This window comes from Pinus tabuliformis, chromosome 8 (assembly GCF_031772625.1).
Source record: "Pinus tabuliformis cultivar Carrire ecotype Pingquan chromosome 8, CPIR1, whole genome shotgun sequence".
NCBI lineage: Eukaryota > Viridiplantae > Streptophyta > Pinopsida > Pinales > Pinaceae > Pinus > Pinus tabuliformis.
The window spans coordinates 878,272,104-878,416,282 of NC_142294.1; the positions used below are offsets into that span (position 1 = coordinate 878,272,104).

A 144,179-nucleotide genomic window follows, 5' to 3' on the forward strand; every position below is an offset into this window, starting at 1 on the left:
AGGTCTCTTTCTGAATAAATGGACCCCCGACTTCGACCCTTCAGTCGATGTCCCAAAGGAGGTTCCTGTTTGGGTCCGGCTTCCCAACCTACCATTACACTGCTGGAGCTTCCAATCCCTGCAAAAGATAAGAAACGAACTGGGCAGATTCATCGACAAAGCTGATAACAAGGGCCAATACCCCTGCGCCAGAATCTGCGTGGAAGTTGACTTGGAAGCTAGTCTGCCAGAAGCCATCAAACTTACAGTTGGAGATTGGCACCACTTCCAGAAGCTGGACTACGAGCAACTGCCCTTTAAGTGCAGAATCTGCCATGAGCACGGTCACTTTCAACGAAACTGCCCCAAAGCCCCATCAGGGGACAAAGTGGAAGAAGGATGGAAAGAAATAAAAAAGGGCAAGGTAGTCCCAAAGCCCAATGAGCAGAAGAAATCAGGACCAATGGGGAATCCCCAGACCAATTCCAAGACCATACCAGTTTCAAATGATGGCCCCTCCTCAGGTGAAAAGGTGGATGCCTCAGAGAACCATGAAGAAACTGAAGATCAGTCGAAGAAAGTGAAAGAAACCGAAGAAGAAACAACTGTCCCCCTAACAGAGGCTGAACAAGGGGGAAACGTAGGCAACGACGAGCACATTAGTCTAGCCTTTGACTCAGGGGAAGAATCAGAAGAAAGAGACTCCGAATCAGACAGCTCACAAATTACTCCTATCAAATCGACCAGGGGCCGGAAATCCAAGAAGAAACAGAGAGAGGAGAAAACTTATCTCGATGTTCTCCAAGGCTCCCAGAAAACTCTCAAAGGAATGATGAACACCAGATCCGGGCGCAAGCACAATAGGGCTCCAAAAGGAGCCACTCCTTCCCAATCCAGTAAATAATGAAGTATGTCTCCTGGAATTGCAGAGGATTAGGTAGCAGGCTGAAAGAAGATGCCCTGAAAGACATTGTGAGGTTGCATTCGCCTGAAATCCTTCTCATCCAGGAGATAAAGTTGGAGGACACTCTTCTCCTCCAATCCAGCAAAATATTCCGGCGCAAAGGCCCCAGTAGAGCTGTCAGTGCTAGAGGCGCCTCTGGTGGGATTGCCTCCTTCTGGGACAGCTCCAAATATGGCTTGACTCACGAAGAAAGTTGCCATCACTGGATTTTCACTCAGATCCTCCACAAAGACTCTGGTCAACAAGTATGTTCAACCTTTATGCTCCGGTCTCTCCAACGGAGAAAAAAATTTGCTGGGACTCGCTCCAGTCTTTTCTTTTATTGCACAATCCAGAAAACATCATTATTGCAGGGGATCTGAATGTTACTCTAGCCGCTGAAGAGAAAAAAGGGGGTTCTCCTATAAGGGACCCAGCTAGAGAATGGGTAGAAGATATAATGATTGGTTGGGATCTGGAGGATATCAAGCCTTCAGCTGGGAAATACACTTGGTCTAACAAAAGGTTAGGTCCCAACCACATAGCTGCTCGTTTGGACAGATTCCTCGTCCAAACCTCCTTCCTTACTAGTGGTCTAATGGCCTCTTCCAAAATTCTACCTAACTGCACTTCCGATCATAAACCCATTAGTCTCGAGCTCTCCATGGATGGTTTTCTTGGCCCCATTCCCTTTAGATTTAGCCCTTTGTGGATTCAGCAAGAGGGTTTCCATGAGATGGTTTCTGAAGTCTGGAACCGGCATGTCCTGGGATCCCCTTTATTTGTGTGGGAAGAAAATTTGCGGGCTCTTAAGAGAAGGCTCAAGGAGTGGGATAAAATGCTGAAAACTCCAGCTGCCAAGAGAAAAGAGTCATTAGAAAACCTTGCTGCCCTCCAATCATCAATGGAGGATTCTTCTGTTACCCAAAGTCTGCTCCAAAAAGAAGTTGAGTTGCAAAAAGCCCTCCATAAAGCTAGTAGGGACAAAGAGGAGTATTGGAGACAAAAATCCATAAACTTATGGTTATAGGCCGGCGACAAAAATACCAGTTTTTTCCATAAGCATGCCGAAGCTCGCAAGCAATTCAAAAATGTATCAGAAATCCGCTCCCAAGATGCAGTGGTTAAAGATTTTGAAGGCATCAAGAGAGCAGCCTTCACTTTTTTCAAAGAGCTTTATTCAACGCCTGCTGACCCTCCTATAGACCCCCATGCCTATCCGATTAATCTAATCCCCCTCTGTGTTCAAGACTCTGTCAACACTATGCTGACTGCACCGATCAACACGGATGAGCTCAAGAAAGCCTTGGATTGCATGGAGCCGGATAAGGCGCCAGGGCCTGATGGGTTCACTGCTAGGTTCCTTCAGTCTTGCTGGTCAACTATCAATAAAGACCTCCTGAGAATGGTTAGGAAGTCCCAATCTTGCTCTAAGATAAGAGGCAGTACCAATTCAGCGTTCCTTGCATTGCTTCCGAAAGAGAAAGGAGCTTCAGATTTTAGTAGATTCCGTCCCATTTTGCTGTGTAATACTAGCTATAAACTGATTACCAAAATCATTTCCATCCGACTCAAGAATATTCTGCCGGACATCATCCCGGAGAATCAAGGAGGCTTCATCAAAGGGAGAAAGATACTGGACAATATTGTGCTGGTTCAAGAGGCAGTTCATTCAAGTTGCCAAAGAAAAGAGAAAGGAATGGTGATAAAACTCGATCTGGCAAATGCCTTTGACAGGGTGAGGCATGACTTCCTGTTCACTGTTATGAAGAAAATGGGCTTCTCAATAACCTTCATAAATTGGGTGAAAGCCTGCATTGCCTCTCCTTGGATTGCGCCGCTGGTAAATGGCCGATCTACTGATTTTTTTAATGCATCTAGGGGATTAAGACAAGGTTGTCCGCTGTCCCCTCTCCTCTATGCTATTCAAGCCTCAGTGCTTAGTTTCCAGCTAGACTTTTGTCAACAAGTCCAAACTCTGCCAGGCCTCAGAATGGTGCATAATGTTAAAGACATAAACCATGCCCAATTTGCCGATGATACTCTGCTCCTTGGAGGAGCGAGCATTAACTCGGCCAGATCTTTTAAGAAGGAATTGGACATTTATAAGGAGGCCTCCGGCAGCAAGATAAACTATTTAAAAAGCACAATCTATGGCTGGAACTGCTCGGTCAAAGATCTGGCTGGCATTGCTAGGCTCCTTGAGATGAAAGTTTGTCAGACCTGGGAGTCCTTCAAATATCTTGGGATACCAATCTTCAAATCCATACCTAAATTTGCCCACTGGATGCCCCTCTTAGACAAGCTTAAGCTTAGAATACAAGCCTGGGGAGCCTCCTGGCTGAACACTGTTGGGAAAATAATTCTTATGAAATCTGTTCTAATAAGTATGCCTCTTTTTCAGCACTCCATTCTACTTGCTCCCAAAACCTTCCTCAGTAAAATGGATGGTATTCTGAGGAGATTCCTTTGGGAAGGGGGGAAAAATAATGAAAGAAGACTTCATTTAGTTAATTGGGACACCATTAAGAGGCCAACCCTGGAAGGAGGTCTGCAAATGAGAGATTTGGCTGCACAAAATCTCGCACTAGGCTCTAAAATCCTGTGGAATATTGTAGCTGGGAAAGTTAGCTGGAGTAAGGAAGTCCTGTGGAAGAAATATTTTCAAGGTCAGCGTTTGAGATGTTTGGATCATCCGCCAAAAACCACCAAAGGTTCCCCAATTTTCAAGCTTTGTCTCTCTGCTCTGGAGCATTTCAGTTCCAATCTCTACTGGATCCCAGGTAATGGGAAAAAAATCAGAATATGGGAAGACCAGATCCTAGGAGATCAACCATTGAACCATATAGAAGGCCTTGCAAATATTAAATTTTGGCTACAGTCCAACAATATGGAAACCCTTTGGGACATATCCACCTGGACGGAGGATTCTGGTAGACGGTGGGACAGCTGGAACCTGGGAGAGGTTCCACATCGATTGCAAATTGAAGCTTCGTTACTTTTAGACAAACTCCAAGGAAAATCTCCCATTTCAGCAACAGCTAAGGATAAAAGAGGGTGAGGCTCCCATTCTGGCTCTTTCTCGGTTTCTGAAGGTTACAAAAGTTTGATTGCTGTTCCTAATGTCCCTCCTGGCCCAACGCAATGGAATTTTATTTGGGCCTTCCCTTCGCTCCCAAAAGTAGACTTCTTCTGCTGGACGTTAGCTCACAACAGTATTCTCACTAGAGATAATATGAGAAAATGTGGAATGGAAGGGCCATCAAGATGCCCTTTGTGTATGTCAGAGGAAGAAACAGCTAATCACCTGATGTTGTTGTGCCCTTTTGCCAACGCTGTTTGGAAGGGGGTTCTGAGGTCAAGGGCTGACAAGGTTGAGCTGCCAAGAAATATTCCAAATCTACTTCACGAGTGGGCCAAGTTATCTTCGTTCTGCCTCAATAAAAAAACCTTCTTAAGACTGCTTGGATGTGGATCCCTAAATACACCTGCTGGAAGTTATGGTTGGAAAGGAACAACAGATTGTTCAGGGGTGAAATCTACACTACAAACAACGTTATCTCCAAAATTAAAGCACTCTTGGGAGAGACTTTGGATGCTAAACCGGCTTTAAGGAATGAAGCAATTCTGGACAGTGAGGAGGAGCTTTGGTTGAAAGATATTGCTCCAAATTATCAAATCAATCCTATTTCCCCGGCCTCTTTCCATGCTATGTGGGAAATTCGCCTGGAAGAACAGGAGTTTATAAAGTGGCGATCTGCTCTGGATGACCACTGTCTCTTCTTCGACGGGGCCTCTAAAGGCAACCCTGGGGCTGCAGGTGGGGGCGGTGTTCTTCTGAATCCTGATGGCTCTACTTTGCTCAGGTATCATTGGGGTCTGGGATTCGAATCAAATAACAGAGCTGAGGCTCTGGCTCTGTGGCAGGGGCTTTCTCTGGCTCTAAATCAGAACATTCACTCTCTGACGGTCTTCGGTGACTCCAGACTTATCATTCAAGCGCTGAACTCCCTTTTGAATCCTTCGCAGATCCACTTAGTCCTCATTCTCAAGAAAATTAGATTCATTCTGGCCAAGTTTCGGAAAATATCCTTTTATCATATTCTGAGACATCTGAATTCACAAGCTGATCTGGAAGCCAATCTTGGCTCAGCCCGTAGCCAAAGAACTCTTTCAGTCAATTCTGAAGAGTCTCTCTGCATCATTCCATAATCTTCTTAAGACCTTCACTTTCAGCAAATCTGTTCACTCTGCTGCACTGGGGGATCGCACCTGTACTAGTAACAATGGGCTTCTGCAACAGGCTATTCTCAGGTTAATCTCTGATCGACTGTTCCTGTCACAGTTTGCCCATCATTCGCACCTGGATCCATTGGTAGGCAATCAATACAGAAATGATTAGATGCACTGGAAGCTCAGTCCCCATTAGATGCACTGGAAGCTCAGTCCTCATTAGATGCATTTGACAGAGAGTGAATGTCTGAAGACAAGTAGACAACAAGTTCCAGGTTTGATCTAATTGCATGAAGGGTACATTCTATGTATGCACTATAGTTGCTGATGATTATGGTATGAGCACCGAGGGCTTTGTTGTAGCATATTGGATTATCATCCCGTAATTCGTTAAGGATTCAACCTAAGTTGGGCATAGGTCGGTTGGTGGTCTTGGGTTGTGCGTGAGGGCACCGGTCTTCATTGTTAACAACTGCAGTATTACAAGCTTTTGATTCCAGAGCAGAGACAAGGCAAGCACCTTCAATCGTGGTCCGACCTCAAAGGCGACACCTCTTGCTGTTTCAAAGTGCGAAACCCCTTTCTGTGTAACAAGAAATTCTTGGTCAAACAACAATGTATTATCCAAGTACGTGGCAGCTGTTTTGTCGACTATCAATGCAATTTAACTGTTAAAGTCAAAAAAAAAAAACAAACCCCCTTCCACCACATAGCCCATCCTAAGGGTAGAAGGAGATGTTACTATCATTGACCTGACCTCCATAGTCATGTCATGGAAATGGGGTCTTAAAATTTCGTCATATGTCAAACTCCTCAAAGTTAAAACAAACATCGCCACTATGTCTGACTCATCGAGAGATCTGTGGCGATATAATTTGTTCCTCAATCTAACTCTCAGATCAAGTAATATGGCTATTCAAAAATTTGGTCAATCACCCCTTGCCATGTCACTGGGTTTTTCCACGTCACACCCACGTGGTCCCCACATGGTACACATATGGCATTTCACTTCAATGCCATCTCATCTTCGAACGGGTCCACATCAACATACAACTTTGTGGTTATTCCATCATGGTATAAGCCACATCACCATAACATGGCCCCCACTCCCTTTCGTGGCATTGCAAATTGAGGTTTCCGGTTATGACATATCTCAACCATTTCATTTTGTTGCCTAGGGGAAATGCCTGAGATGATGTCACCCTAACGATGATTTGCACGTTGATTGATGGGAAATTTCTCTGTCTTGGGATAGAACCTTGCCCATTTCTTGTTGCCACCCCCACTGAACCGCCGAGGTGACTTTACCACCATAAGGACGTTACGCGGACATCATCCTATCCACGTGGCCTCCTTTGGGAGCACCACATGCCACCTAAATTTGGATCACTTGACCCCACCAAAAGGCCATATCTAGTTTCCATGTGTCATGCCACCATGGCACCCCGTCAGCCTAGGTACATGTCATCACATCACATGGCTAGGGTCCCAATAGGGTCCTATGCCCTTGCAAAAATATGATTCCCCATTATAAAATACTTTTTGTGTTTTTGTGGTTTCGCTGGCCTTGAGGCCTGAGACAAAAACTTTTGTCATTTCTTAACGGGTAAGCCTTCCATCTTGGCCTATGTCTCTCGCCCAAAACTAATTGTGCGCACATTCGAAAATCTCCAAGGTCCTGAGCTGAGAATTTATCTCCGTCTCTTACCATCCACTTCTCTCTATCTCCAAACGTAAATCGGTCGTCACCCAACGTTAACATATGTATGTGGGTTTATGGTGGCCAAGTGCGCTCCAACACTTAATTTCTTTGCTTTGCACAACTCCCTCCTGAGCTTGTAATATATGGAAGGATCTATCTCTCTTGAGCTTTAATGCTCACATATAAGGACATGCACACATATAAATGCTTACAACCTGCGACATACCATTGATAGGGTTATCCCTCCAAAGCTTATATTTTATATAAGAACTACCTCTCTTGAGGTTTGCAATGTATAGGTGTAAATACATAAGCCCATCTCTCCTGAGCTTTACAACATTCACACACACACACATACAAGTCTGTTACACCAATCATTTCAACACATTAACTTAGTTAATAATAGAGATTTACCCATATCTTTCATACTTAGGTAATTTGGACTGATTTTCAGGCTCATATTAACACTGAGATTCATACTTAGATTAGAACTAGAAATGAGTGAAATTCAAGATCATAAAACAAATACAAGAATCATCCATTCTTCAAAACTTACGCAGGAAATCAACATTCCATATTCATATAGGAAATCACATCCCTCATAATTAGCATAAGCATTGAATTGACAAAATAAACATATATGTACTATTCAATATTTAATGCACAAGACATAGGTGAGCACTTATCTTATAATGAATAACCTGACAACTGAGATTGGAACTTCAGCCTGCACTGCAACCTTTCTTGCAACCAATCACCCCTGAGCTAGATTTTAGAGCTTGAGACAAAGTGCTTAGTTAGGAGCTCTTAATTGTCACTCACATATCATGAACAAAGTTTTCTTTTCCCAGGTGTTCTCAACAACTCATAGCTTTTACACCATAGAGGCCTTTAACCTAATCAACATCAATGCAGGGGTTCTTGCAAGCACAAAGAGTCTATGTTTAAATTACAAAAGTATTAAGGGAGGATTATTAGTCGTGTTACTACGGTAAGGATGAGAGCGTGTCTTCCCATGGACCTCTCAGTTGTGTTATACCTGTGTTCTCATCCTCAGGTTACAAAGGCGTTATCATCCCAACTAGTCTTGGAGTGCCCCTTACCACCAGTAGTTCTCAACCAGCTAGTTCCAGTGGTTTTATCGACCTCAGACGCAAGCCATTGCTCTATGATTCTCATCCAGAAAGCCCTCTTGGGTTTCCTCGGCTAGCTACCACTAGAGAGATCTCCTCCTTTGAACTCTCTCAACATTTTTTTTCCTAGGATGCCTAATCTCCCTCTGACGTGAATGAGCCTTATGTTTTTCTTTTTCCCAACCTTTCAAATATGCTAGGCCATACTCTCTCTTCAATGTTATCCCCTCTCTCTACTTCTGTTGCAATCGTATACGGTTACATGGTCGTGCACTTGCAAAAGCCAACCTCTTTGCCAATGCAACCCACCTTCACGGTCTTGTCCCTTTTTACTTGTGAATTTTTCCAAGGGAGGTACGGCCTTTGTCCTTTCTTCCCCAACTGAAATCAATGGTGTAGTCATCCCATATAAGGCATTGTTAGCTCTGCCACATACTTTGACATTTTGAGGGTCAAATACAGGCCTGGCCGTGTTGTTTACGCTCAAAGAGGACTTGCACTGGTCACCTTCCTCCTTCTCCTTCACGCTGCTTGCACCCTCATAACCCTTGCTACCTCCATTTTACCTCTAAAACCATGTATAAACCCATGCTCCCCCAGGCCCCTGAGCGTGGAGCTTAAACCATCATATAACTGTGTTCACACGACCTCGCGCCTTCACAAGCTCTTTCCCTGTCACATCCGACGAAAACCCATGCGATCAACCCCCCGCTGTCCGATCATCTCCGCTGCGATCGGACGACATTCGCTTCCCCCGCTCCCGCGAACCAATGGCACCTTAACTCGCGATGAAAAGTGTTTTCGCCTGCTCCCTGTCGCCACGCGTCTCACGTTTAATGGGATCGCACGCCATTGTACCTTTACCGCCTGATTGTCAACAGTGGTGCGGGCAATACCATTTACCGCCCATCCTCCGTCCTCGCTTGTTAACTCCTGCGCGTCTCCTCCGTTCGATGACCGTTGGATCTGCCCTCCCGAGATCTAACGGCCCGCGCTCACTCCGCTTTCGTATTTCCTGATACCCTCTGCTGAGCGATCCTCACCGTCTATCCGCTTGATCCGACGACTGATTTCCCTCCTCTGTCCTGCTCATACACTCGTTAAGCCATACACGTCCTTGAGCCGTTCCGTGCACCCGAAGGATGAAGACGATTGTCTACCGGTACCTGGTGCTTTTCCTCCTCAACCACTGCATTCAAGAGATAGTAGGGTTGAGAAGAAAAATGACAGAACTTGATCAGGTAAATGCATTTAACAATTATGGGACTTCATCCCATATGACACTCCACCTGCCCGAGAAGGACAGCAGAGCACCTGAGAAGATTGGATTTGTTCACTGAAGCAGATAAATTGCACCAGAGACTCCATCAGGTAGTTAAAGCGGTTGGTGGTCGATTATGACCTCCCCATACTTAGAATGGCCAAGTGCTTTTGTATTCAAATTCTATATATATCCAGAAACAAGATGTAATCAGGGTTGATGGTTGTTGTTTTGATGTAAGGTTCAACTTCTAGAGACTATAACTGCTTTGATACTTGCAGCGTCTCGTCTTCATTTTCAGCTAATAGAAGATTCTTTTGCTGTTAATTGCTCACTTTCCATTCTTCTTCTGTTCTAGGCTGTGCCTGATATGCAGTTTTCCTGAACTCTTGGTGTATAGCATTAGAGGAGTTGTCATCCTACCTCTGTGTTTAAATCTTGCATGTATCAGTGAATGTGTTAATCAGGTTTCTTTTCACTTAGTGACAGAGAGCTGTCATCCTGTCTGTGAACTAGGGAATTAGATTTGTAGACCTCTTTACTGGTTGCAGCCGGCCATCACAAGGACTTGTGCATCTGCTGGTGTGATCAGTATTCTCCGTATTCACCCAATCTCTGAACTGTGAGTACTTGGTGGTCTAAAGCCTTGTAGTCTGGGGGTGTTCATGCATGTCTGGAATCAAGCAAAGTAGAAGTGGTTATCTAGCTTGAACAAGCATCATTCCTTCCATTCATCCATTTCCAACATCGAGTTGAGTTTGTAATGTTCCCGAGCATCTCCGAGCTACAACCTAGGAGAGTTTCTTGGGGTGATAACATTAATTGGTGTCGTTGCTGGGGAGGAGATTGAAGCTTAACTTCCCTGGGAGAATGACACAGTTCCACGATTTGTGATAGACAAAGTCTAGACACATTTATGGTTGTAATCATCTATCCGGCGACTCTACTAGAGAACCAACCTAGTGGCGACTCTGCATTACAATTCTGGCTCGGTTTGTGAGGCATACCCGGAGAAATCCTCAGAAATCACCAACTAACCCAGTGCCTGACCCTGAGAAGATTGCTAAGCGAGGGAAAACAACACAGAAAGGAGCATCAGGATCAGGTAAGCCTGAGAAAACTTATGCATCTCTGAAAGAGAAGGTTATAGCTGAGGACATATAGTTTGAAGATTTGGAGCCTAGCATTGTTAGTAAATAAATACCTTCAGAGATTCATAAAGCTCCTTGTTCAGTTAGTTCCCCTTTGGATCTCAGTCCAAAGAAAGCCTCCCATATAGTCCATCACATTCCTTTGTGTCTGTCATCTATTTCATTACTCCCTACCATTCAATTTGCCAGTATCCTTCCACCTATTCCAGTAATGGCAGGTCAGCAAGCTCCCACAAAGATGGAAAGAATCATAGCTGCTAGGTATGGACCCTTGGTCTTGTCTGTTCCTTTGAATGCCATGCCTGCAGGAGAATATCAGAAATATATGCCCAAATTCACTGGTATAGAGGGAGAAATAGCTGAAGAACACCTTGAGTCTTTTCATAGTTACGCTGATAACTTAGATATCAGTGAAGATGATATGTGGATGAGAGTGTTTGTCCAAAGCCTTGATGGAGAGGCTAGAAAATAGTTCAGAGAACTGCCCCATAGGTCCATAGCAGATATCGAAGCATTCGATGATGCATTCCTGAAACAATGGGGGGATAGGAAAGATTTGCTCTATTACCATACGAAGTTTGGAAACCTGAAGAGGGAAAATGGAGAATCATTGCCTGATTTTAATAAAAGATTTAATCGTATGTATAGTAAGATACCAGCTGAAGTAAAGCCTACCCCCACCTCTGCCAAATTCACTTATGCCAATGCTTTTGACTCGGATTTCTGCCTGCTTTTGAGAGAAAGAAGATGTGCCACTCTCGCTGATATGCAAGATGCAGCCCTAGAGGTTGAATCTAATATCATGGCTGCAGAAAAGTTTAAAAGTCATGCTGATAGAAGAAGGCAGAGAGGTGAGGTTTCTTCTTCCTCTGCTTCATCTCCAGAACCCAAATTAGATAAAATGACTAAAATGATAGAGTCATTGGCTGCTGAGATATCTAAGCTGAAAGTTGAGTACATTTCTGGGAAAGCAAGGTTTCAAAACACATTTGCTCCAAGAAATACAAATCCATTCAGAAGAGCAAATGAACAGTTGCAAATCATTCAAAGGGGTAAAGATGCAAATGAAAAACAAAAGGTTAAGGCTCCTTTCCAGAACGTAGTCATGGAGGAGGAGCGGTTTGAAGAAGAGGATGAAATCCATTGCATGGAAGACAAAGGCAGTGCTGCCTTTTTGACATTGGTTGCGTATGAAGAATCATTACTACAGGACCAAACCAGTCAAGAGTGGGACAGAGAGGCTATTCTGCAGACTGGCGAACAACAAAGATACAATCTGAGGTCAAAAGCAAACAATGTCAAGGAGAGCCCTGCCCCAAGAGCTGCTATCCAAACAGAGCAACAAAATATCAGACAGAAGAAGCCAACAGCTAATCCAGTCATCCTCAAAGCACCAACACAAGAGGTAAGAGGTCCTGATAAGTCCCCTTCCCCTTTCAGTTTTGAGTCAGAAGTCTAGAAGTTAAAAATATCTGCACCTCTGATAGAATTAGCAAAGAGTGAAGTTTTTAGAAAACCTATCCTTGAGGCTCTTGAGTTGAAAGGCACACAAACCTCCACTGACTGTGTCAATTTGCAAGATGATAAGCATGCAGTTGTGCTTAGCCCGATGACTAAACTTGCTGATGATAATTTTCTATCATTTTATGTCTCCTTGACCATTCATGACAAAATCCTCCACAATTGCTTGCTAGACATGGGGGCCAGCCACAATTTGATGCTTAAAGCTGTCATGGAAGAGTTAAGCCTTGATATCACTAGACCATATCATGACTTATTCTCATTTGATTCAAAAAAGGTAAAATACCTAGGATTAATCAAAGATCTGGCCATTACACTCACTTAGTTTCCCATGAAGAGCATGATCATGGATATTGTGGTAGCAGATGTCCCTCCTAAGTTTGGCATGCTACTATCCAGAGGGTGGATTAAGAGACTAGGTGGGACACTACAAAATGATTTATCGTATGCCACTGTCCCAGTTTTTGGAGGGGAAAGAAGGGGATTGTACAGAGCAGCACAACTGGCCTACATCATCAGTGATGAGAAGAGTCCTTCTAATCATCCTATCTATGTCGTGGACACTGAATTTGGAGCTTGTATTCTCCAAATTGAAGAATCCCAGAAGGCTTCAATGCAGATCAAGAAACCAGTGAATCAGGTTGAGGGAGAGCAAGGAAGTCAGGTTTGGGAGATGTTCTTTGATGGAGCATGCTCTAGGGAAACTGCAGGAGCAGGGGTGGTGTTGATATCTCCAAAACAGGAAAGCACTCATCTGTCTTTTAAGCTAGTCTTTCAAGTCACGAACAATATAGCAGAGTATGAGGCTCTGATATTGGGTCTTAATGCAGCTAAAGACAGAGGAATCAGGGACATAAAAGTGTTTGGAGATGCTGATCTTATCATTCAGCAAGTGAATAAAACATTCCAAGAAAAGCACCCAAGGCTGAAAGCATACAGAGATGAGGTATGGAGACTTAAAGATTCTTTTGATAATCTTTGTATCTCATATATCCCTAGAGTAAAAAATCAGCTTGTTGATTCCCTTACTGTGTCTGCTAGCATGTTTATCCCTCCCCTGCCTCTCAAACTAGTTTATGAAGTCCAGTTGAAATAGAGATCATCCTTGCCTGATAATGTCTGGCATTGGAAATTTTTTGAAGATGATGATGAAGTGAATAGGTTTCTGCAAGTCATTGATGAATTTTCTGAAATAAAAATTGACCAAGAGAATGAAGCCTTGCAAGAAAATCCCCAGTCTCGGCTTAGAAACAGAATTGGTAAAGATAGCATTGTCCAACTGCCCAACGATCATATACCTAAGGGTCTAGTTCCATTAAAAAAGTTGTTTGACCAAAATGACGTGCCTTATAAGGCTGCCCAAAAAGAATACCAATCTACAATCTGTAAGCATAATATAGGGAGTCCAGATCAGCCCAGATACATAAATCTGTCCACTCATCTATCTACTGCCCATAGTGTTGAATACTGCGATTTAATGAAGCAATTTGCTGATGTCTTTGCCTGGGAATATAGTGACCTGAAAACTTATGAAAAAAAGATCATTCAGCATAAAATCCCTTTAGAGAAAGACACCATCCCTTTTAAGTAGAAGTTGAGGCCCATAAATCCTTTGCTCCTCCTTTTGATTGAAAAAGAAATAAAGAAGTTACTGGCTGCCAAAATCATAGTCCCCCTCAGATATTCAAAATGGGTAGCCAATTTGGTAGTGGTGAGGAAGAAGAGTGGAGAAATCAAGCTTTGCGTTGATTTCAAAAACTTAAACAAATGCTCTAAAAAAGACAATTATCCTCTACCCAAGATGGAGCATTTGCTGCAGAAGGTCTCAGGGGCCAAAGTGATGTCTTTTCTGGATGGATTTTCAGGGTATAATCAGGTTGCTGTACATCCAGATGACCAAGAGAAGACTGCATTCACCACTCCTTGGGGCACTTTTATGTATTCTAAGATGCCTTTTGGGTTGATGAATGCTGGAGCCACCTTTCAGAGAGCTATGGATATAGCATTTGTGAGAGAGAAGGATAAATTTGTCCTTGTTTACCTTGATGATATAACAATATACTCCAGCGGCCATCAAGACCATTTGCAGCATCTGAAAAGGGTGTTCCTGAATTGCAGAAGGTTTGGGATTTCATTCAATCCTAAAAAGTCACAGTTTGCTTTAGAGGAGGGAAAGCTGTTAGGGCATGTTGTTTTTGCTGCAAGTGTCAGAATTGACCCAGAAAGAGTAAGAGAAATATGGACTTTGTCTGTCCCGAGATCAAAGAAGGATATGTAGTCCTTTGTGGGCAAGATAAATTTTGTATAGAGGTTTATTCCTAATTTTTCAAAACTTGTAAAGCACATTACCTCCATGTTGAGAAAGGGGTCAGAGATAAAATGGACTGATGCAGCAAAAAGATCCTTTGAGTCCATTAAGAAAGCTATAGTGGAAGCTCCCATTTTAAAAATTCCAGATTACAGCAAGGAGTTCCATATATATTTTCATTTGCCTCTGAAGACACCTTTGCAGTAGTTCTATTGCAAGCAGATGAAGAAGGCTCAGAGCATCCAGTGTTTTTTTTAGCAAAACATTAAGGGATGCTGAGCTAAAGTATGATATCATTGAAAAACATGCATATGTTCTTATCAAGTCTTTGAAAGCTTTCAGAATTTACATTCTGCATTCCAAGATAATTGCATATGTACCCTCTGCTTCAATAAAATATGTTCTAACGCAGCCTGATGCTGATGGAAGAAGGGCTAAATGGATTGCAAAGCTGATTGAATTTAACATAGAATTGAAGCCCACCAAACTGGTTAGAGGTTAGGGCCTTGCCAAACTGATGGCAGAAGAAAATTGCAGAACGCTGGACATAAATCTCATGAGCATGATTTCAGGGAATGGTCAGACAGAAGAAGAAACAACTGAACTAGGGAAAAATCAGTCATTGGCAGAAAATTTAGCTTCTTGTGATTGGTACTTTGCAATAGCTCAATTCTTGTTGATGCTAGAAGTTCTTCTAGGTCTTAGTTCAAGCCAAACTAGAACTATTAAGCTCAGGGCAGCTAGATATTGCATCCATGAAAATCTGCTCTACTGGAGGGACCCCTCCAAATTTTTTTTGAGGTGTCTGGACAAAGAACAATCCATTGAAGTCATGCAACAATTTCATTCCAGCCTGTGTGGAGGGAATCATTATTGGAAAACTACAGCTCACAAAATCCTCAGAGCTGGATACTATTGGCCCACCTTGTTTGCTGATGTCTTTTCATTTGTTAAATCATGTGACATGTGCCAAAGATTTGAAGGAAAACAACAATTGAAGTCCTTGCCCTTAAACCATACATTCTAGTGGCCCTTTTCAGTAGTGGAGCTTGGATTTCATTGGAGAAATCAATCCACATTTCAGTGGCCAACACAGATGGATATTAGTAGCCACAGATTACTTCGCTAAATGGATTGAAGCAATCCCTTCCAGAAAGGTTGATCATCATGTGGTCATGAGGTTCTTGACAGAGAATATCTTGACTAGATTTGGTTGTCCACATAAATTGATCATAGACAATGCAACAACCTTCAGGGCAAAAGAATTGGTGGACATGTGTGACTCAATGGACATTAAGCTGGTTCATTCCACCTCATCTTACGCTCAAGGCAATGGTCTCGTAGAATCTTCCAACAAAAGTCTTATAAGGATAATTAAAAAGCTATTGGAAGATAACAAAAAGAATTGGGATTCTAAGCTCAAATATGCACTATGGGCTGACAGAGTGACCACCAATAAATCCACAGGGAATTATCCATTCAAGCTGGTATATGGCACTGAAGCTGTATTCTCGATTCAGTTAACCCTCCTAGTGGAAAAATTCTTGCAAGAAGAGCAGGATGAGGAAGAATACATGGCAAAAAGGATCACTGATTTAGCATAGGTACATCAAATCAGAGAACAACTGGTTGAAAGGTCAGCAACGCATCAACAGAGAATTAAGGAAGTTTTTGACAGAATGACCAAAACAAATAGTTTTCAGGTTGGGGACTTAGTTCTTAAGTGGGATGCCCTGAAAGAGAAGAAAGGCAACCATGGGAAGTTTGATGCTTTTTGGACAGGGCCTTTTATCATCTCCCAGATCCAAGGGAACAATACTTTCATGCTGCAAAGTATGGAAGGGGAAACATTTTTTGATGGCCCAGTTAATGGGCGTTTTCTGAAAATTTATGTTATTTAAGGTCTTTTGGCCTTAAAATTGTAAATATGTTGTTTTAGTATAGGTTCAGTTAGACTCCATGCCCAATGGAACACTAGGAAATTTTGCTAATTTGTTTTCATAGGAAAGGCTCTGTAGTTCTAGAGACCTCACAGGGAGGATCTCATCCCCAAAAGGAGCCAGTGTTAGCGCTGCCACATACCTTGACATTTTGAGGGTCAAATACAGGGCTGGCTGTGTTGTTTACACTCAAAGAGGACTCGCACCGGTCATCTTCCTCCTTCTCCTTCACGCCGCTTACACTCTCATAACCCCCGCTACCTCCGTTTTACCTCTAAAACCCTGTATAAACCCATGCTCCCCCAGGCCCCCGAGCGCGGAGCTTAAACCATCATATAACTGTGTTCACATGACCGCATGCCTTCACAAGCTCTTTCCCTGTCACATCCGACGAAAACCCGTGCGATCAACCCCCCGCCGTCCGATCATCTCCACCGTGATCGGACGGCGTTCGCTTCCCCCACTCCCACGAACCAACGACACGTTAACTCGCGATGAAAAGTGTTTTCACCCGCTCCTCGTCGCCACGCGTCACACGTTGAATGGGATCGCGCGCCATTGTACCTTTACTGCCCGACTGTCAATGGTGGTGCGGGAAATACCATTTACCGCCCATCCTCTGTCCCTACACGTTAACTCCCGCGCGTCTCCTCCGTTCGATGACCGTTGGCTCTGCCCTCCCGAGATCCAACGGCTCGCGCTCACTCCGCCTCCGTATCTCCTGATACCCTCCGTCGAGCGATCCCTATCGTCTATCTGCTTGATCTGACAACGGATCTCCCTCTTCCATCTTGCTCGTACACTCGCCAAGCCATACACGTCCTTGACCCGTTTCGTGCGCCCGAAGGACGAAGACGACCGTCTACCGGTACCTGGTGCTTTTCCTTCTCAACCACCGCATTCAAGAGATAGTAGGGCTGAGAAGAAAAAGGATAGAACTCGATCAGGTAAATGCATTTAACATTTATGAGACTTCATCCCATATGACACTCCACCTTCCCGAGAAGGACAACAGAGCACCTGAGAAGATCGGATTTGTTCACTGAAGCAGGCAAATCGCACCAGAGACTCCATTAGGCAGTTAAAGCGGTTGGTGGTCGATTATGACCTCCCCATACTTAGAACGACCAAGTTCTTTTGTATCCAAATTCTATATATATCCAGAAACAAGATGTAATCAGGGTTGATGGTTGTTGTTTTGATGTAAGGTTCAACTTCTAGAAACTGTAACTACTTTGATACTTGCAGTGCCTCGTCTTCATTTTCAGCTAATACAAACTTTTTTTGTTGTTAATTGATCACTTTCCATTCTTCTTCTGTTCTAGGCTGTGCCTGATATGCAGTTTTCCTGAACTCTTGGTGTATAGCATTAGAGGAGCTATCATTCTACCTCTGTGTTTAAATCTTGCATGTATTAGTGAATGTGTTAATCATGTTTCTTTTCACTTAGTGGCAGAGAGCTGTCATCCTGTCTGTGCACTAGGGAATTAGATTTGCAGACCTCTTTACTGGTTGCAGCCGGCCATCACAAGGTCTTCTGCATCTGCTGGTGTGATCAGTATTCTCCGTATTTACCCAATCTCTGAACTGTGAGTACTTGGTGGTCTAAAGCCTTGTAGTCTGGGGGTGTTCGCGCATGTCTGGATTCAAGCAAAGTAGAAGTGGTTATCTGGCTTGAACAAGCATCATTCCTTCCATTCATACATTTCCAACATCGAGTTGAGTTTGTAATGTTCCCGAGCATCTTCGAGCTACAACCTAGGAGAGTTTCTTGGGGTGATAACAGGCATATTAGTTATCCTCCCATCATTGTCATTAAATAATCAAGCCTCTTCTAATTTCCCAACAATCTCCCTCCCCAAGCTCTGAAATCCTTGTCCCAACCTTAGTTAATTACAACAAATAATCACAATATTTACAATCAGGGACGTGGTTAACCAAAATTTTTGTCACAAACCCCACCACCTTGGAGGAACACCTTCCTCGGGGTTCTATACTCGAACACAAATACAACCGTGCTTTAACCAAGCACAAAACCATTGTGATCTTTATACACAAAACTATGTACAATCATTTATAAAATTATTTACTTGGCTTAACTGACAATAAAAAATGGGTATGTTTCCTGCATATGGTTAGCCATATCGCATGTGTCTTCCTTGGGCCCAAAGTGTTTCTAATGCACTTTGGCTTGCTCAATTACTCGATTATGGAGTGCGACTTGTCTCTGATTTAAGATGCATAGAGGTTCCAATTGAAACTCTCCCTTTGATTCTACTTGTAACATTGACCAATCAATCACATGATTAGCATCCTGTACATACTTTTTGAGTAAAGAAACATGAAAAACATTATGAACCTTTATTGTTGGTGGTAAGGCCAACTTATAGGCTATTGGTCCTATCCTTTCAAGAACTTGAAATAGCCCCACAAAAACATGGCACCAACTTGGCACATGACTCTGTTTTTAGAGAGCTTCTCTTGGTTCTAACTCGCAAATAAAAATGCTCCCGAACTTTAAACTCTTTGTGCATTCTATAATGGTCCCCGTAGTTTTTCTTCCTATCTTGGGCCACCTTTAAATTCTGCTTGATGGTCACCATTTCTTGCTCCATTTCTTTGAGCATATCATGCCCAATGAAGACCCTATTTACTAGATCACTCCGTCTAATACGAGTATTACACCTTCTCCCGTAGAGAGCCTCAAAAGGACTTATTTTCAAGGATTCTTGGTTACCATTGTTGTAGGCAAACTCTACAAGTGGAATAAACTATTCCCACTTCCTCGTCTGGTGGATAACATACATTTCTCTGAGCATATCATGCCCAATGAAGAACCTATTCACTGGATCACTTTGGAAAATAGGAGTATTACACCTTCTCTCGTAGAGAGCCTCAAAGGAACTTATTTTCAAGACTTCTTGATTACCATTATTGTAGGAAAACTCCACAAGTGGAAGAAACTCTTCCCACTTCCTCGTCTGGTGCATAACATACAATCTAAGCATGTCTTCCAGTATTTTGTTTTTCCTCTTGGTCTACCCATCTATTTATGGATGGTATACCAAGCTGAATGCCAACTCTGTCTTGAGGGTTGTAAATAATTTCTTCCAAAACTTTGAAGTAAACTTTGGATTTCAGTCTGAGATGATTTTTTTGGGTATTCCATGCAACCTCACAACTTATTTTATAAAAACTTGGGCCACATCACTGAATATGTAAGTCAATTTAATGGGCACAATGTGAGAAATCTTGCTCAATTTGTCTACCATGACCATGATGGCATCATGTTGCTTGGATTTCCATGGCAACCTTGTAATGAAATCCATTGAAATTACTTCCTATTTCCATTATGGAATGGGGATAGTTTGTAATAATCCAGTTGGGTGCTTGCATTTTTCCATCACTTACTAGCATTCCAGGTATTTAGAAATAAAGTTAGTCACTTCCCCTTTTAAATCGAGTCAATAATAAAAAAAATTGATGGTTGTTAATGTCTTTTGATAGCCTGAGTGGCTAGAATATGGTTTTGTATGAAATTCTTTCAATATGAGATTCTATAAGTTGCTCTCATTTAGCTCATAGATTCTATTTTTGAATCTAATTAGTCCATCCTGTATGAGACAAAATCTCTTATCTTTCTCACGTTTAGACCCTTTCTAAAGATTTTCTTTTAATCGCTGATATTTTTCATCTTGTTGTCCCACAATTTTGATTGTTTCTTGGAGACCAGTTCCATAAGAACTTATGGCTGATCCCTGACATAGTCATAACCTCCTGCTAAGTGCATCGAAAACTTTATTTTCCTTGCTATGATGTACTCGATCTCGAAATCAAACTCACCAATTGTGGCCAAATCTAGTTCGTATAATATTTAACTTTGGTTGGTCAAATAAATATTTTAGACCTCAATTCTCTATCATGAAAGTGAATTTCCTCCCAAGGAGATAATGTCTCAACATCTTCGATGCATGAATGATGGAATCCATCTCTAAATCATGTTTCACGTGATTTTTCTTGTGCTCATTTAACTTCCTTGACTCACAACATACTGCTTGGATGCTTTGCATGAATATTTATCTAGGTCCTTCCTTGTAGGCATTTGTGAAATTCACAAAATATTTGTCTAGGTTTGCTATTCTTAACACTAGTGCATGAGTAAGTAATTTATTAGCTGCTCAAAGGTTGCAACACATTCAAATGTCCATTCAAATTTCTTCCCCTTCTTTTGCAATGTTGTGATTGTGTAACCAATCTTAGAGAATTTGTTGATGAATCTCCTGTAATAATTTTCCAGGGCCATAAATGATCTAATCTTAGCGACATTTCTTAGTGTTGGCCAATCCATGATGGCTTTAATCTTCTCTCGGTCAACAACCACTTCCTCCTTTGAGACAATATGTCCCAAATATTGAATTTGAGACTAGAAGAACTCACGTTTGTTGATATTTGCATATAATTTGTACTCCTAGCAATTGTAACACCAAAACTAGGTGTTCTTTGTGCTTCTCCTTGGTTTTTGAGTAAACTAATATATCATCAACAAATACCTTTGCAAACTTGTCCAAGTAAGGACGTAGTACATTTATCATCAATCATATAAAAGTAATGTATGAATTAGTGGGTCCAAAGGGCACAATTACAAATTTATAATGTCCATACCTTGTTTGAAATGTTGTCTTTGTTAAAATATGAAACTACGGTGAAATTCCACTTTGGAAAACTCACTTGATGGATATAATGATTTCATTGAATTCCTCTTTTCAAGAGGACCAAAATCGACCTAAAGATCACTCAAAACGAATAGGGGAAAGCGTACTTTTGAATTAGAAGCCCACATGTGCATATTTGATTAGTTCGACCCTAAAGCAAAGTGGATACCATTGGAAGGCTATAAATACAAGTGACCTCTACCTCATTTGGAAATATTGATAAGACACTCTTCTATCTTGGTTTTTGGCACGTACAGGTACGAGGTGCATTCGTGGAGGAATGGGTTCGCTCGAAGATGAAATTGCAGGGTTTAAAGCTCACATCTCTGTTTTAGGGTTTGGGTCTCAGTCGTAGGCATGACACATGAAGAATTCGACCACAGTGGCTCGCTAACTGACTCATCCATGCGACAAAATCATCTCAATCGCACACACAACTTGTCCTACATGCAACTGACATCTAGGGTTTCAGAATCACAGTCGCAGACTCTCCAAAGGTCGAATTCGACCATAGTCGCCGACTTACAAGTTCAAAGGAGTGAATGGACCTTTCTAGTCACATGCATGACTCCTCCTCTGTGCGACCGGGGCCTAAATGATGAAATTTCAGTTTTCTAAGGATTTCGCTCACGCAGTGTTCCATTGTTGACCGCAGACAAGGGAAGTTCATTACAGGCTTCAGAATCAAAGTTTTTAGTATAAGCAATTGTTGGGTTCATTTCATGTATATTATGTAGTTGTTTTCGCTGGATAGTTGTATGGATGAAGATATGGATCATTGTACTCTCTTTTGTTGAATCATTCGATGACAATCTAATAATAATAAGAATTTGAAATGGTTTTCCCCATAGTGGGTTTTTCCCTAGCCTCCAACCAACCCTGGTGTCTCTATGTGTGAACACTTTTCTTCTATTGCTCCTTTATGTTCTCCTGAATTGATGATGATGATATTGTTCGTTCTATATAGTTTCACATGCTGCTGAATAATGATGTAAATTTGAATAATGTTATGATGGTATGGGGTGAATGTAATGTGCTAATGAATAAATGCAATTATCAAAGAAAAGAACAATATAGCCCTAAGGAAAATTAACATGGTATCAGAGCTAGGCTGAAGAAAAGTCACGGAGATCACCTCTATGATGACAATTGATGGAAGCAAGAGAGGATGGAGGAGACTTAAAAGAATTCTATGGTTTGAAGGAAACCCTAGGAAATTTGTGTATTAGGGTTTGACGAATATTATAAGGGTTTGAGAGAAACCCTGGTTTATGGAAAATATTTGAGACATGAAATCTAGAAACCCTAGCAGGGTCAATGTGAAGATGCTCAAGCACTTGTGTCAGAATTGATGAAGCCCTAGATGAGATAGTCTCTATTAGTCTTGGTTGCTGATAAAGTTGGTTGAAATAGTGAAGGAAATATTTTCAAATGGACAATAGATAGTGATGGCTCTTGAAGTCTTGTTCAAGAGGGATATGATCACCTCTTATTCAAGATAAATACTTTCCGACTTGTGATGCTCCTTTATATCTTACTTTTGACTTATTGATCTAATTATTGTTTTGATTATTACTTATGCTTCCTGAATGTATATTTAAGTATTTGGATGCTTCTAGCCTCCTTATGAGCTATGATAAGTGGATCCATCTTGAATATCATGGCTAGTACAGGAAGATAAGAACTAGTGTTGGAAAACGTAATGAGGCACCTAATGAAAAGGTGACAAAGTGTTACTAGCTAAGAAGGTGCACGAGTATCTAAACACTACAAGGTATGTATGGTGTTATGTTTCAACTGCAATATTGATGACAAGGTAAGCCCTAAGGTATGGTGAGAATGTCTCCTTCACAAATGGTTCATGCATATGAAAATGACTTGGATTCATGATTCTTATAACGAAATGATGCACTTGGTAGTGAACAAGTATCTTACTTTTTAGACATGATGAGCTTCTTGATTCTATGAATCTACTTAATATTGATGTTTGGTATAGTGTTATACTTTATGTTTAGCTAACATTTATCATTTTGAATATCTTGATCCCATAAAGAAGGCTAGCACCTTGATTCTAATAGATGGTAACTTGACACTATTGATATTGTTTGTGAAAATCATGGTAGCCATGATGATAGAAGTATAACAATGAGATTGATATTCAAGATCTTTTGTTGACCATGGTTATGTTTTGATGTGTTTAGTAATTATGGAATATGGTAAAATTGAATGCCCTGACTTGATGGATTGAGTTATGTGACAAAGAAGTAATGTTGTGATCATGACTCTTGAAGTATACTCCTATTAGCTATTTGACACTAACCCTTGATGAAAGATTGATGTCATGATGTAATGGTGAATTAGTTGATGCTAACATGATATGATCATGATAAATATATGATATAGTCTGACTTTATGATCTAACAAATCTACTGATGCATGATAACATTATAGATAGGTTGATGGAATGAATGAAGATGACTAAAGTCGATTCCCATTAAGAGGAGAATATCTCCATAAGATTCTTACTCCCATTATCATTATCATTTGCATTATATGTATATTATTCACTGTTGAAGTATGATTTAAGGACATGAATAGATAAATATATGATATTGTTGGTTTACAATAGAGTTCTAATATGAGAAGAGAGAGTTTTCCCTTACTCTAAGCCTTAGTCGCACGTAAGCAAACTTACAGGTGCGACTGTAGCATCTCATCTGCACGTAAGTAAGGTCAAGGATGTGACTGTAGCCTATCGACCACACAGAATAAGGCCTATGGGTGTGGTTATGCCTGCAAGACACAAAAATGAAGTTTTGTGCATGAAATCAGATGTCCCCTTGAAGGATGTTAGTCCTACAGACATGGAACAGACAACAAAAAGTTCTATGAGCAAGGAAGTTTGAATGTTTTACTATAATGTGAATATGTTGACTAAACTTGTGTTTGCAGGTGACTGGGATATGCATATTGTGATTTATCCATTGAGGCTAGTGTATGACAATATTTGATAACAGTTGCAAGAGTTTGACATGATTTGGCTAATTGATATAGATGAGCAGTGTTTGGAGTTTTGACATGATGCTTGATAATGATTTATAACTTGGACTTGATATGTTTTGGGCTATAGATCTCACTATGATAGCAAATTTAGGATTTGATCTAATGACTAATTTGATGAATGTTGATTTTCCTTGATGACAATGCTATATGGGCATAATGACTTTCGGTGATTTATATCGATATTATGTGTTGACATCATTAGTTGTGACACATTAGTTGAAGTATAAAAAGTTGTGATTCAATATGAAGAAATCTCACAATAAATGGATGGAACCTACATGACTTATTCTTGGTGTATGCATTTGCATCTAGTGACTTATATTATGATCATGAGGATGACTTGATGACGTCTTGTTGACATGACAAAAAATGAAAGTTCTACTTGTCACCTGGTCTAAAGAATTAATACTGTGATATTGAAAATATTGATATTAGTTATGATTTGGCATCTAAACTTTGATAAGCTGACGTAGTTGATTTGATTGCATAATATTGATTTGTGTAAGGCTACAAATATTGCTATGGTCAAGTGTTATGACTACAGAAAGAATTGTATGATGAAAACTGCTCGATCTTGATATGTTTGCATTGACAATTATCTGGTGAAGCCAAGATGATGTGTCGATCCAAACCTCTACTTAAAAAGTGGTCCAAGATATGACTTTGATTTTGATTTTATATACTGATGGTGTAATATTGATAGGTAATGAGCCTCTGATGATCAAAGTAAGAGGGAGTTGGCTTATGAAGCTAGAAATAATGAATAATGAATCATGACATGATGAATCGATTTCTGAAATTGGGAAAATAAAAATTATATTTCGAAGCTATTAAATAATTGTTGGAAAGTGGAAATGCGAATCCTTGGACACTCTAATTGAATTTCAAGAAGTTATGAAAATGTATTGTTGAACCTGACTTGACAACCGACAATTGATTGAAGCATTGATGTTACGTTTGAACACCTGTTTGTGTATGTTGAGCATAGAACCTGAGTAAATTCATGATTGATCTGCTTCATACACATTGAGTTTCCTCCGAGCACCCTTTGAGATATTTGCATGGGATGAACAATTTCTGATCTGAGATATTCTTCCTGTGATATGTGACTACATGGATGTACTGATGATGATTGGGATCGTTATTGTCGAGCACATTCAGATGCTACCTTAGTATGAGATCTGCCATGATGTTTTGGATGAGAAGTTCATAGCTTTAAGTACGAACGAGGTTGAGTATGATGTGGCTAACATGACCAATTGTGAGGAAAGATAAAAAGGCTCCTTAGAAAGTTGTTTGGGCAAGTTCTGAATATGACAGGGATACATTGTGATAATAATGAGTGGATCTGATTGGCAGAGAATCCCATATATAGTTGGGACTGAGATACCTTCATATATTGAGACAATTATGTTGTACGAGACAAGCTCGGGCTTGTGATTGGCACCTCCTTGAGAGGGAGGATGACTATGGTATCCTTTTTGTGATATATATATTTTTGTTCGAATATTTGATTTGATTTGATGTCCTATATGAACATGAGATAATTGTTTTGAGACAAGATGATTACCATATATGAGCACGATGATATGTTTCTGATCTACAGAGAGCATTGTTGATCGAGTACCTTGAGCTAGCACTTCCTCCTTGTTCGAGCTCCCGGGGCGTGGTATTGAGATGGAGGGCTCCTAGAGTTGAGGGATCTCTGGATAATAGGATATCACCCCTATCTATTACCCATAGGGTTGGAGTAGTAGCTCCTCTATCTTGGCCTTTGCAGAGTATACCCCAGTTGGCATCATACCCACAAGATGGGCTTGTTGGGATTGTCCCTCCTCGTCTAGCCAACGGGTTGAGGAGGCTTGGGGGCATGCGATCCTTACCTTTTGGTAAGTCATATATCTCACCCAAGCTCGGATTATGATGCAAGTTTTCTACCACATGACTCTTGAGGGTCAATGTTGGGAAGATTGGTAGGCGATAAGATGGGTTGAGTAATAGCCCCCCTATATCCCCTATTGCTCAATATGGGGTCATAGATGTTTAGCTCTCCCATGAGATTCCGGGTTGAGATATGCTCCCAAATATGGTTCTAGGTTGAGATGTGCCCCCTGATGATACACTCTCTGATGTTTATGTGAGTCATAGATTTGACTCCCAGCTAATGTTTCCTGGGTGGTAGCATTGGGATCCCAACTGACAGAGATTTCGGGTGGTAGCAATGACTCCCCGATGAATAGAGGGTGGTAGCTTAGGCTCCCCTCCGATGACCAATTATTCTTCTTTTATATTCAAGAATGTTCAATCAAGAGATGAATTGAGATGATTAGTGACGATATGTAATGATGAGATTGGATATGATTTGTTGACAGGATATAGGTGGAATTATCCCTAGTTTAGAGGGAGTGTTAAAATATGTAACTGTGGTCAAATTCCATTTTGGACAACTCACTTGATGGAGATAATCATTGCATTGAATTCCTCTTTTCAAGAGGAACAAAATCAACATAAAGATCACTCAAAACAAATAAGGGAAAGTGTACTTTGAATTATAAGTTCACGTGCATATTTGATCAGGTCAGCGCTAAAGAAAAGTGGACACCATTGGAAGGCTATAAATACAAGTGATCTCTACCTCATTTGGACATCTTGATGAGACACTCTTTTATCTTGGTTTTTGGCTTTCATAGATCTGAGGCTCATCTGCAGAGGAACGGGTTCACTCAAAGATGAAATTGTAGGGTTCGAAGTTCACATCTCTGTTTTAGAGATTTGGGTATCAGTGACAGGCACGACAGAGGAATAAATCGACCACAATGGCTACTAACTACCTCATTCGAGCGACCAAAGCATCTCAATCGCACGCACAAATCCTCTTACATGCAATTGGCATCTAGTTTTTTAGAATTATAGTCGCAGGCTCTCCAAAGGTTGAATTCGACCACAGTCGTTGTATTACAGGTTCATGGGAGTGATTGAAACTTTTCAATCACACTCTGTTTGGTCAATTTAGCGTGTCTTAAATTGCTATTTAAAATGTCAATCCGAGAGTCGTAAACTGCTGAAGTGAAGTGCACTGTATATGCAAGATAACCGATTTCTTAGTTCTTTGTCGTTTTTGAGTTTTTGGTTTGTTTTTGGGTTTATCTTCTGTGGATTCTCTAATGTGAGATGGCAGAATTGAAGGTCAAGTATGGATGGCAATGGTGATTTTTACAATGATTTTCCAAACTTTAAAGTTCTCAAAAAGAAGGTTTCAAACTAGCTGTGATGAAATCAATTCTCAAAAGAAAATAAAAATGTACCAAAACAGTGAACTAGTGACAATGAAGCCCAGTATCCTTACTGCTGTATAAAAAGAAAATAAAAACTGAACTCAAAGCAATTTAAAGACTGAAAGAAAAGCAAACTAAATCACACTGTTTCAACCCATATTCTGACCCTTCACCTTTCGACTCGCTCTGGCTATAGGAAGTAATCATAAACAAGTTGAGTAATATGATATCTAAATTGCAGGAATGAAATTGCATAAAATGAAACTAAGATTTAACTACTCATTCATATTTCAATTCCTGAAAATGACATAAGTAATTTAATCACTAACTTGTAGGAAAGTAAACTAAATCATACTACATCAAGTAATATTCTGATTCCTCGTTATTTGAGTCACTTGGCTATAGGAAGGAAATCATAAACAAATGAGTAATATGATATCTAAGTTGCAGAAAAGTAAATAAGCAAAGAAAAACTGAAAGAAATGACAATGCTGGAATTAAAACTCAGTAAATGAATCAGCAGAAAGGACAAGATGATCTCATGTCATTAGTCATTAAAACTATGTAATTTGCCCGGGCTGCCTACAAGAACCTGAAAGAAAAATACTGATCAACGAGCAATCATGAGAAAGCATAAAAGAAAAGATGAACAACAGTTAGTATAAATATCAAGACAGCGTAATATATACAAGCAAATGATTATAAAAGCAGTAACATAATGAAAGCAAGTGAGAAGCTATACAGTAAATACAGAGCCTTGGTGTACAGGGGTCCTCTGCAACCTCGGCAAATCAATACTCAGTCACAAATTGAACTTAAGAATGCTGTCTTCTCATATATTAAAGTGCAGTCAAAACATAGAAATAGAGCACGGCACAGTGGGCTCGTAAACACAGTCAAGATTACATGTAAAATCTAACTATCAAGTGTATGATAAAGCGTTATTTATAACTGAAAGTGCTATAACTGATTCTTAAATTTTACGCTGCCAAACAGACACGTAAATCTCCACGTCCTGAGATCTAGCAGTATGGTAATCATGACAAATAAATCTATGGAGTGGTGGCTGTTCGATTTGGTTCACAGATTGATCCACAGGTGTTAGCACACCTCCGGAGATTGAGGATCTTGCCACGCAAAACTTCACGTGGGCAAAGCAGAGTCGTACCACCGCAAAACTCTTGGTTTGACCACTCCTTTGACCATGGCTATTTGTGAGTGATTCGGCTGAACCAAGGGGACACGCTCCATGTACATGTCATTTGCAGCTTGCCCATGTGGCCGGATTCTCCATTGGACACTTGTAACATAGTCTTCAACAAAATGGCTGCGGAAACTTGAGTTGGCTGTGGAAAGTGACAAGTTTCCACCGCTGATTGAACAAAAATCTAAATCAAACAGCAGTCACAAACATAGTTAGGAAACCATTTTATAAGCTCTTTTTAAACTAATATGCAATGATTTGACATCTTGGTGGGTTAAGTAAATGGAAAAGAAGGCTGAAAATGTATATAGGGAAGATGCAAGTTCGGGACTCAATATACCCCCACTGTGAAGGTGTTGCATGTCCTCATGCAACCAAAATTTTAGTCATTCTCCTTTAATCCATATGTTCTGAAGCCTCTGCTATGACATCTAGTCCTCTTTTCTTCTTTCTTGGTGCTACCACCATCCTGGGTTTCCTTATCAGACATCTGAATTTGAGATTGATCAATTCTCTGCTCAATTTTCTGCATTTTTTCTTTAGTTTCTTGTTCTTCTTTTGCCATAGTCCCAAATGAAGCATAGTATTATCATGAATAATTTTATCTACTTTGCTCTGCTCCTTAAGTGCTTCATTTTCTTGCTTGATATGCCTATTTAGAACCTCTAATTAAAACACCTCTTGCTTTAAGGATTGAACTTGTGCATCTGGTGTCATGTGGGGCAGAGTGGTACTCAGGCCTGCAGCTGTCTTTTCTAAAGATTCAAGGTAGTTGTACACCTCCTGTTGACTGGGATCTATTTCAGGTGTTTCTTGGACTGACTTCAAAGTCTTGTGGAGGAGGAGGATTGCTTTCTAGCTCTGGCCGAGAAGGGCTTTCATCAACATGTGGAGGAGTAGTTTCAATACTTGGCTGAGGACGAGGTGGACTACGGTCAGCTGGAAGTTTCTCGGGTGTTTCCCCACCCAAATCAATGAAGTGGGGCCGTTTTACTTGTGGTTTACTCTCCTTTCCTCTAAGCCTAGTGTTTCTTCTTAAATATGGTGGACTAGTACTCCCTTCTTCTATGCTCTGTTTCCCTTTTTCCTTTTTCTTTGCTGTAGCAGCCTGTTCTTGAAGATGCACTAATCTCTCAGACAATGTTTGGTAATCTTCCTCTATAGATGGCTCAGGTGATTGGTAGACTTCTTCTATGTTTCTTTTGCCTTTCACTTTTCTCTGTTTTTTGTCCTTAGTTCTGTTCTCTTTTTCTTTTGGACCAACTTCTTGAGTTTCGATAGTAGGAGAGTTTTGGAATATGGCACTCTTTTCTTTTCTCCTAATCCTTCTTGGTGTCTTTGGTGTACTACTTTCAGATGCCTTAGATGGCTCTTGAAAGTAATTTCTTATTAAGAATTGTTCCCAGGTATCTTTGTTTTTCTTCAGTTGGTATTCAATGAGAATATTTACAAGTCCATGATGATATAGATGAGGTTCTATATTTCCTATGTGCTTTTGGACTGTGATACTCATCTTTTTCAAACTCAACAGTAAGAAATAAGGAAAATTAAGAGTTTGACTCTCTAATAAGTTCATCAGCAATCTAGCATGGTACATGTACATTGAACCAAAACGTCCTGCGCAAGTGATAAATTTTTGGATAACTAACAGCAGGCTAGCCCATTCTTCTTTCAATGCATGAACAAGAATTCCTTTTGTAAACACAGTGATGTCCATACCTGGGTTTCGTAGCATAATTCTCCATGCCTGTTCGTCCACGCTTTTGTTTTTAAACCATTGCTCACCTTCCTGGGGTAAGCCTGTGGCAGCTGCTACTGTTGTTTCAGTCACCGTGAGCTTTAAGTCTCCAATTTCCACCATCTGGCCATCGAAAGACCGTGCAAAGGCTTTGGTTACCTCTTTATTATGGCCCTTGAATTTTTGGATGAAGCGTAACCATTTTTCTTTCTTCAGTAAATCTTTTGCTTGAGGGTAACCTTTTAAATATTTAGGTCCTTCTGGTTCTGCCCTTAGTAATCGTCCTATTCCTTCGTCTGTTTTAAATTTCAACTGAAAATTCAATTGCGTGTGAGGGTTTAGCAGAGGGAAGGTGGCTCGGTTGCAGGGTTTATGGAAAAATACAGTGGCTACAATCGGTAAATGGATAGCAGGTAACGGGAGTGCTTCGGAATTACAGGCGGAACAGAGGATGAGCAGCCGTAGGAGTTCACAAAATGAAGTGCAGACGTATGTGAAGAATATGGTCTTAATAGAATGGTAAGAGAATGGAGTGAAATCGAGTTTTTGAATTAAACGGTTGTGTACAAAATGTTACACGTTTTAATGAATGGCTGCGGAGAATGCGGTGGAGAGGAGCCGTAATGAGATAGGTCACATCTCATGATTACAGGTGGTGAATGAAAGTGCAGTCCACTATGAGTTTAAACCCGAAAATCAATGACGAGATCGTTAAGAAATGAATGCATGGTGTACGGAATAATATCGTGGAATGGTAATGGGTAATGGAGCTATCGTGACGATCATTGCACATAGTAGAGCTTTTATGGTTTGACAACTATGCATAATCATGACTTTAATTGCTATTTGAAATTTTTTTTTGCTCATATCTTTGGAAACCTTGTCATTTGTTGCTCATTAGCTGTTAACCAACTGCTCTTCATTGATGTCTGGAGATGCTCCATGTCTTCATAGAATATGCTCAATCACACCTACATTTTCATGATTATTGCACTAACATTTTGACAGTGGATTTGAAAAACAGAGTGGTGGCTGCGGAAACTGCTTCTGGCTGCGGAAACTGCTACCAACTGCGGAAACTGACACAACACCCACTTAGCTGAACAAAGATAGTTAGATAATAACTAACTGAGTGAAAATGGTCCTGAAAGGGACATTTATTGATGAAATGGAATGAAATGAATGAAATGGAGTGAGATGAAGCGGAGTGAAGTGAAATGAAAATGAGATGGAGATGGAGTGGAATGGCAAATGAGGTGGAGTGAAGATGGAAAAAGAAGGAGAGAAGATTTTTTTTTTTGGAAAATATAGTATCAGGTGTCCCTGATTTTCACTCTACATTTTCTGTATAAGACTGCCAATCTGTGATTGTTTTTCAGTCTTATACAATCATTATTATTATTATTATTTTTAATTGAAAGAAACAAAGACTAAGCTGGTGGGGAAGAAGGATTCTTCTTCACCAGCGTTATTGCATAATTTTATTGAAACATTTTGACAAATTCCTCTTTTGAGAATGGCTTATGATAAATTTTCAATCGGTGGCCATTCATAATGAGAGGAGTTTGAAATTCATCAGTGGTCTTGATTCTTACCGTTTCATTGCTAAATATTTTGTCAATCTCATATGGTCCAAGCCAATGGGTCTAAAATTTACCTTTGAAGTCTTTAAACTTGGAATCAAACAGTAGTGCCCAATCTTCCTCTTGAAACTTTTTCTCTTTGATGTATTGTCATGCCACTTAGCTCTTTGATGTTGAACTAGATCAGTTCTTAAAATTGCTTCTTGTCTGATCTCATCTAGCTCATTCAGCTGCTCCATTCTGTGCTTTTGGTCTTCTGATAGATTCATCCCCAACTGAACTGCCATCTTGAAAGTCTTGACTTGAAATTCAATGGGGAGCAAGACTTTTTTCCCATAAACAAGTTCATAGGGAGAATGTCCTGTTGTATTCCACCATGTAGTTCTGTAGGCCCACAAGGCTTCAGGAAGCCTTTCTGCCCAATCTCTTATGTGTAGATGGACAGTTTTGGTGATGATGCTCTCAAGAACTTTGTTTGTAGATTCCATTTGGCCATTTGCTTGCGGATGGTAAGGAGTAGATTTTCTGTGCTTGATTTTGTATTCTTCCATCAGCTTCTCCATCAAGTTGATGTAAATTGACTTCCCTTATCTGTCATAATTTCTCTTGGGACACCAGAACGAGTAAAAATATCCTCATAAAGAAAATTAACAACTGAATTTTCAGTGGAAAAAGGCAATGCTTTGGCTTCTACCCATTTAGTGACGTAATCAGTGCATACCAATATATACTTCTTCTGTTTAGATGGTGGATTAATGGGTCCAATAAAATCTAAAGCCCATTTTTCAAAGGGTTCGATGAGTACCTGTGGTTGTAATGACATTTCATTCGAAAGAGTTGGTCTCCCAACTCTTTGGCAGCTGTCACACCTTCTGACATATTGTTTTGTATCTTTGAAGAGGGAAAGCCAATAATATCCTAAAGAAAGGATTTTATAGGCCGTCATTTTGTCAGCAAAGTGTCCACCGCATGGTTCATCATGACATGCCTTGAGGATGTCAGGCATTTCATCTTCCCGAACACATCTTCTGATCACACAATCTAGCCCTGTTTTAAACAATTCGTTAGAGATCCATGAATAATTCAAACTCTCCTGAATAATTCTTCTTTTTTCACTAGAAAATAAATGTGGAGGTAGCTTCTCTGTAACCAAATAGTTAGCAATATCTGCATACCAAGGAGTCTTAGTAGTTACTGCAAATAAATATTCATCTGAAAACTTATCCTCTATAGGAGAATCTTCGTTAGTATTTTGGATCCTAGACAAGAAATTAGCTACTGTATTTTGTTTCCCTGATCTATCCAACACAGTAATATTGAATTCTTGTAAAAGTAAGAGCCATCTTGTAACTCTGCCATTAGTAACAGGTTTGTTCATTAGATATCTAATTGTAGAATAATCAGTATGGACAAAAGTTTCATAGCCTGTTATATAATGTCTAAACTTATTGATTGCATGAACAACAGCTAAGAACTCTTTTTCAATCACAGTATAGTTCAACTCAGTGGGAGTCAAAATTTTACTGGTGTAGTGAATGACATAAGGAACTAAATCCTTTTGACCTAACACAGCTCCTAGAGCTGTATCTGAAGTATCTGTAGAAATATGGAAAGGAAGTTTCCAATTTGGCCCTCTCAAAATGGGTGCTTCATATATTTTTGTTTTCAAAGTTTCAAATGCAGATTGACAATCAGGATCCCATTTGAATTCACAGTGTTTTGTAAGTAATTTGAAGAGTGGAGATGCTATTTTGCTGAAGTTTTCGATAAATCTTCTATAGTATCCAGTAAATCCAAGAAAATTTCTAACATCTTTTTGACAATTTGGAATAGGCAACTTGGAAATTACTTCAACTTTTGATCTATCAACTTTAATCCCATCCCCCGAAATATGATGTCCCAAAACAATACCTTCAGTAAACATCATAAAACATTTTTCATGACTTAATGAAAGGTTTGTTTCTTTACACCTTATAAGGACTTTTTCCAAATTCTCTAATTCCTCTTCAAATGAATTACCATAAACTGTAAAATCATCCATATAAACCTCTACACAATCATGGGTTAGATTAGAAAAGATTCCTAGTACTGCCCTTTGAAATGTTGCGGATGAATTACATAATCCAAAAGGAAGTACTTGGTAAGAAAAAGTTCCCCATGGACAGGTAAATGTGGTCTTATCTTGATCTTCAGGTGCTACCTGAATCTGATTATAGCCACTAAAACCATCCAAAAATGAAAAATAATTTTTGCTGCTAAAGTATCTAATACATGATCGATAAAGGGTAAAGGAAAGTGATTCTTTAAAGTTGCGTTGTTCAATTCCCTATAATCAATGCATACCCTCTATTTACCATTCTTTTTAGGTACTATAACCAAAGGAGAAACCCATCGGCTATCTGAAATTGGATAAATGAAGTTGACATTGAGTAGTTTTTGAAGCTCTTCTTTCACTATCTCCCTAAGGTTTGGATTCATCCTTCTCTGAGGTATTCTGATTGGTCTACTATTTTCCTCCATATAGATGTGATGAATGCAAGTCTTAGGGTCAATACCTTTCATATTGGTATACTCTCATGCAAATGCAGTAGAATGTTTTTGCAAGATTTTGGTCAGCTCTCCCTGTTGTGATTTTTCCAAGTTTTTGTTGATATTCAATGTTTTACCTGGAAAGATCTCAATGGTGGAACTATCAAACTCTTCCATAGAGAAAATAGACATTTGTCTAGATGATAGATAATCAATGTCAGAATCTAACTGAAATTGTGTGTGGTCATATTCTGAAGATGTTTCAAAGTTTTCTAATGTGTTCAGAATTTGACTATCTTCACTGATTTCAGAAATGGTAAAGAGGGTGTATAATATCCTCATTATCAACCCACTCATTATCTCCTATTTCTATAATTGCTTTTGCTGGAGGATACAAATTGAATTTTTTTGTCGAATTACTATGAGAAATATACATATCCCCAGATCTACAACTGATAAAAGCATCAGCTGTGGCTAGCCAAGTGTTACACAAAAATATCGTCACCATGATTATTTGTAGTCAGTATGGGTCTATCATCACTTGTACTGTCCTCCTAAGCAAGTCTCAGACCTCAGCTCTTCAAGTCAAGCTTTGAAAATGAGAGAAAGACATTAAAAATCAATGTAACTCTAGTTCCGCATTTTCTCTCACGGTCACCTGCGGTCTCGCACCTTCTGTGTACAAAAACTGCGGACCTCCCCGCTCTGTCCCTAACGGTGTAGGTGCGGACCCCTGTGAAAGTCAAAAGGCGCAAGTTTTATCTTAAAAAACTCACTTTGGGTTAATTCTAAAGGTTTCTAGAAGGAATTTTGACGTGGATTGTTCGCTCTAAGGTGGTTCATGTATCCCAAAAGAGAAGGAGCTAATCCCTTGATGAGAGGAGCTATCCCTTTGAAGGAGGGCTTTATCCCTTTAAAGGAGGACCTAGTAACCTCCCTCCATTGCACTATAAATACAAGCATTGGGCTGGTTGCTAGAGAGGTTATAAGCTGAACATTTTTGAGGGTAAATGCTGGTGAAATCAAGACTTGCTAGTTGAGCTTAAGAGGAGAGATCACATACCTTTTTAGTTTCATTGGGGAGTGAGTGAAACTTGTCAAAGTAGAGGAGACTTCTTGTTGGACCCTGGGAGGAGCTTGTACAACGTCAAGGCAAAGGTTGTAAAGTTCTTCTTCTTTTGAATTAATACAATCAAACTCATTTTTCTCAACAAGTATCTCATGTTATTTGTTTCATGGACTCCTTGACTTTCATGTTAAATATGTTTTATGCAATTGGATTTTCAGGTGCTATTTAATTTGTTTGCCTTGTTTGTGTTTGCAGATTCGCGACAAAGGAGCTCATTTGGATCGAAGGAGTGAGGGCATCCACAAGCTTGCATTGGACCTAAGGTAGGCCCTAAAAACACTTGTTTGCCATTGTTAATCAAAGCATATTTAGAGAAAGATAGTGTCTGATTGGTTTGCTTGTCATTAGGTCTTCTTTAGATTCTAGGAAGGTCTATCTTGTCTGCAAGATCGAATTATTCCGTGTGACAAAATGGCGACTCCGCTGGGGACTTGATTGTTTTCCTTGTTTTTACTTTGAACTGAGAAACTATGTTTTTGTTTCTGTTTTTGGCTTGTTGTGTGTAAAATTGGGTAGAGTTTGTAGATCCAGGGTTATTTTTTGTTTTTCATAGCTTTGGGAGAGGACCGCACCCTAGCCGTTTGACACAGTGCGTACATACCCGCAACTTGGCTTTTAGCACAGAGCGGGACCGCACCTGTGTCAACTGTGGGCCTGTGGACCCTGTCAAAATTTTGAAAAACCCTAAGATTTCCTCTGTTAGTCAGCTTAGTGTTTGTTTAGAAATTGTTATCCACTGCCCAGACCTGCATATAACTTGTCAGAAGCTTTCCTTAGATTGATTTCGTTATTGTTAGGGTTTTAAGTAAAATTCCTAGGAGTTTTGCTTGTTGGGTTTGTTTTTCATTTTGGTTGTGTAGTGGCTCTGAGCTTAGAAGCTGTAGGGACTTCAGATCACTTTAGTGTCTACCAGCCTTCTTATGAGTCTGACCATTTATGAAATCTCCCCTTGTTGAGGAATCCGCTTTGAGTTTTCTCTTTACAAAACTTCGAAAAGCTTGTGTTTTAGAGTTTGGATTTTCATTTTCAAAAAAGAAAACAAAATTGGTTGTTCTTGACTTATTTGTGATTCTGCATAAATTGGTCCTTAGCTTACATCTAGCTAAGTAAAACATCCTTAAAAAAGACTTTTAGTAGGCTTTGACTTCAAATAGGTTTTTATAATTTGTAGATCTCAAAGTTAGTCATTTTCATAGTTTTGAGTGTTTTATTAAAAAATATAAAAAATCTCTTTTGGAAAAAGTTTGTTTTGTAGTGATTGAGTGCTTTGAAACGAAAAAGGGAAATTTTTGTGAAATAACTAGTTGTCTCGTTTTGAGTGCATTGGAAAAGGACAAATACTCTTCTTTTAATTTGTTGAATTGAGAAAGATTTGTGTTTACAAAGTGTTTGCATTCTCAAACTCTTTCTTAGTTTAGAAGTTCATCGAAGAGAAAAAGATTGTTTAAATCATCTTAGGTGCATTTTTAGTGATTTTGAGTCGAGTCTTCATACCACGAGTTTCATCTCTGCACCTTTTGACTTAAACAAAAACCCCTAAAATTAACACTTAAAGTAAAATTCACCTAGTAACATTTTTATTTCTAGGGCTCTGATACACCAACTTAGCTTAGGCTAGTGTCTTGGAGTAGGAGAGTAATTAACTCTCCAAGACAGTAAAAACAAACAAGTAGCTGTATCTTGTGGTAGGGAAGAAATCCAATTGTTACATTTATGCTCTGGGAAAGCTCCTCTTAAAGGAGAAGCATGAGATCGTGTCCGAATCAGTGTGGGAATCAATCCTTCCTCATTGGGAACGACGCCAGATATTCACGTATTGAAAACGGTAAACCTCGGATTAACCATTGTCGAGGAGCCTGGGGTCACTTGTTGATAAACCTTGGATTATGTCAAGGAGCCTTCAAGGGGATTGAGCTTGCTACTCTGCCCTTGCATGCGTATCGGATCGTAGACTGTTCTCCTAGGTATATTTGTTTCAGTTGGTAACCTTAGTAGCCATATTCTTTAGGACTCTTCCTGAGGTGACAGTGGTGGGAAGATCCCACTGTACCTGGAGCAGACGTCGGCTAGACTCACTTGGATTTTCTGGGGGGTTCACTTCACTCGAGACGGTTAAGTGGAGGAACTTGTGCCAGTCTATTCATTAAGCAGGTTGTCGGGGTAACTATTCCAACCACCATTTCTGTATTGAACTATGCGACGTTGGATTTCATCACGAACTAGTGTTTTGAGTACAGAAAGTTACTGTTTGTGTGTGTTTGATCTCTTAGATTCTTTAGGCGTGTGATTCAAGTTTGTTTGGTTCTTTAGAGACTTTAGGTTCTTTCATTGAGATTTTACTTTGTTTGCGTGTGAAGTAGTTAAAAGTTTTCAACTGTGGCTGAATTACCAAGACAGTCCCGTAGACTTCGGGGCCAGTCTCTTGAGTTTGTAAACGTGGCTGAGTTACTGAGGAAGTCCCGTAGACTTCGGGGCCAACCTCCTGAGGAAGTACCGAGCCAGCTTGAAGGCTTGAAAGTCCTCGTAACTCCTAAAGACAGTAGAGTTGGGTCACCTGAGGAAGGAGAATCTTCTTTGATAGTACATCCTGATTTTCAACCGTTAGTAGCAGATTATAATCCACAGTCAGTGTCTGTTTCCGAAATTGCTGGTAGCTTTTCATCTACTAGTGATATAGGTGAGGAACCTGAAATATCCGAGCCTGAAAGTGAATTTGCTGCTACTTCGACATCGGGGTTTGTTTCTCCAACTTCTAGTGGTCCTGGTTCACCTAGGGTAGAAAGAGTAATCACCCAAGATCTTCCTTCTGGACTTATTGCTATTGAAGAACTTGCTCCGGAAGAAGAAGTAGACATCCCTATCCCTGAAAATCAACCTGTTATTGAACTAAGGGAGCGTGAATCAATTTTTTACAGTCCACCTGGGAGCAGTTCTTGGTATCTTTCTTTGACTAATTTTCTAGAAAACTCAGGGTTAAGTTTTTCACCACCTCGTGCTCCTTATCACCCAACACCTAGAGGTTTTTATACTCCCGTAAATATGTCAGGACAGTCATCCATGTTTACTCAATCGCCCGAATCCTTTTTGTACGGCGGTCCTTTTGTTCCCTCCGGGTATTAGTCACTTTCTGGTACTTTTTCGGGAACATCTCCTCAACCCATTGAGCAAGGGTTATTAAGTGGAAACAATGGTACTAAGCCGTTGAGCGTAGAAGACATTCTCATGATGTCAAGTTCTATTCCCAATCCTCAATCTCAAGGTGGCCAGTTACCGCCTGGGGGGCAACCTCAAGGTACACAGTTTGCATCTGGGGGGCAACCTCAAGGACAGTACATACCTATGGGACAGTATGTTCCTCAAGGTCAACCCCAGACTCAATATGCACCCCAAGGTCAACCCCAGTATCAATTTATACCTCAAGGTCAACCCTAGTATCAGTATGTGCCTCAAGGGTATCAACCCCAAGGTCAATACTCAAACCAAGGTTTCCAACCACCCTCCGGTCAAACGTATGTTCAAGGAACGGGAAATGTACCTTTCAATTATCAATCCTACACTCAATCCAGTTATGGTCCTCAGTATTCTCAACCAGTTATGGGTCAGTACCCCGGAATGAATATAGTGTGGGATCCATCGCAAGCTCAACAGGTATTGCAGTCAAGTGTACAGTTTTCATCTCAAACTGGACAACTCCTAGTTTCTGGTACACCCCAGCAACCAGTCCAGTTTAACATTCAAACTTCTGTACCTTCAGTAGTTTCTCAGCCTGGGCCTAGTACACCTCGTACTCTGCCTCAAACGACTGCTACAACTGCCGCAACATCTATTCAATCTACCCCACCTACTTCTGGAGTATCGACAGCTCTGGTTTCTACTGTTCCTGTATCTACTCCTCAGACATCTTTACCACCGTCTGGATCTACGATTCAAACTTCGATTCAGATGCCTGCAGGACAACCTGGTTTAAGTACGGTTGTCACAAGTCAACTACATTCACTTATCAACCATACCAGGGACAGTACCAATTCGGTCCTGCTGTGAAGCAGCCAGTCTATCAGTATCAACCGTACCCTAGGTACACTTATCAACAACCTCAACAACCCCAGTACGGTCCGGTTAATCTTAGTTTTCCGGGAGGATACAATATCCCGAACACGATTCCTATTCCTAGTTATCCTGGATATCCTCCTCCTGGGGCTGGTCTTATGACCCAGAGTTTTAGGGATCCTAATCGGCAGTTACCGCTTATCGCAACTTTGGACTTACCTGACTTGTCGCGCCTAACGAACGATCCCATTAATTATCTTCTGTTTTGGCCGCCAATGCCGAATAAGTTGCCCAGTGACATTCCCAAGTTCGAAGGTAAATCAGGAGAGGACCCGTCGAACCATGTGATGACTTACCACCTCTGGTGTGCGTTTAACTCCATTACAGATGATTCAATCCATATTAGACTTTTCCAGCGCACTCTAATTGGTCTCGCGGCCAAGTGGTATATTGAGTTACCGCGAGGCACTTTTTATAATTTTAGTCAGTTAGCTACCTCGTTTTTAACTCATTTTCAGTTTCCAGTCTGATATGACAATGGCACGGAATTGTTAACTTCGCTAAAACAATCGACATCCGCTTACATTTCAGATCATATTCATGAGTGGAGACGTCGACAACGTTCAGTGAAGGTATTTATTCCGGATCAGATCTTGGCCGAGTGGTTTGTAAAATATTTGTTGCCAAAGATCACTGAAGATGTTGCTAAAGCCGGAGTTGTTACTGAGGAGCAAGTAATTTCTCAAGCACAGTACCTTGACTTGGTCTATACTCAGTCAGGTACATTACACGAAAAAATCCCCGATCTTCCCAAGAAAAATCAAATCACTGCAGCTCCTTCGGGATCTCATGTCGCCGATGGTATGATTGGCACGGTTAACACTAAAAGTAAGAAAAAGTCTTCCAATAATTCTTCCCCTATCATAACCTTGCCTGATTCCCCAACAGGAGATTCTTCTATAGAGATCTCCGCAGCCAAATCAAAATCCGGTGGGAAGAAGAAAGAAAAGAAGAAGAATAAAACGGACAAAAGTTCAAAGGAGAAACCTGAAAAGGCAGAATCCAATGATGAAAAGCGCAAACCTCGTTATCCTTGTCTCATTTGTGATGATGAACATTTTACAAGAGACTGCCCTCATCATGCAGAGGTTGCGAAGATTGTCAAGGGTTCCCAAACTCCTTCTGTTTTGAAGGATCCTTTTCCGGCTCAAGACAGTAAGATGATAGGTTCATCCTCGAATGCCAATGAAGAACCCATACTGATGATGTCCCATGTTCGGATTGCGACTCGATCGCAAGATTATGGTAGTAAAAGTCCTGTTGATGGTAAAGAAGCAGAATCTTCTCATTCTAATCCATCAACCTCAGCTCCTAGTTCCGATCCACTATAGATCGAGAAACCTAATCCAGACTTGGTAATCAAACCGCCCGCCAAGGGTATACTTCGAAATTCAGCTTTCAATCCACATGTGAGAGCAGCTCAGAATTATAACATTGTTGAGGATTTAGCTGTTTCACCCTCAGCAATGTCGGCTTTGGAAGTGCTGCAATCATGTCCAGCACAACATAAATTACTTTTGTCGGCTATAGGAGCTGTTGATGTTCAGGACTCGAACCTAATGATTTTCGATCTAGAAAATAGTACACCGCGTTTGCCTCATCAAATGGCTTTCCAGATTCCAGTGATAGTAAAAAACAGGCCTATTCATCGGACTGTAATTGATGAGGGAGCCTCAACGTGTATTATGTCGATACAGTGTTGGAGATCGCTTGGTTCTCTTTCGCTAAATCAATCCCCGAAGATTCTAAAGGCCTTTGATGGCCGTGGGTTTCATCCTTTTGACATTCTACATGATTTGCCTATAGGGGTTGAAGGAAAAACCGTTAATCTAGATGTGGAGGTGGTTGATGCCCCTCTAAATTACAACCTTCTTTTGGGTCGAAGTTGGTCTTACGCTATGATAGCGGTCGTTTCATCGGTCTTTCGAGTAATAAAGTTTCCACATAATGGAAAGATCGTAACAATAGACCAGCTGGCTTACTTTTCATCCGACCCAGCCTCTTCGGAGAGTATTCAGCATGTTGGTAAAACAACTATCCCATATAAGGATGTTGGAGTAGGACTAGTTAAAGATGCCGGTTTACTGGGAACTTTTCATTTTCCTCCAATCAACGCATCATCTTCATTTGCAACCATTCATATGATTATATCAGACACCATTATTTACGATGATCCTTGGATTTTCCCTTCTGAATCTGAGATAGACTCATTTGGTAATGCCATGCCTTTGAGTCCATATGAAATTGCCTATGAAGCCGTGCAGTCGTTTGCTGACCCATCTTCAACCGAAAAAGAATTAATGAATGTGGTCCGTGAGGAATCACTTTTCACATCAACCTCGGATTTAACCACGTTTTCTGAATTTGTTCACTCTGATGAGAAAATTCGTGAAATCCTATGTGTAGATGATTTACCATGGGAAGATCTCCATCACAGATCTTCAATTTTACCTGAGGATGATCGTTTTGAAAATGATTTCTCATCAATTTTTACAACTGAATATGTCAAGGAACCTCAGAATCCAATGAAACATCCTGATTCAGAGTTAAATTTGGGAAACATCTCTCGAACTATTCCTATTGACATTTCGGTTAAGCCCAGAATTGTTGAGAACATTCATATAGGTGTCTCGTGTACAGATGATGAAATTCAACTATATAAGGCATTATTTCAAGAATTCTGCGACGTGTTTACCTGGTCCTATGAAGAAATGCCAGGAATTGATCCCGCGATTGTTGTTCATGAGATCAAGACTTACCCGAACGCTAAACCCGTCCGACAACGTTTGCGTCAGATTCACCCACGAAAAGCTGCTGCAATTAAAGCAGAAGTTGAAAAATTGTTGAAAGCAGGTTTCATTTATCCGATCCCGTTAACGGATTGGGTATCGAATATTGTTCCAGTTAACAAAGAGCAGGGAACAATAAGAATATGCATTGACTATAGAGATATTAATCGAGCCTGTCCAAAGGACAATTACCCAACTCCCTATTTGGATCAAATCATTGATGATTGTGCCGGCAGCGAAGTATTCTCCTTCATGGACGGTTTTTCCTGATATAATCAAATCAATATTCTACCTGCCGATCAACCAAAAATGGCTTTCATTTGTCCATGGGGGACATTTGCTTATTGCAAGTTACCTTTTGGGCTTAAGAATGCCGGAGCAACTTTTCAAAGGGCAATGTCTTATGCGTTTCATGACATCAAGCACATTGTGCAACCCTATCTCGATGACTTGCCTGCTCATTCATTACATCGAGCTAATTACCTCGTCCATTTACGAGCAATCTTTATGAGGTGTAGGCATTATCGTATTCGGTTGAATCCACACAAATGTGTCTTCTGTATAGAAACGGGTCGATCGCTGGGGTTTATAGTTTCGAATGCCGGCATTCGCGTCGATCCCTCGAAGATCGAAGCTATCATCAAATTGCCTCCTCCCTCGAGTCTTCGCCAACTCCAAAGTTTACAGGGGAAAGCAAACTTTTTACGACGATTCATTCCTAACTACGCCGAGGCCACAAAGGGTTTTACCCGGTTGTTGAAGCAAAATACTTCATTCTATTGGGATGAGATAGCTCAGAAATCTTTTGATGCACTCAAACACACGTTGACCCATGCACCGTTGTTGCATCCTCCCAACTACAACCATGATTACTTCTTGTATCTCGCCGCCTCTCATTCCACCATTGGAATGGTTTTAGTTCAGGAAGATGAATTCGGAACTGAACATGTGATATATTACCTTAGTCGAACTTTAAATCCAACTGAGCTAAAATACTCACATGTGGAGGAATTGGCATTGGCAGCTGTTCAAGCTGTCCAACGTTTTCGTCACTACATTTTACTACGTAAAACTACGGTAATTTTGGATTACAACCCTATGATCTACATTTTGACCAAGAAATTGCTAGGGGGCAAGTACTCTAAATGGATCGTTATCCTGCAGGAGTTCGACTTGGAATTTGAGAAATCTAAGTCTAAGAAATATTTAGTTTTTGCGGAGTTAATGTGTGACTTCCCGCGTGCTGACACGGAAACTGTGGCGGAGGAGCCCATTGCGGAAGAATCCTTGTTTCTAATCAGCACTTTAGATCCGTGGTATGGGGATATCATCGTTTATCTCCAGACCCAATCCTTTCGGCCAGAAATTTCAAGGTCAGAGCGTCGAAAAATTTGATTCCAGTCCCAACAATTCAGGATTATTGGAGATACTCTTTATCGTCGTGGGGCGGATTCCGTTTTTTGACGTTGCTTAACTCACGAGGAAGCTGAAATGGTTCTAAATGACTGTCACTCTGGAGCGTGTGGCGATCATATGTCTGGGTTTGCCACAGCCCAAAAGATATTGCGCGCTGGCTACTTCTGGCCGTCTTTATTTAAAGATTGTATTACGGCGGTCCGAAAATGCCACAACTGCCAAATTTTTGATCGTAAGATGCACGCTCCACCTGCTCCTCTCCACCCTATAATTTCCGTTGGTCCTTTTGCGAAATGGGGTATCGATTTTATTACATGTAACCCTCACTCGGTCGGGGGGCATGTGTATATCATCCTTGCGGTAGATTATTTTACTAAGTGGGCCGAGGCGATGCCTACATTTGAGGCAGACGGCAAGACAGCTGCAATTTTCATGTTAAATCATATAATTGCTAGGTTTGGTGTCCCACAAGTAATAATCACTGATCATGGGCGTCATTTTCGAAACGTTATGATGACCGAACTTACAGGCCAGCTTGGTTTACGTTACGATAGTTCAACCCCTTATTATCCACAAGAGAATGGTCTGGTTGAATCCATCAACAAAGTTTTAGTTATCATGATCCGACAAATCATTGGGATTCATTGGTCGAATTGGCACAACATGCTATTTTCAGCGCTTTGGGCGTACCGAACTTCAGTAAAAACATCAACAGGGTTCACTCCTTTCCAACTAGTCTATAGTTTAGAAGCTGTGTTACCCATTGAATGCGAAATCCTGTCACTGCAAATGGCCATCGAGTTACTTCCAGCCACTTCCGAAGAGGAAAAACGTTTGTTATATTTGGCTCAATTAGATGAGAATCGACGTGATGCTGCATTGGCGATCGAGACTCACGCAAAACGTATGAAGCTCAGTATGATCGAAATGTGACCCCTCGAAATTTTTCGGAAGGAGATCTAGTCTTAGTTTATGATCAAGTTAATGATAAATTAGGCACTGAAAAATTCGTTCCTATGTGGCATGGTCCCTATGTTGTCAAGTGAAAGCTAGCCAAAGGGGCCTATGAATTGGTAGACTTTGACGGGGACTCTTTGGGTAAACCCAGAAATGGCCTTTACTTGAAGAGGTATTATGCTTAAAAGAATGGGTATGGAGATTTTTAGTTAGGATAGTTTTTCTTTCTAGCTGGTGTGTTTTAGTTTAAACAGTGTGCTTAGCTTAGAGAGTGTTTTTCGTCATTATTCCTGCTTATCTTGGTTTTATTCTTGATATTGCAGATGTCGACGCCTCTCCAAACATACATTGGTTTCGCTGATGGTGCTTGTCGTAATACACGGAACATCTCTTCCGCAGCTTGGGTTATTTATTCGCCCTCTGACGAGTTAATATCTATGCATGGGGTAAGCCTCGGTCAAACAACGAACAACATTGCCGAGTATAGTGCAGTGATTGAGTTATTATCTGAATCTATTTCATTTGGGATTCGGAGTTTGATAGTGAGGTTAGATTCTGAACTCGTTGTATTACAGCTTAATAGAGTGTATGCCATTAGAAATCCAGTGTTATTGAGATTATTTTTGAGAGTGCGTCTCTTGGAACGTGAATTTGATTACATTGAATATCAGCATATTCCAAGATCTTTAAATACATTAGTAGATGCAATTGCTTCTCGAATGTTAAATAGACATTTGCAATAATCATACATGTAAATTTAAAACCATTCCATAACATGATTTACAAGATAAGCCAGTAATAGTGATATATATATATATATATATATATATATATATAGGAGTGTGTCAAAAAATACATCGTCCTCGATCATAGGTTGAAAAACACCTTATGATCGGCAAAAATGATAAGTACAAAAACAAAAATGTCACATGTGCCCACAATAGACGATCATACTATCACTGGTGATGATCTCTATAAGAAATCACTGCACGGGCCACCTTGCAAAGGAACCTCCTAAAAGGTCCCGGGACCCCAATCACATAGCGCTAAAGTCGACGAGGAATGTCGTCTATAGTGGTCTCAGGAATATCTCCTGTCAAGTGCTCGAGATGACCCTCCAACTCGGCCAAAACCTCTGCTGATTCGTCCTGTGGGGCTGGCGCGGGTGCAACTAGTTGCTTCCTCTCGTAAGGACGGAGAGTGGCTGGTCGCTGTGGACCCACATCTGCATTTGAAATTTTTACTATCAGTTTTGAGACGATGGAAAAATAACAAAAAAAAATTAAAATGGAAAATGTTGAAAAGGATTTTACCTGACTCATCCCACTGCTCTCCTGGTGGAAGAACGATGTCTGGGTCACCACGAAAATCTATCCCAGCATAAGAAAAGTCCTGAATAGAAAAGACCTGGTTTTCCAGCCATTGGAAATACTTAGGTTTGAATCAAGCAACCTCTGTCCTCTCGTCTGGGTGACGGGCCATAACTGCGACCCATCGCATTAGTTTGGGCTCTCGAGGAAGCCCAACTCCAACAGTAAGGTGTTGTGGGATCAGCATAGGAACCCTCTCCAGGCCAAAATTCACAACCAAAGCCCCATAACCAAAGGTCTTTAGTTGTCCGTTTTTGGCCCTGGTCAGTTGGCCAACACGGCATCGCACCAGTTGAAGATGGTGCCTCGAAAGCAATCAACTATCATACACATCTAGGATCTGGTGGCAATATGTAATGCGGCAGCTCCGCAAAGTCTGGTGACAGTAAACACAATCACCATGAGTTCAGGACGGGATATGGTCTTTATGTCTATCCCTTTGTCTCTAGCCAGGCTGTTTCAGTACTCTAGCCTGAGGCTATCGACAGACTGGCCACCTAGCCTAGCTCCAAACAGAGTCAAGTCTTCGCTTCTCTTAGGCAAACCAGTCAAGAAATATATGTCCGCCGGCTCGATTTCGAGCTGGTGGCCACCAATGAAGAAGCACTAGTTCTGTATGCTCCATCTATCAACCAACCACTGTAAGAAATCCACCTGAGCCCTCATGCCAGGAATGGCCCAGAATTTGTACAAGCCGCACGCCCTCAAAGCATCAAGTGAAGGCTGATGATTCCATGCGGCAGCATCCACGTCCTCATACTCTCGTTCATGCCAATCTAGCATGATGTACTCTCTGCATCAAGTATAAAGACAAATTAAATTGCCAGAAACTATTTTGTGTGGTCCATTTTTGAGAATTTTTGGGTTAAAAACCCTTGCGACGGGGACCGCACCCTCCGGGTTAAACACAGTGCGTGGGACCTCACTTTGTCTACATGGAAGGTGTGGACCCCGAGCTTTTTCCCAATGGAGAAAAAGTCGGGGTCCGCAGACCCGCAATGGTAAACCTGCGGGCCCCCGCGCACGGGTTTTGTGCCTAAAAACCCTCCAAAAAATGAAATAAATGACTAAAACAAAAAATTAAACAGTTAAAAATGAAGAGTGGGATGATTTGGATTACCTGGAGAAGACGGCGTTCGATTCCGAACGCCGGATTTTCCGCAATCCTCACGGGAAATTTTCTGAGCAAAAGCACTATTTTCTCACCCAAACTCAAACGGTAAAAATGAATTGACAAAGACCCTTTTTATAAGTTTTTTGAGTAAATAAATTGCAAATTTGTTTATGTTTCACTTTGAAAATGTATTTTTGCGACATTTTTATCTATTTCAAATAGGTATGAGTAATGTTTGTGTTTTTGTGCAGGATAACGGATTATTCAGGCGAAATCTATCATTTTCGACGAAAAAACATTTAGAGTCACCTTTAAGCTCTTTTCTGACTCCTGAAACATGAAAAGATTGCCGAGTATTTCTTTTAAACTCGTTAAAACAGAATTAAAAGACGGTCCACTTACAGCTCTTTTCTGACCGTAAAAATATGAAAAGATTGCCGGATTTTTGTCGTTTCAAATTCGATATCGGTTATAAAACGACGTGTCGTTGATCGCTTTTTTATTTTTTCGGGTCAAAGGCACTAATGACGAAAAGTACTCCTTGGTCGTAAAAGATCAAACGGTTCTCTTAAGTATTATTTTATACTTTTTTGGGTTTGGGAGACACAAATTTACGAAAAAGGTCAACCGTGGAGTTTTTTTAAGTTTTTTCAGACTCTCTAAAATTGAAAAACGCCGAGTTTCTCCTATACTGGACTCATTAAAATTTCACAGTAAAGGACCTGTTCAATTACAAACAGGAACGAACTGTTCCTTCTTAGGGTTCGAATTTAAACTAAGTTGGACTCATCCGAAGGATGAGCTTATAATCAAGCAAATGTTATCCTCCTCAAACTTGTCAAAAATAAAGAGGTACTTGCCAGAAATGGTGGGGGAAAAGAGAAAAAAATGAGCATGTTTGTCATACTTTGTAACCACTCTTGAACACGACACTTTTATTCACCTGGGTTGGGAAATCCTTTGCCTAATAGTTGATCAAACCACATTGAAAGTCTTCAGCCGGTTTCTGGGTATTAACTTTGGGTCAATTGTCACCAAGCCATCTGTCGTGTCATTATGTGTTCAAGAGGTCACTGCCAATAAGCCATTCATCTACAAAATATCTGTCATCCATCTTGACCATCCCTGAGTCAGTCCTTGCAACTAAATTTTTTCAACTTGATCTATGATTTCGTGTTGTGGGCTTGCCCTACGACGGATCGCTTTCTATCGACATCAGCTCATTATCTAGAAAGATGATTTAGGAACCGTTAGTACCTTGAGATCTGCATACCTCAATGGTAGGTTTCTCGCCTTTGACGATAGTTTACATCATTGACTTTCAATCAAAGGATTCCGTGACATGTTCGATATCAACACATTTATTCGCATCTCATGGATTGTACTGGGTACTTTGAGAGCCATTAACATCACTGGTGGTTTCTCTCACACTTGTTAATAGTTTACATCATTAACTGGTAATCAAGTGGTTTCTACCATGTTCGACATCAACACATTCATTCGCATGGATAGAATCGTATTGTTTCGAGAAGTAGAAATGAAGACCCTGGATCTAGTTTCCACAATCCAGGATGCGAGGAATTTTGTATTCATTATATAATGGACTATTCATAAACAGATGGCTGCGTCCATACTGTGTCCACATGAGTCTTTACTTGTGATGTTTTACAAGATCATTCCTATATCAGAGTAGTAATTAGTTTTCTAGTCAGTTTTGATCTAAGTATGGGAATTCCTACCTCAGCGATGATATGATCTCATATATATATCCTGCATTGAATGTTTTTACAGGTTCCAACCAGGCTCTCCACAAGATGATCCTCGAAATGATAAAGTACTTCACTTTTCCTAAATGATAAGAAATCCTCATCTACTACAGACTTCGCACTTTAGGGGGCAATCTATTACACAAAAATATCGTCACCATGATTATTTGCAGTCAGTATGGGTCTATCATCACTTGTACTGTCCTCCTAAGCAAGTCTTAGACCTCAGCTCTTTAAGTCAAGCTTTGAAAATGAGAGAAAGACATTAAAAATCAATGTAACTCTGGTTCCGCACTTTCTCTCACGGTCACCTGTGGTCCCGCACCTTCTGTGTACAAAAACTGCGGACCTGCCCGCTCTGTCCCTAACGATGTAGGTGCGGACCCCTGTGAAAGTCAAAAGGCGCAAGTTTTATTTTAAAAAACTCACTTTGGGTTAATTCTAGAGGTTTCTAGAAGGAATTTTGACGTGGATTGTTCGCCCTGAGGTGGTTCATGTATCCCAGAAGAGAAGGAGCTAATCCCTTGATGAGAGGAGCTATCCCTTTGAAGGAGGACCTAGTAACCTCCCTCCATTGCACTATAAATACAGGCATTGGGCTGGTTGCTAGAGAGGTTAGAAGCTGAACATTTTTTAGGGTAAATGCTGGTGAAATCAAGACTTCCTAGTTGAGCTTAAGAGGAGAGATCACATACCTTTTTGGCTTCATTGGGGAGTGAGTGAAAGTTGTCAAAGTAGAGGATACTTCTTGTTGGACCCTGGGAGGAGCTTGTACAGCGTCAAGGCAAAGGTTGTAAAGTTCTTCTTCTTTTGAATTAATACAATCAAACTCATTTTTCTCAACAAGTATCTCATGTTATTTGTTTCATGGACTCCTTGACTTTCATGTTAAATATGTTTTATGAAATTGGATTTTCAGGTGCTATTTAATTTGTTTGCCTTGTTTGTGTTTGCAGATTCGCGACAAAGGAGCTCATTTGGATCGAAGGAGCGAGGGCATCCACAAGCTTGCGTTGGACCTAAGGTAGGCCCTAAAAACATTTGTTTTCCACTGTTAATCAAAGCATATTTAGAGAAAGATAGTGTCTAGTTGGTTTGCTTGTCATTAGGTCTTCTTTAGATTCTAGGAAGGTCTATCTTGTTCGCAAGATCGACTTATTCCGTGTGACACCAAGGTCTTCCTAAGATGAGAGGGTGTCCTCCTAAATTAATCTTGGGAGTTAAAATCATGAAATCTACTGGATATTCCCAAGAGTCTAAGGAGACCGAAATGTCTTCTAATACACCATCTGGTTTGATAATTGATCGATTAGCAAGTTGCAGTAAAGTAGGTGTAAAAAGAAGATTAGGAAGTTTTAGCTGTTCCATAGTCTGTCTACTCATAATGTTGATAGCAGCCCCTAAATCAATCAAAGTATTTGGAATTTCTACCCCATTGATATGTGTTTTGACAATTGGACTACCGGGATCTACATACTTTTGCATAGTAATTTTTCCCATCATGATATCTGCAATTTTTCCTACCAGGTGGATTCTTCTTGTGTCTCTCGGTTTCCTTCCTGGTCTTTTAAGACTCAATTCTTTTATTGTTTTTGCTAGAATAGGAATCTTTCTAATGGCTTGTAACAAGGGAATCTTGATACATACATTCTTTAATTCATCTAGAAAATCATAGTCAGGCAACAAGATTTGTTTTTCCACTCCTTTGTCAATTTGTAATCTTTCAGGAAAAGGAGGTGCGAATGAAGGTGCAAGTTTCTCAACTATAGGAGTTGTGGGGGTTGACTCTTTTTCTCTTTCTTTTTGAGTTCTTGGGTTTTGAATAGATGCTTCAGAACCTTTATTGGCTTCAAGAGAATCTTCCTTAGAAATGCTTTATTTTTGAGCATCTATAGAAGGTCTATCTAAAACTCTACCAGATCTGAGTTGTACATCATTGAGAGGAACAATCATATAGGTAGGAAATTGTTGTCCTTCCACCATGTAAGCATTTTGAGGGTTTTTATTGTTGGGGTTCGGCAATGGCTGGGAAGGTAGTTGATTTGTCTTCTGTTGGAATGGAAGCAAGAGTTGAGAATTTGGATTCTGTTGAGAAGGTTGTTGTTGTTGTGGAAATGGCAATGATAGTTGTGGATTTTGATTTGGAAGTTGTGGAGCTTGTTGATTTTGAAAAGATGGAGGATATTGATAAAATTGAGCAAATCTCCCATAAGGATTTTGCATACCTTGTACCCATGATTGAAAAGGATTTTGAGGTTGGGACCAAGGTTGTTGCCAAGGATTCCAATTTGGTGGGGGTTGAAAGTTCATAGAGTTGTTAAATCCTTGATTTTGTTGCCCCTGCCAAGGTCTCCTTGCAACAAAATAGAAAGACTCAATTGAATTTGGATCTTCTTGAAAGACAGCTTTGAGCCCAGGAATTGAAGGACAATCCTTGGTCTCATGGTTTTCTGAACAAATCACACATGTTTCTACAACTTTTTCATCCAAGGGACATTCCCTTAGAGCATGTTTATTTCTACATTTTGGGCAAAATATGGCCAAAGCTTCAGCTTATGCTTTCTGCTTGTTTTGTATTTTAAGGGTGTCTAGTTGCTCACTAAGACTCCCTAAGACATCAGTTTCGAATTCATCAAGCATGTTGCCAATCTCAGCCCTACTTACTGATCTAGTTGCAGATTTGTTTGCTCTAATGAGAGAAGGATCTCTAGGCCCTTTTCCAGTTTTAGATTTTTCCCTTGAGAGATGGACACATAGCTCTGCTATATCATGAAGTGGAAGTTGAGATATATCTCATTTTCCCATCATGTTAAAAATATCTATCCATTCATCTCTAATGGCTTTTAATAAAAGGGCATTCAAGGTTTCCTCATCTAAGTTATTCATTTTTGCTCTTTTCAGGTTGTATTGAAATCTTTCAAGTAAATCCTCCAAGTTTTCATCTTCTCTTTGCACCATTTTGAATACCTCATCCTTGTGATTGGTGGGCATATAATAGTCCAGGTATCTATCCAAAAATGTTTGTTTCATATCATTCCAAGTTCTAATGGATTGAGTGACTAATCCCATGAACCATTTCAAAGCAGCGCTTTTCAATGTTGAAGGAAACAATTTGAGTTTTTAAGAGTCTTCCAGATAATCATAAGTTCGACACACGACTTCAAACTCAAATAGAAATGTTTTAGGGTCCTCATTTCTTAACCCATGAAAGCTTGGGAGGACAGATGGTGAGATGTTTTTCATTGTTGCTCAAGAATCCTCATCAACTATAGGAAATCCGAATGAGTTATCTCCATTCTTATTTCCCCCATTGTTACCTCTACCTCCTCCATTGTTTCCTCCTCCTCCTCTATCTCTACCTCTACCAAATCCGTTTAGTACTTCATCTGTCATGATAGTTTCCTCAGAGATTTCAGAGTCCTCTGGTTCCTCTACTAATGGCGAATGAGGAGGAATTTCCCCCTCTTCTTCTTCAAGTGATTCTACTTCTGCGATTACAATGTGTTTTCCTATAGAAGTAAAGAAAGGGTATTTTCCTAGTTCAGATTCGATGGATGGTGTGGGAGGGTCTCTTAATTCAACTACTGCCTCTTGAATTCCAGGAATCCTAAGGCTAGGAGTGTGAGTTGGAGATGATGGAGGTGTCTCTTATCTATTCTTTGAAGTAGATGGAGTTGTAAAAATCGAACTCTTGGCCCTAGCTAAAAACCTTCCCCTAGAATCTCTTGCCCTATGCATGCCATTTTTTTTTTATTTTTCTTCAAGTTAGGCTAATAATTCTCTTTCTGATATTCGAGGTCACTCTAGGTGCAAGAAGAGAGCATACTCAAGAAATTATTAAACCAATAACTCTCTCTTTTCTTATCCTCCAGATCACACTAGGTGCAAGAGGAGAGCATACTTTGAGAAGTTATCAATTTTTCCGTCCTTGAAATTTTCTTGTTTTTTTTAAGAAATTGGCTACCTAGTTTCACTTCCCCGGCAACGACACCAAAATGTTTGGTCAATTTAGTGTGTCCTGAATTGCTATTTATAATGTCAATCCGAGAGTCGTAAACTGCTGAAGTGAAGTGCACTGTATATGTAAGATAACTGATTTCTTAGTTCTTTGTCGTTTTTGAGTTTTTGGTTTGTTTTTGGGTTTATCTTCTGTGGATTCCCTAATGTGAGATGGCAGAATTGAAGGTCAAGTATGGATGGCAATGGTGATTTCTACAATGATTTTCCAAACTTTAAAGTTCTCAAAAATAAGGTTTCAAACTAGCTGTGATGAAATCAATTCTCAAAAGAAAATAAAAATGTACCAAAACAGTGAACTAGTGACAATGAAGCCCAGTATCCTTACCACTGTATAAAAAGAAAATAAAAACTGAACTCGAAGCAATTCAAAGACTGAAAGCAAAGCAACTAAATCACACTACTTCAACCCATATTCTGACCCTTCACCTTTCGACTCGCTCTGGCTATAGGAAGTAATCATAAACAAGTTGAGTAATATGATATCTAAATTGCAGGAAATGAAATTGCATAAAATGAAACTAAGATTTAACTACTCATTCATATTTAAATTCTTGAAAATGACATAAGTAATTTAATCACTAACTAGCAGGAAAGTAAACCAAATCATACTACATCAAGTAATATTCTGATTCCTCACTATTTGAGTCGCTTGGCTATAGGAAGGAAATCATAAACAAATGAGTAATATGATATCTAAGTTGCAGAAAAGTAAATAAGCAAAGAAAAACTGAAAGAAATGACAATGATGGAATTAAAACTCAGTAAATGAATTAGCAGAAAGGACAAGATGATCTCATGTCATTAGTCATTAAAACTATGTAATTTGCCCGGGCTGCCTACAAGAACCTGAAAGAAAAATACTGATCAACTAGCAATCATGAGAAAGCATAAAAGAAAAGATGAACAACAGTTAGTATAAATATCAGGACAACGTAATATATACAAGCAAATGATTATAAAAGCAGTAACATAATGAAAGCAAGTAAGAAACTATACAGTAAATACAGAGCCTTGGTGTACAGGGGCCCTCTGCAACCTCGGCCAATCAATACTCAGTCACAAATTGAACTTAAGAATGCTGTCTTCTCATATATTAAAGTGCAGTCAAAACATAGAAATAGAGCACGACACAGTGGGCTCGTAAACACAGTCAAGATTACATGTAAAAGCTAACTATCAAGCGTATGATAACGCGTTATTTATAACTGAAGGTGCTATAACTGATTCCTAAATTCTACGCTGCCAAACAGACACGTAAATCTCCACGTCCTGAGATCTAGCAGTATGGTAATCATGATAAATAAATCTATGGAGTGGTGGCTGTTCGATTTGGTTCACGGATTGATCCAGAGGTTTTAGCACACCTCCGGAGATTGAGGATCTTGCCACGCAAAACCTCACGTGGGCAAAACAGAGCCGTGCCACCGCAAAACTCTTGGTTTGACCACTCCTTTGACCATCTTTGACCATGGCTGTTTATGAGTGATTCGGTTGAACCAAGAGGACGCGCTCCATGTACATGTCATTTGCAGCTTGCCCATGTGGCCGAATTCTCCATTGGACACCTGTAACATAGTCTTCAACAAAATAGCTGCGGAAACTTGAGCTGGCTGCGGAAAGTGACAAGTTTCCGCAGCTGATTAAACAAAAATCTAAATCAAATAGCAGTCACAAACATAGTTAGGAAACCATTTTATAAGCTCTTTTTAAACTAATATGCAATGATTTGACATCTTGGTGGGTTAAGTAAATGGAAAAGAAGGCTGAAAAGGTATATAGGGAAGATGCAAGTTTTGGACTCAACATACTCATGAATCCTTCTCCGTGTGATCGAGACCTAAATGATGAAATTTCAGTTGTCAGAAGATTTCACTTAGTGACCGTAGTGTTCGAAAATTGACCATAGGCAGGGGCAGTTCATTACATGCCTTGTAATTAGAGTTTTGAGTATAGGAATTGTTAGGTTCATTTCATGAATATTGTGTAGTTGTTTTAGCTACATAATTTTATGAATGAAGATATGGATCATTGTACTCTATTTTGTTGAATCATTTGATGACAATCTAATAAGAAGAATAATTTGAAAGGGTTTTCCCCATAGTGGGTTTTGCCGTGGTCTCCGACCAATCCTGATGTCTCTATGTGTGAATGATTTTCTTCTATGATTCCTTTATGTTCTCCTGAATTGATGATGATGATATTGTTCTTTCTATATAATTTCCTATGCTGCTGAATAATGATGTAAATTTGAATAATGTTATGATGTTATGGGGTGAATGTAATGTGCTAATGAAGAAATGTAATTATCAAAGCAAAGAACAATATAGCCCTAAGAAAAATTAACAGTCTTATCAATGTCTTCATTTTTAATGTGCAGTTGGTGATATCTAGACCTCAATTCAATTTTTGAGAACGTTGTTGCTCCCGACAATTAATCAAACAAATCATAAATTCACGACAAGGGGTATCTATTTTTTATGATAACCTTTATTGAGTTGTGTGTAATATATTCACAACTTGTGTGTTCAATCCTTCTTCTTCATAAAAAAGATCAATGCTCCCCATGGTTATACACTCGACCTTATATATCCTTTATCTAAAATTTCTTTGAGTTGTACCTTCAGATCCACCAATTCTGGAGTGCTCATTCAATAAGTATCTTTGGATGATGGCATTGTTTTGGGCATTAATTCTATGGAGAAATCAACTTCCCTATGTAGTGGTAGTCATGGGATTTCCTCAGGAAACACATATTGAAATTGTTTCAAGATTAGGTGCTCCAATAAACTGTTGTGGCCATCACCCTCAGCATTATTGTTAATTTTAAAAACAAACATTTTACATCCCTTTTAGAAACTCTTGTTGGCTTGCATATCCATAATCTACCTTACTGATATAGGTTTTATTTTCCCTTGCAACACTCTTCTTTCTCCTGCCCCATTAAGGAATTCAATCATTTTTTCAAAACAATTGACCTTTGTTTTATGAAGGGTCAACCAATCCATTCCCATCAATGCATCACAGGTGCCCAAAGGTAAAATAATAAAATTTATTGTTGTAGGCATGTCTCTTATCACAAATGGGAACAATTATATGATGTGCTCCACTCTCCTCATTCTTGTAGTTAACTGAACCAACCATGGTTCCTTATGCGCTTCTTTGTTCAAATTGCATTATTCGACAATTGTTGGGCTAATATGACTAAAGTTTGATCTTGGATCAATTAAAATAGAAATGTTTTGATTACAGATCGTACCTTCCATTTCAATAATGCATGTCTGGTGATAAGCTTGTCTATTATCCATGACAGTGTAGATTCTAAGCACGTTTTGAGCCACATCTCAAACTGTTTCAGCTTCTTGTGCATTGTACAGTTTTGGGCCCATGTCCTTGCGTTGGGGATAAACCCTTCGCAAGTGGTCTCCTTTACATTCCCAGCATATTAGGAGTTTCCTCCAGGTCCATCCATTCCTTCTCTAACAGCTTTAGCGGATTGGTCATGACCAACGACAGTAACGAGCCTTACACTTCTACCTTGTTGGTGATCAACAATCTTCTGCCTATTTCCTTTAAATTTCCTATTTCCTTACAATCGACTTTATATTATGGCCTGCACCTAAGCTATTCATAACAATGTTTTAATTTCTTGAGCACATCCACCAGAGTGTGGTTCATGAAACTCGGTATGTCTTTAAATGATTGTGGCAATGCACTTATATACCTCTGAAATTTTTTCTTTTCATGCTTAAGGTAGGGAACATACCTCGACAACTCTAAAAATTTTGTGGTATATTCTTCATTTGACAATTGTTCCATTTTGAGTTCATAGAACTCCTTGGCTTTGTTATCAAAGTACCTCTTAGATAGGTTCTTTCCCCTGAAATGTCTCTCAAACTCCTTTCAGGATAGTTCTTCCTCCCTTATATTCTTCACATTCCTTAGGTCCTCCCATCAGATATTGGCCTTGCCCTTCAAATTGAAGGTAGCCTCCTTTTCCTTCATGTTCTCAAAGTAGTTGTGGAATCTAAAGAACTTATTCATTCCAAACAACCATGCCTCAACATACTTTGATTTATTTACCTCACCTTCAAATGTAAGAGGCTTGGCCTTCTTGAACTCCTTTGGCATATGCTCCTTTTCCCTCCTCCTCCTATGATGATGCCTCCTAGTAGTAGAAATATAGTGTTTTCCTTGGGTGCTTGTCCTTCCCTTTGGAGTACTCAATGGAGTACCTACCCATACCATGTCCTCACTGTAATGTGTGTGCTTCTTCCTAGATCCACTGCCCTCAACCTCATCAACCCTCATTTCCTTTTTGCCATGCCTTGAAGGACTTTGTTTGAAGTTGAAACTAGCTCCAAGCTCATGTTGCTTTTTCCTTTACAGATCTAATAGGATTTGCAGTATCACTGCATTTACCTCTACCTGTCCTTCCTTTTCCTTGACCAACCTCTCATTATCATCTTTGCAACTCCTTATTTCAGCCTTTAAACTCCTCAAGATATCCATCCAATTCGAACATTCTGCCTCTACTCTTTGTTAAACTGATTTCTCTTCATTTTCATGTCGAGACTTGTTAGTGCTATATTGCACCATCTTGTTATTCATTCTTTTGTTGTTTTACTGTCTGTTTAGTGTCTCCTTAATGTCATGTCATATACACACATGGCGGTTAGATTAAATAAAATATATATGCATTATATAAATCACCACCTTGGTTTATTATTTTGAGTCTACTGATGCAACGTTAGCTGAAACATTACACCTCACGTCAACTTGTCCATAACAACAAAAATCCTATCAAAATCGGTACTAACATACTATATTCATATATCACGAGTAAATGAATCAAGTAACACATATCATCAATCCTTATGACAATGATTTTTTCATAATAGGTTCTAACACCTATTACACTGTTCTAGAGTCCTATCTTATTTCAAAAGGTCTAGTGTTGAACCTTTAGCTTTGATACCAATATGTAACAACCCCCCTTCTGCCACATAGCTCATCCTAAGGGTAGAAAAAGGTGTTTGTATCATTGACCCGACATCCATAATCTTGTCATTGAAATAAGATCTTAAAATTTCGTCATAGCTCAAACTCCTCAAACTTAAAACGAACATCACCATTACGTCTATCTCATCGAGATCTCTTCAGAAATATATTTTGTTTCTCAATTTGACTCCCGGATAAAGTGATATGGCCATTTAAAGATTTGGTCAATCACCCCTTTCCATGTCATTGGGTTCTACCACTTTGCACCCACGTGGCATTTCACTTCAATGCCATCTCATCTTTGAATTATTCCACATTAGCATATGAATTCGTGTTTATTACACCATGGTATAAGCCACCTCACCATAACGTGGCCCCCACTGGGCCCCTTTCATGGCCTTGCAAAACGGGGTTTCGCATTATGACATTTATCGGCTATTTGACGAAATCATATGGCACCCGTCGTTGTCACCAAGCAAGTAGCCTGTGACTGAGACATACATATTTTCTTCAGCCACTAGAGCTTCTCATCTCAGGACATAAAAACCTTGGCCATTTCATTTTGTTGCCCAAGGGAAATGATCGAGATGACATCATCCCAAGATGATGTCACCTTTATGGTGATTTGCACATTGACTGATGATAAATTTTGTCCATCTCGGGATAGAACCTTAGCCATTTCTCTTTTCCACCCTTGTAGAACCACCCATGATGATGTCACGCTGATATCATCCAATCCACATGGCCTCCTTTGGGAGTACCATGTGTCACTTAAATTTGGACCATTGGACCCCCATAAAAGGCCATATCTATCTTCATTGTGTCACACCACCATGGCACCACATCAACCTAGGTACACATCATTGCACCATGTGGCTCGGGTCCCACCAAAGTTCCAACCCCTTGCAAAAGAACGATTTCTTGTTATAAAACATTTTTGGTGTTTTTGTTGTTTTACCATGCCCGAGGCCTAAGATAGAAATTTTGTCATTGCTTGAAGAATAAGCCTTCTGTATCAACCTTCATCTCTTGCCCAAAACTCATTGTGTGCATAATAAAAAACCCTAGAGGTCCCAAGAACCCGAGGTCCAAAGATATGAATTTAAATTTGTTTCTTGCAAGTCATTTATCTCCATCTTAGCACGGAAATAAACTATTAATTGGCATTAATATATGCATGTGGGTTTATGGTGGTTGAGTGTCCTCTAGTGCTTAATTGTTTTCCTTTGCTCAACTCCCTTCTGAGCTTGTAATATATGAAAGGATCAACCCCCCCTCCTCCCCCCCCCCCCTTGAGCATTAATGCTTGCATATCGAAACATGCACACATATAAAATTTTCAACTCGTGACATACGGTCAACATGGATATCCCTCTAGAACTTATATTTTATATATGCACTACTTCTCCTAAGCTCGCAGTGTAAAGGTATAAATACATAGGCCCATCTCTCTTGAGCTTTACAACACTCAATTGGCATATATATATATATATATCATTTCAATGCAAGAATTTAGTTAATAACAAAGATTTACCCATCTCTTTCATACTCAGGTAATTTAGACTAATTTTTAGACTCATACTTAGCTTAGAACTGGAAATTAGTGAGATTCAAGCTCATAAAGAAAATACAAGAATCAACCCTTTCTCAAAAATCAAGGAAAATTTTAAGGATGAAAATTTATCTTAAAGTTTAGAAACCTTGGCGAAACTTACTAGTCCCCAATATGCAAATTGTAAATTGTTTAGTGATATTTTTGTTAAAAAATTCGAATTTACAATGCTTCTTTATATAGTATCTATAAAAAAAATTGATTTACAAGGTAAAATAATTTTATACAAAAAAAATTGGAAAACCATTTTTAAGAAAAAATAAAAATTGGGGAATCTTTATTTTTGAAAAACCATGGAAAATTAGCCCACGTGCGAATATTAGCTCCTAAAATTTTCCATGTCAGAAATGACATAGGAAATCAACATTTTATATTCATATAGGAAATCACATTCCTAAACATTAACATAAGCATTGAATCAACACAAGAAACCTATGTGTACTATTCAATATCCTATGCACAAGACATAGATGAGAACTTATCTTATAATGAAGACTTCACAATTGAGATTGGAAATGTTAGAGTCGGTCTGGTCAGCCCTCCGTCAGAGATCAAAACTCTTTGTGCATTTCAATTTTAGGTGTCCCGCTCCATTCACTCAGCTGCATTCCGCTAGGGGCATGCCATGATCTGACGGAGAAAGTCATGCTAATCATTTTCCCTCATGTCTGGCTCCTGCTGGCTCAGGTCTTTTGTCAATAATCACCAAAGTCCATGACAGTCAAGGTCTGGTCCTTTAAAGGAAAAAGTCATTTTCTATGTTTAGGTCTAGGAATTCATCAATTTGGTCTTTGAAACATGTCCAGTAAAGCCATGCAGGCCAGAGGGAGGCCCTTACACAGCTATGGTTCAGAGAGCTTCATCGTCATGTGGATAGACTTCGACTCTTCTTCAAAACTCTGTTTTGAAGAAAAGTCAAACAGTGTCATTTATGACAAAATTTTCCAAAAAAGTCGCCAGTTGATTTTTTTAGATACAGTCATGGTTTCTGTGGCCAAATGTCCTGTCATACAGTCCCTGCAAAGAGTGCCAAAAATTTCATCATTTGAGCCAAAATTTCAAAGGGAAAGTGAAAATCAGTGTGTTTTAAAGTCAGTGAAAAAGTGCAAAACACAACATTAGAAAAATGGGTTTTCAAGGAAGCAAAAATTAAACCCATCTCTTCCAAGGCTATATATACATGTTTTTATCCAAATCAAGGGCATTGTGCTATTACAAGCCTTGGAGAGATGTTGCAAAGGTGTGAGTGTGAGATTGTGAGCGTTTGAGTGAGTTGGAGCTGGTTTTAGAGGGCGCGGCACATATACCCAGGAGCACGGCGCACACAGAGGGTGCGACGCACACGCAGCTTGCCCGCAGTTGAAATTTTCCACAGGCATGACGCATACCTAGTGCGCGGCGCACTGGGCTTTGCGCGCGGCGCACAGGGGCAGAACGCCCGAAACTTTGCCAAACTGCCTCAAATCTTTTGGGGAGCTCGTCTATTTGCAAGGTAGGCTCTACACACCACTTGTGCATCAATTTTTATGGGTGATATAAGGGTTTTTATGCCTATAATCAAATGCAAAAAAATTTATAAAGCAAACAAAGGAAGACATCAAGAAAAACCATGATGCTAGGGTTTGTGCTACAGTGATATTGCTGCCAAGGTGTTTTTCCTACCCTACCCCTATTACTCATTTCCCTATGCCAGTTTCCCCTAATCAATACCCTAACACTACCAAAATAATACTCCTTTCCCCCCTCCTCCTATTGCTCAAAAAACCCAAACCCTACCTTGCCAACAACACAAACCCTACCCTATCAAAATACCCCAAAAACCCTTGTATATCCCTGAATAAAATTTTCCTATAAACCCCTATTCCCATAGTATTATCCCCATCCTAATGCTCCCTTTTTAATTGTCCCCTTGGTGGCAGATTGTCAAAGCAAACTCCAACTTCACTGTAATCAAAGGGCAACCTAAATTCAGTTTACAAACAACAGTTATGGCATCCGAAGTTTCATCAGAATATGAGGAGGAGACCCACAGTGACACAACTTCAGGAGAAAGGGCCCACAGGAGACATCACCGTAGTGGCAGACATCTTAGAGATGAGCCAAACTCCCTCACTGAGTTGCAGGCATGCCCTCTTGCTATGTCTTGTTTCCAGCACTTAGCATGTTTTGAATTTTGTCAGAGGGTGGCAAATGTCAGAGTTCATCATGAGCTGGCCCGTCTTTTTGCACTTCACCTACACGGAGGATAGTCTATCTTGGCTGGGGTCACTTTCACATTGACACCCGAAACCATATCAGTGGCAACAGGCATACCAAACATTGGAGAGCAGTGGCATAAGAAGAAGAAGGTGGAGAGGCATCATTATGAGCCTTACATTAAGGACAGCTGTTTGAGCCAGCTCATGAGAGTTTTTCCATTCAGATTTTTGAGAGATGAGTATGCTTCGCTCATGAAATTGATCATGAAGTATTTCAGTTGTGAGGGGAGGTTTTCTCGCCTTTATGCTTATCACATCAGGTTGCTCATGCACTTTACCAGGGTGCGAATGATGAACCTCCCATTTTTCATCTGTGGGAACATAGAGAGGATGAAAAATTTCATGCAGCACAAGACCACTCGACAGCAGCTCAACAGTGTTTATCACTTTGCTCTTATCCAGATTTTGGTGGACCATCAGTTGGGATTGCAGGGTATTGCTTGGGAGGACTTCATCTCCCGTGACTTCTTCTGCGCTCCACAAGTAGTATCAGAGGCAGAGCATGAGATAGGTGGCCCATCTCATTAGTATGAGCGACATGAGACTGCTACTATACCAGTATACATCACCTATCAGAGAGGCAGTAGACCCTTATTTGCAGCAGCAAAGCGAGTGTTATCTCCACCCGGGGTGGAAGGGGCCTCGCTTCCGACATCGGCATCACATGAGCAGGGCAAGGGTAAGGAGCCAGTGCAGGAGGAAGGGCCATCAGGTGAAAAAGAGACCGAATTCGTTCTCCTTCATGATGATGAGACAGATGCAGAACCAACAAATGCGGAGCTTACAAAGATCATCCAGGAGCAGCAGTCAGTGATTGAGTCCTTATCCCTTGACTTGGAGAGGGCCAAGTGGAACATGAAGTACCTGGAGCAGAGAAACAAGCAGCTTGAGGACCAACAGACGATCATGGAGCTGCGAAACATTCGTGAGCATCGCCAAGCTGCTCAAAGAAGAAGGGTTGAGCTCACATCTTTGGAGCAAGAAATCAATGAAGATCGGGAGGCCAATCTCGAGAGGGTCAACATGCATTTGGAGAGGCTGCTGGACAAGGCTGACCAGGACCTTTCTCTACTGAGATATATGGCTTTCTGTTACAGGGTGCGAAACATGAGTGCACAGTCCCGGATAAGGAACTTGAAGGCAAAATTGAGGAAAGCAACAAGAAAGGCAAAAAGGGCAAAAGAGAAAGATCAAATTCGAATCTTGGCTGAGGCTTCCTTGGCTCAGCATAACACCCCATAGGGAACCTCCAGCCCAAATTTCAAAAATTTGGGGAATTTTTGGTCATATGTTAATTTTTTGGGCAAAAAACATGGATTTTCTCCCTATGTGGCGCGGCGCTAAAATTATAGAGCTCCAAATGAGGAATGGCTTGCAGTTTTGGATTTAGCATGGAAAATTATGACTACTGGTGTCTAGGCTAGAAATTTGGGCAAGGTATGAGTCTCCAAAAGGTCAAAAAACACCTAAAAATGGCCTCTCTGCCACTTTTTTGACACACAGGAAGCCGTATTGGGAGAATGAATATTTGGAGGGCAAAATGAGCACCAAATTCAAAAATTCCAGTGGGGTTAGAAAGTAGACAGGACAAGCTTTCCAACAAGCCCATTTGGGCACATTTTGGACACCTGCAAGTGCCCCAAAATAGGCCCCAAAGTAGCACTATGCACAGAGAAAATGACGCGGCGCATAGAGGAAAAATTGCCAATTTGATTCCATTTCGCGAAATTTCGGTTTGCGACTTATCCAAGTGGGCCCGCTCATCTAAAATTCAATTTTTTGACACCGAAGGTGGCATTTAAAGTGTTTTTTCTCCAGATTGGCTTCTATCCAAGTGGCGAAGGAAGGAAAACGGTCACCCGAAGCCAAATGTCATGTTTGTAGCGCTACACCTGTAGCTGATGGTTGGCTCTCCATCTCCATTTTGTAATGATTCGAGTAACTCCCCAACCCTTGGGTGTTCTATATCTTCCTTACACATTCTATATATTGTATGCAAGCTATTTGCAAAGGGTTGGTTGGTTTGTAACTTCTGGGAGACTGTGGGAAAGAAACTTTGTTTCTTCACTGTGTATTTTTGACAGAGAATTAATGAAAGGCAGCGTCTCTGTTTCATGAGATTCTTATGGTTGTGAGTGTAGCAAATGTATCTCTTATGTGTTCATATGTATTTCGTTATGTTTCATAATTCAATTCATGCTCATTTCCAATGAAATTTTCTGAGTGAGATTAGGTAGAATTCAATTTTATTTCTCTGCCTGTGGGAAAATTTCATGTTCAGCGTTCTTCTTCTGTTGAAAAGGATTCATGTAACTATGCCCTTTTCACTCTCTTCAACAATCTATTCATTTCGCGTTACTGCAAACTAAATTGCTATACTTCCGGCCTGCCTTGCCTCACGGAATAATCTGTGCCTTTGGTTTCCATTCTCTGTTCTTTGCTGACCGTTGGTCCCATACCATCCCAGAAGTTCGGTCGTTCATAAAAATTGTTTCCCGAATCCCGATTCATTTACTAGCCTAAGGTAAATATTTCATTGTAAGTCATCTTGGACCGTTTTCGATTATCTATCCACTGAGTGTGACTCGGAGAGAGCCCTCTCCTGCTCTGGTAGGGCTAGCTACCAGATTGAGCATGGTTTGTGGTTACCCTAATTTTTGCCTTCCTTCAGCCTAAGGCAAGTTTAGGTGCTAACATAGTGGCGACTCCACTGGGGAATGTAAACTGAAATCAAATCCCCTTGTTTCATAATAATTCTAAGCTTCTAGATGATGAGCTTAGGATTGGAAAGGCTGAGTAAGTTGGTTGTGTCCTGTGACTTTTCTCAATAGCACGCTGGCTTCGAGACGATATACCATAGCCAATCCAGACCCGGATCCTCCTCATATTTACGAAAACCCCAATTTGATCCCAAGACTCCTTCGTCAAGAAAGCACCATAACTCCCATGTTCAAATCCCATTCATGTCCCGACATTTTTGAATATCTTGAAGAGCTTGAGTTTGAAGAACGGTTTGAGATATCATTGTTTGAGTCTAAATCCGAAAGGGCTGTTGATTATACTGTCCCCAATCCGCAATTTCTTGTAGACTTGGAAACAAAAAGGGCTAATAGGTTAATCGATAATTATATTGCAACACAGCCCCAAACTCCAATTGCTAGCCCCTTACAAACTGTTCACACTCCTCCAACACCTCCAAGGCCAAATCCACCGAGAATGATGGCTGCCCATTTTGCACCCCTTGTTCTGCCCCAAGTTCTAGATGATATGCCAACGGATTATCAAAGTAAAATCCTGTTTTTTGATGGAACTCCTAACAACATTACTGCTCAGCAACATGTAGACAAAATGGCAGACTTCTATGAACTTCATGAGATCGATGCGGAAAACGTGGCAATGAGACTCTTTGTACAGACATTTGCAGGTGATGTGAGGAAATGGTTGAGAGGTTTTCCCGCAGCAAGTATCACTACCTTGGCTGAACTACAAAGACAATTTTTAAACCGGTGGGAAGTGAAAAAGAATCCCCTTCAAATTCCGGCCGAATATGAACAAATCAAACGAAACACTGGTGAGTCGGTTGAAGATTATTGTGTTAGATTTAATGCAGTCTATAACGAAATTCCAGATCATCTAAAGCCACCTGTGGGACTAGATATGATGAAGTTTCTAGATGGTTTTGATGCTGACATGGCCTGCCAATTAAGAGAGAGAGAACCAGCCACAATGGAAGACATGCAGAAAATTGCGGTCAGCGTTGAAGCAAATCTGCTGTCCAAAAGAGCTAGAGCAAAAGCAGAAAAGAAAACCACTGTGAAAGAAGAATCTTCTTCAATGGATCAACTACTCAAAAAGGTAGAGCAGATGCTTGAAAGGGTGAAGCTTGACAAGCCTGAGCCACAAGTTAGGAATCCTAACTTTCGTGGCCAGCAGCAACCACAATATAGAATAAGACAGAGAGATCAACGAACCCAAGAGCAGACAGCACAACAGCCGGTACAAACACCTTTGCAGTAGAATTTTGTGCATGGACCGGAGTCAGATGAGGACGGGAATGTAATAGGCGAAGAAAACCACCTCTTTACTCCAGATGAGCTGCCTACTTACATTACCGAAGAAGAAGAATGTGCAGTGAATTCAGCTGCACACCAAGACACGGATTTTATTCTAGCTAGCGACACTGTTTTGGAAGAAGAATCAGAAGAATATCAAAGGGGATATATGAATGCTTTGTCTGCACAACAACAACGATATTCACTTAGAAACAGAGATGTGCCGGCCAAACCAATTCAGAAAAAGAAGGAGGTTGAAGCAGCAAAGAACGATTCATCAGCTACACAAAGAAAAGGAAAGGAGGCAGTTGGTCCGGAGAGCAGCAAATCAAAATCAACAGAACAATCACAGCAGCAAGCTACATCAAAAGAAAAAGAAAAGAAAGAGATCCCAGTCAAAGAGGTAGAAAAGACTCCCGCTTTTAACTTAGAGAATGAGATTTCTAAGTTAAAGATATCCATCCCCTTGACTGAAATAATGAAGAACAACAGTTATAGAGGACAGATTTCTAAAATGTTAAATTTGGACCCAAGGTCCGACATGGTAAATGTAGAAGATGATCAGCCCAAAATGATTTTTGGACCAGCATCGAATGGCGAGTCTCTTGATAGCGATGTGCCACCCTTCTATATCAGTTTACGATTGCATGATTTTGTGTTACACAATGCCATGTTCGATTCTGGAGCTTCTCACAATCTCATGCCCAAGGCTATCATGGATAAGCTTGGTCTGGACATCACCTGGCAATATCATGATCTCTATTCATTCGATTCCAGCAGAGTGAGATGTATAGGACTCATCAAAGACTTAGTTGTGAGTTTGGATCAGCTTCCTATGAAAAATGTTTTGATGGATGTGGTGGTAGCAGATATTCCTCCAAGGTTTGGTATGCTTCTTTCCAGGTCTTGGGTAGCAAAATTGAAAGGGACACTACAGCTGGATTTCTCCTATGCAACAATCCCGGTGTTTGGACAAATGAGGAAGTTATATCGGGAACAAAAAATGAAATATATGATCACAAGCAAGGAGAAACCTGTAAATCATTCTATTAACTATGTACATACAGATTTAGAGTCTTTTGTTTTGTTTTCAGATAGTTTAAATGATGTAGATAGTCAGATAGTAGAAGTAGATGATATTCCGGAAATAACAGAAAATTTCAGAGAAATTTTGAAGAAAGAAGGAGAAGAAAAGCAGGAAAATGTTGGGAAATCAGCTGAAAGTAATGGACAACAAGCAGACGAGGCACGCCAAACAGATTTACAGCACTTACGAGAGGAGGAAGAAGGCTTGTGGACCATGGATTTCAATGGAGCAGTAGGAAATGATGGCGTTGGAATTGGAATTTGGGTACGCCGTCCTTTCTCCGCCCCAAACAAAGTGCCTAGCAGCGTGAGGGTTTTCTCTTACAAGCTGGCCTTTGAATGTTCAAACAATGAAGCTGAGTATGAAGCTCTGATTGCTGGCCTGAAGATTCTTAGAAAACTGAATGCAAAAAGGATTTCGGTATATGGCAACTCCAAATTGGTAATAAAGCAGGTCAGAGGTGAATATCAAGCAAAACATCCTAGGATGCGGGCCTATCGTAATGCAGTTTTAGACATCTTGAAGTTATTTTCAGAATACACCTTGACATGTGTGCCTTGTATACAAAATAGTGTTGCTGATGCTCTTGCCAAGGCAGCAAATAGTTTGAAGATCCCCATGAACTCTAGCAATAAATTTGAAATCCATGTCAAGCATCGTCACCCCATTCCAAACAATCAGCGATATTGGCAAGTGTTTCAAGATGATGAGGAGATTAAGGATTTTCTGCTAAACAAAGGCAAGTTCAAAGAAACCTCCATTGATGTAGAAAACAATGAGGGCAAAAGGAATGGTACAAATGAAGTGCAGATCAATGAAATGGACGTGTTGCAGCTGAAGAATAACATCATTCCTAAAGGCTTGATACCTCTAGAAGAACTTTTTGATCAGGATGATGTAGCCCGCAAGCCAACAATGCAGCCGACAGAGAAGGGTGTAGAAGAGGTCAACATCGGAACAACTGCCAATCCTAAGTTGGTAAAATTGTCTAAAGCATTACCGCCAAAGATCAAGGAAAAATACATTAGTTTGATGGCTTCATTTGCAGATGTGTTTGCTTGGGATTATTCTGATTTAAAGACCTATGATACCAATATTATTCAGCACACAATACCCATCAAGCCCAATCAAAAACCATTTAGACAGAAGCTGAGAAGGATAAATCCAAAGTTGCTGCCATCTATCGAAAAGGAGGTAAACAGGCTGTACAAGTCAGGTATCATTGTGCCCATCAGATTTTCAGATTGGATCTCCAACTTAGTGCCTGTACGCAAGAAGACCGGTGAGATCCGCCTATGCATTGATTTCAGAAATCTAAATAAAGTCTCATTGAAGGACAACTATCCACTGCCCAAGATGGACCATATACTTCAGCGAGTAGTGGGGGCATCTCGTATGTCACTGCTTGATGGTTATTCCGGATACAACCAAATTTCTGTCCATGAGGATGACCGAGACAAGACGACATTCACCACTCCATGGGGAACCTTTCACTATGCTAAAATGCCTTTTGGTTTAAAGAATGCAGGTGCCACATTTCAGCGTGCAATGGACTTGGCTTTTGCGAATGAGAAGGATGTGTTTTTGGTGGTGTACCTAGATGATTTGACGGTATTTTCCAAATTTGATAAAGAGCACATGCATCACCTAAAAATTATTTTTCAGAAGTGCAAAAAATATGGGCTATCGCTGAATCCTAAGAAGAGCTTGTTCGCCATGGAGGAAGGAAAATTACTTGGGCACATCATTTCAAAGGATGGCATCCGTATTGACCCAGCACGTGTGCAAGCAATTCAGCAAATCGATCTGCCCCGAAATAAAAAGGAGATACAATCGTTCAATGGTAAGATGAATTTTCTGCGTCGCTTTGTGCCTAATCTTACTGAACACTTAAGAGAGATGACTAACATGCTCAAGAAGGAAAGCCAAGTGAAATGGACAGAGGAGGCTATAAAATATTTCAACTTGGTCAAATTGGCCCTTTCTTCAGCTCCAGTTCTAGTCAGCCCGGACTACACTCAGGATTTCATATTGTTTTCATTTGCTTCTGAGCACACTATGGCAGCGGTATCATTGTACAAGAGGGATGATCATGAAAGACCCATTGCATTCTTCAGCAGGGCTATAAGGGATGCATCTTTAAAGTACAACATCATTGAGAAGCAAGCCTTGGCATTGGTGAAGGCATTGAAAGATTTCCGGGTATATATCCTACATTCTCACATTCTGGCCTATGTTCCTAATACTATTGTAAAAGATGTTTTAGTGCAGACCGATCCGGAAGGGAGAAGAGGCAAATGGATCGTGGCTTTGCTGGAATATGATGTGGAAATAAAGCCCACAAAGTTGGTCAAAGGACAGGGGTTGGCGAAGCTAATGGCCGAATCAAACTTGCATGCCTTGGACATAAATCTGATCGCTGCCATGTTCGATGAGAATGAGGAAATATCATCCATTCAGGTATTTGAAATGTTTGCTTTTTCCCCATGGTATTCAGATATAATATATGTGCTGAAAAATCTGTCACCACCGCCCGGCATAACTAGAAACAAAGCGAGAACACTCAAATTGAAGGCTGCCAAGTTTTGTATTTTTAATTCTGCACTGTATTGGAAAGATCCCGGTGGAATTTTGCTAAATTGTTTGGTGGAAGAGGAGGCAAAGAAAGTCATGGAGGATTTCCACAGAGGAGAGTGTGGTGGTCACCTTTTTTGGAAATCAACAGTGAACAAAATTTAGAGAGCAGGGTACTACTGGCCTACTTTGTTTGTTGATGTGTATAAGATGGTTAAGCGCTGTCATAAATGCCATATTTTCGAAGGAAAACAGAAATTACAGCCTTTGCCACTTAAGCCTATTGAGGTGAGCACTCATTTCCAGCAGTGGGGGTTGGATTTCATTGGGGAAATTCATCCCGCCTCTTCTGGACAGCATAGATGGATCTTTACAGCGACATACTATTTCACAAAATGGATTGAGGCAGCTCCCACCAGACAAGCTACAGATACGGTAATCATTTCATTTCTTGAAAATAACATCTTATCTCGCTTTGGTTGTCCAAATAAATTAATAACAGATAATGCAGCAGCTTTCAAATCAAAGAGGATGGTAGAATTTTGTCATAAGTATCACATCATTTTGGGTCATTCAACTGCCTATCATCCGCAAGGCAATGGATTGGTGGAACCTTCGAATAAATCATTGGTTAACATCATCAAGAAGCTGCTGGAAATAAATAAAAAGAGCTGGAATAAGAGGTTGGTCCATGTGCTTTGGGCAGATCGGATTAGTCAAAAAAAATCCATTGGTATGTCACCGTTTGAGCTTGTTTATGGAGTCGACACAGTATTTCCCGCCTCTCTTGCTGCCCCGGTAGTCAAACTTCTTTAGGAGGCCGGAAGTGAAGAAGATCCCATGCAGAGAAGGTTGAATCAAATGGTCCACTTGCAGCAAACAAGAGAAGAAGTTTTCAAGAACACATCCAAATTGCAGGAGAAAATAAAGAAAATCTATGACAGAAAAGCAAAGGCAGATAAATTTGAGTTGGATGATGTGGTGCTGAAGTGGGATGCCTGGAATGAAGAGAAAGGTAAGCACGGAAAGTTAGAAAATCTTTGGAAAGGTCCTTTCAAAATTGCAGCATATAGGGGTCAAAATTCCTTTCTTCTGAAGGAAATGAATGGGGAAGATTGTCCTGGAGGGCCGATCAATGGTTGGCTGCTCAAGCGGTACCACTACTGATTTATTAACGCTGCTTCCACTGTCATTGTAAATACCATTTTTATTTCAGTTTGGCTTCAGTCTGTAAAGTTAGTGTTTGAGTTATTTCAATGTCAAGTTTGAGTCAATTTCTTGGTCATTTCAGTTTCATAAATAATTCAGAGTCCTGTGCTGTTTATCGAAATGATGACTCCATAGCCCAATGGACAAAAAGGCACTGTCTAGCTCCTCCAGAGATCTGCTGTTCTTGGCACCTCCAAGGAGCTACCATCCCCCATTGGAGCCAATGTTAGAGTCGGTCTGGTCAGCCCTCCGTCAGAGATCAAAACTCTTTGTGCATTTCAATTTTAGCTGTCCCGCTCCATTCACTCAGCTGCATTCCGCTGGGGGCATGCCATGATCTGACGGAAAAAGTCATGCTAATCGTTTCCCCTCATGTTTGGCTCATGCTGGCTCAAGTATTTTGTCAATAATCACCAAAGTCCATGACAGTCAAGGTCTGGTCCTTTAAAGGACAAAAGTCATTTTCTATGTTTAGGTCTAGGAATTCATCAATTTGGTCTTTGAAACATGTCCAGTAAAGCCATGCAAGCCAGAGGGAGGCCCTTACACAGCTATGGTTCAGAGAGCTTCATCTTCATGTGGATAGACTTCGCCTCTTCTTCAAAACTTTGTTTTGAAGAAAAGTCAAACAGTGTCATTTATGACAAAATTTTCCAAAAAAGTTTCCAGTTGGTTTTTTCAGATACAGTCATGGTTTCCGTGGCCAAATGTCCTGTCATACAGTCCCTGCAAAGAGTGTCGAAAATTTCATCATTTGAGCCAAAATTTCAAAGGGAGAGTGAAAATCAATGTGTTTTAAAGTCAGTGAAAAAGTGCAAAACACAACATTAGAAAAATGGGTTTTCAAGGAAGCAAAAATTAAACCCATCTCTTCCAAGGCTATATATACATGTTTTTATCCAAATCAAGGGCATTGTGCTATTACAAGCCTTGGAGAGACGTTGCAAAGGTGTGAGTGTGAGATTGTGAGCGTTTGAGTGAGTTGGAGCTGGTTTTAGAGGGCGCGGCGCATATACCCAGGAGCGCGGCGCACACAGAGGGTGCAGCGCACACGCAACCTGCCCACAGTTGAAATTTTCCATAGGCGCGACGCATACCCAGCGCACAGCGCACTGGGGTTTGCGCGCGGTGCATAGGGGCAGAACGCCCGAAACTTTGCCAAACTGCCTCAAATCTTTTGGGGAGCTCGTCTATTTGCAAGGTAGGCTCTACACACCACTTGTGCATCAATTTTTATGGGTGATATAAGGGTTTTTATGCCTATAATCAAATGCAAATTTTTTTATAAAGCAAACAAAGGAAGACATCAAGAAAAACCATGATGCTAGGGTTTGTGCTACAGTGATATTGCTACCAAGGTGTTTTTCCTACCCTACCCCTATTACTCATTTCCCTATGCCAGTTTCCCCTAATCAATACCCTAACACTACCAAAATAATACTCCTTTTCCCCCCTCCTCTTATTGCTAAAAAAACCCAAACCCTACCTTGCCAGCAACACAAACCCTACCCTATCAAAATACCCCCAAAACCCTTGTATATCCCTGAATAAAATTTTCCTACAAACCCCTATTCCCATATTATTATCCCCATCCTAATGCTCCCTTTTTAATTGTCCCCTTGGTGGCAGATTGTCAAAGCAAACTCCAACTTCACTGTAATCAAAGGACAACCTCAATTCAGTTTACAAACAACAATTATGGCATCCGAAGTTTCATCAGAATATGAGGAGGAGACCCACAGTGACACAACTTCAGGAGAAAGCGCCCACAGGAGACATCACCGTAGTGGCAGACATCTTAGAGATGAGCCAAACTCCCTCACTGAGTTGCAGGCATGCCCTCTTGCTATGTCTTGTTTCCAGCACTTAGCATGTTTTGAATTTTGTCAGAGGGTGGCAAATGTCAGAGTTCATCATGAGCTGGCCCGTCTTTTTGCACTTCACCTACACGGAGGATAGTCTATCTTGGCTAGGGTCACTTTCACATTGACATCCGAAACCATATCAGTGGCAACAGGAATACCAAACATTGGAGAGCAGTGGCATAAGAAGAAGAAGGTGGAGAGGCATCATTATGAGCCTTACATTAAGGACAGCTGTTTGAGCCAGCTCATGAGAGTTTTTCCATTCAGATTTTTGAGAGATGAGTATGCTTCGCTCATGAAATTGATCATGAAGTATTTCAGTTGTGAGGGGAGGTTTTCTCGCCTTTATGCTTATCAAATCAGGTTGCTCATGCACTTTACCAGGGTGCGAATGATGAACCTCCCATTTTTCATCTGCGGGAACATAGAGAGGATGAAAAATTTCATGCAGCACAAGACCCCTCGACAGCAGCTCAACAGTGTTTATCACTTTGCTCTTGATTTTGGTGGACCATCAGTTGGGATTGCAGGGTATTGCTTGGGAGGACTTCATCTCCCGTGACTTCTTCTGCGCTCCACAGGTAGTATCAGAGGCAGAGCATGAGATAGGTGGCGCATCTCATCAGTATGGGCGACATGAGACTGCTACTATACCAGTATACATCACCTATTAGAGAGGCAATAGATCCTTATTTGCAGCAGCAAAGTGAGTGTTATCTCCACCCGGGGTGGAAGGGGCCTCGCTTCCGACATCGACATCACATGAGCCGGGCAAGGATAAGGAGCCAGTGCAGGAGGAAGGGCCATCAGGTGAAAAAGAGACCGAATTCGTTCTCCTTCATGATGATGAGACAGATGCAGAACCAACAAATTCGGAGCTTACAAAGATCATCTAGGAGCAGCAGTCAGTGATTGAGTCCTCATCCCTTGACTTGGAGAGGGCCAAGTGGAACATGAAGTACCTGGAGCAGAGAAACAAGCAGCTTGAGGACCAACAGATGATCATGGAGCTGCAAAACATTCGTGAGCATCGCCAAGCTGCTCAAAGAAGAAGGGTTGAGCTCACATCTTTGGAGCAAGAAATCAATGAAGATCAGGAGGCCAATCTCGAGAGGGTTAGCCTGCATTTGGAGAGGCTACTGGACAAGGCCGGCTAGGACCTTTCTCTATTGAGACATATGGCTTTCCGTTACAGGGTGCGAAACATGAGTGCACAGGCCCGGATAAGGAACTTGAAGGCAAAATTGAGGAAAGCAACAAGAAAGGAAAAAAGGGAAAAAGAGCAAGATCAGCTTCGAATCTTGGCTGAGGCTTCCTTGGCTCAGCATAACACCCCATAGGGAACCTCCAGCCCAAATTTCAAAAAATTTGGGGAATTTTTGGTCACATGGTAATTTTTTGGGCAAAAAACAGGGATTTTCTCCCTGTGCGCCGCGCCACTGGTGCGATGCTAAAATTCTAGAGCTCCAAATGAGGAATGGCTTGCAGTTTTGGATTCAGCATGAAAAATTACGACTACTGGTGTCCGGGCAAGAAATTTGGGCAAGGTATGAGTCTCCAAAAGGTCAAAAGACACCCAAAAATGGCCTCTCTACCACTTTTTTGACACACAGGAAGAAGTCTTGGGAGAATGAAGATTTGGAGGGGAAAATGAGCACCAAATTCAAAAATTCCAGTGGGGTTAGAAAGTAGACAGGACAGGCTTTCCAACAAGCCCACTTGGGCACATTTTGGACACCTGAAAGTGCCCCAAAACAGGCCCCAAAGTAGCGTGACGCACAAAGAAAATGGCGCGGCGCACAGAGGAAAAATTGCCAATTTGCTTCCGTTTCGCGAAATTTCGGTTCGCGACTTCTCCAAGTGGGCCCGCTCATCTACACTTCGGTTTTTTGGCACCAAAGGCGGCATTTAAAGTGTTTTTTCTCCAGATTGGCTTCTATCCAAGTGGCGAAGGAAGGCAAACGGTCACCCCAAGCCAAATGTCATGTTTGTAGCGTTGCACCTGTAGCTGATGGTTGGCTCTCCATCTCCATTTTGTAATGATTCGAGTAAATCCCCAACCCTTGGGCGTTCTATCTCTTCCTTACACATTTTATATATTGTATGCAAGTTATTTGCAAAGGGTTGGTTGGTTTGTAACTTCTGGGAGACTGTGGGAAAGAAACTTTGTTTCTTCACTGTGTATTTTTGACAGAGAATTAATGAAAGGCAGTGGCTCCGTTTCATGAGATTCTTATGGTTGTGAGTGTAGCAAATGTATCTCTTATGTGTTCATATGTATTTCGTTATGTTCCATAATTCAATTCATGCTCATTTCCAGTGAAATTTCCTGAGTGCGATTAGGTAGAATTCAATTTTATTGCTCTGCCTGTGGGAAAATTTCATGTTCAGTGTTCTTCTTCTGTTGAAAAGAATTCATGTAACTATGCCCTTTTCACTCTCTTCAGCAATCTATTCATTTTGCGTTACTACAAACTAAATTGCTATACTTCCTGCCTGCCTTGCCTCACGGAATAATCTGTGCCTTTGGTTTCAATTCTCTGTTCTTTGCTGACTGTTGGTCCCATACCATCCCAGAAGTTCAGTCATTCATAAAAATTGTTTCCCGAATCCCAATTCAATTACTAGCCTAAGGTAAATATTTCATTGTAAGTCATCTCAGACCGTTTTCAATTATCTATCCACTGAGCGTGACTCTGAGAGAGCCCTCTCCTGCTCTGGTAGGGCTAGCTACCAGACTGAGCGTGGTTTGTGGTTACCCTAATTTTTGCCTTCCTTCAGCCTAAGGCAAATTTAGGTGCTAACAGGAACTTCAACTCTCCTCCCAACCTTAGATTGGGATGCGCTATAATATTTCTTACAACCAATCTCCCTCAAGCTAGATTTCAAAGCTTGATTCATAGTGCTTAGTTAGGAGCTCTTAACTATCACTCACATATCATGAACAAAGTTTGTTTTTCCCAAGTGTTTTCAACAAATCTTAGTTGTTACACCATAAAGGCCTTTAACATAATCAATATCAACATAAGGGTTCTCACAAGCACAAAAATTTTCAGTTTAGTTGTCAGGATAGATATATACAAAATTAATAAGGGAGACTTATCAACTGTGTTACTATAGTAAGGGTGAGAGCACATCTGTCCAGGGACCTCTCAGTGATGCTACACCTGTGCTCTCAACCTTAGGCGACACAAGTGTTATTAGCCCAACTAGTTCTGGAGTGCCTCTTACCACCAATAGTTCTCAACTAGCTAGTTCCCAAAGGTTTTATCAGCCCCGAACGCAAGCCATTATTATGTGATTCTCATCCAGCAAGCCCTCTTGGGATTTCTCAGCTAGCTACCACTAGAGCAATCTCCTCCTCTGAACTCTCTCTGTGTTCCTTTTATTTTTCCTTGGAAGCCTAATATCCCCTTGACATGAATGTGCCTTCTATTTTTCTTTTTCCCAGCCTTTGGAATTTGTTGGGCCATTCTCTCTCTTCCACATTATCCCCTCTCTCAAGGAGTCTTCTTTGTGGTCTTCCATGACTTTCATTGCAGCCATATACAGTTCCGTGGATGTGCACTTTCCCAAGCCGACCTCTCTGCTAGCGCAACCCACCTTAACTACCCTATCCCCTTTTACTTGTGATTTTTTCCAAGGGAGGTATGACCTTTGTCATTTTTTCTCCAACTGAAATTAATGGTGTAGTCAACACATTTAAGGCATACCAATGAGCCTCCCATGGTTGTCATTAAATAGTCAAGCCTCCTCTAATTTCCCAATAATATCCCTCCCAAGCTCTGAATTTGTGTCCCAATATTAGATAGTTAATTATAGCAAATAATTACAATATCTACAATATGGGGTTAACCACAAGGGCTGTGATATTTTCGATTTGATGTAAATAAATGGATGAGGTGCATTATTTTCAAAGTAATTAAATTAATAATGTGCATTGATTTTAGTGTATTCATAAAGTAATTATTGATGTTGAGCATTGATTTTTGTGTTATAGTAATCATCATCCTAGATCCATATTAAATAGAAATGAACAACAAAGACCCAAGATCAATATTAATCATCAACGTAGATCCATCTTAAATAGAAATGAACAACAAAGAGCAAGTCGACAAAGAAAGACATAAGAATTGAAGTTATTGAGGAGTGCCAACAACAAAGGGAGAAACAAAGGCAGTCACAACAAATGACAACCAAACAACAACAAGAACAGATGAAAACAAAAATTGAACTACAAAAATCATATCAAATAGAATATCAAAGAGTAAAGAATAGTATCAAGAGTAAAGAATACAAGAAAATGCACAATGAAGAGGAAATTGACAAAAAAAAAAAACAGAGGGAATGACAATTGAAGAGCATGAAGAATATAGGAAACAAAAATATGAATCACAAAGAGCATATCGACAAAGAAAACAATATTCAACCAATTCAGACATAGTATAAGATGAAAAAAATAATCTAAGAAAAAAATATGTTTAAAAGATATTTATGCCCAAGTTCAACCTATAACTCTCACTGATATGAATATTTCACATTGAAAATTTCATGACAAGATTTATCGATTAGCTCAAGTTCAAATATGTCATTTGTGTGAGGAGTCATATGCTGGAATTTAGGTGTTTAATATAAATATAAACCTAATGTACATGGGATGTAAAAGAGAAGGAATTCATCATATTAATCTTAGACATATTAATTTTAGATAGATTAATCTTAAGGTTTATAAACTATGTTACTTATGAAACTAAAGCAACTATATCCACTTAATTAAGTTATCCCATATTGTATAAGCATACAAATTAATAGAGCGTTTTGACCCTTTTAAAGACATTTTCCGGTAGATTTTGTGGGAAATATGACATAAATTTCTTGGAATAACAAGTGAGTTTTATATTGTGCACAATCTAAATGTATTAGGATCTTTTCGGGCACTAAATTATGTTATATATTCAAAAATATATTTTATTTATGAAAAAAAACACAATCTAACAAAAAATACCTATCACTAAATCATAACAACAGAATTTAAACATCAATTAATTAAGATACAATATATTAATTGCACTGAGAGGCACTTTTAGTGTGGAAGAGTTGTTATTAGATTATGTTATGTAAACATTTTGACTCGGTAAATTTACATAACAATAAAACTAAAATTAAAATACAACTAATAAATAAATAAAATATAAAAATAAAAATAAAAAATAAAACAAATAAAAATAGTAATTATATTTAACAATGATAAATTATTGATCCTAAGTAGATCATTATATTGTTTTTCATACATATCGATGCATTTGGAGTGGAAAAAGTGGAGGAATAAGCTCACGGGACCATTTTTACCAGTGGGACCTAGTTTGGCGAAACAGGGTCTGAAACATTCCGGGAGAATTTTGAGACATAAAAAATATGTTTTGTGGGAGTAAAAATTTTCCGCTTTGGCCCCACACATTTTCATGTTTTTCTACACATAGAGACCTTTCCAACGACGCAAGAAGCACGCCAATTGGAGTCTGTATGCAAAAGTTATGTCACTCCGAAGTTGACCTTTCTGTTTTCACACCTATAGTTTGGGAGGATGCCACGTCAGCCTCCATTATTCATGGAAAATGGGCTAGCCACGTGTTTTTGATGTAAAAAACTCTAGAAGAGCCTATTTTGTAACTCTAATTAAGAGTTGATGTAGTCAAACTTAACCACTAGTAGGCTATTGGGTTATGTTATAACCAAACCACTAGGAGGAGTATGCATGTCATTCTTTCGAGAGCATTGTGTTTCATAACTAAGAAAATATAGCCAAGAGAGGTACGAGGTAGAGCACACAAGGAGGATATGTGCATTGTAGCATCCCATGGGCCACATGCATTACTTATTTGTACCTGCAACCATATTTCCAGACATAGAAACAGAGCAAAGCAGCGTCACCTTCTAGCTAGGTTTTCTCCCGAAAGAGTTTCCTAGAGAGCATATCTTGTGTCTTATGTGTGTGTGTGAGCTCGTTTTATCATTATCTACTTTTCTGCATAATTTATATTTGCATGCATTCACTAATTACAGTTAAATCCAAAGATTTTAAAGTTTAATACATTGTAATAGTGTAAAATTTCAGTATTTTAATGTATTATTATCACATATGTTGTGACGAATTGTCCATTGGAATATCCATGACAAATTATGGATCATTTGGTATCAGAGGTAGGTTTCTTTGGGTATTTTGTGGAGATTGCAGGGATCTAGATCGATGGGGCCGAAAATCATAAAACCCTAATCATGGCCAACGAATGTGTAAACAAACCTCATGATCCTGCAAAGATGAGGTTTTTGTAGCTCAAACAACAAGTCACGAATATAAAACACAATTTAAACCTCCTCATGGTGGACCTAAGCAGTAATATGGGGATATTTGGAGAATATGGGGGTTCAAATGCATAGGATAAATCAGAAGGGGGATTAGGAGATTGAGAAGACACAAAGAACCAATCGAAGAAAGAACCCGAAAAAGATCAATCCAATTCGAGTATTGTGAACCAATCCATATTCAAAATGGAAGCAAAATTCAATATCAAGTCATACCATGGAAATATCGACGCATTGAAGCTAAACCACTAGTTGTAGCAACTGGAATTTTATTTCAATGTCCATCAGATTAAGGAAGGGAAAAAGATCTTATTCGCGTGACTCAAATTAGAGTACCATGCCCTCGCTTGGTGGGAGAGCCACATGGAAACCCTGAGGTTGGAGCGAGATCCTCTAGTGACTTAGTGGGAGGATTTAAAAACCCTCATTAAGTCACTGTTTTATCCCATAGGATACGTGGAGGACTAGTGGATCCAGTGATATTACTTCAGGCAAAAGCCGGGCCAAAGCATTCAGGAGTAAACCACATAATTAAGAACGATGGCTATAATGATGGTATCTCTCCAAAGAACCCAAATGTACTCCTCAAGTATTTGGGGGGTTTGCACCGCCATCTGCATGAGCAAGTGATGTTTTTTAAACCCAAATCAGTGGACGTAGCTTGTGTACAGGCACAATACCTGGAGAACATAGGCTTGAAAAGAGTGCAATCAAGTGGATCAAAGCAGAAGGAGCAACGTGAAGCTTCTAAGGAGGGGAAGAAGAAACATAAAGGGGGAAAATATAAAAATACAACAGCCACATCACACCAGTGCAAAGATCCTAGCAACCACTGTAACCACTGCAACATTGATGTCCATACAAATGAGAAGTGTTGGAAGTTGCATACACAGCTAAACCCAAATAATAAGAAGAAAGATAATAAGAAGAAGAATCTCATGGCCACTGATTCGAGCAACTAATTTGAAAGCAACTCGGACATGGATGAGAAGATCATTTGTACATCAGTGTAGAAGGAGGTGAATTTGAGTATCCTTTAGCAACATGAAGAGAAAGAAATGACCAAACTCTTCCATATAAAGATACATGTCAAGAAGACAAAGATTGATGCTCTATTTGACTCAGGATCACAGGAAAATCTCATTGCAACAGAGTTGGTCAAGAAGTTGGGGTTGGAAGTTCATGATCATCCAAACCCATATCCGCTGAGATGGGTAAATAAAGATGCAGAGCTGAAGGCAACAAAATAGTGCAAAATTAGATTTTCTATCAGTGTTGATTTTATTGGTGAAGTAGATATAGATGTGATTCCACTTGATGTATGCAGAGTCATTTTTGGGAGTCCATACATGTACATGCACAATAAAATATTTATGAGGAGAGACAACCTATACCGACTCATCAAAGGATGAAAAATCTTTCATCATCAACGCGCACAAAGGCAAGTCGAATATTTCACTGGTAAGTGCCAAACAAACCAAGAAATTGACTAGTTCCAAAAAAAAGTATGTTTTATTGTTTTTAAGAGAAAGTTAGTCTGAAGAGGAGTCAATAAGAGGCGAGGCATCCCTGACTGGGTGTACTAAGAAAGGATTTGTTACATGCATACAAGGATGTGTTCCGAGAGCCTAAAGTGTTACCACCTAAGAGAGAAGAGGAGCATGAGATCCAAATTTTGCCATACTTCCCATTGCCAAATATTGGTTTGTACAGGCAGTCCGTTATAGAAGTAAGTGAGGTAAAGAAACAGTTGCAGCAATTGCTAGAACAGGGTGTCATTCAACCGAGTACATCACCATGTGGGTCACCCATCATCATTGTGCTAAAGAAGGATGGGACTTGGTGGATGTGTATAGATTACAGAGCATTGAATAAAATAACACTTAAGAACAGATACCCTCTGCCTAGGATAGATGATCTGCTAGATCATTTGCAGCAAGAAAAGTACTTCACCAAGTTGGACTTGAAGTCTGGATATCACCAGGTTCGAGTCAAAGAAGAAAATACATGGAAGATTGCCTTCAAAACCAGGAAATGTTTGTATGAGTGGTTAGTTATGCCATTTGGACTATGTAATGCACCAACTTCATTTATGAGATTAATGAATGATATACTACATCCTTTTATAGATTCATTTGGTATTATCTATTTGGATGATATACTAGTATAGTGCTACTTGCGAGGATCATATTTCACATTTAACGCAGGTGTTGGAAACATTGAAGAAGCACCAACTGCTAGAAAATCTCAACAAGTGTAAGTTTGCGCAACAAAGTTTGGTGTATTTGGGGTATGTGATCGGTGGAGGAGAGATGAAGATAGATCCTTCCAAGATGGAGACCATCATGAAATGGCCGGTACCTATTAATGTTTTTGAGGTCAAGAGTTTCATTGGAGAAACACAATACCCGAGGAAATTAATAGCCTCATTTTTAGTGGTAGAAGTACTGCTCCATGCCATAACAACAAGTGGCAAGAGTTTCCAATGGGGAAAAGGCCAGTAGAAGTCTTTTGAGGATCTAAAGAAGAAGATAAGTCAAGCACCAGTTCTGGCATTACCAAACTTGCAGCAGCCCTTTGAAGTGGAGATAGATGCGAGTGGGTATGCTATGGGAGTTGTCTTGATGGAAGGAGGAAGGCTCGTTTGATACCATTCTAAAATATTTCATGGGGAAATTCTTAACTACCCTGCCTATGATAAGGAGCTCTATGCCATGGTGCAAGTTGTGAAGAAGTGGAAGCACTATTTGATGGGAAAGGAGAGAATAATCCACACAGATCACCTGCCATTATAGTACTTGTAGGCCCAGAGTAAGCTACAGTATACCAAGCATTACAAGTGGATGGGGTTTTTACAACAGTTTCATTTTTTTTTATCAAGTATATGAAGGGAATCACAAACAAGTTGGTCTATATGTTTTCAAGGCCATCCACATCAAATATTATAGCTTTGGGGACTCTTACCATTCACCCATGATGCATATAGAGAGGCATATTCAAAAGATGAGGACTTCAAGGAGGTGTATCAACAATTGCAGAGTCAGAGTCATGTGCACGATAGCAACAACACCTTTGACTAACATATCCAGGATGGGTTACTCTACATGCTGGATAAGTTATGTGTTCCTAAAGGTGAGCGTTTGCAGTTGATTAGAGAGGCTCACACCTCCAAGGTTGCAGGGAACTTTGGTGTAGGGAAGGCCATGACTAACTTGCGGAGGTATTTGTATTGGCTCAACATGAAAGAGCATGTAGATAGGTTCATAAGAGGATGCATGCTTTGTTGTATCAACAAGCCTGGCAATAGGGAGTAGGGTTTGTATCATCCCTTACATGTACCTACTCTTCCTTGGGAAAAAAATTCCATGGACTTTGTGGAAGGTTTACCAACAACCAGGAAGGGACATGAATACCTGTTCGTGGTAGTTGACAGGTTCAATAAGATGCGTGTTCTAATGCCCTATAAAAAGACCATCATTAGACAATAAGCAACAAACTTGTTCTTTCGACAGGTTTGGGTGCACTTTGGGATACAAAGGAACATCATTTTAGATAGGGATACAATATTTCTTAGTGCATTTTAGACTACATTGTGGGAGAAGATGTACACAAAGATGAAGAGATCTACAACATTCCATCCACAGACAGATGGGAAGATAGAAGTAGTCAACAGGACTTTGGTGCATCTTTTAAGGAGATAAAACCAAAAGCATCTGAAGACCTGGGATGAAAATATAGTATATATACAACATTCTTACAACAGAGCAGTCCACACTTCTACAAGAAAGTTCCGATTTGAGACTTGTTTTGGATATTTTCCACCTTCACCTTTGGATATTGCATATGGGCAGCAAGGAGGAGTGGGGAATATCTTACCGGAGATGCTTTGAGGGCTGAAAAATTTATAGAGAAGATAAGGCATATCCATCTACACGTACATGAAACATTGCATAAGTCATCGGAAAAGTATAAGGTCTGGTATGGTCAACACAGAACAAAGAAATCATTCAAGGTGGGAGACAGAGTATGGCTACAGTTAAAAAAGGAGAGGCTACGGGGCCCTAGTAAGAAAATCAAGGCTCTAAGGTATGATCCCTTTAAGATACTGGAAAAGGTGGGTGTTAATGCCTATTGACTCAATTTACCACCATATATGCACTTTTGCTTAGTTGCGAATGTAGAGAATTTGAAACTCTATGAGCCTTCCATGCTAGATTAGGAAGAGGAATATGTCCTACTTTCTATGGAGGATTTGACACCAGGCGCTCAGGCATAGTTGATAGAAGATACAATTTTGAAAAATAGGTCTAGAACTACAAGACATGAATAGCATGACCTTTGGCAGATTGGGTTGAAGGGACAACTTCCATGCAAAGCTAAATGGTACACCAGAGAGAAGGTGGAGGGAAAATTTCCTCACCTCCTTTAGTAAAATCTTTTGGGGACCAAAAGCCTCCCAAAATGGAGAGGTGTGATTTGAATTGGATCATTATATTGTTTTTCATCCATCTCGATGCATATGGAGTGGAAAAAGTGGAGGAATCGGTTCATGGGACCATTTTTACCAGCGGGACCCAGTTTGGCAAAACGGGGTCTGAAACGTTTTGGGAGAATTTTGAGGCATCAAACGATGTTTTTTGGGGACAAAACTTGGTCTCTATAGTGTCACACCCTTCATGTTGTTCTACACACATATACCTTTCCAATGGAGCAAGAAGCGCATCAATCAAATTCTGTATGCAAAATTTATGCCACTCAAAAGTTGACCTTCTTGTTTTCACACCTATAGTTCGGGATGATGCCATGTCAACCCCCATTATTCATGGAAAAGGGGCTAGCCACGTGTTTGTGATGTAAAAAATTATAGAAGAGTCTATTTTGTAACTCTAGTTAAGATTTGATGTAGTCAAACTTAACCACTAGTAGTTTATTGGATGTGTTATAACCGGGCCACTAGGAGGAAGAATCATGCCATTCTTTCAAGATAATTTTGTTCCATAGCTGAGCAAAGATAACCAGGAGACATAGGAGGTAGAGCACACACAGAGGATTTGTGCACTGTAGCAGCACAAGGGCCACAGGCATTACTTCTTTATACCTATAGCCATATTTCCAAACAGAGAAAGAGAGTGAAGTGACCTCACCTTCTAGTTGGGTTATTTCTTAAAAGGGTTTCCCAGAGAGCATATCTTGTGTATTATGTGTGTGCGTGACCTCATTTTATCGTTCTCTACTTTTCTACATAATTTATATTCGTATGCATGCATTAAATACAGTTAAATCCAAAGATCTTAAATTTTAATAAATTGTAATAGTGTAAAATTTCAGTATTTTAATATATTATTATGAGAGATGTTGTGACGAACTGTCCAATGGAATATCCGTGATAGTTTATGGATCAATTATTAATAATTAAACCAACCTAGATCCATCTTATCTCTAGAACTATCAAGCTTTGAGAGGGAGAAAATTTCTTTTCACTCTAGAAGAGGTTTGCACCTCAAAAGATTTGATCCCTCTCACCGCTTGGTAGATCCAAAGTTAAGATGGATCTAAGCTGGTTTATTTATAAATTCCATCAATTATAAGACAATAACAACCTTAAACACTAACGTCTTACCTTTTGACTTATTTATAATTAAAACGGTAGAAATTAATATAATTAAAAGCATTTTCTATACATTTGATTTTTTTCTCATATTCACTATCATCTTAAGTAGTAGTAGCTTACATCAATGTTTTTTTTTTTTTTTTTTTCCATAATAACAACTATTTTATTAAATGCATAGGCTTAAAGGTGAAAATATTTTACTATGTATTAATGCATATTTTAAAATGTGAAACAAATTTTAGTTTTTCTACCATCGAAGGTTGGAGTTATGGAAGAGATTTTAACTAAAATTGTAATTAAATAATTTTTATTTTTGTTAGATCAGTTCGTCCATTCATATCTTCTTGATGATGAACCACAATAGATGGTTTGAAATACCAACCCAAAAAATACAATTGTAATTGATTTAAAAGATCCACTTATCTAAATTTTAAAATTAAAAAAATATATATATATTTTTAATATAAAAATAATATCAATCTTTAAATTAAAATTAGATTGTAAAATTTTAACATATTTATAATTTGATTTTGTTGAATTAATTAAAAATAATAAAAATCAATTATTTTTTTAATGTATGTTTCCATAATTTGTAATCATTGTGAATATTGTTTTCTGGATATGCAATTTTTTTAATTACTATGTGGATAATTGCAAATATCTACAAAGCCAAATGAATATCTAGAAACAATATTCACAACATTTATTTCTCTTTCCATTATTTCAAATAGTTAAAAATAAATAATTTTATAAAATATTTAAACTACTTTCATACTATACTATTTTGTATATCCAAGTTTTTTTTTTTTTTGGATTATAAAAATCTATTTACATCAGGTAATTATGTCGAAAGCATTCTCTTTGCACGCTTTATATGTCCAAACACTGTTCATGCAAGCCAATCCAAGCGACTCATTTTCGTCCTCCTCCGACAAGTAAAAAACATACGTGTGGAAAGCATTTTGAAGTGGTCATCATTTGGTTGGCTGCGGATGGTGAGCAACTTCTGCAGTTTGTCATCTTCATTGTCCGTCTCATGGACCTCGCGCAGATAGGGCTATATGTGAGCTTGCTCTTTCACTATGGTTTCTTGCGCTTTAGTGGTATCGGCTTGAGGACAAGAAAGGTGAAGGGAAGGTCAAGGGTGAGTAGATGTTGGTTTTTTGGTTGGGTACTGTTGTGGTCACCAACAACCCCCCTCTTTGTTTGATATTAGCAATAACATCAAGCAAAGGGGGACCCTTAACAAAAAATCCGAAAAATATTTTTATCAAAATTTTTGTATTTAACTCCCTAAAAGCTATATCGCATCGCAAAAAGAGAGTGAAGCGTTTCCCTATGTGCATAAATAAGCTGCAAAGAAGCGATGCGAAATTCATCGCATCGCATATTTTGAAAGCGCCCTTAAAAGAAAACAAAAAGGAATCGCCGATGGCCGATATGCGACGTCGCATATCGCAACGTCGCATAAGCAGCGCACAGTGATCAAATGAAAAATGCGATACTGCGATCTACGATCTTACGACCTGCGATTTGCGATCTGCGATGAATGAGACTATTAATTGCTGCGATGCGAATCACAGAAATCACTCATCGCAAAGTTTCTTCGGCATGATCTGTAAACCCAAAATTGAGCGCGCACCTTAAGGGAAATTAATGATTGCACGCCTGAGTATCCAAGGATGATCGTGTTGCGCTTTTCGAAGAGTCAAGTCATTATGAGTGTCATGATTATGCATTCATTAGAAATTAAAGCTTTGATGTCAATCTTTTCGTCATTTCTCTTTTTCTTTGCGTAAACTGCAAGGCAGCAACTAATCTAAATCTATATGCAGGAAACATCTAAGGAAAAGGGGAAAGTGCCAATACTAGAAGAACAGAGAGGAGATGCCTTCGCAGATGGATGCCGCATGCAACAGGGCCGCGGATTCCAGAGTATCACTCAACAGACACTGATGAAAATAGACTATCCAAGACTCAGAGTCAAAGGCGCACAAAAGCAGTATGTTTGCAAAAGATCCTAAAGCTCAGACTGGGTAAAGCAAAAAGAAAAACGCTAAAGAGGGAGGATGCTCCAGAAAAGCCTGGAACAAAGAACGGAAGATTGTTCAGGCAACAAAATCCCTAACTCATTGAGTCATTCACATGGCCGGAAACCGAAATAGCAACAACGCGATCCGTTTGAAAGAAATCTGGGTTATACTAAGTATACACACAGCAAATACACCCAGCCAGAGGAAGATTTTCAAAAATATCTTCTAGTTTGTCAGAAAGAGGTGCCAGCTTTTGTTATTTCTACTTTTATCGCTCGAGCAAAAGAAAAAGACAACTAGCCGACTCTTTCCAGGCGAACCTTGCATTGCTTACAGCAATAAGGAGCAGATACAGAAACGGTTAGAAATTAGATTCAATTTTTAGAAATAAATTTGTTTTAGTAAAAGGGCGGTCATTTGAAGCCGTTTCCTAAATTTGTGTAATTAAGATTAGTTAGTTAGTAGTATTTAACCCTTCTCATGGCATTTGGAGAAGGGTCCGGAAATTTGTCAAAAAACTTATCCTCAGAACATGCACTTTTGCACCCTCGGAGGGGGTTTTTGATGAATGGATGGATCGAGATTTATTTATGTTTGCATTTTAATGTCTGCTACTGATGTTGCACTTCTGTACTCTTAGTAGATGTTAGAAGTAAGTAGAGATAAATCGTTATTGCTTGAAGTTTGTGAGTGAAATCAGTCATAAATGGTACTTTTATCTCTTGATTAATTTCTACTCATATTCTTAGAGTGATATACAACTGAGTTGTTTATATGTTAATGTATGAATATGTGGGTTACCATTTGGCGCTTTTGTACGGTGGAGTCATTTGTTTGTGCTTGACATATGAATAAACTGTTATGCGATATGCTGTTCACAACTGTTTTGCCTAACTTCTTATGCAGAATGGTTTATCTTAATTGATTTATATTCTTATGATAGCTGAATGATCTTTATTACCAGTTATTGTATGAAATCTTTTTAGATCGCATAATGAAAGAATTCTACCCCGGGTTAGTATAGATTAGATGTGCTGTTTTTGTTAGATTATAGTAGTATAGAGTCAGTTTAGAGTTTAGAATTAAATTAGCTTAAAAATTACCTCTAAATTAGCATCGTCAAAATCTACACACACACACACACATCCTTTAGATTGGGAAGCTGGTCCCATTATCCCCAGTCGGACCCGCTACACCAAACGGGCAAGGAGCCGCCAACCAGGTTCCAGATCGGGTGGGTATCCCCCTTGTTGTTGACCCGATTTCGGGGCCCTCAACATATTTGGCGCTAGAAGGAGGGCACGAACTATGAATGGCAACTAATTCAAAATCTAAATGCCATTCTGAGAGTAAATCACCCTCATCAACTCCCCCGACTTCTCCAATACGGTTAAACCTGGAGTTAGAAGTCGCTCGAGTATCCACCGCTGCTACCTACCCTAATATATCAGACCAACTTATCATTGAACCCCCGGAAATTCAAACTTTGATTCGTAAACTCCAGGGATTCTCTATTTTTTCTCAGAAGTCTGATAAATCTCACAGCAGCATGACTTCGCAGTACAATCCTGCTCATCCCCTGACCAGATTGAAGAGTGAGAAATTTGGTATTCAACCAAGTCAACTCCCTCTCCCTACTAGGAAAAGAGCAAGGAAAACACCACCAGAGTCTAACCGTGAGACTCTTTCATCTACTTCGTCCATTTCAACACCCTCACCGTGAAGTCAACCACCCACATCCTCATCCCAAATCACTCATCCATCTTCCACAACACTTCCTCTTCAATCATCAAAGATCATAATACCTTCATCTTCTCAGCATCAGAGACCGTCTTCTGCACTCTCATTAACTAGCGGCTCAACGATGGCCCAGTCTCCATGGAACAATCCTGGGGCAGTTTTAATGCCTCCACCCCTGAGCCCAATACCGACCCATCCTGAGAAATGGCTACCTAAGTTCAATCCAGAAACAGGCATGCTAGCTGAAGAGCATATCAATAATTTCATGCTTTCTGTTAATCTCAACGGAGTTACCAACGAGGATGCTGTCGTCCGGCTTTTTCCTTATACAATGCAAGGAACAGCCGGGTCATGGTACTTTTCGTTACCTTCCGGGTCCATCACAAGTTGGGACACTTTTCAAAGTCAATTCCTCACCAAGTTTGGCGATGACAGATCAACAGCGACATTGATCAATGACCTATCTAATCTTAAAGCTAAGGCTAGAGAACCCATTAAAGATTTCAATTTACGGTTCAATAAGATCCTCAACAAAATTCCCGCTGCTTCTCAACCCAGTGAGGAAGTAAGATGTGAATGGTACATCACGGCCTTACCATCAAACTTGGCTATCTTCGTAGATAGGGCAAACAAGACGACCTTAGTTGAAAACTTAACTAAGGCGTTAGCAGTAGAAAAACGCGTAGTTGCCCTAGAAAAGAGATCTGCAATAGAAGAACGCAAGTCTAAGAAAATCTCTTTCAAAGAAGACACCAAGAAGAAGCAAATGAAAGATCCTTTCGATATGGAAGGATTACAAAAGGTGTTAAAGGCCATGTCCAATGAGATGATTGACATAAGAAAACAAGTAGCAGAAGCTTCTTCAAAAAAGCCCTACAGATTTGTTAAAATAAATCCTCCCATGGAGGTGAAACCACCCAATGCTATCTCAAACGTCGAATCTGAAGAAGAAGAAGAAGAAGAGAATACCAATGAAGGGCAGACCGATGATGAAGAAGTTGTGGAACTACAAGGAATGTGGGATTTCATCCTCCCACAAGAAGAGGATCAAGAAGCATTCCCGGTTAGCACACGAAGCAAAAATCAACTTGATCCTTCCCAAACTACCCCTAAACAGAAGGGCGCAAGCCCTGCAACAAAAGATAAGGTCGCATCAAAGAAAACCACTGCTAGAGCGACCCAATTTAGCCTAGTCCAATCAGATCAAGCACCTCCATCAAGAACACTGATAGTGTCGGATGAAATGGAGTATAACATTATCGATGACATGAAAAAGAATAGGGCTAATATCACTCTTTACGAATTGAGCAAATTGAAACATCAACAGAAAATAATGATGAAAGAATTACATGCCGTGCCTACTACATCTTTACCTACAGCTATAGCTTCCCACAACATGGGAAGACCTCCAACCAACATGATCAATAAGATTGATCCGAATGACATTGCTTTGATTGGAGGAAGGTCAAGATCCCATACTCCTCCTTTTCTTCTCACTTATGAAATTTTCAATAAAAACGTGCACAGTTGCTTGGTTGATTCTGGTGCTTCAACGAATATTCTATCCAGATCAATATGTGCTAAATTGAATGTTCAGCCACAAAAATCCGCAGTGCGCATAGTTCAACTTGATCGATCTCAAGTCGAAGTGATTGGTGAACTTAACCAGGTGACCATAAGATTGTCGTCTAGCCCAAAAGTATGCCAGGTTATCGACATTCTAGTAGCTGATATCCCTGAATTTTATGGTCTAATTCTTAGCAGGGATTGGTCCGAAAAACTCCACGGATATTTCTCAACCGACTTGTCGCACATGTGGTTACCCTACAACGGTAAACCGAATCAAATAAAGGTTGAACGAGAGTTGCACCAAAAGTACATAGTGACAGAATTGGAAGGAGAGAACGAAGCAATAGCATACAACAGCAGTATCATAGGCAATTACTCGGTAGATTCTTTCCTCGGTAATTTCAATGCTCACACCTCACCTTACTTAGAAAATTCAGTTTTGTCCCAAGTGGAAATTTTTTCCCAAACTGATGATTCAAAGTGTTTTAATTTTTTAGATAACTCTGTAAATACGTCTTTATTTTGGAAATTATATTTTGATGGCTCTAAATCTAACGAGGGAGCAGGAGCAGGATGTGTTCTGATTAGCCCAGACGGAAACAAGATCATGCTTACATGCAGACTTGAGTTCGATTGCACAAACAATACAGCGGAGTACGAAGCCTTGGTGCAAGGCCTATACAAAGCAATCGGGTTGAATGTTAAGTATCTTCAAGTCTTTGGAGATTCTGAAATTGTCGTCAAGCAGGTACGTAACACCATACATTGCCTGTCAAGTCATTTAAAGCACTATCAATCTTTAGTTCAAGATCTGACTTCACATTTCATAGCATTCAATATTTCGTCAATCCCAAGACTCCAAAACGCGAGTGCAGACCTGTTAGCTAACGTAGCCTCTATACTTATTCCCTCCGAAGATTTCATTCCAGATAGGTTTTCAATAGAATTAATCTTTAGACCATCCATCCCTGACAACATCACTAACTGGAGAGTATTCAACGACGATCCAGACATTGTAAATTTCCTCACTTCCGAAGGCTCCTACTCAAATCAAATAATTGACGAAGACCATCATGATCACCAAATTAAGCAAAATAGCACTGATAATGCTATACCTAAATCGGTGGTTAAGTTGGAAGATTTATATGATTTGAAAAGTCAGTTTAAAAGGTCTGCCAATTCTAAACTCTACAGTTCAACTCTGAACTATGAATTAGTGAACCTAGGAACCGATCAGAAGCCGCAAAACGTTAATCTAGGCCACGGCCTAGCCCCTGAAGAAAAATCAGCATATATCCGTCTTCTGAGACAATACAAAAACGTTTTTGCATGGAATTACGATGAGCTGAAGACATACAACACTTCTATCATTCAACACACTATCCCTATGATTGAAAATGAAAAACCTGTCCAGCAGAAGCTCAAAAAAATCCACCCCAACTTAGAAAATCAGATAAAGACTGAGCTAAATAAATTGTTGAGAGCCAGAATAATTTTCCCCGTCAGACACTCCAAATGGGTATCCAATATGGTGCCCGTTAGAAAGAAAAACAGAGATATCAGGATCTGTATTGATTTCCGGAATCTCAACAAAGCCTGTCAGAAAGATAATTTTCCCCTCCCACCTATGGAGCAAATATTACAGGCAGTAGCGGGCTCAGAATTAATGTCTTTCCTGGATGGATTTTCAGGATACAATCAAGTGCTGGTACATCCCGATGATCAGTTGAAAACCACATTCCGAACCAAATGGGGCACATACGCATATCGGAAGATGCCATTTGGTCTGATCAATGCCGGCGCTACCTTTCAGAGAGCCATGGACATCGCGTTTAAAGGTTTAGTCAATAAATCAGTAGTGATTTACCTAGATGATATAACAGTGTACTCCAAGAAGCGAAGTGACCATCTCAAAGATTTGAAACAAATCTTTCAAAGATGCTTAAGGTATGGGATTTCACTTAACCCAAAGAAATCTTTTTTCGCATTAAGTGAAGGGAAATTGCTTGGATTCATAGTGTCGAAATCTGGTATTCACATTGAACCTGACAGAATCAAAGAAATTTCTGAAATATCCATGCCCCATAACAAAAAGGCCATGCAATCTTTCCTTGGACAAATCAATTTTGTAAAAAGGTTTGTCCCGGATTTTTCACGTATTATTTCTCCTTTACAAAATATGATAAAAAAGAATTCAAATTTTAAATGGGGTCAAGATGAGCACGAAGCATTCAACTTGATCAAACAAGCTATCATCAACGCTCCATCTTTAGCTACCCCAAATTTTTCAGAATCTTTTATCTTATACACTTTTGCCTCAGAGAAATCTTATGCCGCGATTTTAACTCAAACAAATCAAGAGAAGGCGGAAGCTCCAATCGCATTCTTTAGCTCGAACTTACAAGGTGCTGAACTCAATTATTCAGACGTGGAGAAACAAGCATATGCTGTTTTCAAAGCGATCAAATATTTCAGACCTTTCTTACTTAAGGCCCATACCAAAGTCGTAGTACCGTTTCCAGCGGTAAGAAACCTGTTAGTACAGAAGGATGTGGGCGAAAAGAGAGCAAATTGGATTACCGCTTTACAAGAATACGATCTTGAGATCAAGCCAGCAAACATCGTAAGAGGTCAAGGCTTCTGCAAAATGTTAGCTGGAGCATCGCAAATTCCTGAGAACTCATCTGAAGAGGTACATACATATGAGGTAAGCCTAAACGACGCAGAATCATTATATGCGGACACCATTTATTATCTTAAGAACGGGTATGCTCCATCACATCTGGATCACACCAAGAAAAGAGCTCTGAGATTGAAAGCTAAACAATACCAGCTCATAAATGATGTTCTGTTTAAAAGAAATTACGATTTTGTACTTCTTAGGTGTCTTGAGAAAACTGAAGCCGAAAAGGTTTTGCAGGAACTCCACGATGGACCAAGAGGTGGAAACTATGCTGGAGAAGCTACTGCGCATAAGATATTACATGCAGGATATTATTGGCCCACGCTGTTCAAAGACTCATACAATTACGTAAGGAAATGCCAAATCTGCCAGACTGCTGCAGGGAAACAAAGGAAATCGTCCATGCCACTACAGCCGGTTAACATCGAGCAACCATTCAGCCAATGGGGCTTGGACATAATAGGTGAGATCGTTCCTCACTCTTCTAAGCAGCATAAGTATATCCTCATGGCAACAGATTATTTTACTAAATGGGTAGAAGCAGTTCCTCTCAAGACAGTTAATTCTGAAAACATTATTCAATTCATAGATCAATTTATCATCACTAGGTTTGGATTGCCAACGACCTTAATGTTTGATAATGCATCATACTTTTTTGGAAATGCAATGACTGAGTTTGCACTTAAAAGATGATTCAAACTGAAATATTCTGCCAATTACTATCCGCAAGGTAATGGGTTGGCCGAATCAACAAACAAAAACCTAATCAGGATTATTAAAAGAACAGTTGACCAAAACCAAAAGAATTGGCACAAAGCGCTGGTAAATGCTTTATGGGCAGATAGAATTACGAAGAAAGCTTCAATCGACACTTCTCCCTTTAATTTAGTTTATGGGAAAGAAGTGGTTCTTCCAACTCACTTAGTCATTTCCTCTTTGTCTTTAGTACAACACATCGATGAAGTATCTACTTCCTCCTTACAATTGAGACAAATGGAGATAATCAAACTAGAAGAACGACGAGAACAAGCTAAGAAAACCCATGCTCATCACCAAGCGCTAATAAAATCCTCTTTTGACTCAAACATCATAACCAGAAAGAACTTTCAGATGGGAGATTTAGTTTTGAAATGGGATAAGGCTCATGAAGAAAAGGGAAAACATACGAAATTTCAGAAGCTGTGGCTTGGTCCTTTTCAGATTGTAGAAGTCATAGGCCCATCGACGTTTGTGTTGCAGGATTTGGCAGGTAGAAGAGATTCTTTGCCTGTGAATGGACAGATTCTTAAAATGTATTTTCCATAGAAGATCATTCTTCTATTTTTTTTGTAGGTTAGTTTTAGTTTCTTTTATTTTGTTTTTCTCTTTCTTATAAATAAAACCAGTTGTAAATGATCATTGAAAAGGATTCATGAAAGAGCACACCAACTCTCTATCAGATTTTGATTTCACTTGTACAAATAGCAAAACTTTTCGAAAAATCTGATTTTTATTATTGACAAATAGAGTTAACTTTAACCTGAATATGATATTAGTTTCAACCTCTCAAAAAACTTTGATGAAAGCAACCTTTGGTAAAAAAAATTGTTTTATGTCAGCATAATAAAAGGTATCATCAATAATAAAATAAATATTCTCTGTAAAGTTGTTGTTTTCAAACTCTATTATTGTCGTCCAGAGCTTTCTTAAGGAAAAAAAATGACTTCCTCCCTGCTAAAGGAAACCGCAGCATTCAGAGGAACAATATGAGAAAACACTAAATCTCAAAGAATAAGAGGTCTCATCACGAGCCGGCTTATCATGATCACAGATATTATAACTTGTTGACTTTGCCAATATTGTCTATCAAAACAGGGCAACGACTCAAAGATTTTTGCAATCAAAAGACAAGGGGTCTCATCACGAGCCAGCTTGTTCAGCAAAAGTGTAAATCAAGTGAATGACTGTGTCATAATTTGGCCACCAAACCAAGACATTGTTCTTTAGAGAATAAAAAAGGAAAAAGTGTCAAAAAGGATTTTTCTCTGAAATGTTGTAAATAACCTCAAGCAGGAAAAATGATCATTGCTGGATAACATGGTAACCTTGTCGAGGCTATGGACGCTTGCGGGCAGCAGAGGCTCTACCTACGGCAAATGAGCATATTTTAAAGCCAATACGCAGAGAAGACTTTATTTTATCTTTAAAAAGGACCGAGTAATGTCTGGTATGAATGCAAGAACTAAGCCTAAGGAAGCAGACAATTGGAATAAGAGAAAGGTTGAGACAAAGTATCATTGACAGGATAAGGGGTAATCTACTCTATCTGTTCATAACAAAATTTAGACATATGAAAATTTTTCTGTTTCGGAAGAGGAAATGTCAATAGAAAAGCAGAGATAACTGGTTCTTCACAGTGAATCGCCATTGTTGTGGTCACCAACAACCCCCCTCTTTGTTTGATATTAGCAATAACATCAAGCAAAGGGGGACCCTTAACAAAAAATCCCAAAAATATTTTTATCAAAATTTTTGTATTTAACTCCCTAAAAGCTATATCGCATCGCAAAGAGAGAGTGAAGCATTTCCCTATGCGCATAAATAAGCTGCAAAGAAGCGATGTGAAATTCATCGCATCACATATTTTGAAAGCGCCCTTAAAAGAAACCAAAAAGGAATCGCCAATGGCCGATATGCGACATCGCATATTGCAACGTCGCATAAGCAGCGCACAGTGATCAAATGAAAAATGCGATACTGCGATCTGCGATCTTACGACCTGCGATTTTGCGATTTGCGATCTGCGATGAATGAGACTATTAATTGCTGCGATGCGAATCACAGAAATCACTCATCGCAAAGTTTCTTCGGCATGATCTGTAAACCCAAAATTGAGCGCGCACCTTAAGGGAAATTAATGATTGCACGCCTGAGTATCCAAGGATGATCGTGTTGCGCTTTTCGAAGAGTCAAGTCATTATGAGTGTCATGATTATGCATTCATTAGAACTTAAAGCTTTCATGTCAATATTTTCGTCATTTCTCTTTTTCTTTGCGTAAACTGCAAGGCAGCAACTAATCTAAATCTATATGCAGGAAACATCTAAGGAAAAGGGGAAAGAGCCAATACTAGAAGAACAGAGAGGAGATGCCTTCGCAGATGGATGCCGCATGCAGCAGGGCCGCGGATTCCAGAGTATCACTCAACAAACACTGATGAAAATAGACTATCCAAGACTCAGAGTCAAAGGTGCACAAAAGCAGTATGTTTGCAAAAGATCCTAAAGCTCAGACTCGGTAAAGCAAAAAGAAAAACGCTAAAGAGGGAGGACGCTCCAGAAAAGCCTGGAACAAAGAACGGAAGATTGTTCAGGCAACAAAATCCCTAACTCATTGAGTCATTCACACGGCCGGAAACCGAAATAGCAACAACACGATCCATTTGAAAGAAATCTGGGTTATACTAAGTATACACACAGCAAATACACCCAGCCAGAGGAAGATTTTCAAAAATATCTTCTAGTTTGTCAGAAAGAGGTGCCAGCTTTTGTTATTTCTACTTTTATCACTCGAGCAAAAGAAAAAGACAACCAGCCGACTCTTTCCAGGCGAACCTTGCATTGCTTACGGCACTAAGGAGCAGATACAGAAACGGTTAGAAATTAGATTCAATTTTTAGAAATAAATTTGTTTTAGTAAAAGGGCGGTCATTTGAAGCCATTTCCTAAATTTGTGTAATTAAGATTAGTTAGTTAGTAGTATTTAACCCTTCTCATGGCATTTGGAGAAGGGTCCGGAAATTTTTCAAAAAACTTGTCCTTAGAACATGCACTTTTGCACCCTCGGAGGGGGTTTTTGATGAATGGATGGATCGAGATTTATTTATGTTTGCATTTTAATGTCTGCTACTGATGTTGCACTTCTGTACTCTTAGTAGATGTTAGAAGTAAGTAGAGATAAATCGTTATTGCTTGAAGTTTGTGAGTGAAATCAGTCATAAATGGTACTTTTATCTCTTGATTAATTTCTGCTCATATTCTTAGAGTGATATACAGCTGAGTTGTTTATATGTTAATGTATGAATATGTGGGTTACCATTTGGCACTTTTGTACGGTGGAGTCATTTGTTTGTGCTTGACATATGAATAAACTGTTATGCGATATGCTGTTCACAACTGTTTTGCCTAACTTCTTATGCAGAATGGTTTATCTTAATTGATTTATATTCTTATGATAGCTGAATGATCTTTATTACCAGTTATTGTATGAAATCTTTTTAGATCGCATAATGAAAGAATTCTACCCTGGGTTAGTATAGATTAGATGTGCTGTTTTTGTTAGATTACAGTAGTATAGAGTCAGTTTAGAGTTTAGAATTAAATTAGCTTAAAAATTACCTCTAAATTAGCATCGTCAAAATCTACACACACACACACACATCCTTTAGATTGGGAAGCTGGTCCCATTATCCCCAGTCGGACCCGCTACACCAAACGGGCAAGGAGCCGCCAACTAGGTTTCGGATCGGGTGGGTATCCCCCTTGTTGTTGACCCGATTTCGGGGCCCTCAACAGGTACTAAGGCGGATGAATGATTTTTTGAAGGCATGGCACTAAAATGTAGCAAAGTTGAACTTCATGTCAAGGTACAACAGGTGAACCATGTGTGATCTGGAATTCACTCGTGAGTGACCTCAGTTAAAGAATTAATGAATGAAGGTATTATAGACTCATGTGCTGGTGTGTGTCTATGTTATTTTAGGCAACGGATCAATCAGATTGCAAAATACACAAACACTGGAAAATGGAAAATAGTAAGGAAAACACCAATAAGCAAATGCAAGAACACAACAATTAATAAGGAGTTCACCCTATTCTCCAGGGCTACGTCTCTGGGCCAACTTTCAGTGGTGGCCTTCTTTTATTGTGTCTTTAAAGTAGAGATTTACAATGAGGAGTTCAATTTGAGTCTCCTGAAACAGATAATGTTTGGTAGGGTGGCTCTTGGATCCCCCAAGCCACTAGAGTGCACAAACTCTTTTCCTTACCAAATCTTGAACTCTCTGGTCTTTAATGGGAGGAGCCCAATGTGGTACTCGATTCCCGACAGATATCCTCACAGGGATTGATTGAACCTCTCAATCCTTCTGTCTACTCGATGCTGCCTATGGTCAGCTCGACTCTCTATCTTGTGCTTCTTGCTTTACTATCTTTTCTTTACTCTTGCCCTCTTTGTCTTCGTTCTCTTCCTCTCTTCTTTTCTTGTTTTGTTCTCTGTCAGTTCATGGCTTAAAGCCAATCTGTCCTCGACTGTTCGTTTCCTCTTTCGCCCCTCGGTTCGCCTGCTGCTGTTCACTTGGAGTTCCCTGCCTCTGTGTCATCGCCAACATCTCACAGGGACTGGCCACTTGTCCTCTCACGAATTGCGCCAGCTCTTCCTCAGCGGTTTGGTAGTTTCGATTACACTGTGGAATGACTCATCCGCCAACTCAGCGGTCAAATTGGACGTCAAACTTATCTATGCTGCGGCTTAATCCCCTGTCAAATCTGGTTCCTCCATTGGGTGCAATATCCACTGTCAGATCTGGAGTCCCCAGATCCTACGACATTCGCTCATTTCGCGTGGTTGACTTGCTCGACCATTAGTGCGCGATGAGAGGCGGTTTTCTCTCTCATTCGTCGGACACGTGTCACGCAATGTATGGAATCGCTTGTTTTTCACCAAATCCACTTACCCCCAAGGATGCCTCCAATATATTGCCAGTTTTGGAGCGTGGGTCCCGCCTTTTGCCTCAGTGCTTTCCCCACGGTTTCCCAGCTTCTCATGCGACTGAGAGCTTCGAGGCTTTTCCTTCTAGAGGGGTTTTGCCTAGGTGCATCAAAAATGCCCTCTGTTTCCTGATCCGGGCTTCCTAACTGCCAGTTTTGCCTCTTGCGCGGTCTCCATGGGCCTCGGTCAGTGCATTTTGACCGCTGCAAACTGCTACTGTCCAGAGGTCTTCCTGATCGCTCTTTGCATAAATTTTGAAGTCTGTCCGGTTTTGATACAGTCATGGCACTTTGATAATCTTCATGGATCCAATTTGGATCAATGTGTGGCTCCATGATGTAGATCGAGGAATGTTGAAAGATTAGAGGAAAATAGGAATAAACATTGTAGTAACAGTGCCCAAAAACCAATTTCTAGGGATAAGGTGGTCAAACTCCACTGCAGCTAGTTGGGTGAACAGGAATGTGGAATCCTACCTTCTAGACACCAACTTCAAAGGAATCTGTGTGGGTAGCGAGGTTCTTACTACTATTCCCAATGTTGCCTTAGTTCTATTGTCTACCATGAAGTTCTTGCATTCTACTCTGGTGGCAGCCAATCTGGACAGGCAGGTCAAGGTTTCTAGTCCTCATTTTTCTGACATCATCTTAGATTCCTTTCCACCCTCTCAGGCCTTCTTCAATGGGAGCTTTAAGTTGATTCTTGTGCTCATGCTGGATTTTCTATAGAAAACTGATTCTTTTCTCATGCTCAACATATATCCCTATTATGTGTACACGCAAAGCAATGGAGTGGTGGGATTGGACTATGCCCTTTTTTAGCCCCTCCCCACTAAGTGGATGCCAATACAATGCTATATTACACTAATGTTTTTATGCCATGATTGATGTTGCATACTTTGCCATGGCCGACTTGAATTTCACAAACATTCCAATGGTTGTGTTTGAGACAAGATGGACCTCAAAGTGTGTCTAGAGTGAACCTCCTACCATAGATGACAATGTCGACACTTATCATAGTAATCAAGTTAGGCATGTCCTCAACAACGCAGGAAATCCCAGGCATCACGAGGATATGAGATCAAGTCCTATTTATGAGCAGAATTGGGGACTCTATATGCCGATAAATATCTAGTGTACACATTACATTTAATAGATGTTGGTACAATTCTTGCTAATGACACTGCCATTCAGACTTATTGCATATCAATGGAAGAGGTTGACCCTAAACTTGTCCAAGTTTCTTTGGATTGGGCATGCGGTCCTGGCCAAGTTGATTTCTCTTCTTTGTTGTAGGGTCAACCCTGCTACGATCCTAATAATGTTCAACAACATGCTTCCTATGCCTCTCATAGCTACTACCACAAGACATGCATGACAACCAGATCTTGTCACTTTAACGTTGTGGCTACCATAACCACTACTAACCCAAGTAAGTTGCTTTTTCCAATCCTTTTACAACTTTTATGTTCATGTTTGGGTTTCTGAGATAATGAAAACTAAGTTTCTTGAACTTTGCAATACAAAAGACCCACATATTATAAGTGATCTTGGAAAATACCAGTTGTCCGGAGGTATGATTGATGAAACAAGTAGTGATTTTGTAAATAAAAGATACGCAACCTTCGTTCAAACATGGGACCTCTCTCGAATTTTCAATACCTTGGATAGCGATGGCGATGGGATGGTTACTGCAGACGATGTACAAGGGTTACTGGAAAATGTTGGAATTCAACATATCTCTGATGATAATATGAAATTAGTGATGGGCTCTCCGAACCATATGAACTTTGTAGTTTTCTTTCATTTTATGTCATGGCTCTTTTAATAACTATTTTAATTTTTGGTCCACGGTCATCATTTTAGTTTTGGTTAGTTTACTTTTACTGAAATTACGTTATTTTAGTTATATCACTGGTTTTCTTTAGTTATAGTTAAAAACTAATTTAGTTTAGCTTAGATTTATTTTAATTTTGTTTTAAGGTTTCATATTTAGCTTTGATTTAGTAACATCGATTTCTAATTTCATTATTTAATAGTTTTAATTTTTGTTTGAATGATAATATTAGCATATAAATTTGAATTTTATATATTTATGTTATAGTTTGAGCTATTTTAAATTTAATTTTTATTTAAGATTACTTTAATTTAATTAAATTTAAATTTTATATTATTTTATATTTTTATTCTTAGATTTTATTCAAAGTTTTATTTAGATTTAGTTTAATATTTTGTTTTAAGTAATTGTTGATTGTTTGGATTGTAGGTGAATATGGAAAATTTTGAAGCACAAAATCATGAGAAACTAAAAAAACTCAAAAAATTATAAAGAAGCATGAATACAAAGCTCAAAGAGTTCTAATATTTTTGCAAAAATAAGCTTTTTTTTTTTTTTAGAAAAACTTATTCAAAACTCCTAATTCACCTCTCAATACAATTACTAGTATACTTCACTTTTTACATACAAACTATGCCAAAGCAATGAACAAAAATATTTCATAAAATCATAACCAACTTATAACCATACTAAAATATTTCATTGATATCTTATCATTATACATTACATTGCATTGAGTAGTGTACGTTGCACGGTTGGGTACTTACTGTTAGGTATTAAATAGACCGTGTTGAGTGTGTCGTAAAAAAAGAGCAGGTTACGCTATATTCCTTACCGTTGTGGACACCTATTAATTTAATGAATCAATTTTTAATTAATTAATTTTCAAATATATATTTAGTTAATTTTTTAATTAATTATCTTTTAAATATTTATTAATTTAAATTTTTAACTAATTAATTTTTAAATATTTATGTCTTAACATTTCGGGATTATTTACATGAGACATTTTGATTGTTGACATTAAGGGATTTGAGTCAACAAATGTTGTTCATCATCAATTTTTCAATTAATTAAGTTTTCAAATATTAAAGAAATATTATATTAGGTGTGACTTAGATATGATGAAAAGTATAATAGGCAAGATGGTGGGAAGTGGGGACTTAACGTAGCTGGAAATTGTGTAGAATTATGATACATACATTAGCATTAATGCAAGGTTTCATTGAGGATAGTGGATGGTTTAATAGTTTGGTGGCCTCGGAGTTTATTGCTCGTTTTGACTATATCCGTTGCAATGATCTCATGGTCATGGCTAAGGTGGTAGAGATCAACAAGGTTAAGAATAAATGTGGGAATTTGTGGAAAAAACAATATAAGAAAAAATTGAAATTACTATTTTTCTTGTTTGTAGTTATTTTGGTCATTTTCATTTCCTATTAATGCTAAAGGAAAGTTTTAGGTGATACACTTGTAGTGTTTTAAAATTAGGTTAAGAAAGTGATGGAGAAAACAACCTCAAGTTGGTTTTATTAGTGGGTGTTGAAGAAGTATTACTCTGCCTCAAAGTTACCATGGTTTATCCTTCTTCAACTAGCTTTATTCGCGTTGCGGTCTATAGAGCTCTTCTTTGAAGGTCTATTCTAATGTTATCTCTCATTTTACTCTGTCTTAGTAAGTCTTATGGTTTATTTAATTTTCTCTCTACCCAACATTGTTAAGTTTAGTTGTTAGTCTTGTGGTTTATTTAATTTTCCCTCTACTCATCACTGTTAAGTTTAGTCTTTTTTATCTCCTTTTGGTTTGCCCTTTGTGATTGAGGTCATCTCTAAGCATTGGAATTTTGTTTTTGTGCTGAAGGGTTTGTCTGTTTTCCTTCCTAATTATTATTGGGCTCTTGGTTGGTTGGTTGTTCCTATCAGTGTAACTGTTAAAAGGGTAGCTACGCAACACTACCTTCGGGACCCTTTATTGTGGGTTGTTGTTTCATCTTATCATATTTCATATGTCTTAATCAATTGTGTGGCTTTCCTAATCAATTTTAGTCTTCGTTATCTCCTTCTAATCACCTCTATGAGTGAGGGAATTTATGATTATGGGCATTTAGTTGTTTCATCAAAGGGCTTGCCTGCTAGCCTTCCTAATTTTCTCTAGGCTTTTGATTGGTTCACTCTTTATGTTTGTGGTTCTTTTAGAGGGGTTGTTAAGCCTCACTCCCTTTGGGATCCTCTATTGTGGATTTTTATTGTCTCGTTTCACTTTTGTTATTACTACAATGGTAGGTTAACACTTCTCTTTTTGAATGCTTCTTCCCATAGTTTCTTGCTTCTTCTCCATGTGTTGTTCTACATCATGCCTAAAGTACATCATCCTTTAGTCCTAGGGGCTTTCGTGGGGCCCACACACCAATGACACAACTTGTACTCGACTATTCTCTTGCAACTTATGCAACTAATATTCCTTTGGAATTTCATAGAGAAAACCACTAGGAAGAGGAAGAAGCTCAAGTAGAGAGAAGGTTTATCCCCAATGCAAAAGTTTAGGACGAAATAAGAAGTTGGATACTTGAGATCAAAAACACTTACACAAGACAAACTCTTGTAGTTTTTTATCGGAAACTTAAAACTATTAAGGAAAAAGTTCTTGTGAAAAGGTCGGAGACTCACGAGGAAATTCTCTCATGGATTAGCAAAGGTCAGTGGCGAATCTAAAAATTGGATGATAAAGTATCTATATTGACAAAGAAAGTAAAAGACATATAATTCCCCTAATAAAATGAGGACACTAAAAAATCAACCACCATTAAAGTGAATTCTTCTTCAACTTAAATGTGTACCTTATCTCTTTACTCGTTTTATTTTAGAAACAACTTATCTACTAGCTAAATAAAAAACAATTTTATAATTGTATTCTAAACTCTATTAAACTTTATATTAATTTTGAAAACCAAATATCACACTTACCCATAATATACATTTACAAAAACAATACTATTATACTATTATTATTATACTATTATATGAGTTTCAAATCCCAAGCCAACAATAGCCCAAATAAATTTATATTTAAATTTCTTTTACTAAATCATTATTATTATACTATTATATGAGTTTCAAATCCCAAGCCAACCATAGCCCAAATAAATTTATATTTAAATTTCTTTTACTAAATCATAATATAAAATCATGGCGTTAAATTATAAAATAAAAGGTAGATAACCTCAAAATAAAATTCTACCCTACCTGAACTTCATGATGTACAAGTCACATACCATCTTAAGTTTCAACTCTATCAAGTTCCTTTAATGAACTCAACTGCTACCATCCTAAGATGTGTTACATGTAATTTTAGGTGGGTAGTGATTTTGGAGAGCTTTCTTTGTTTATTTCATATTTCACTTAACGTCCTGCAAAAGTTTCAAAATATGAAATAATAATGGAATATCTCCCTCCCACTATCACCATCGAATCGTAGATGATGTCACCCACCATCACTTTTTATTATTTTATTTAGCGACAAGTTGATCATTTGGTATATTTTTTTATTAAAATTTTTGGTAGGTATTTGTGTTAAAGAATGTAGTTATGGTTGGTTTTCATGGATACATTTATATTGGGTAAAAACATGAAAGATAATTTAATTTTAAATTAGAAGAAAGAAAATTAAAAGAAAAGAATCTATCATTATTTATCTGTAATAAATATGAGTAAAAATGTAAATGTGTATATTTAATAGAATTTAATTTACAAAGATACATGATCTAATTTACAAAGGGACATTTTTTTGTGTATCTTGTGTATACATACTAATTACACATATCTCTCGCACACACGTGATATGTACTTTCCTTTCATGATTACTAGTTGAGTTCGTGAAGTGTGATTGCTTGATATATATATATATATATATATATTTTCACAAGTAATTACCATAATTTAGAATTAAGGTACTTGTATCAATTGTACTGAAAATTCAACATGGTATCAAAGCTTTGGTGAAACAAGAAATTTGAAGATCACATTTAAACCTATGCAAGGAACTAAGTTGATCTTTGTCTCTTCGCAAAGCTAAATATTGAGGACACAAGTTCACAAGAAGGTTATTAGAAGTAGACATGCTAGGCTTGGTTGGTCTCTTGCAATTTGTCTTTGACAAAAGCCAAAGGACTTGTGTAAGAGGGAGAAATTGTGGCAGAAAGAATTGCCTCTAGGAGAAGTCAAAGAGCCTCATACTAGCTTCAGAGAGAGTAGATCTCTGAGTTCATAACATGGAAGAATTTTTAACAACGTTGAAGTTTTCTATAAAGGTCTTGGAGATTCCTAGATACTTACTTGTAATCAAAAGCCTAGATGCATTTGCAATGAAGTCAAGTTTGATAAAGGTTTCCATGTATAAAATATCGATGACTTCTTGGATTGTTGGAATGCATGTTATGCATCATCACTGCAATCTTATTTGAAGTATAATTAGATGATATATTATTAGCATAAGAGAAGATCCATTATAAGTCTGAAGAATTGCATCATAATATTCGGATATACCAAAGGTACATGGCTTTGGGAATAGAGGGAGAAGAAATGGAAGAATGATGCAAAGCCTATGACAAAAGGACATATTCCAAAATTGAGACTTGAAGATCTGAGCTTAGGAGGGAGCAGGAAAAATAAGAAAATTAGAAATATTCTTGTCTATGACTAGAGATGAGAGAATAGAAGATTCTTCGAGTAAGAGGGAGATCATGTTTTTATCCATATGTCAAGACTTTGAAGAAGTATCATAATTTAAGAAGGCTTTTATGGACTCATGTGGAGGAACTATGATATCATGTACCAAAGAAGAGGAAGATAATTTATGTCAGCTTCAAAGGGAACTTGAAATGATCACTAAATGTAATCTTGAATTGATGAATCCTGATGAAATCTTCTTTGTAAAAGTTTGATGATGATAGGCAATTGATTGGTTCTTTAATGAATTTGACAACAAGCTTAGGTTGCTGAAATAATATAACTCTAATTGGGTTGAAAGTGTTGTTAATGGAAAGAGTACATCTGGAAGATGTTTTTGATTGGTATCAATAATGGCTTCTTGGATGAGCAAGAAACAATCTTTCATGTCACTTAGTATTGTTGAAGTTGAATATATGGAAGCCTGTGCAGTTTGGCTTAGGAAATTGGTTGTCGAAAATGTTTGAGCAGGTGCTGGAATCAACCATGATATTTTGTGACAGTTAAAGCCGCATGGAAAGTCGAAGAAAATTAGTATCAAGTAACACTACATTCATGATTTGGTATAGAAGGGAGTAGTGAGGCTCCAATATATCTCCATTAATGAACAAATGGCTGACATTCTCATAAATCCTTTGTCTCGGGAACAAACTTTGACTAGTGGAGAAATCCTTTATCAAGTAAGAGGGAGCATTAATGTGACATCAACAAGGGTATGGGTCAGATTGTTTGTACAATAGCTGGTACAACAGGAGCATCACCCAAATAGTTGATGGATGGACCACAAGGGTATGGTGCAGACTGTTGATGGATGGAAAACTAGGGTATGGCTCAAATTGTTGGTGACAACATGATCATAACCCGAACTGTTGATGGATGAACAAGAGGGGTATGACTCGGACTCTTGGTGACAATAAGAGCATGACCCAAACTATTGATGTATGGACAACATAGGTATGACTCAGACTATTGGTGATAACATAAGCATGACCCATATTGTTGGTGAGATAGCATGCAAGACAAACATTCTTGAAATGAATGGACTCTAAGCTCTAAACACTCATTAAGTGGGTTCCTCTTCAACATCATGGCCTAGAGAGAGGCCCTTTGGATTTGGGACATGGGTTTCCATAGGGTTTGACCATGGGGGATGGAAACTATGAACTAGTCAGAGTACCATGACGTGAGGCCCCCACCAAATCATGGTGACTAGTTGAGTAAGTACCATCGCTTAGGAGAGCTAACATAGGTTATGGTACATATTGATGATGATGTTGATGTAGGTCAAGTGTATTGACCTAGATAAAGATGATATCGATGAGGTTTACCTTTAATTTTAGAAATATCATGTATACAAAATTAGGGATATTATCCTTGTGTCAATTTGACTAGAAGTAGGAAGAATGGTTTCATGGACATAGATTCCTCCCGTGTCTTGTGTTGTGACTAGAATTAAGTATGTTCTCCCTTTGTTAAGCCCAATGACCATAATTACGAAGAATGGTCTAGTGAATAGAAATTTTCCTGTATAATGTACCATAACCATAATTAAGGATGTTGTCCCTTTGTCAAGTACATTGCCCAGAATTAGGAAAACGGTTCTAGAGGATGAATTGTAGCCAACCAACATCTTGCTCAAATATATAAGAGAGTTTCTTGGATCTATGAGAGAGTTGTTCATATATTTATTTAGAGAGAGCTGGTAAGATCTTTGAGAGAGTTTCCTACATCATTGTTTAGAGAGAGCATGTTTTAAAATCCATCTTGGGTTAAGGCCATTTAGAGTTTCACTTGGTCCATGTGCACTAGTGATATGATGGTGAACAAGGACTAGTTTGGATACTATGAGGTTGAGACATCAGCTGTATCATGGTGACTAGTTGATATTAATGTTGTACCATAGGTACTGGGTGGATGCCATGATTATTATAGGTCAAGAGGCTTGACTTAGATGATTGTGATGCTGGTAATGATGATATTGATTTGATAAAGATGCTAATCTAGTATTTCCTTAAAAATCTTTTCAATTAGTTGACATCTTGTTAGACATTATGAATACGTCCCTAGCTAAGAGAGAGTTTTGAAGAATGTAGATATGGCGGGTCTTCATAATCCTTGATATATTTATAATACTATTTAAAAACACAAAAGAAAATAAAATTTTAGAATAGAAGAAATAAAATTAAAAGAAAAGAAATCAACAAAAACACCTAAAATTAACATCCTTGAAAATAACTCTTACTCACATAAATAAAATATTTACCATTAGTTACTACCCACCATAATTTAAGCAAGTATTTTCATAAAAGATGGAATAGGAACAATATGTAAATAATTATACTTAGTAGGAGTTACTACTCACCATTATTTACGTGTTCTTCAACACTTTAACAAATATGAGTAAAAATGTAATAATATAGACTTACTAGAATTTAATTTACAAAAATACTTTATATAATTTACAAAGAGACATGTCTCTTGGGCATAAAATACACTTGAAACTTTTCATTTTACACACACTTATTACACAAATCTCTCTCTCTCAGAAATTGTGATCTCTACATTCCTTTCATGATTAGTCTTTGAATTTTTGAAGTCTGATTGTTTGATGAAGATTATATATATATATATATATATATATATATATATATATATATATATATAGATATATATATATATATATATATATCGACAAGTAATTACCATAATTTAGAAATAAAGTACTTGTATCAATTGTACTGAAAAGTCAACAATTTGTTGCAATCATAAGTTTGAGTGATTACAATTTGAGTGCCTTAGAGGTTTTTTTAGGGTCCTGAATTCATATATGTAGTCAAAAGCCCAATTTAAACAACAAAAACGAAGACTTGACCAAATTTTTTATAACTAAGTTACACCCAATAACTCCAAAACATCTAATAGCTAGATAACATTGATAATTTTGTCACATGAAACCTCCACCTCTCTGTTTGTAGGAACGTGGAATAATTCAGGAATAAGACTTTTTACTCTCGATTTCAAGGGATGAAAATCCCAGCGAGTTCCCATTGGGACTGAGAATAATATGTGGAATTCTCTATTCCATGAATGATTTAGTGAGGAGGAAGGATGGAACCTTAAATCAGATGATCGTGAACTGGATCGAGTATAAAGTCCCCGCAAATAACACGCCCACATGCAGCGTTTATACTAAGGATGTACTCATCGATGCCCAGACGGGAATGCAAGTTCATCTCTTCATTCTTGTCGAGGGAGCAGAGGAGCCATTTCCCATTGTCTTCTTCTTCGATGGCAGAGGGTTTTCAACCTTGTCTTTCGATTTCGTGATATATGACATTTTTCTGTAGACGATTGGCCAGGAGATGTAGAGTCTTAGAAATCTCCATGGATTATAGGAAATATATTGAGCATTGGTTTCCCATCCCCTATGATGATTGTGTGGGTTCCATCACATGGTTTAGTGCGGGAAACCGTAAGACCCATTTGCCTGCCCATGTTGATTTCTCTCGTTGCTTTCTAATGGGAGATAACACAGGTGCGAACATAGTTCACCATGTGGGCTGTAGGGTTGCAACGACGACAGGGGAAGAGATGATGAGTGGTGTGAGTATTATGGGTCATGTACATTTGCAACCCTCATTTAGTGGAGAGACGAGGAAACTGTTAGAGTTGAGGCTTGTTGGGGCTCCCATCGAGAATATGGAGAATTCTGATTGGTATTGGAAGGCATTTCTACCAATTGCTGTGGACATGGACCATCCCACCACTAATGTGTTTAGGTCGAATGTGCTTGATATCTTTTCCCTACCTCTCCCTGCTATGCTGGTGGTGGTGAGAGGCCATGATCCGCTGCAGGATTGGCAAGTGGGATATGTTGAGCATCTGCAGAATATTTAGAAGGACGTTGAGCTTCTATTCTACGGTGAGGGTATCCATGATTTTCATATATTTTATGTAAAAACTAATGTGTAGATTCAAAACTTCTCATGAAATTTACTAAAGCACAAGACTTGAAGCTACTCTACTCATCTACAAAAGTTAATTCACCATCTAAAACAAGAATCATTGACATGCAAAAGGAAACATCACACATACACAAGATTTATCTAGGGGAAAACAACTACTCAAAACCCCTTACCATATGTATTGCATTAATTAGAGAATAGACAAGAAATACAATGCTTTCTCAAGCCTAAGCACACCCTGCACTAATATAGTCTATCCATTTGCTTGACTGACTAAACCTTGCCCAACACTTAACCAATTTCAAGCCTTACCAAACTCCTATTTCCTTGCATTGTTCCCTTGGGAAATTGCCCCTATTATTTCGGAATTTCACATCAAGGAGTTGTGTAATTACCATAGGCCAATCCTCTAACTGTATGTGCCACCTGTACAGCTTGTATTAGTTTACACCTGATAGCACACTTCCCTTGAACTCCAATCTCAACTGGGTAACCCGAATTGTCTACATGCAACAATTATTTTGGGTTGATTGATTAGTTAACTAGTTGATAAATCAATGTGGGAAAAGTTCCACACCCACAACTTGACCTCCACTAGTTCTTCTAACAGTTAGAACTAGTTACACTGACAATAAATAAAATTAACTGAAATAATTTGCTACAAATTAGTAGTCAATCATGTATAACTGAGCTCAAGTGTTTCCAACTCAAATTTACTGAGTTAACTAAGTGATAAGATCCATGTCACCTCAGTTAACTACCTCCAAGTATTTTGCTGAAATCGAAATTCGAATTTTAATCTAGTTTGACCAAGGCAAAGTCAAAACTAGATTTTGTTGCTGCATTTTCAACACTCCCTCTTAGCAAGAAAGGGATTATCATATACCCTAATCATACTTCTATGGAACTCAAATTTTCCTCTTAACAAGGCCTTTGTCAAAATATTTTCATCTTGTTCCTCTGTCAGAATGTTGCACAACAACATAATACGCCTTTACATAGAATCTCGTAGATGGTGATACTGGATGTCGATATGCTTGGATCGATCATGAAATACTGGATTCTCAAAGAGTTTGATACAACTTTGATTGTCATAGTAAATCACTGTAGGATCCATCTTCTGACCAAATAACCCAACAATAATCTTTCTCATCCAGATAACCTCACATGTTGCTTGACTTGTAACCATGTACTCTGCTTCTACTGAGTTGAGTGTCACAGATCTCTGCTTCCTGTTGTACCAAGAAATTGTTGCTGACCCAACACTAAAAATTCCTCCTGAAGTGCTCTTCCTGTCTGATGGACTCCCCACCCAATCTACATCTATGAAGCCTTGTAGCTTCACTCCCTTTGTCCGTTTATACCAAAGACCAAACTGAGTAGTGCCTCTGAGGTATCTCAACACATGCTTTGTTGCCTTCCAATATAGTTTGGTTGGCTTAAACATTGCTTGACTAAGATGGTTAACTACATAACACATGTCCAATCGTGTGTTCACCAAATACATAAGTGAACCCACAAGCTACCTGTAAATGGTAGCCTCCACTACTTCACTTGAAGTAACATCCTCCTTCCTCTAGTTTCTTGCTAGAGGAGTCTCCATGGGTTTGAACCTGCCCATGCATAACCTATGAAACATCTCGTTGGCATACTTTCCCTGAGAGACAAACTATTCCCCATCTCCTTTCCATACTTCCAATCCAAGGAAGTGGTGCATGAGGTCCGTGTCCTTCATCTCGAACTCTCTTGCAAGGTCCTCCTTGCAAGATCTAATTGACTTCTCATCACTAATAAGGATCAAGTCATCGAAATATAAAACAATAATCAATAATTTTGGTGAAGCCAAAATTGGCAAGACAACTATCGATCCTGGTATACCAAGCACAGGGTGCTTGCATGAGTCCAGACAACACTCGCTTGATTATGTACACATGCAACTATCTGTCAAAGGTCTCAAACCCCTCTAGATGCTCAATATACACCTCCTCCTAAATAACTCCATTGAGGAATGTTGTCTTCACATCCATATGGTGGATCTTCCACCCCATCTGTGTTGATAGTGCTAGAATTGACATGATGGATGAGTACCTTGCTACTGGAGAAAAGGTCTCCTGATAGTAAATTCCATCAACCTGAGAGAACCGCTTGGCTAGAAATATGGCCTTTTGTTTCTCTATGCTCTCATCTACTACATGCTTTACCTTGTAAAGCCATCTCGAACCAATCATTGATTTATCTGTTGGTCTTGGGACAACTTCCCAAACACTATTTCTGACAATGGAATCATATTCCTCTACCATAGCATCAATCCATACTGGTTGTTGTACAACTTACTCGAATGAGGATGGCTCTGTCTCTACAAGCTCACTCATCATAGCCATGTAGTCAGTGTACCGAAACAGTGACCTCCTCTACCTACACTGTGATGTGGGCGCTCCCACATTCTCTTTAGCATCCTGCAATAGTTTGTCAACTTCCCTGGTTTTCTTCTTTCCTTATCTGGATGTCTTTGCTTGACTGGATGTCTCCACTCTCTGCTCCTTTGCTTGTGGTTGCTCCACACCTTCCTGAGGTTCTTCCTTTGTAGCCAAAATCTCCTGATCAAGCTCCAATTGAAGCTCCCTCTCAAGAGAACACCCCATTAGCTTCTCCTCATAAAAATTTACATCCCATCTTACCACTATCATCTTGAGGGATGGAAAGTACACCTGATAGTTGTGAGGTTTTTGTGTACCCCAAACATATGCCCAACTCTACTATCAACTCTAGCATTTTCCTTGCTTCCTTGGAAACATGACAATAAATTGATGATCCAAAGATACTGAAGTGTGACAAATTTGGTTTCTTCCCTCAAAATCTTCCTCTGGTGTACTCATGCCAAGAATCCTATGAAGACTCCCATTCTACAAATAGATCGTTGTGTTGCATACTTCAGCCCACAAGTGTAGAGGTAGGATTTTGTCATGCAACATCGCCTGTGTTGCTCCCAAAATAATTTGGTTCTTCCTCTCAGCTACCCCATTCTATTGTGGGTTATGGGGTGCTATTAAATCTCGTTTAATGCCTTCCTTTGCACATAAATTTTTAAGCTCATTCAACACGTACTCACCACCATTATCGCTCCTGAGAGCCTTAACTTTCCTAGCAATTTCTTTCTCAACAAGTGATTTAAACTCAACAAATTTGGAGAATCTCTGGTCTTTTTTTCTGCATGAAGTTTATCCAACACTTACGTGAGAAATAATCTACAAATATAACATAATACCTGTGCTTGGAAGTGGAGGCTGTTGAGAAAGGTCCATAGATATTAGAGTGGATCCTTTCAGAGACTGCATGCGGTCTATTGTCTCGATCATTGAAGGTGGATTTTGTGTACTTCCCCAATGTACACCCTTTGCATGTATCCCATTTCTCTAGTGATCCTTTGGGGAATCCTATAGAAATTTGCTGCATGATCTTCAAAGCGCCATGATTCTAATGGCCGGGTCTTCTATGCCATAATTTTCCAACATCTCGGCTCTGCACCTTCTCTGCTTTTGTGCTCAATGGTGAATAATCTTCCACATATAATTTGTAGAGATTCTTCACTTGAACCCTAATTTGCTTCACTTTTCTGGTGGCGATATGTCTCAATAAATCCTTCGCTTTGCCGAATATCACATCATGGCCACGATCCTCCAACACAGCTACAGAAACTAGATTCTTCTTTACACGCGATACAAACATCACATCCTTGAGCCTGAGAGGGGAACCATAATCCCTCTAAAAATTAAACGTACCAATACTAGTCACGTTATACCTTCCATCATCTCCCATCTCGATGTGCATCTATAAATCCTTCTCCTCCAAGTCACTAAAAAAATATTTGTTGCCCGTCATGTCGAATGAGGCACTGCTGTCGAGATACCACACAAAACCATCACTATGCTTGTCATGCATGCAATAAGGGTAAAATAAAGTTCAAACTGTGAATCCAAGGCTTCACCCGCTTCTCCTCCTGTGGTCTTCTTTATTTCCTTTTTGTGTGGACACTTCGTTGCATAGTGCCTGAATTCATGACAGTGAAAGCACTTGATTCTGGACAAGTCTTTCTTCTTTCCCCCTTGAATCGAGTCCGATTTGGATTGGGATTTGTTCCCTTTCCCTTTCTTTGCCTTTCTAGCCAAGGCAAAATTCTCCTCATCCTCACCCTTGGATGAGGTCCTGTCTCCGATGATCCTCCTTATCTCCTTTTGTACCAAATCGGATCAAAGGCATTCCAAATTTGGTAGCTTCACCCTCCCGTTCACTAAATTAGCCATGCTAGCTCTTGGGAAGGCATAAAAGGGATAGAATCACCAAATCATCCTCTGCTACAGTAAAACCAACTTTAATAAGTTCATCACGACACTGTGTGAACATGATAAGGTACTGTGGAATGGTCTCGTTCCTCTACATCTTGATATTTCGAAGCTTGTCCTTGAGTGGCAATTTCCCGTGGTCACTACTATTCTTGAACAAATCTGTCAATGCTTACCACATTGCATATGAAGTCTCTTTCTTGTGGAGATTAAAGACAATATGGTCTCGTACTCCCTCCAATATGATCCTCCTCACCTTGGAAACACACTTCTTCCAATCTCCTAGATTCTGAGCATCAATTGCTGCTATTTTGGAATATCATTATTAATGAATTCCTTCGACCCATTATCCTCCAGTACTGCCTCCATCTGGTCCTTATGGAATTCAACATAATTTGAGATTCCCTTAAGGGCATACTCGAGCCTTAGTTCATTGAAATCCATATTCTCAGTCCTAAAGAAAACTTGCAAACTGATTTGCAACCTCGAATCTCCTGTAATTACAACTTTGAAATCTTTGCATATAGTGATTCCAACATTGATACTGTAACAACCCTGGTGAAAATTTCATGTAATAAAAGTCAATAAAGGAAAAATAATAACCACCGTTGATGGGACACTTATTCCAAGCTGAATATTGGGAAAAACATCTTAGTGTGGGTGTTCATTTGGTTTATTATGGCTAAGGAAATTGGCAAAGGCAATGGCTAAGGCTTTGGAAAGGAAAAATGGCATTTTGGCACATGTATTTATAAAATTAATGAAATTAGGAGAAAAGGAAGGTGAAAGGTCACAAGTTGCATGTCAGGATGAAAATGAAGGAAAATAATGGAAAATGAAGAAAATAGATGCCTAACTGATAAAAAGGCTTCTGAGGATCAGTTTGTAACCTTTTGTCAGTTTAGTTTTGGAGCTCTCTCATTATTCTCTCTCTCTCTCTCACTCACTCACTCTTGGACACATAGAGTTTTCTTGGAGCCCTTTGGCATTGGATCAAGAAAAGGCCAAGAAGGCAAGAGGAAGGATGGAACAAGCAAGGAAGAGTAGGATTAAGCAGCTACAACAATATCCTTTGCAGGTACAGATTTGCGTGTGTGTTTTCCTTGCTAGATTTGGCATGCATGATATTGCATGTGGTTCTTTGCTATTATGGCATGGGTCTTTTCAGGTGTTACATTGTTTTCAGCCTAGCCTTGCCATTTCCAGATAACCATGGTGTGATGGGGTTCTCATGGTTTGGTTCAGTTGGATTGTCGGATGGATTCAAAGCTGAGCGAGGTGGATCTCCGAAAGAAAGAACACATAGCCTAGTGATCCCTAAACCAAACTATGGATTGCGGTAAAGCCACTGGCCTAGTGACTCCTAAACTAGAATGTGGGTTGCGATAAAGCTAAGTATTGTGTGTCTCGGTGAGCTTAGGTATCCTTGCCGGTGAATGGCAAGATATACGGTAAAGCCTAGAGGTGGTTTCCCTTGATTAGGTCTAGGATTCCTTGTCAGTGGATGGTGGGATATACGGTTAATCCTAGAGGGTGCAATCTCTGTTTAGGGCCTAGTGATCCTTGGATTAGACTGTGAATTGCGGTAAATCCTGAGAGACTAAGAGACAAGAAAATTCCTCACAGTGTAGCTAGAGAAATACGATGGCATCCATGCTTGTTTTGGCCTAGTGATCTGGTGGAGATCATGGTAAATCATGTTATTACATGTTTATTTTGTTGGCCTAGTGATCCAAGATGGATTACAGTAAAGCCTGGTTTCTATTGATGAGGGTGAGGTGGTTTAACCTCGGGACGCCCAGGTTGGTTCTTTTGGTTTGAGTCCCACATTCATGCTTGGAATATGGCACGGGGGTGAATGCTTGAAGAGAGAATTGGCTCAACCATTCTATGGTTGGGTGGAACGTGGTAGTCCCATCTCAGGTTGGCTTTTGCATTCATTAATAAGAGGTTCTTTCCCTTGATATATTATGTGTAAATTTATTGGTGTATATGTGCATTCTATGGTTGATGTATCCTCGATATTTCTGTTGTTATTGTGCTGTTTATAAGCTTGTTTTATGGTAGTGATGATGTATGACTCTCCTCATGTTTTTATTTGTAAATGAATGAACAATGTATCTATGACCGAATAGATGATAATGCAACTAATGATATAAGAGAACAATGCTTCTTAGTGATTCTCAGATAAGTATGAGACCCCTATGATCAGATCTGTTGTTTACACCTGTAGATTACATATTTGTGACATGTTTGACGAAATGTCTGTCATGGCTAGTAGGGGTCCAGTCAAGTCCTTTTTCAAGTGATTACATTTGTATCATTATTCCATTGTTATATTTCTTTTCTAAAGGTGTGATTTAGTTCTGGGCAGTGACCAGGGCTCTGGGCCTGAAAAAGTGGCTCAAATCCCGGGGATGAAGGCACAACATTGGGTAGAAAAGTCCCTAGATGCTGGCATACCCATGTTGTGGGAGCATCCAGAGCCCCATGGATGCATGCATGCCCATATCAACGGAGCATTTAGGAGTTAAATGGTCTAAAACTTCAGTGGGACCGAGGGGCTGGTTACCTGAGAGGTTGGGATGGTTTTTGGGAGTCTTGTTGCTAATGTGGAAGGTCTATATGGTGTGTTTCCATCAGTTCCACTTCCTTAAGGTGACTTGGGAGGTCAAATCATATCATAATAACTTATTATCACATGTTTACCCTGGTTGCTCGGTTAGTTGGGTAGATGTGATTGGAGGGTGTTATAAATACCATGTAGAAATTAATCTGTAGATTAAAAAATGCTCATGAAATTTACTAAATCAAAAGACTTGAAGCTACTCTACTCATCTACGGAAGTTAATTCACCATCTAAAACAAGAATCATTGTCATGCAAAATGAAACATTACACATACACAAAGATTTATCTAGGGGAAAGCAACTGCTCAAAACCCCTTACTATATGTATTGCATTAATCAAAGAATAGAGAAGAAATATAATGCTTTCTCAAGCCTGAGCACACCTTGCACTAGTATAGTCTATCCCTTTGCCTGACTGGCTGAACTTAGACATACACTTAACCAATTTCAACCCTTCCCAAGCTCATATTTCCTTGTGTTGTTCCCTTGGGAAATTGCCCCTATTATTTAGGAATTTCACACCAAGGAATTGTGTAATTACCATAGGCCAATCCTTTGACTGCATGCACCACCTGTACAACTTGGATTAGTTTACAACTGATAGTACACTGCCCTTGAACTCCAATCTCAATTGGGTAACTCGAATTCTCTGCATGCAACAATTATTTTGGGTTGATTGATCAGTTAACTAGTTGATCACTCAGTGTGGAAAAAGTTCTACACCCACAACTTGACCTCCACTAGTTCTTCTAACTGTTAGAACTAGTTAAACTGACAATAACTCAAATTAATTGAAATAGATTGCTACAAATTAGCAATCAATCATGTAGAACTAAACTCAAGTGTCTCCAACTCAAATTTACTGAGTTAACTGAGTGACAAGAGCCATGTCACCTTAGTTAACTACCTCCAAGTATTCTGCTGAAATTCAAATTTGAATTTTAATCTAGTTTGACAAAGGAAAAGTCAAAACTAGATTTTCTTGCTGCATTTTCAACATTTTACCAGATCGATGTCTCCTCAAAACTAATCTCTGATCTCCATTCTTTCATGACAGGATGCTCCTAGAAATAAATAACTTGTCTTGAATTTATGTGATTTTTTATATTAAAGTGGATATGTAATGTTTCAATTGTGTTTGTACTATTTTTATACATTATTAATTTGTCGCTTATAGTATATTTGTACTGTAGTAATACAACACTTAATAAAAAGTGTTAAATTTTATAACTTGTTATGAATTTCTTTAATTTGTTGTTTGAAATTTAATTTATAATTTGTGTGAATTATGTTTATATTATTTTAATACATCATTAACTATTATAGTATAGAGTGGATTTGTATCACAATGATATAATAATAAAAAGTAAATAAAAAGACTAAAATTTGTAATTTGTTATGTTAAAATTAATTTGTATTAGAACTAGCTTGTATCCATGTTAATGTTAGATTTATCAAGTGCAAAGGGATCAAATATTTCAAGGTGAAAACCTCTTTTTAAGTGCAATACTTGAGAAAATGGCTGCACCTTGAGAGATTTAATCCCTCTCGACACTTTATATATTTAGAGTTAAAATGGATCTAGGCTGGTTTAGAATAAATTTATAATTTAGTTAGTTTTATGATTCTTTTAAATCTTGGTAATGTGGATATTATGAGGTAAGTGTTTTGATACCTATCAACGTTTATCAACCATTTTTATAGAAGTAAACTTTGTATTGAGTTTGAAATTTATTATTGAAATTCGACATAGTAACAATATCTCCTTTTTAGATGTTCTCATCATCAATTTATGGTGTTATCATCCACCAATTTTTTTAATGAAAATACTCGAGTATATACCTTCACACTCGATCTCACTATTACCCCAAATTTATAATGAAAATATTTCACTGGTCTCACTATTGCCTAATACAAAAATTTATTATTTTAAAAACTAATTATTCAAACTTTTCAAAACTCTACCTTTTGATTTTAGTCATGATCTAGACTAAAACATTATCATTTTAGAAGCTTGAATTCTTTTAGTATGTACCTCTCACTTTTCGGAAAAAAAGGAAAACCCAAAGAAAAAACCATATCGACATTTTGGTATATAACTACTCTTTGTCTTGAATTAATAAAGCTTTCCCATTCCTTGTTTTCATTTCCTCATCCCTCCCTTGTTTTCATTTCCCTGCCCTTATGTCGAAGACCTACCTCAGGCAAGCCAAATTAATCAAATTAACTAACTGAAGATATTAAAACACTCTTTTTTAACCAAAATGACAAATCCAATACTTAACCATTTATCAGTTGTCATCCCTTTATTGTTTTCATTTCCCCATCCCAAGGCTTGCCTATTAAATCAAATATTTGTTTTTTTATTAGTCAACAAGCATCCATTATATTATCAAAAAGATACAGATTACATAGTGTCGGTCTACGAATCTCCCTACTTCACTCCGACTAGATTTGTTAGTAAGGAGAGCTGGACAATAGTGCAACAAATTTGTCCATTAATTTCCTACTTATCAAAGGAAAAAAAGCCACACATTCCAAAAAACTAACCAAAAAAAAAAACAACCAATAGATCTCATGTCACGAAGGAGGGTGAAAAGGTTGACCATCCGGAGTATCCATTGGGCCATGGACTTCATGGACATGGAAGTCTATATTCTCCAGTCACGCCTCAATCTTGTTCAATATGTCATTTTTCTGGTGCCTACTGCAACACACTGAGGACAACTGCTCCATCGTCTTATTATGGTTGTACTCTATGTCATTAATGTATGCCACCAGTTCGTTCTGATCCTCATATCTATGCTCACAGAGGATATGTAGGTTGGCCTAAATTCCTCGTAATTGATCAAGAATCGTGTCCAGGGAGGGAGGTTGAAAGATGTGGCCTGGGGAGCGTCCCAAGATATAAGAAATTTCACCCTCTACCTCCATACCACCATGCTCATCATCGTTATGATATCCATGCATTTCCGCCCTCATGCCCTGCTGCCCCCTCTGGTCTCCGCCTCTATGTGGTCAGCCATGTTGACAGAGCATCCTTGCATAAAACAAAATACACCAATCCTACAACCTGATACTAAGATCACTCCCACTGAGAATTCTCTGAAAAACACACCAGAATTGCCGGGCCCTAGGCTATGAATCCACCCAAGCTTGAAGAGGTAAATCCAGTGAGCCCCTGATGCCCAAAATAGACTAAATAGGGATGAATAAACATTGTGAGGAAACTCATCACCAGCCGGGGTACCCTACCCAAACTTCCTCCTTATGGAGAGTCCCAATAACTTGTGGATAGCCCTGATACTTCTTACAACACCAGACATGCACGACCCAAGCTAAAAGATGAGACACCAACAAATTGTGATGATAAATGAAAAGCTCTCCTCCCAGTCTATGCAAGTCCACCAAATGGCTAAGCCTAGACTTATAATTCCTAAGTCCACATTAGGGCCCCTTGCTTATTTTTCTCCACCACCTTATAAGAGAGACAAAGGATTTACCTTTGCACATAACACCCCAACGCTCATTGTAACACCATGTGGGCTCGACCAGAGAAAAACACCAGGAATTGAAAATCCAACCCCTAATATAGCCACAACAACACATGAACTAAGCCTAGACCTAATCCTCCTATACCACAGTCAGGCCTCATAGACGCCTTGCTTGTGTTTCTCCACCACCTAATAGAGAAAGCAAGGACACAAAATGTAAACAGAAACCAAGGGACCAAGAATACCTTTATATAGGCTACAACCTTTGAGGACATAACCCACCTTTTGTCAAAGAGTCTGGTTTTGCCACCAACGACTTCAACACTGGTAAAGGACTGCATAATTCGACACAAGCCCACTCCAGGATCCCAAATAAACACCTAAGTTAAATGTGTTCCCACCACTATCCAAGTTTTCCTGCCTTCATCTACTGCACAATGCCTGTTTGGCTCACCAGCAGAGCTCTCTTGGCTACCCGAGCAAGAGTTACCATCTGAGACCTTACTGTTCATTTCCGAATTAGCTATTCCACTTCCTACCATCATCAGTTGAAAAATAAAAACTATCATTCTCTCCAAAAACTTACCCATTCGGCCCCTTGACAAGTTGTACTTGCCTGCCCAATTATTCATGACTATTGTGTGGGAGAGTGTGGGAGCCTTGATACGACACATATACCTCCTCATTCACCCCCATCGGGGAAGATTTAAAAAACTTTAATCATGAAGATAAAAGTTTTTTTTTTAACCTACAAAATTTTCAAACATTAGTACAAACTTGCCAAAATCAGACTCAATACTCACACAAAATATTTACCAAATTCCTTCTTATTACAGTAAATCATACATAAATAAAATAATAAATTTCCCCTTTAAAATATATAGTGGATAATTGACATTTCTATATTTACTAATAGAAAAAAATATGAAAATCATTCCTACCATATTAAATTAATATAGTAAATAAAACTTTAATATAATTAAATAATAATAAAATTGTATATAAAAAATAAAACATTTATAAAGATTGATCCCAGGATATTTCACCAAAATCCATAATTTATATTTTTAAATTAAATTATATAAATAAAAATAAAAGCTTCATAAAAATTGATACCCTTGTTATTTCACCAATATTTATCATTTATATGTATTTTTAATTTTTTATTATACTTAAAACCAAACTAGATCCATCTTATCTCTGGGTGGTGAGAGGGATCAAGTATATTTTCACTCTAAAAGAGGTTTGTATCTCAAGAAATTTGATCCCTCTTGGCACTTGGTAGATTCATAATTAAGATGGATCTAGGCTGGTTTAATTCGCCCCTTTAAGTAGGCTATATTCCACATGAATATCATGGATGAATACGATGTAGTTATTTTTATACATATTATTTTTATTTTATTTTGACAAAGTAAAAATATTTACATTACATTACTTTACAAATCTCTACCATTTTTTACTTTATTTTAATTAGTTTTTATTTTTATTTTTTATTTTTTATTTTATTGTAATTTGACCAAGTTAAAATGTTTACGTAACATAAGAGAGGACAAGACAACATCTCTCCCATAAACAAAAAAAACAGAATCATGTAACATAACAGAGGACAAGACAACATCTCTCCCATAAACAAAAAAACATAATCATCCAACCAACTCGCCATATTAGATTTAGTATAATAAAATATGTTGCTTTTAATCCTTGGTTTTATGCTTAAATGTATGAAATAACTAAAATACGAAAAAAAAATAAAGAATAAAAAAATACACACACCCTTCATGAATTACATAAGAAAAAAAATAGAGAATAAAAAAATACACACACCATTCATGAATTACACAAGATTTATGTTGGGAGACCCATATATGAGAAAACCCAACTAGAAGGTGAGGTTGTTTTGTTATCTTTTCTCTAGTATGAAAATATGTAGATACAAAAAAAGAGATACTCTCTATGGAGTCCCCTGAGACCTATGGCTTGTAAGACTACTACACAGTTTTTTCCCTCTGTTTTACTCTCTAACTTCTTAGGTCTGTATGCTTTGTTAAACTATCGAACAAATACTATGACACAGAATGGATCCCTTTCCCCTCTTAGTGACCCAATAATTGACATTGCCCAATAGCCATCTAAGAGTAAGGTTTTGACCTCTTCAAACCTCAATTAGAGTTAAGATTTTGAATATTCTAGAATGTTCTTAAAATTCTACACAGGGATAGCACCATATGAATGAGTAACAAGGATTGATATGCCATCCTCTTATATCATGGTAGTCAATAAAATAAGTTAACTTGCAAGAGAGATACCTTTTGCATAAAAAACTTCTATTAACATAATTCTTAAATGGTTGAAAAAATCTTTAAATATAAATCAACATTAAAAAAATCTATATACAAATTAAAAAAATCAACCATCAAAATGCAATTTGATACCTCAAAGTGATTCTCTATACCTAACCACTTTGACACAAAATTAATTAAATACCCGCTCTTTTAATCCATCAGGTATAATTTCACATTTCAACAATTATCATAAACTTCAAACTAAAGAATTTCAAAAATGTTGATCCTCTATTTGATCCGGATGTAATAAACTTTCTCAAAAGAGTTACGAGGCATTACATCGAGAAAAGCAACACCATTTCCCATGTTCAAAGCTGGACAACAAATATAGTTTATTGTGTTTTTGTTTTCAATTTTATCGGTGCATCATAGATGGTTTGATTTCGATATCTTCAAGGTAAAGATTTTGAAGGCTATAATTTTGTCATCCTGACCCATCATTCCGGGTTCCTGGTTACAGAGACACCTCTATTTACTAATGAATCTGTCAATGAATTGAGGTGTTTTTTTGACAGGAATGAAATCGACATCCTTGAACTTTGCTATTTGCAGACTTATTTTATAGAATTGGATTTGTGTAGAGTTCTCTTTGAGCTTGACACTGGTTGAATAACTAATATTAAGTCTCCACACGCCATTGATTGTCAATTTTTTTTTGATATTGGCAATTGTAGACAAAGTCCACAAGGCTAAGAATTCAGTCTGATTATTGGTTGAACTTAGCAAACCCCAAGCATTTTGAATCTCTATTTCTTTGTGGGAGTGAAAAATAACCTCTCAGACTTATTCTATATAGAATAGAGGATTGGATTTGTGTAGAGTTCTCTTTGAGCTTGACACTTGTTGAATAACTAACATCAATTTTCCAAATACCATTGATTGTCAATTTTTTTTTTTTTTGCCAATTGTAGACTTTGTCACAAGTCGGCCTGATTATTGGTTGAACTCAGCAAACCCAAAGCATTTTGAATCTCTATTTCTTCATTGGGATGAAAAATAACCTCTCTCACTCCTGCCTTCCTGGTAATATAATTTTTTTTAGGAAATTGTGTTTTTTAAATTATATATATAGAGGATTGGATTTGTGTAGAGTTCTCTTTCAGCTTGACACTTGTTGAATAACTAACATCAATTCTCCAAATACCATTGATTGTCAATTTTTTTTTTTTTGCCAATTGTAGACTTTGTCACAAGTCGGCCTGATTATTGGTTGAACTCAGCAAACCCAAAGCATTTTGAATCTCTATTTCTTCTTTGGGATGAAAAATAACCTCTCTCACTCCTGCCTTCCTAGTAATATAATTTTTTTAGGAAATTGTGTTTTTTAAATTATATATATATATATATATATCTATATATATATATATATATATATATATATATATATATATATAATCATTAAATTATATAAATTAAATTTATATAATTTAAACCTATTTCTATTAAATCAATATATTAAAAATCCAAAATATAAAATAATTAAAATATGATATATATATATATATATATATATATATATATATATATATATATATATATATATATATATATATATATAACAACACAATAATTAAATGTATATTTATATACATTTGTATAATAACATAGTAAGTCATGACATGTGAAACTAAGGGAATTTAATTTTTAACTTGTCTAGACCCGTTTTAATTTTGGATCTACTCAACACCCATAGATTAAATTTCTTTTCATTCTAAAAGAGGTTTGCACTTCAAGATATTTGATCCCTCTCTGCACTTGTTAAATCCAGAGTTAATATGGATCTAAGCTGGTTTAATTATTAATAATTATTGTTTACGGGGTCTTGGATAGATGATGATCCGGTGCTTTGTTAAGGCACTCCTTGATGTGAAGTCACCCATTTATTTCCCCGCCCCAATCAAGGTGATATATTGGATGTAGATATAACCTTGCCAAGCTTACAATTTTTTTTTAATTAATAATTATAATTATTAATTTTTTTTTTTTTTTTTTTTATTTAATTTGTTTGAGTCAAAATGTTTATATAACATAACAGGACATGACATTACAATATCTACAACATCTTTTCCATACTAGAGAGTAATATCTACAACATCTTTTCCATATTAGAGAGCTCGGACTATTTTCTAAATTCTCATTGTATATTACAGCGTAAGATCTTAGATAAATCTATGTAATCGAAAATAAAACCTGAAAAATATAGTTGATTTTGATGGAGGACGTCAATGATATATACATATATCTACATACATATATATACATACACACACCATCTTAGATCCATCATAACTCCGGATATGCTAAGGGCCTAAAGAGATCAAATCTCTTTTCACTCTAAGAGAGGTTTGCATTTTCAGAGATTTGATCCCTCTCGGTGCTTTGTAGATCCATTGTTAAGATGGATCTAGGTTGGTTTAATTATTAATTATAAATATATTTATTAATTTTATTTTATTTTTATGTAATAGATCCATAGTTAAGATGGATCTATGTTAATTTAATTATTAATTATAAATATATTTATTAATTTTATTTCATTTTTATGTAATTTAATTAAGTCAAAATGTTTTATTGATAATTATAATTATAATTATTTTTAATTCAAGTTTATATTTATGTAATTTGATGTTCGGAGTGAAGATGGGTCTAGGTTGGTTTAATTTCCCCCTTTAAATAAGCTATATTCCACATGAATACCATGTGTCATTTTTATTTTTATTACTATTTTATTTTTATAGGGTTATTTTTATTTTATTTTAATCAAGTTAAAATGTTTACATGTTATTGTTTTTTGGCTTTTTTAAAAATTTGGCTGGTGAGAAATGTCTAGGGGGATTGAACTTCCAATCATTTCGATACCAAAGGCTTGCCAACATGTTTTTTTTCCAATTGTTCTACCACCCACAAACAAAATATTGAAATTACATTAATCCTTTTATTTAATTTAATTTAATTTTTATTTTTATGTAATTTAACTTAGTCAAAATGTTAAAGAAGACATTACACTACAACTTCTCTACTATACTAGATTGGAGAGTGTCTCTCAATGAAATAGAATCAATCACTTATTGAAATTTGCATATAAACCATTAATGAAAAGTAGACTAATAAGATACAACAGGATGTTTTGTTTTATTGGGATGATGAAGAGTCCACATCTCGCCCTTGTACAATGTTTTAATAAAGAATAACTTGGTACTTCTAGGTAGTCATAATCGTTGTGCATTACATTTAGGAAAGAACTTAATGGGTAAGCTTTATTAACATGAATGGTAGGAAAATAAGTAGTTTTAGGTAGATAGTGTTTTTTAAAGTTTTTATAAAAATGTCTAGGAAAATTTTAGGGGCGAAATTTTGCAAATTGGCTATTTTTTTTGGACATTTAAAAAATTATTTGTCAATTTGGTCAAAAATCTGCTTGTTTTTTTAACATATATATCATTAAATGGATGAAATTCGCCAAATATTTACCAATTTTAATTGTAAATTACATGTTTTTTTATTGATTATTCATCTACATTCTATATATATGACTTTTCAAATTTGAATAATCTCCCATAATACTATAAATAAGCATAATATTTAAATTATTAAAAAATAATCTAACGATAACCTAGGTTGTAATTTTTAAAATTAAAATAAGAAACGAGATATCATCCACCATTATGATCCACAATTACGATTGAGTTTTCTTTTCTTTTAATCTAAGTTTACCATTTTAATTAGATAATTTTATTAATGTAAGGTTATTTTTTTTTAAAGGAAATATCACTTTGCAGAAAAAGTTAAGTTTAAGAACACCCTAAACGACTCCAAATTATAAGCTATATAGATGGAGTAGTTGTAATGTCTTTATCTTAGAGTCCAAATCATCAAATAAATATCTTTATCTTAAAAAACCAAATGGATATGGATAAAATTAATTTATACAAAGTCATATGGAAGTTGGGATGTAATGCAAATACTCGTTTAATTGTAAAGATTAATTAGCAAATATTTTTATCATCGCCCAGAGCGTGTGAGGGTTTACATTCTTTTGAATACCAACTCCATCATTGATAGATCTTGATTTCAATAGCCTAAAATGCAAGCCTTCTTTGAGGTGTCCTCCATATCCTTATTAGCATTTTTCTTTTTGATATATTTTCTCTATTAAGTTTAGTATGAGTAAGGTTGAACATTGTAATGTTACCCATTTGGGATCACCTCACCTATTGAAGTATGCCACAAAGTCATGGTGCATAAAAGGGATCACCTCTTCAATATGGTAATCCAAAAAGGGTGACCTATTGAAACACACCGTGAGGTACACCCTTGACTGAAAAATGGTTGTAACATTGATTACTATGACACACCATGGAGTCCACCCCCAACTAAAAGCCATGGTGGGAGTAATCATTCATACGGGATCATGTTTGAAAAACATCATCAAGTAAACCCACATGGGATTTAATATATATATATATATATATATATATATATATATATCACCAAACTCCCTCATTTCAAGTGGGGACATTTTCAATTTTTATTAGGAAAAATTGAGGCACTAACCTCTTTATATAATAGTCCAAATAAGTTAGTAAGATGACAAATTCAACTTTACAAAACATTTTTCGGTGAAGATCACATGAAACATCATTTGTCGATGCGTTTCGAACCAACTAGTGTGGTTCATCGTCAGGACAAGTTGAAGAAACAGATCCAGCTTAGCAAGTTAAATAGACAGAGCAGAGGCTCCAACGGCTAAAAATACTAACAACTACTAGTCTTTTTAGCCGTTGGAGGCTCTACTCTGTCTATTTAACTTGCTAAGCTGGATCAGTTTCTTCAACTTGTCCTGACGATGAACCACACTGGTTGGTTCGAAACGCGTCGACAAATGATGTTTCATGTGATCTTCGTCGAAAAATCTTTTGTAAACTTGATATGGATCACAGAAGCCTAAACTCTACTAAATTCAACTTTTTCAAGAATTTTCTTTTTTTACAACCTAAAGTTTTATTTTTTAATTTTATCTTAAAATAGCCACGATTTATTATCAAAATTCCATCAATAAAATAAAATTATTAATAACAACGGTTGCATAGTAGCTATTCTTGTCACTTAGTTTAAACATAGCTAAATTAAAGTAAAAATACTGAATTCAAATTAGTGTTAAGGTTTAGAATTCCATCAATTTGAGTTTCACCGATTGTAAAGTCTTGATTTGTGCAATTAAAGAGCAAGACCCTGATTTCAATGTCTATGCAAACATAGCTTTAAAAAACTATAATATGTTGCATTTACATTTGAACTATATTAGTCTTCCAAATCAAGGTTATCTCTCCAAGTCAAAAATTATATATTTTATTTCTTAAAATTTAAACTAAAATATTCAATAATTTTTTTAATATAATAATTAGTTTAAAATATATATATATTTTATTTTTAAAATTTGAACTGATATTTAAAAAATAATAATAATATTGATCTATTATTTAGTTTATAAAAATGGGTATGTTTTATTTTATTAAAAATTGAATTTAGATTTAAATCCAAAAAATGATATATATATATATATATATGAATTAAAATATTCAATTGTTATTATTTTTAATATAATTATTAGTTTTTAAAAAGTATTGATATGATAAGAATGAGTACATTGCATTAAAAAAAGTAATGATTGCAAAATCATGGGCTATGATGTATTGTGCAATAATATGTCCAAATTCTCAACCAATAGCAACATTGATAAATACTAATAAAAAAATTGTAGAAAATAAAAAAATAATTTATATAGTTGACATTTGTTAAGTTAAAACAAATTTCATATGTTTGACCTTACTAATTGGTGGTCAATGCAATACCAATTGCGTTATATTGCTTGCCAGGTGACACGATAATAACAATATTTTTATGAAATTAAAAAAAATAAATTAACTACTTAATTAACCTATCCCATATGCTATAAATTTATTTATAAGTTATGTTAATTATAAAAGTTAGGTAATCATATCTACGACAATTATATCTACTTAATTAACTTGCCCCATATTAAATAAATATATTTATGAAACATATTAATTATGAGAATATGGAAACCTTAAGCACCATCATGTTACCCCTCTCTCTCCCTCTATATATATATATATATATATATATATATAGTTGGACACCTAATCCTCAGGGATTGAGCGAAAATGTGTAAATACGTAAATAAAGACATTTGAATAGTTAGAATAGGAAGAGACATTGGAATCGAAATCCCAAGGGTCATCCCTCTTCATGTATATATTGATGCAAAACATAACTTGGGGAGTTAAATACCTTGACTTGACATGGTATCAAAGCACATGATTCTTTGCTCACTTTCCCTACTCAATGTAACTCCTCTAATTATCACTCTTCTAGTTACTTGCCATCCCTCTCTTTCTCGCCTAAGATATCTGGTTTGACATCTATTCTATTTTTTCTTTGGTTTGAAAATTTTCTGACTTTTTCTCTATATGTTTAATTGTTTCTATATCCGTGGGTTGTAAAATTCAATTATGTTAGCCATGCGAGGCTTGTGTTGTAGTGTGATGCACCCGTGGTTAGCGAACCATTAAAGGGTTGCACGAGGTCGAGCTCAACTCTGCAAGCCATCAATCCAGGCATCTCAATATTTTCCAATTAAATCTCCAACCTTCCAAAATATGTGTTGGGGCTTGGTTTTGCCCAATTTTGACACCCTTTCCAGACTTTACCTCTCCCATTTTGAACTATCCTTGAACCCTATTATGCCTATTTCGGTTATAATATCTAGGTTTTGGCCAAAAGGGTGCCATATGCTGAAGGTATGCAAATTAACATGAAAAAAGCATCTTTTACCTTAATCTTAAGCATTCCTTAAAGCTAGTTGTTCTTTATTGAATTATCATGCCAACTAATCTAGAGTTCTTGTGTAGATTTGTTTTGATTCGAAACATGCCCGCATTTCCTGCAGACAGCTTATGCGAAAACCACCCAAATTTGCAAACCTCCTCTCGTTGGCCGTATGAAGGAAAGCTATAGCTTTAATGAATTTCGTCTCATCCATGCTTTCAGTCATGGATTAGACTCAATATAGCTAAATTTGATACTTTGTAACAGGACTGTTAGCCAATGGCTCAGATTAGTAGTTTTCCTTACTTCAAGCCACATATGGGCTTTTGTATTTGTATAAATTTGGCTCTAGTTTATATTGTAGGGGGTTGTTGGGTTGGCTTCAGCTGATACTGTATATCAGATTGTACTTGACTGTGACATTTTCAGATTAATACAATATTATATGTTTTGTCTATTTCACTGAGCAAGCTCTTCTAATTTTGAAGGGGTTGTGAGTGAGGGAGGGCCCCCTTTGCTCACAACTCCCTTAGTTTAGTGTGTGTATATTTTATTTCTGTTATGCAGTAGTAATCTGTTCCTACAACTAATGTACTCTTTCTGATATATCAGCAACAAATGATTGAATGAATAAGTTTCATGTTAATGTGTGGATTTCATTTAATCAAGACTTGATTTACATTGTTGAGTGAATTTCTTAAATTGTTGTAAGTTTGATTTTTATCTTTTCTAATCAACATCAACAATACTAAGAGCTATAGAGGGATGTTTCAATCCACTCCATAGCCTTTGCTGCTAAATGTTGATGCATAAAAGAGGCATTAGTTTTGTATGGATGACTGGTTAGATTAATAAGCACTCATAGTATTAAGCCTGCATATATTTTGTGCAACATCTCATAAGCTTACTTGCCTTGGGTTGATGATTTATGTTAATCAAATTATAAGTCTATAATTTGACTCAACATTTTGGCGCCGTTGCCAAGGAGGTGCTAAGGGATAATACTGAAGTGTTTTAGTATTATTGTTTGAAATTTTCAGGACTAGGGGAGTCGAAGTGGTAAGATGAAGGGCAAAGCCTACACACCTGCAGAGGTCAGAAATTAGCCAAAGCCGTGTCCTAATTGTTTGGTAAGTAATTTTATTTGAATTTGTTTGCATAGTAGATGATAGGGTCCAACATCTACAAATGTCTTTTGTGGTGGTGTGAGCACCACTTCACTTACTAATACACTGGCAAGGAAAAAGAAGTCTGCAAGATATAAGGCAGCAAGGGAAGAAGAGTCCAGACAGGAGGTTTGTGGTCCTAAAAAGAGCCCAGAACATATTCCTACTTCTACAGTAGCAACTTCTGCAGGAAAATATTCTATTGCTGCCCATTTCGAATCCCCCTCACAAGGAAGACAACATCTTTGCTCAGTGGTCAGCTTAAAAAGGAATTCCTTGTTAATCCTATTCAAGAACCAAAATTTCAAACCATTGATTCTGCAGAATCTATAGTTTACAAAGGTCCCACTTCCTTTTGGTCCAGAATGGCTCATGAAGAGGGGACTGGTCACACAGATGGATATGATGAGAAGGAAGAAGAACTGGTCACATTGAATTCCCTATCAGGGAGGCTAGTGGAGCAACTCAGATGAAGAATATTCCTCCCTTAGCCTTGCCTAACTTTCGTGGAGTTCCCAATGAAGATCCTGATGCCTTTTTGTTCGAGTTCGATGTGTTATGCAGGAGCTATGACTATTCTTCCAATGCTCAGAAGCTGAAGTTGTTTCCTGCAACATTGAAGGATGCAACTCTCAAGTGTTTTATGGGGTTGGCTTCAAACTCCGTTACAATTCAGGATGAAATGAAAAAGGTATTCTTGAAGAGATATTAAGATTATTGCAAGACTAGGGACCTCAGAGAAGAAAATTTTGGCATGTTTTAGAAGGAGGGGGAGAGTCTTGAGGATTTGGTGGAGAGATTTCAGTATAATCTGCAGAGATCCAAGATGAATCAACTAAGCAAGGATACTAAAAGAAAAATTTTGCTCAGAGCAAACAGACCAGAATCTCTGGAGATTTTGAACTTAATGGGAGGAGGTGACATATCAAAGTTGGGCTATGATGAGGTATGTGAGATATGTCGACGATATTCAAGAGGAAAATCTAAAGTTGGAGGAGGAAAAAGAGATGCTTCTTCCAGGCTTGTCAAGTCAGTTGTTGGAACTGGAGTAACCAGAGCTAAAATGGGTAATCTATTTGAAAATTTGAAAATTGATATTCTTAGCACGTTATCTTCACAATTAGATGTTTTGCAGGCTAAGAAGAAACATGAAAAATAGGAGGAACTGGAGAAAAGCCGTGTTCTATTCAAAATGCAGGAAGAAGCATGCCTTGAGGGAATGTCCTGCAGATAGTATAGAGGTATGCCAAATTTGTGAAGCTGAGCATTCCATTGATCAATGTCCTTCACTTCCTAAAATTAAAGCAACATATCTAGTAGATCAAGGGGTTGTCAATGCACTTTATGCAATGACACCTCAAAGACCATGGAAACCATGTGTTACAGGTATGTCTCAATCGCATTATCAAGTTCCTTATACTCAAAATACGATGTGGAATATTCCAATGCCTTAGAAGCCTTGGCCTGCACAATAGCCTTAGTAGGGGAACTTCTCTTACCCTACTTCACAGAATTTTCCCTCTCAAAACTTTTATCCACCGTAATCCACACAACAAGAAATGGTTCAACCTCAACAACAACAACTTCAATTGCCTTCCCCACCAAATCAAACTCGTCCTATGTAACTTCCTGCGTAGCCAGTGTCTAACTGCAATAATAAAACCATCCAATCCACTCACAACATTGGATTGGTCAATTATCCCACTTTTCTTACCTATTGTATTGCACCACAGTCGCTGCAAGAAAATTTTGTTCCTGTGTTACAGGAATTTCCTGTGTTGTTACAGGAAATCCGACTTAGATCTGGAAAAGTGGTGACTTAGCCTGGAAGAATTAAAGAGATTGTGTAGGAGGATACTCTAGAAATGCATGAAGTTGAAACCACACCTAAACTAGTAGACCAACCTACTTCAAGGCCACAAGAACCTTCCTCATCCCATATGATCTAGCCTCCTTTTCCAGAGAGGTTGGAAATGAAACTAAAATAGCTCGAGTTTGATCTTGTGTCTGAACTGAGAAATGTGTGCATTAAGACCCGTTGCTACAAGAAATTAAGGATATCCCAATTTATGCCAAAATGGTAAGGGAGCTATGTACCAAGAGGCTAGGAAGACAAAAGAAAGAACTCTCTACAATTCAAGTAGTTGGAAAGCTTGCAAGTTTAATGTCTACCAGATTTGTTACTGAAAAGTATGCAGACCTTGGAATCCCTGTGGTTACCACCTTTATCAATGGACAACCTACAAAGAACACTTTAATTGATTTGGGTGCATCCATTAATGTGATGACTATGGAGACTTTATCTCTAATAGGAACCTTTGACTTATTGCCTACTCCTACCATGTTAGATCCAACAGAAAGGTCTAAGGTGAAGCTAGAGGGGGTATTAGAAGACATTGTCGTCTCGTTAGATTCTTGGAAGTACCCTGCAGAATTTTATGTTCTTCAACACAAAACCAGCTTAGGAGGGCATCCTTTGATCTTGGGGAGACCATGGTTAGCCACGACAAATGCTTATTTAGGGTGTAGGTCTAGAAACATGACCATCACTCCTGGAGCTGAAATGAATCACATTAATTTGTATCCACCTGCTTAGCCTTTCTTAAGATCAGAATATACACATTGGGTTGAAGAAGAAGAGCATGATTCAGAATGTACTTGATCAGTTTTAACAACAGCCCAAGCTATGAGCCTTAAAGAAAATTTGGAAGATAATTTAATAAATTGTTGTATTTCTAATCCTGGTATTTCGCAGCAAGAAGAAGGGCATTCTAGTCATAATTTAGATATCATTACTAATTTGCAGGATTTTCATGAACATAGTACAACAACCGAACTACATTCAACCCTATTATCTGCATTTCTTGCATATTCTATGACTGAACGGGGGAGTAAGGTATTGAGATCTTTCGTGAAAAACCTTTGAATATTAATTCTTCCTTGACCCCTGAAGAGGAAAAACAGTTAATTCAAGCATTGTTTGAAAAAAAATTTAGACAATTTTGTTTGGGAATACACAGATATGAGAGGCATTCACCCAGACACATGCATTCATCATATTTATATAGAAGAGAAAGCTAGGCCCGTGAGACAGCCACAAAGGAGGATGAACCCCGCTTTAAGGGAAATTGTGAAAGATGAATTACAAAAATTGTTAAATGTAGGGTTCATCTATCCTATCTTGGATAGCCAGTGGGTATCTCCATTGGTTATTGTCCCCAAAAAGAATGGTAAATGGTGAGTGTGTGTAGATTATAGGGAACTAAATAAGGCTACTTTGAAAGATCACTTTCCCTTGCCTTTTATAGACCAAGTGCTGGACACTTTAGCAGGAAAAAAATATTTTTCCTTCCTAGATGGGTTCAATGGGTACAATCAGATTAGGATAGCTCCAGAAGACCAGGAGAAGACTACATTCACATGTCCCTAGGGTACCTATGCATATAGGGTATTACCATTTGCTCTATGCAATGCACTAGCCACATTCCAGCGGGCGGACTTGGTATTTTCTCTGATATTTTGCATGATTGCGTAGAGGTTTATATGGATGACTTTATAGTTATGGGTGATACTTTTGAAGAGGCTTTACATAATCTTGAGAAAGTTTTGCAGAGATGTAGAGAAACTAATATTTCATTAAGTAATGAAAAATGTTTTATGATTATGAATGAAGGTATTGTTTTGGGTCATCATGTTTCTGCTGTAGGAATTAAAGTTGATCCAACAAAGATTGAAGTTATTGCAAAGCTTCCCCGATCAACCAATCAAAAGGGAGTCCCAAGTTCCCTTGGACATGCAGGCTACTACATAAGGTTTGTTGAAAATTTTACAAAGGTAGCCTCTCCATTATTTAAATTATTGACTAAAGAATCTAAATTTCGAATTCAAGCTTCTGTGATCCATAATTTGATTTGGAAACAATTTAAGAAGAAATCAGATTGGTAGATTTAGGCCGACGCGTTTCGAACCAACCAGTGTGGTTCATCATCAGGTCAAGATAAAAAATCAGATCATAACAGAAAGTTAAATAGGGAGTCAAGACCTACTAACAGCTAAGGGAAAAAACGGCTAGATAACGACTATATTTGACTGGATTGGAAAAAGGCCGAAATACTAATTTATTTAGAATTACTAATTAATTAATTATTATTATTATTATTTATTTATATATTTAAACATTTATTTATTCCAATTTATTTTTATAATTGGATCATTATGGGATAATATTTAACTAACCTAACCCCTAAGATAGAAATAATTACTATTTATCTATTTATAACTAAATAAATAATATTAATATCTAACTAACCTAATATTATAATATTATCTAACTAACCTAACCCTAAAGATAGAAATAATTATTTATTATTAGTATTAGTATTTATTTAAAAAAAAAAATGTATGAATATTGAGCTTAAATGAAATATGAATGATATAATTAGTAATAGAAAGGACATAAATAATTAAATTGGTTGTAATGTGAATAATCAAATATAATTTTAATTTACTTGATTATTATTATTATGTTATTTTAGTTTCTATTTATTCAAAAAATATATATATATAAATAAATAAAAATAAAAGACAAACAAACAAACCTCAGGGGTGAATAAAGAAAAATAAAAACTGAAGGGAGGAGAAGGAGAAATGAAGGGAAGAAATCTAAGAGGAAAGCGACAGAATCCAACAACTACTAATTTTCCACCCGTCGTCCCTATTGAGATTATTAGGCCGCCTTTCAATTTCTATGGCTTCCCTGAATTTACGGTGATGAAAGTGAGGAATTTTCGCAATGACCTTCGCCTCCCCAATGCAAATATGATGATTGGTCTTTTCAGCATGCTCTGCTAAGGCCGAAGAATGGGTCCTACCATGCTTGATATCGGGACGGCCTAATAATCTCAATAGAGATGACGGGTGAAAAATTAGTAGTTGTTGGATTCCGGCGCTTTCCTCTTAGCTTTCTTCCCTTTGTTTCTCCTTCTCCTCCCTTCAGTTTTTATTTTTCTTTATTCTTCCCCGAGGTTTGTTTGTTTGTCTTTTTTTTTTTGAATGAATAGAAACTAAAATAACATAATAATAATAATGAAGTAAAATTAAAATTATATTTGATTATTCACATTACAACCAATTTAATTATTTATGTCCTTTCTATTACTAATTATTTCATTCATATTTCATTTAAGCTCAATATTCATACATTTTTATTTATTTATTTATTTTTTAAATAAATACTAATACTAATAATAAATAAATAAATAATAATGATTTCTATTTTTAGGGTTAGGTTAGTTAGATATTATCCCATAATGATCCAATTATAAAAATAAATTGGAATAAATAAATGTTTAAATATATAAATAAATAATAATAATAATAATAATAAATTAATTAATTAGTAATTCTAAATAAATTAGTATTTCGGCCTTTTTCCCATCCAGTCAAATATAGCTGTTATCTAGCCATTTTTCCCCTTCGCTGTTAGTAGGTCTTGACTCCCTATTTAACTTTCTGCTACGATATGATTTTTCATCTTGTCCTGATGATGAACCACACTGGTTGGTTCGAAAAGCGTCGACCTAAATCTACCAATGTGATTTCTTCTGAAATTGTTTCCAAGTCTGAATTTCATTGGAATGATGAATTTCAACTTGCATTTTATACACTCAAGGAAAAACTTTCTTCAGCATCGGTCTTGAGAGGCCCAGATTGGAAATTTCCCTTTCATATTTCCACTTATGTCTCTGATTCATCCATAGGAGCAGTACTAGGTCAAAACGAGGATCTTGTAACCCGTGCTATTTATTATGTTAGCAAAAATTTAACTCCTACAGAACTGAATTACACGACACTTGAAAAAAATTCCTTGTTGTAATTTACGTTATTAATAAGTTTAGACATTACATCATGGGCTATGAAGTTTTTGTACACACTAATCACTCTGCCATTCGATATCTCATGAACAACCAGTTACTAATGGTAGGATTACTAGGTGGCTTTTGTTGCTGCAGGAATTTGACATCACAGTTTTGGATACGCCAGGAAAGGAAAATCAAGTAGCTAATTTCTTATCTAGACTCAACCATGCAGGTGAGGATGTTCCTGTTAATGATAGCTTTCTTGATGAAAATTTGTTTGCTATTTCTGTTAAAACACCTTGTTTTGCAGACATGGCCAATTACCTTGCTACAGGAAAGTTCCCCCCTTAATTTTCATCTAATCAGAAAAAGAGAATTATTAGGAAAAGTGTTGATTACTATTGGATTAGGGGAGATCTTTTTTTCACTGGACTTGATTTGATTATCCCCAGGTGTGTTAGGAAAGATGAGATTTATGAAATTTTGAGAGCCTGTCACGATTAACCGTGTGGAGGACACTTTGCAGACAAGCGGAAAAATTATAAGATCCTTTGCTCAGGTTACTGTTGGCCAAGTATTTTTAAAGATGCAAGAGAGTATGTCCAGAAGTGTGACAGCTACCAGAGAATGGGACGACCTGTATAATCAGACGAGATGCCTTTGCAACCATAGGTTCTCATAGAAACTTTTGAGAGGTGGGATCTTGATTTTGTAGGTCCCATCAACCCTATGTCCAAAGGTAAGAAGTATATTTTAGTTTGTATTGATTATGTTACAAAGTGGGTGGAGGCAAGAGCGCTACTTAGAGCAACAAAGAAAGCAGTGGTATATTTTCTTTCTTTGATATTTTTGTAAGATTTGGGGTACCTAGGGAGATAGTCACTAATCAAGGTACTCAGTTTGTGTCAAAGCTTATGCAGGGAATTGTGCAGAAATATCATATTACTCATCGGAAGTCCACCCCTTATCATCCACAGGCCAATGGGTAGGTGGAAGCGAATAAGGTGTTGGAGACAATCCTTACGAAGACAATGCAATTACATAAGAAGGATTGGTCTGACCAATTTCCTAAGGCATTATGGGCTTACAAGATCACATGGAGGAATACCACTGGCTTTTCTCTGTATGAATTGGTGTATGGAAAGCAAGTTTTATTACCCATTGAATTTCAGATCAAGACTTTCAAGATGGCAGCAGATTTGGATATAGACCTTGATGAAGCTCAACATAAGAGAATCGTGTAGCTCAATGAGTTGGATGAGATTAGGAAAGATGATTTTCAACATACTGACTTGATTCAACAACAATGGGCTAAATGGCACGACATATACATTAAAAGAAAGCAATTCAAAGAGGGAGACTGGGCATTGTTGTATGATTCAAAATTTAAGCACTTTAAAGGGAAATTTAACACACATTGGCTGGGCCCCTATGAAATTGAGAAAGTTTTTGATAATGGTTCTATTCAGGTTAAAACCATTGATGATGGGAATGTTCCCTTCTCGGTGAATGGGCACAAACTCAGGTTATATCAAAAACCCCAATCCAAGGAGGAATTTGTGGAAGAAATTGTGAAGAAAAGAGAGCTGGAGATGGTGAGAGAAGGAGTCATTCCTTCCACTATCTCTTCTCGATTTCCTGCTGACACAATGAGCTCACTCTGTTCCTCCTTGTGCTCGGTAAACCATGAGAGGATTGTCTATTGGGTACAATTTTATTCCTTTTTCCGGGCCCAATGGACTAGTTACAGAAAAGGAGCCCCTTGGAGTCTTTTTTTCCACGTATTTCAGACTCTCTAAAATTGAAATCAGGTGAGCATGGACTGCCCTGGGCTCGTTAAAATTACAGGTCAGTAGGTCCTCTGGGATCCTCTTAATAAATTTTGTTTTCAGTTAATCTTGGATTGCTCATGTTGGACTGATGTGGGATTTCTTAAGGCCCTCCTTCCAATAATCTTGGCCCATCGACATCAGAAAATTATCTGGGTGCAAGATGAGAGTCTTATGATGCCTTGAAGCTTGTATGCCCTAATGATAGGCTATCTCGTTGCAGAAATGGGGAATCACTATGGCTCCTTGACTGTTGGATTGTACACGAGGGTTCGACAACAACTGATTAATTCACACCCAATAGGATGCATTAGGGTACCTTGGTCCTCACTCTCATTAAAGGTGATGGGCCTTGCATTGGTTAACAATTGACCTCAATGGATGGTAATCCAATGAGGTCATTGCACATTCGACATCAACACCTTTATTCATGTGCAATGAATTGTACACAAATGAGGGAGAAGCATTGTCTGGTGGTTCGATTTCCTGAAGAAGCTCCGCAAGTCATGGCCCAATTTCTTGCAGAATGTTCAACAATCACGATTCCATTTCCCGCAGAAGGCTCGCAAGTCAAGGTTCCATTTTCCACATAAACACCCTGGTTTTCTGAAAAACAAAAGCCATAGATAGAACATTAGTTTAAATTATTTAAAGTACTGACAAATTTTAATTACTGGTCGAGGTCATGAATTATGAGGTCATACATCTGATTTAACTATTAAGTGGGTTATCATTTCAAGGACAAGCACACGTCATCCAAGGACTAGACCATTGGAAGGTAAGCTCGGTAAGGTAAAGCTGGCGACAGGACACTTGAGGTAAGAGGTAATTGACACTTTAATTTTTAAACATTTGTATGATTTCTAGCTATGGTTACCCTTGTGGCAAAACACGACCGTAAACCATTGCATCATAACTCTAGCTCCACACCCGATTGCCATGATTCTGACATGACTAGTGGACGTACTCTCCATATCTTTCTACAGGTCGGATCATGATGATAATCATGATCACGACCTGTCTCTCGAAATCTCCATGCTTTTTTATATTTTCCATATTAAGCCCTCCCTTGTCGCACGATCCTTTGCAAAAGATTAGCACAATATTTTTGAAGAGTGCATGCATCCTGTCTTCCCGTTTTTCACCATGTCAAAGCTGCATGCCCTCATCCACTTTGAGCTGCAAGGCCTTGAACTACTGGAAGCCGACCCTCGCAGTAAGACGGGAATGGAAAATCGGGGTGGCTACCATTTTTCCAAAAATTTAGCAGCCACAATTCAGAGGTAATGAAGTCTTTTGCCCTGAATCTGAATGGCAACAAAGCTCAAGTTGGGGATGTCCAGTTTAGGTTAACCAAGGGTTTGGTGGCGTGGGCATGCAGAATTCCACAACAGGGAGAGCGCTGGTTTAAAAAACAATGTTTCAACAAGGGTTTGTGTGCGTCCTTGCTCCAGAAAGAGCATTTGGACCCTGACTGGAGCAAAGGGATTTCACAGGACTTCTTGAAAAGTAAGTACTGACACTTATTATTTTTCCTGCGTAAATATATAACGTGTGAAGGTCATTTTTGGCTCACATTAATGTTTCACATTCGGTTCCTCGCCCATTTCATGACAAGTCGTTAAATTTTCTGCATTATTTGAGAATTTCTCTGCTGAAGACGTCGACGACAGCCAAGGAGAGGGGGGCCAATTTAGAGGAAAACCTCTATCACCATGGGTTGGTGAAAATCATCCTGGTAGAGGTTTTGAAGGACAAGAAGCAGACATGGGAGGAGTTTCTAGTCAAAAATTACTTTGTAGAGAATGAAGACTCTGATTCTTTGGAGTCCACAGAGGAAACACCAGCAAAAAAACCCAAGAAAAAGCCACGACCTGTGGGATACAGATAAAGGAAAAAGAGGAAGATAAAGACTCTGACCCTTCAAAGTCTACAAAGGAAAAACCAACAGAAAAATCGAAGAAGAAGCCACAGACTCATGGGCCACTGGTAAAGAAGGAAGGAAAAGATGACCCTGACTCTCCAGAGCCCACAAAGAAGAAGCCTGTAGAGAAACCAAAGAAGAAGAAGCCTCAAACCCTTGGGCTACAAATGAAGGAAGAAGAAAAGGATGAAGAAGTGGTGGTGACTGGGGAGACTGTGGGCAAAAAGCCTAAGTCGAAGAATGGAACTTCCACCTCTACTAAGAGATTTACCAGGAGCCAGGTTGTTCAGCTGGCTATAAAGGATACTGTGGAAGAAGAGGTGTTGCTTGAGACACCTAACAAAAAGAAGGAGAAACATCATGGCCCACCCAAAGGAAAGGAGAATATAGAGTCAGTTGAATTCATTGGTGAAGAAGAAATGTCCTTCCAGGATTCCCCGCTGCATGGAAGCAGGAATGACACAGTAGGAGAACAACAAGAAAAGGAGGACCTTGGTTCGCCTCAATCCCTCCATGGACATCATGAAGGGGAAGTAAATCCCCAAAAAAAGCGATCTCTACAGGAATTAGAGTAAATAATCCCTGAGCTCACCATTTCGGAATGAGCTTTGAGAAAGGAAAATGAGACCCTGAAAGAGAACAACCTGCGTATACAAAAAGAACATGAGGAGTGGGTTCAGAAAGTATGTTACACAACATTTTGTCACTGTCCCTGTACTCCCTATTCCTCGATCCTGGAGGACCTCTACAGTGAACCCTACATGCTTTCCCTTCATGAAGAAACCCCCATTGTGTCCCTCTTCATGAGCAGAATAATTCCCTTTTGCACCTTTCCCCTGAAACTTATGTTTTGCCCAGTTTACAAGACCGACGTTAATGGCCCTTGTCCTCGTCGTGCCGATATGCAGGGATTAACACTGTCCCTAGTGCCGACTGGAGCGACTGAGCTTTTTTCCAGTAACGCCAATCCTGTTATGTAAAGTTTTTTAAATTAAGAGCCGAAGCTTCCAACTCTAGAAGCTTCGTAATGGAAGTCTGGTAAATGGTTTGGCCAGATGGGGTCGAGGATGTTAGTTTGGGCTCCTTTCCCCTATAATGATGGAACTACCTCAAGGAATAAGACCTTCTCCCATGAGAAGAGGATCCATATCCCATCCATTCATCCTATATAAACCTCCATTTTTCCCAAGCACAAGCTAGTGTTAGTGTTGAAGTGTTAATGTTGGTGTGCTAGTGCTATTTTGGTTTGGAGTAAAAAACAAGCTATTCATAGTTGTAGCTATCTAGTTGCGTGAGGAAGAAGTGTGATTTTGGTTTGGAGTGAAGCCTAAAGGGAAGAGCCTTAAAACTATTGTTGATTAAGGACATCATGGAATGCTAGCAGAAGTGTGTGGGAACCTGGTCTCGTCAGAGGAGAACAACAACATCAAGACAATGGTTGTAATCTCTTTTTGATTCAATATATATGCAACTATCAATTGATTTCCTACATGATTTGTCATCTTACATATTCATGGATTAATGTTTCTTGACTTTTTAAGTAGGCTGAATTACAATTTGTCTATTATCATGGTTGTTGTTTTCTGTTGTTTACTTGTTTCAGGTGATTGAAGAAGGAAGCGAGAGATAGCTGGAGCAATGTTATATACCTAGGGGGGATAATATGGGGTACCAAGGGGGGTACCCAAGGTAATAATGTAATAATGGGATGGGCCATAGTAATAAATAAGGTGGTTAACCCATATCATGTAAGGGACCACAAGTAGTTAGTAATAATGTAATGGGCCCATGGTATTAGTTTGATGGTATGAGGGAACCATGGTAATGACCCATGGTATTGTATGTATGAGGCCTATATAGAGGCTAGAGACTCCATGTCAAGGAACATAGTCAAGGATTATTGTATGGCTTGTGGAGTGTTCTCCTTCCTTAAGGAGTGAATGTATGGTGTCGCCCTACCTTAAGGGTTTTGATTAATAAAGAATCATTTCTATCTATTTCAATCTTATTATTCTTGGGTTTATTTCTATTATCACATATTTTTGGGTTAGACCTATAACAAGCAAGCAAGCAAGGACATCATCAAACGGGATAAGAGTACTAAGAGGTAGGCCCTGTTAATTGGTTCTAACCTAAGGAAATCTTCCATATAATGTATCAGTTGTGGGTAGACCCATTATCGGGCTAGAGGAATTTGTTTGTGTCTACACTTATAATTTTACTTCACCACAAATTGGTGACTCTGTTGGGGAACCAATCCTTCTGTTTGTCTTATATTTCATGATTTCGTGTGAACTTTTCTAGTTCCACTTTTTCCCTTTGGTTCTGTTTCTTTTCTATTGCTTATTGGTTTGAGTTTGAAATTCATAGTAGCAGATTTGGTCCCTGTTTTAATTTTCTTTTTTCTTGGCTCCCTCACTCAGCGTGCTTAATCTACCGGCAGTCGCATCGATCAGCATGATATGCTGAGAAACAGCCGTATTGACCTACTTCTGACGCTTTTTGTCAGTTAGGAAATCATGCTGATGCTTGTAAGTGAAGATTAGGGTTTGTTCCCAATCTTTGCCAGTGTGTTTTTCTCTCATGATTTCGACCCCTTAAGCCTTTTAGACCATTTTCTCCCTAACTAGAGAGCTTCATTTAGCTTGGTTTGTGTACTTTCTTGGTTTAGCCCACCCTCTGATGTGTTAAGTCTAGCACTTTGTGAAGTTATTTTTTTATTTTTTCTTTGAATCCCTTGATCAACACTATTTTTGGCTAAACAGTTGCGCCGATCAGGCCTATCAGTGCTAGTTTTAGCTTGAAAGTTGTGCCTGTCGTGCTGATCAGTGCTGCTTTTGGCCCAAAAGTCACTTCAGTCTCTGAGTTAAAAAAAATTAGAATTTATCCCATTCCAGTGCCAGTGTGTCTTGACCCTTAGACTCTCTTCTTCCTCCCAGAAGTGACTAGGTTTCTTTGTTTGCTTCATTTTTAATAGAATGAATGAAAGAGTCTCATTTGTTCTCTTATTTCGAGTGTCTCTTTTCTCTTTCCAAGCATAGATTACGTTGCTTGGTTTCTCGATTGAAGCATTTATGTGTTTGGTTGGTTCGATTCAGGGAAGAAGTTGCTTTTAGTTTCATTTATAATGCTTTGGATTTGATTGATGCTTTTTTTTTGGAATTGTGAAAATTTTCATTTAAAGTGCTTTATGTGAAATATTCATTTTGCATTTTATGAAAAGGAGAACATCATTCTAGTTTACTTAAGTGAAAATATTGCATTAGTAGTGTTATTGAGAATTGCATCATCATAAGCATTAGAAATGAAATGAAACTTCTTATGTTCTTATAGGAAGATTAAGTGCATTTAAGAGATTTATTAGTGAAATATTTTATTCTTCGATTGTTGCATTAATTTCGTGTTCTCTATCTCTCACTTAGTGATAACTTTCATTGAAGAAAAAGATCTCTTTTCTCATATAGCTGCATATAGGAGTTTTCAGATGACAACGATAGGGCTTTGTAATTGAAACCTAACTCAAGATCAACCGTTAAAATTTATTGAATTAACCTAAGGAATCATTGAAACTTGACGCTCACATTTAGTGGTCTAAGCTAGAGACTTGTTCCACCATCTTTAAACCTAGTAGTTGTCATTCGCTTCGGCATTAGACAATGCTAGTACGGACTTGTGCTCCTTGTATTATCATGTATATAAAGGGAGACCCCACTAGGTCTGCAATCCTTTATCTGTTGGAAGCCGAGTCTGCCACCTTATAAACGTGATACACCAAACACAACATTTGGGGAGATTGCCTGCTCGTACTTCTCGGTTTGCCGGGAGGTATTCTACAGTTCAAGGTTACTAGGTAATCCTTTTGCCTAGATTATCCAGAGCAGTCATTTTGGTCTTTTTGACTCATTAAATTTAAAAGATCATCGAGCACTTGTCCTTTCGATCTCATTAATTCTGAAAGCGACTAGAGTCACCTTTCGTCCTTTTCTCGACTCTTAAAATATGAAAAGGAAAATTTTTGTTTCAGCGTCTTAAAATTAACTGCCCACGAAACATTCCTGGTTAAAGTTATCTTCCTTAGTGTTTCTTTAAAAAATTTGATTCCAATGGAAACATTACCAAAGTCTACCAGTTAAGGGTTCCCCTCGGATGGGAATCCTGGTCCTTTTCCTTCTTTTGGAAATGCTGGTGCTCCTTATATGGCAACGTTGTCCCTCCCTAGGTTAACCATTGGTTTACCTGTCTGGTTATTTTCGACCTCGGTGGTCCCGAGTGTCCCAACTCCTGCCCCGCCATCTCCTTCATTCAAATCACATCACGATGATTCTAAGGTTGACCCCTCACCTTCTTCCCCCATTTCTTCACCCTCCTCTTCTACTTCGCTTGGTGAAAGTTTCAAATCTAGTAACCAGGAGGCTAAGAAGAAGAAGAAGAAGATGAAGAAGAAGAAGTCAAATAAGCGAGAGGCCAACCGTGCAGCTATTACTCCAAATGCACCCCCCGTCGACAAACCTTTTGATCCTTCGCAGAAGGTAAAATTCCCTTGCAAGCTATGTAAGGGTGACCATCTCCTTCGAGACTGTCCTGGTATTCCCAAAGTCTTAGAGGTGTGGTCTCAAGACCTGAATCGACTATCCCCATCGCCCTATGGAGATCATGTCGATGCTACACCTTCAACTAATGATGGTAAGAAGAAGGGAAATATTAGATTCCCTTGTAGGTTATGTGAAGGAGAGCATCTCCTTCACCTTTGTCCTCTTATGGATAAAGCTTCCAAAGTTTTGGAAAACCTTACAGCCCCTCAACCCTAACTCCCTGTTGGTTATCGGACGCTTTCTTTTGACCCTTTCCTGGTTGGCAAAGAGATTGTCTTGGATT

The 144,179-nt window shown here is 38.5% G+C and overlaps 2 pseudogenes; both read left to right on the forward strand.

Annotated features, from left to right (window-relative positions):
• The first annotated feature begins 5,208 nt into the window (after positions 1-5,208).
• Positions 5,209-99,832, forward strand: LOC149238359 (glucan endo-1,3-beta-glucosidase 3 pseudogene; annotated as a pseudogene).
• Positions 99,833-100,017: 185 nt separating this feature from the next.
• On the forward strand, positions 100,018-116,907 carry LOC149238360 (putative carboxylesterase 18; annotated as a pseudogene).
• Positions 116,908-144,179: the final 27,272 nt, after the last annotated feature.